This window comes from Mustela putorius, unplaced genomic scaffold (assembly GCF_011764305.1).
Source record: "Mustela putorius furo isolate JIRA1106 unplaced genomic scaffold, ASM1176430v1.1 tig00000129_pilon_pilon_pilon, whole genome shotgun sequence".
Classification (NCBI taxonomy): Eukaryota; Metazoa; Chordata; class Mammalia; order Carnivora; family Mustelidae; genus Mustela; species Mustela putorius.
In genome coordinates, this window is record NW_025421290.1 from 38462832 (window position 1) to 38594966 (window position 132135).

The following is a 132135-nucleotide window of genomic DNA, read 5'->3' on the forward strand; positions in this document are numbered from 1 at the left end:
AATTTCAAAAGGGAATTTTATTTTCCTTTATTTTTTTAAAAAGATTCTGTATATTTATTTGAGAGAAAAAACAAGCGAGTGCATGCGCACAAGGTGGGAGGGAGAGAGGGAGGGGCAGACTTCCCACTGAGCAGGTAGCCGGACTTGGGGCTTCCGAGAGAATCATGACTCGAGCTGAAGGCAGACTCTTTTTCTTTTTTTCTTTTTTATGTTTTTATTAACATATAATGTATTATTAGCCCCAGGGGTACATGTCTGTGAATCGCCAGGTTTACACACTTCACAGCACTCACCATAGCACATACCTTCCCCAATGTCCATAACCCCACCCCCTCCCCCTACCCTCTTATCCCCAGCAACCCTCCGTTTTGTGAGATTAAGAGTCTCTTATGGTTTGTCTCCCTCGTGAGCCCATTTTGTTTCATTTATTCCTTTCCTACCCCCAAACCCCCCACTTTGCCTCTCAACTTCCTCATATCAGGGAGATCACATGATAATTGTCTTTCTCTGATTGACTTATTTTGCTCAGCATAATACCCTCTAGTTCCATCCACATTGTTGCAAATGGCAAGATTTCATTTCTTTTGATGGCTGCATAGTATTTCATTGTATATACATACCACATCTTCTTTATCCATTCATCTGTTGATGGACATCTAGATTCTTTCCATAGTTTCGCTATTGTGGACATTGCTGCTAGAAACCTTTGGGTGCACGTGTCCCTTCGGATCACTACATCTGTATCTTTGGGGTAAATACCCAGTAGTGCGATTGCTGGGTTGTAGGGTAGCTCTATTTTCAACTTTTTGAGGAACCTCCATGCTGTTTTCCAAAGTGGCTGCACCAGCTTGCATTCCCACCAACAGTGTAGGAGGGTTCCCCTTTCTCCACATCCTTGCCAGCATCTATCATTTCCTGACTTGTCAGTTTTAGCCATTCTGACTGGTGTGAGGTGGTATCTCATTGTGGTTTTGATTTGTATTTCCCTGATGTGAAGGCAAGCTCTTAACCAACTGAGCCACCCAGGTGCCCCGTCAAAAGGGAATTAAAAAAAAAAAAAACAAAAAACATTTTTTGTGGGGTGCCTGTGTGGCTCAGTGGGTTAGGACCTCTGCCTTCGACTTGGGTCATGATCCCAGGGTCCTGGGATTGGGCCCCACATTGGGCTCTCTGTTTGGCAGGGGGCCTGCCTCTCTCTTTTTTTTGGTCTACTTGTGATCTCTGTCTGTCAAATAAATTAACTCTTCAAAAAAGAAAAAAAAAGACAAGGAGAGAAGGTTTTTAAAAAAAAAAACATTTTTTGTTATATAATATATATTCATGGGTGCTGGATGGCTCAGGGGGTTGAGCATCTGCCTTTGGCTCAGATTATGATCCCAGGGTCCTGGAACTGAGCCAATGGCAGGCTACCTGCTCAGCAAGGAGTCTACTGCCTCCTCTCCCTCTGTGCTCTCTCTCAAGTAAATAAATAAAATCATATATATATATATATATATATATATATATATATTCAGAAGGGCATATAAATATACGTATATGATTTAAAGAAAAATAGTAAAAAGAATACTCATACTCACCATCCAGCTTAAAATGGAAAAGCCCTATGTGGTTCTCCTTGCTCGTCCTCTTAGAGCTAACCTCTGCTAGGACCAACTATACGGTAACCAGTCCCTCCCTTTCACTGTAGCTTCTATACACGTGTGTCCTCAACTATAGACTTGTTTTACCTATTTTTTTAAATGGAGGAAAAGATGTATCTACTTTCAAATTATGTAAGAAAAAAATGTTGTTTCTAGAAAAGGATAAATGGCTCAGTTAATGAAAACAGAGTGGGCAGCACGCCTTAGATAATACACACAGCATTTTTTACCTGAAGTCCCCCATATTCATATGTGTGGTCTGAACTATATGCTCATATCCTTGTTTATGTATTTTTTAATGTAATTGACCAGATGGTAAATGGCTGGGCAGTTGCCTATGTTTCTGTTTCCAGACTCCTTAAAATAGAGACTATATCCTATGTTCATTTGGTATTACTCATGATACCTAGATTCCATCTATCTGTCCATTTCTCCATTCAGTTGTAATTAAAGATGATGGATGGATGAATATACTCTGTAAAAATCTAGACGTTGTTGGGCCCATTTTTAAATGTAATATAAATGGAATCACAGTGTCAGTATCATTCTCTGATTTAACTTCTTTCAATCAGTGTCCTGTTTTGAGGGTTTACCCATGCTGAGCTGAGCTGTGGTGCATTGATTTTCACTGCTGTGTATCACAACATACACTCCACTTCCCAAACTGAAGGACGAGAAGATGGCAAAATTCAAGTGATGTTTCAGGGGGCAGGTGGACTTGGCGGATGAGTTCTCCTCAGCTCTGCCAGACAGGCGGGTTCTGGTCCCAGCAAAGAGCCTCCCCAGTAGTATTTAGACCTCTGCTAGAGGGGAAAGCCACACAGCCCCTCCTTCCTGAACAGCCGAGATGCCATATTCCCGTGCTGAGCTGGTTTTGGTATCCTCAGGATGCTTGAGGCCCAAGGAGAAAAGGATTTACTTTGGAGCCGCCTGGTTGGGGAATTTGGAAGGTCAGGAGCTCCCCCGAGAGGTGAGTACCGTGGGAGGAGCCCCGTAATTCAGTCCCCACATTTTGAAGAGACTCCACAGGTCCTTAGGCAAGAAGAGATGGCATTTCAGGAAGGTCTTCTCTCAGCAGGCTTTCCCTGGGCATCTGAGTTGGGGCAGGGGTGGGAGATGGGGGAGGAGTGGCAGCCAACCAGCTCTGGCCTCTATCTGCATATTCATAAGCCCCCCCACACCGGTTGGCTGGACGAGGCAGCCCCCACTGTCCCCTCTGCCGCAGGCAGGGCTGGGTCTGTCAGATGGTACCTTGCACTGAGAAGGGGCGGGCCGGAGGCTTCCCTCACTCAGCCACAGGCACTGGGCCTGCCTGGGGAGGAAGCCAAAATCACTTCCTGACTATGCTTCTTTGTGCCCAAGGCTGGTGAAGAGTGGGCTGCTCCATCTTCTGGGATAGCAGACCCCATCTGTGCAGAGCCCAGGACTTGGATCTCCGTGAGGGCGTCTTCTCTGTGAGTAACACCATCGCTTGCATTGACCTTGAATGAGCACTTTTTTTTTTTTTTAAATGATGGAATGTTTATTATAAAAATGTTCAAGAATGCAGACAGGTGGAGAGGCTAGCATCGCCAGGCCCACCCCTACATGTCATCGAGGTTGGTGCAGTATTTGCTTCATCTGTTTTTATTGGCCGAAATATTATCAAGCACATCACAGACGGCAGCACTTTTTGCTCTGAACACCTCACTCTGCCGTAGCTGCCTCTCCGGAGCACTTTCTAAACTCTTCTTTCATCACGTTCTCACACCAGTCTTCAGTGAGGGGACGATGTCATCTCCATTTTAGAAAAGCAGAAAGTGTGTCTTGAGGGCAAATGGCTGGAGTAGAGCCCAGACCTCCTGACTCCCAGCCCAGGGCACCAGTCGCGGCCACAGGAAACGATCTCACGTCCACCAGGGTTGTGCTAGATAGCGAGGAGACAGTGCAGCCCCTTTGTGACCTTGGGCATGTCACTTCACCAGGCTTCGGTGACCTTATCCTTGAAGCAAGGGCAGGGCATGAAGAACTGAGGTTCCCTCACCCTGGTCTGTGATGTTTTCATTGGTTTCCAGAAAAGACCATATAGGGGTTTTTACCAATCTAAATTAATTTGGATACACGCCCTTCCTCCTTTCTTTCCTTTCCTTTTCTTTAAAAATCAAAACAAACAAACAAAAAAAACCCCAGAGTAGTTAAGATTCTTTTCTTTTATGAAATAAAAATGATAGTGGATTGTAATCTTTTGCAAACCTATTTTGGGGGAGTTTCACCTGCAAATAAAGTGTCAAGACCTTTAGGACATTTTGGACTCAGGCTGGTCCAGTTTTTTGTTTGTTTTCATTTTATTAAAGGTTGAAATCTAAAAGTCAGGAAACCAGGCACTGTCCCAGATGATCCCCAAGTCCCCTCCAGGGCGAAATAAAGTTCCTGGGGCTGTAGGGCCTCCCAAGCCTGCCCTAGAGGAAAAGGAAATTGCAAATTAAGGAGTGCCTATGGTCCTGCACTAGAGAGAGCCGCCCCCACAACTCTAAGAAACAATGCTGTCATCAGTCCAATCCTTTTTTACAGACAAAGAAACTGAGAAAGGAGAGAGGCAAAGTTAACCTATGTAAGATCACGTGGGAGCTAGTAGGGAGTCTGGCCCAAGTCCAGCACGCAGGGGATCACCCTCACAGGCACCAATGACACCCACCAGGAGGGTTTCTGACTTGGTGGTATTTATTCTGTCTGTGGACAGGGCTGCGTGGACTGGGCTGTCAAACTGACCTCCTATACCTATTTCCATGGTCAGCCAATGCAGGGAGAGCTGCCCAGGATTGGACCAGAGATGGATGGGGTCATTCCTCACCCATAGCCACATGGGGAGGATGCAGGGACCCCCCCCCCCAGAAGTGAAACAGAGATGAGGTTGTATACGAAAACACCTTAGTAAAATGTAAGTATGCTGTAGGACCTTGAGCTGTGCCACGCAGTTCGTTAAACTGGTGAGTACCCGGATGAGAGACTGCTCGGGAACGCTGTACTCATACACCATGAGCGATCACTAACATGAATTGCTTGTGATGGACCGTTCGATCCTGTGCCGTGTGCATGGGAGAGGCTGTTTCAGGCTAAGGCGTTTTCCTCCATATTTCACCAGCCGTATCGTGCGTGGGTGGTTATTGGGTAGGAGCAAGACTGGTCCCACTGGGATCCAATCATCTTGCATAAATCTGGATCAAGCATCAAAGGCAGCAATGAGAGTGAATTGCATCTTTTGGGCTTTGCGTGATGCCCCATAGCCCACCTTGATTCACTGACTGGCTCTCTGATGGTCCTGCTGGAGTGTATCAGAGGTGTTTGCTGTTCCCTAAATGTGGGCACAGCACAGAAAGGGAGACACAGGCTGTGAGCTGCCCTTTCCCTTTGCCCCATGAGCAGATATCAAGGAAGGTTTCTTGGAAAGGCATAGACTTGCAGGGAGAAGGGTTTCCGTGCTAGGAGGTGATCTGCATAGTTGAAAATTCCACCGATCCTGACTGTCTTTTCAGCCAGGGCCCATGGTCTCTAACACTTCAGACACCGGTTTCTTTCTTAGCCCTATTATTTACTTGAAATTCCACCTTACCCTCATTTTACACTTTCTAGCTATAAAATCCTACATAACTTTGCACTTATCTCATGAGCCCTGTATTCTGTGCTCATGTTTGTAGCTAAATTTGCTTCTTTGTGGAGCTTTTTACGTCTGGTGCCCAGGAATGAATGTATATCCAGGAAAGAGCCAATGAGAAAATCCAAGCTTTGTTTGTTTGTTTGTTTGTTTGTTTTTAGTAAACTTTAATTTTTAGAGGAGTTTTAGGTTCATAGCCAAACTCAGATTTTTCCATACATCCCCTGTCCCCACACATGCATAGCCTTCCCCACAAATGCAAGTTGTTTTAATATCAAGGGCAAAGGTTGCTTTTTAAAAATTATAATGTGAAAATGTGCCCACTGAAAATACAGGAAAGTAAAAAGAAGAAATAGAGAAAAAGAACTATCCAGGGTTCCATCACTTGTGAACAACATTGCTAACATTTTAATGTATTTCTTTCTCATCTCTCCTCCTTTGTATTTTTAATAAGTGATTTTCTCACTCTCTACTTATTATAAAATAATGTTCTATAAACTCTTTCTAAACATGATTTTTTAAAAAATAGATACATAATATAGCATCACATAGATAGTACCTTATTTATATTCAACCCCTATCTACTCTTTAATTGCGGGATGATTGTTTTTGACGTAAATCTGTGTGTCTGGCATCATTTTCTTGATTTTATTTCTTAGACAAAGGACCATTGACTCAAGTGGTATAAAAATGTCTAAGTTTTGTAATATATATAGAAATATTTCCCCAAAATACTTACTCCCAAATATGAGAAAAATGAGCCAGCTTGCTGAGAATCAGAGGTATAAAGGGTGAGATGATATTTTCACCCATCGTATTGGCAAAGATTTAAAGGACTGACAATACCCAGTGTCAGTGAGGGTAAGGGGCTGCAGGGATATGTGTTGTTTTATAGAGATGTTGGTAAGAAAGAAAATTGGCTATTTAGAAGTATACACACAAACAATGCAATGAATACATCCTTATAAATCAGTCCATCAGAGAAAGACAATTATCATATGATCTCTCTGATATGAGGAATTTGAGAGGCCGGGCAGGGGGTCATGCGGGGGAAGGGAGGGAAACATGAAACAAGACGGGATGGGGAGGGAGACAAACTGAGGATTGCTGGGGGTTGGGGGTAGGGATAGGGCAGCTGGGTAATGGACATTGGGGAGGGTATGTGCTGTGGTGAGTGCTATGAAATGTGTAAGCCTGACGATTCATAGACTTGTACCCCCAGGGGCAAATAATACATTATATGTTAATTAAAAAATTCAGTTAATACAGAAATATACAGAGTAGAAATGGAAAGTTCTCCTGTAGACCCTCATCTCCACTACCAATCAGTTGGTACATTTCTGGAGGGCAGCTGAGCAATGAGTGTAAAAGTCTTACACATGCCTAGTCTTTGACCCTGAATTTCAACTTCTAGAAATAGATTCTAAGAAAAAAGCAGTCTAAGTTCCCAGAGATCTAGAAAGACTGTTCATGCCAATATTATTCATGAGAATGATAGTTAACATTTATCAATAATTTACTATATGCCAGGAACTGGTCCAAAAACTGGATCTTTACAACAACCCTATGGTAATGGTAGGTATTAATGGGTATTTCCACGCTACTGATGAGAAAGCTGAGGTACAGAGAGGCTACCAGTCTAGTAAGCAGCTCTAGAGATTTAAATCGAAGCAGTCTGACCCTGTGGTTCATACTCTATTATCTGTGTTGCTAGACTAGCGACAATATAAGAAAAAAATCTGTCTGATCAAAAGGGAATTTATTAAATATGATATATACTTACAATGGAATGCCTTCAGATTTCACAGTGTTGTAGATTGATACTCATGGACATAAAAGACAAAAAAAGAGAAGCCATAGGACTATGTATTTATAATTTCATTTAAAAAAATTTATGTGATTAGGAGAAATCATGTAAGTTTATCTGTACACAGAGAAAAAAAGTATGGAAAAAAATGACAAATACCAAAATGTTAACTGTGACTTTTTTTTCCTAGGAGGAAGCTTTATAGGTGCCTTTCTTTTTCTCTTAGTACATTTCTATATTTGGCAAGCAAAACGACCCTTAATTGCTTTCATCATCTAAGAAACGCAGTAAAGCTATTTTTAAAGGGTTGTGGCAATGGCTCTGTTGTCAGTGAATGTGAGTGCGCTGCTGGTTAATTTTTAAATAGAAAACATTGCTGCTTCATGCCACACCCAGGTAAAGGGCTCTGGGTGGCACGCGGACCCAGCACGCAGGCTTCCTGTTTCTTAGCTTCCCAGATGCAGAGTTTCCATGATTGTCCGAGTTGGACGTCATCATCTCTGGGCATCTAACCACAGCGGGGTCCGGCTGGATTTCTAGTTTCTGGCCTCAAGACATTCCCGCTGGCTGTTGCTTCATTGAGCACACCAAGTTCTTCTCTTACCCCCGTAGTTCTGCCTTCTGGGGCACACAGACTACATGGAACCTCAAAGAACAAAGCCTTAGATAAACCACAAAGGAGATTTGGCCAAGCTAGTGGCTTTATGCCCTATCTATCTATCTGTCTATCTGTCTGTGTGTCTCTGTCTTGGCTTTGTTCCCTGTAGATGCTAGAAAGATCTGAAATAATGTACGTCTAATGAAGAGACAAAAATCAGTCTATATGAAGTACACACAGAAAATTTATGCAGCTGCTCAGCAAACATCGACTTGGCGACCGTTGGAAGCCAGGCACTAGCTGGGGTCACAGTCTGAAGGTGAAGAGACAGAGCGCCCGGGTAGCTCAGTCAGTTGGGCGTCTGCCTCCAGCTCAGGTCGTGATCTCAGGGTCTTGGAAAGGAGCCCCACATTGCATCAGGCTCCTTGCTCAGTGGGGAGTCTGCTTCTCCTTCCCACTCTCTGTGCTCTCTCTTTCTCAAAGAAATAGATAAAATCTTTAAAAAAAATAAAGGGGAGGAGACATTGAGTACTTCAGGGAGGAGGTGACATTTCATTTGGATTTTGGAAAAGGAGTAGGTGTTCATCAGGTAGAAAAGTGAGAGCGGGGCCTTCCAGGCAGATGGGACAGTAAGTGCCAAGACCTGGACTGGTGGAGGAGCTCGGCATGCTCAGGGATCACAGAGCCCAGGACAGCTCAGTGGCAATGCTTGCAACGGGGCATGTTCCAAGGACAGTGGCTCCGGAGGAACTGAGACCTCTCTACCTTCAATTCAACAGGCCGCTAGCAAAGACTGATTCCGGGGAGGGCCATAAGCAGGCCCGTGTTTTAGAAAATTAATGTTGATGCCAAAGTTGCTGATGGAACAGGGATAATCAAAAGGGAATTTCCAGCGGCTCCCACCAGCGCAGCCACCCACCTGGCGGCTCCTGTCCACGTCCACTGCCTTCCCCCACTACCATGGGGGAACCAGGGTTTTGCTTCTCTAAAATCGATCTCTCTCCTAGCATCACATCTCGCCCCATCTTCCTACGCAAGGACGGGTTCCAGAAATTCTCCCCCTCTGGCCCACATTAACAGACTCTCTTTCTACGGCATCACCATTAGTCTACACAGATGCTGGCGTTTCTTCTGTCTTGAGATCCCCTCTCTTGACCCCATTTCTCCTTCCAGCCACGGTCCGATTTCTCTCCTCTCTGCAGAGCTCCTTGAAAGAGTTGTCAGAGTTAATGTCACCAATTCCTTCTCTTGTCTTTTGCCTTAAATCCACTGTGATGGGGGCTTTTTTCTCCCTGCACACCACCAAAACTTCTCTGATCAGGCTCTAGGACACCTCTGTGTTACTAACAATCCTTATGTGACTTGAGCACTCGCTGCTCCTAGAAACACTTCCTTTGCTTGGCTTTCAGGAACTCCCACACCCCTAGATTTCTTCCTAACTCACCCTCGACTCGTTCCCCTTCTACCCCAGCCTCTTTATGTCGCTGTGTCCCAGGACTCGGACCTTGGCGCCCTCCTCCCCTCTGTGTTCATCCATTCCTTGGTGAGCTCATACACCTGCCTGTTGACAACCATCAACCTTGTATTTTTAGCCCAGATCTGTTCACTGAGTCCCCAGGCTTACTTATCCAACTGCTTTCTCAACATCTTCATTTAGATGTCTCATAATTATCTCAAACTCAACACGTGCAAAACAGAGCTCCTGAAACTCCTCCCCAAACCCTGTTCTCTAGAGTTCTCCTGATACAGCTCGTGCAATTTGGTCCTTCGAGTCGCTCAGGCCAAATGCTTTGGAGTCATTGTTGGTGATCCTTTATTTCTCTTTGTGCTCCAAATTTGTTAGCAAATTCCAATCTGTTAGCAAATTTCATGGGCTCCACATTCAACATATACCCAGGATCTGATGTAACTTCCCGCTTGCATTACTACCGTCCTGGCCCAAGACACCTCCTCTCTATCATTACCTTCTAGGTCACTGCCTAGATGCCTAGAGGCGGAAAGCATCCTAGGCTGTTTCAACCCTTGCTCCCCACCCCGAGCCTATTCTTCATCCAGGAAAGAATGACCCTTTCAAACTGAGTCAGGCCATAGTCCTTATAACCGTCCAGTGGGTCCTCATTTATGTCAGAATAAAGGCTGATGTCTTCACAGTGGCCAACAAGGCCCTAGTACAATGGCCTTCCATACTTAGTATGTCATGACATCTGGCTCTCTTTGCATGAATGTTAGCTCCACGTGGACAGAGGATTTGGTGGTCAACACTCGATCCATGTTTGTTGAATGAATGAATCAATGAATGAATGTAGAAACACCACAGGGAGGACAGGCTGGAGGATGGATGACCAGTCACGAGGTATTGGAATTGTCTAGGTGAAAAGCCTGAGACCCTGAATCAAGAAAGTATAATGGGAAAAGCAAGGTGGAATGTAGTCCAGAGCAATTTTTTTTTTTTCCCCGTAAATGATCAGGCGTGGTAACCAAAATCAGTGTTGAGGATGAGAAGTCAGGGAGGAGTCCAGGAGACACGCCTGCTTCCAGCTTAAACAAGATCGCTAGTGTGCGGGGTGAGACTGCGGGGCAGCTGTGGAGTTTGGGGTTGAGAATGTTGAATTTAAGCAGGAGATGTTCATTCAACAGTTAGAATATTCATAACCAATCTCCTTTTCTTTTTGGAAGGTACTTAACTGAAAATATATATAGTTTGTATTACTGCAAGTCTCTCTTGGTTAAAATATCAATTCTGCCAGTTCAGGGATCATTATTAGTTAGAAAGCAGGCAATGCGTGTTAATGGATGACCCAGGTATGCCTAGCAGATGGTAAGAAAGAGCTGATATAAAAATCGCTTTTTCATATTATACAAATAATATATATTCATTGTCAAATGATCACAGGAAGTTAACAAACGTGTTTCTCTTCAAGAGGTGGTAAATCATCCAAGCTGTTGAAAAGAATTTAGCGATATATTTTCAAATGTACATTAATTTGGCAAATGATCTATTTTATTTTAGTAATTTACAAATGTCTTACTCAAAGCAAAAGCCTTCTAATGATTCTGACCCAAGAACCTCACTTTCAGCAGCATTTGCCCCGCGACGGCTGGGCAGCTGTCACCACCTCCCACCTTCCGCCCTGGTGCCCGGAGCAGCATGGCTCACGGAGAGCTTGTCCGGGAATCTGGTCTCCCGGCAGCTCCAGATGGAGGCTGTGGCCACGTCCACACAAGAACCCAGAGGCTCCTGAAAAGCCAACTTTATCCGCAGTAAAGAACTCCAAGTAAGCTTCAGATTGAGAGTAGGAAGGAAACAAGCGGTCTCTCTCCTACCAGCATTTGTGCAAGCGAAGCACAGGAGAGTGGAAATTTCTGGAGGAAAGAAATTCATTTACCTCTTATAGGAAAGGAAGTGTCCGCTTGACCAACAGAGAAGTCAGTCTCTTTTTCTCTTTTTAGAGATTTATTTATTGATTTGAGAGAGAGAGAACGGAGGGCAAGGTCAGAGGGAGAGGGAGAGAGAGTCTTCAGGAGAGCCGGACCCGGGTCTCCATCTCACGATCCTGAGATTGGGACTTGAGCCGAAACCAAGATTCAGACAATTAACCGACTGTGCTAAGGAGCCCCGAAGTCAGCCCCTTATATAGGTCTTTCCATCTCCAGGGCGGCAGCTAGAGTGTGGTTGTGTCAAAGGATTTAGAATCTTAGTGGCTAAAAGCCAATCTCAGCCTCACTGAGCCTCAGTTTCCTCATCTGTAAAATGGGTGAATGACACTGACATTCAAGTTTGGCACCAGGTGCAATGAGGTGGCGTGGACAAATGTTCGGTAAACTTGAAGTGCCTTAAACTTGCTATCTGAAGCCTCCTGATTCAAGTACAGTGTATTTTGATACTTTGTGGGGGGAAAAATAGTTTTAGGCAGGCTTTCCTAAAATAGCTCCCTGCTTCTTCCCACACCCACATCCCAACTTACAGCCCCTTATTGCACTTTTCCTTCTTAGCAAGTATCACGACCTGGAAACAGACGTGTTCATTCCCTCTTCTCCTGAGGGACAGCCAGCCTCACGAGAGCAGGATTCTGCTGGTTCACCCCACTGTCTCTCTAAGTGCTTGGACAAAGGCCCAGCGCATAGGAGGGGCTTAATACACAGTCGTTAAACATGAACAATGAAGGCAGAATCTGATTCTTCTGGGAGCAGGACAGCTGGTTCTCAAACTTGGATTTACGGGTTTCAGATGCAGGTTCCCTGTCCCATAGAGGGATTCTGATGGTGCAGGGCAGGTGGGGATTCCTGAATTTGCTATTTTAAACAGATGCCGGGTTGGGTGCGGGGGGCTTGTGGTATAGACACTGAGAAAGTTACTCTGAATCAGATAAACCTTGTTTTGACTCCAGCCTGCCACTTACTTGTGGTATGACCATAGGAGGATTACTTAACTTCTCTGAGCCTGTTTCCTTATCTCTTAAGTGAGAATGACAACACGCTCAGGGAGTTATGAGAATTAAATCGGGTAATGGATGTACAGTTCTTGGCACAATGCCAGTGGTGCAGTTAGCTGCTGCTATTACACTTATTATTATTATTGTTATTATTATTATTCTATTGTTATGCCCTAGCAAGAGAATTTCTCCCTGAAGGATCACTCTTAGGAATGTTCCTTTTTTTTTTTTTTAAAGATTTATTTATTTGACAGAAAGAGGGAGAGAGCATAAGCAGGGGGAACAGCAGACAGAGGGAGAGGGGAAAGCAGGCTCCCAGCTGAGCAGGGAGCACTATGCAGGGGTCAATCCCAGGACCCTGGGACCATGACCCAAGCTGAAGGCAGATGCTCAACTGACTGAGCCACCCAGGCGCCCCAGGAATGTTCTTTTTTTTTTTTTTTTTTTTAATAAACATATAATGTATTTTTATCCCCAGGGGTACAGGTCTGTGAATCTCCAGGTTTACACACTTCACAGCTCTCACCATAGCACATACCCTCCCGATGTCCATAACCCCACCCCCCTCTCCCAACCCCCCTTGCCCCAGCAACCCTCAGTTTGTTGTGTGAGATTAAGAGTCACTTATGGTTTGTCTCCCTCCCGATCCCATCTTGTTTCATTCATTCTTCTCCTACCCCCCAAACCCCCTATGTTGCATCTCCACTTCCTCATATCAGGGAGATCATAGGATAGTTGTCTTTCTCTGATTGATTATTTCGCTAAGCATGATACCCTCTAGTTCCATCCACATCGTCATAAATGTGCCCCAGGAATGTTCTTATAGTAGGATCCCAGCAGCGCAGCATCACCCAGGAACTGGTGCCCCACCCGAGCCCTGCTGAAGCCGCGTCCACACTGTAACAACCTCTCTAGGTGCTTTGTTTCCACCTTCAGGTTTGAAAAGCACCACTCAGAATCACCTATGCTGTTTTTTTCTTCCCGTCTCTCATTCCAGAGTCGGCTCAGGTTTGTAAGCTCTGGCATCACGGAGTCTGCGTCCTTGACAGCTGCTTCTCATCCTTCTGAGTGCAGAGGAGCGACACCCCCCGCCCCAGGCTCGCTCTGGGTACCCTTCCCGCTGAGGACCTTCGGAGAAGGGACTCCCTCAGGGAGCCACGGCTCTGAGCAAGTGTCTGTTTAGCCAGGATCTGGATCCAAACTCTGGCTTGCTTCCTCCTCTGTCCCAGGCTTGCTCCTGCCTGCCAGAGCCCTGTATGGATGGTGAGAGAAGCCCAGCCCCCCCAGAGAAGGGCAGAGACTCCCCCTTTGCCTGGAGCCCCGGCCCCAGCTCCAGCTTCATCGACCCTGACTGGTTTGGGGATGAGAACATCCAAGCAAAGAGGGCGAGGGTGGAGACCATCGTCCAAGGCATGTGCCTCTCTCCTCACACCCCGGCTCCGGCGCCCAGCAAGGCCCGAGCCAGGGACGGTGCCTGTTGCCCGGGGAAGGCCCGGGAGCGGAAGAGGAAGCAGAGCCTTCCCATGCAGCAAGGCCCCCTGAAGCCAGGCCCAGCCGGGGACCACGGCAGCCGGAAAGGGGGCCCTCGGGTAAGAGAACAGCTCCACCAGCTGAAGCAACAGCTAAAACATTTACAAAAGCACATCCTGCGGGCTGCTGAGCCCAGGGACACAGCCCAGGACGCAGGGGGCTCTGAGACGGACAAGGGCCCTCTGAGGGCACAGCAGAGGAAGGGTTATGGACGTAGGCCCCGGGCTCTGGACAGTGACCACTACCAGGGTTCCCGTGGGGACCACCCTGAGGAGGAAAAACACAGAGCCTCTGAGGCGGAACACCAGTCTGAGGAGCCCAGGTTCCTTCCCTGTGGAGCACAGGCATTGCTGGAGATTCTGAGGAAAGAACTGACCGGGGCAGTGTCCCAAGCTGTGGACTCAGTATTACAAAAGGTACTGTTGGATCCACCAGGCCACCTGACTCAGTTGGACAGAAGCTTCCAGGGGCTTGTGCCAGAGGGGAGAAGTGAGCCCTCACCTCCTGAGAGAGGTGCCTGTAAAGACCTATTTCCTCTGGCCACCTTGCCCAGGAGGGCCCAGCCACAGACCGGGGTCCTGTTGCAAAACTTCTCACTGGCCAAGTCTCTGGACCCTCCCAGGTACCCTGTCTCTCTGAGGATGATCCCCATACCCTGTCAGGGTCCCCCAGCCAACTGTCCTTTGACTGCGCCTTCCCACATCCAGGAAAATCAGACTCTTGGCCAGCTGCTGGGTCCCAGACCCAGGGGTCACTGGAGCAGCAGTCTTCCCCACGACTCAACTCCCCAAAGTCATCGCTCCTCAGAGTCCGGCCTGCGACCGTGGGGAGCGGTCAAACTGCGGCCATCGGTGCTGAGCCAGCAGCAGTACGCCTTGCCCTTCGCTTCCCCCCGTCTGGAAAGACTGCCCGTTCTTCCCTCAGTGAAGATGGAACAGGGCGGCCTGCAGGCTGTCCCCGATGTGTTGCCTTTTCCTTCAGTCCACATATCCTTTACTAGAGAAACAGGAAGCCTGGAAGGTGAGGGGAGGTGGGGACAAATAACTCCGTGGCATTAAATAGCTTTGCTTTCCCGGGGGCCTCCTTAATGCTTGCTTCCAGGCTCTCCTTCCCTGTGGCTCAGTTACCAGGTTCTGACAAGAAGGTGGCGACCTTCTGGCATTTAAGGGTGCTGGGAAAGTTCATCTGCCTTCTTGTGTGACATACTGGATCGTACCATTATTGACTCTTTCCTTTGAGTCTGAAAGAGTTTCATTTGTTTGTAAACTCAGAAGGCCTTCCAAAATAGGATAAATACCCAGCGGAAGGAAAAACACCATAATTTGGTTGTCAGCAGCCTGTACGCCTAGGCAGAGAGGGTCGAAGGAATGACCTCGTCTGACGCCCGGCTTCCCAATCTCTTGGCTCCGCAGGCAAAAAAGCCTGCATTGCCCAGATAATTCATGGGGAAGACATGAGGGACCCAAAACTTCTGAGGCAGACGGAATAGGGGACAGTTTCCTGAGGGACTAGACCCAAGAGGCAGCTGGGAGGGGTAAGAAGCCTTTAGTCTAAGGAACAGCTTCTAAGCGGCAAGTGAGAGGACTAGAACTTGGGGGCTGGGCATCTGGTGGGGTGGCGGCGGCATGGGGAAGGCTGAGGGGCCCGGGCAGGTCTGTAGGGATCTGGATCTTACTGCAATCCTCAGGTAGACCCCACTCTCTTAAAGAGTGCTGCCCAGAGGAACCCTCCCTCAGGATATTAATGGTTGTTAAGTTAGGGAAAAAGCAGCTTGGATAAATACTAGATTATTGCTACTGGTTATTTAAACACTGGTTGTTAAATACTGGTTATTTCTATTACTGGGTAGTTTGACTGCGGGACTTCTCAGAGCCTTTAGCATGCTGATGTCCTCTGTGAAGCTCTAAGATGAGAAGGTCTGCAGCCTCAAGCGCACGTGAGGGAAGATCGTCTTCCAGCAGGCGTCTTTGCAGCGCTACAGCTCCTGACAACATTAGTTAGGATGTTGCTTTTTTAGCGAGCGCCGTTCACACCGCTCCTTCTCACGGGCGGCCTATAATTGAGTGTCCAGAGGCCAGTGCGTCCGTGGAGCTGCATACGCAGGTGTGAGCAACCTGGGCAGCTGTATGAAGGGCGACGGGACGGGGTGGGGACCCGCTCAGGGCCACAGGGCGGCGGGCTCTTGTGTTCTAAATACCACGAGCGCCCTCTTCTGGTCGCAGGTGTTGGAAACACGCCTAAAGCTTGGGCACCACTTTGCCCTGCGCAGGCCGGCAGGCAGCGAGCGGCTCTAAAACCAACGCAGAACACCTCGCCGGCCACTACTGCCTCTCAGGCAGCAGGAAAGCTTCTTGGAGGTGTAGAGAGAGATCGTCAGGAAATCGCCCTGTGTGGCAAGGCCCACCTGTCTGGGCCTTCTGTAAGAGGCCACTTGGTTAAAATTAGGGCTATGGTGGAAGAACCTAAGGGACCCAACCCCAGAGGTTCTTCCCTTGGCAGGGCAGATGCTGATACTTCTCGGGCGCCTACTGTGTGCCTAGCCCTGTCCCGTAAAATGAAGACTGGGCTCCGCTTTGGGAGGTTTGGGGGCCCACCCACGGGTCCTGGCTGCATGGAATGGTTTGGGGCCCCCCGGCGGCATTCTGGTTCCCCAGCTGGTCCCTCATTCCGGTTACCCACACTCCAGCTTCAGCGATGTGTTCTTCTGGGCGGCGACAGCTACTTTGAAGCGTAAAAGAACGTTCACGGTCGCACCCAGCCCGACCCAACAGGCAGAGCCGGCGCGGTGACCAGACGGCAGGGGGCAGCACCTCCGCGCAGCGCGCCTTCCCCGTGGCCCGCAGGGAAGCGGCAGTTCGCAGGGACCCGTCCACCACCTCTTAGCCGCAATTCTGAGACTCGAGAGCCCTGAAAATCCCGGTGATGTCTTCCCCCTAAGGCTGATGGAGACGTTTTCGGCGGCAAAGCCTGACCTGCCCTGAATGGAGGCTGTCGATCGACTAATCCCACTTTGCTGTGGAAATCTGCATTGGGGTTCGCACTGCTGCCACGGACCCCGCCCTGGCCCTCTGCTGACCTATGACAGATGCCCCGTGTGGCCATTACTCGGGAACAGATTCTGAAATCTGAAGCCCATTTGGCCCAGCGTTTCGGAGAGGGGGCTGTGGGCTGGTGTGACCCCACCATCTTCAAGCCTCCGCTCGAGATAGAGAGGCTGGGACAGAGAAGCAAACTAATCTGCAGAAAGTCCCAAGACAGACACCTGCGGAGCCAGGAGTCACACCCCGGATCTGACTGCCCGGCACACCCTTTTACTCCTACGCTTACATTTTAGAAATGAGGCCCGGAGAAGGTAAGGGGCTTGCCCCTAATAAGTGTCTGAAACTGGGTCTTCGGACTCCTAAACCCAGCCTTCTTTCCACAGCATTTGTGAACCTTAGAAGAATAAGAAGTGGGTCCAAGGAGGCCCAGGCAGGGGTCCTCTGGGCAGCCGCCTGGGAGCCATGGCCAGCTGCCGCTGTAATTCATTGGTCTCCTTTGGCTAAATTGGTATCTCCCTACTGAGAAGTCTTAATTGTCCTAAAGGTACAGCTCTCTGACCTGAGCTCCAACGTGACTCTGTGTAATGCTTCTCACCCAGCCCCAGGCCTGTCCCCGGGAATGCGAGTTCTTATGTAAGAATCTTTATTTCCCTCCCACGCTGGCATTAGACTGTCACACCACAGCTCCCTGCTCTTGTTAGAGATCTGTTCTCGGAATGAGGTATGGGTTGGAGTATAACGGGTTCAGGTTGACCATCTAATCACTCATTCATTCTTTCAGCCAACAATCATTTATTGAGCACCTACTATGTTCCTAGCACCAGGCTAGCCACGTGGAATACAAAGAGGAAAGGATAAGGCCCTTGCCCTCAAGGAGCTCACAGTCTAAATGGGGAGACACACATGCAATAAAATTTCCAGGTAGGCCATTGCTACAACAGAGGTTTGTACAAAGAGCCTTGGTAGCCCACGGTAAGGAAGGCCTAATTCAGCAGGGAAATATTTCACAGAGGAGGGGTGTCCGAGCTGAGCTGGGCGGCGTGAGGGAGAGCTCTGCCAGGCACATGGGGAACAGGCGCAGCTGAGAAGTTCAAGCTTCCTGAGCCGAAGCAAACTGGGATCTTGCACTTAAGCTGGTTTGGTGCTTGTTGGCTTAAATGCTGCCAAGGGACCTATGAGAGCAGAATGGGGACCATCTAGTTAGCTCACCTCCTTTTACAGATGGGGAAACTGAGGCAGAGAAGGGGAAAGAAATCTCTACATGGGGTTTTGAAATCTGGGACAGACCTGCCATCTCTTCCCATTCTATTCTGAAAGTAGACACGCACAAGGTATGACAAGCTGTATTTGATGTTATATAGGCCGTAGAATTTTGCACATAAAATTTTTGTTTAATTCTGAAAATTTACTGTACACATATGGCATTAATCATCTGGAAAAAGTTGTTGTTGTTGTTGTTGTTTCCAGTAAGCTCTAGGCCCAACGTGGGTCTTGAACTCAAGACCCCAAGATCAAGAGCCACATATTCTACTGACTAAGCCAGCCAGGTGCCCTAAGAAAAAGCTTATCTGATCAGATTTGCTAGAGACAGAAAAATGGAACTAATACACCATTCAGCTAGAAAAAATAAAATAGAAACCATAAGGAACAGGACAATTCATTATTTGGATAAAGTGATACAATTATTTGATAAACTGATGTTATTTTCCTTGACGCTGAGATAAATCCAGGAGGGCCTAAATCCTGGTCACTTGAAGAAGGCCAAACTGATGTTTTTCTTCACACGCTACCCCAGCTCCAACCTCTTGAAGGCTTACTTCCCCGATGTCCAGGTAAAGTCATTCCTCACTTCTGAAAGCGTCGCAAAACTCCCAAGAGGCAGTGGGTTTTGGCCAGTGGGAGGCAAGACCTAGGTCATCATACGTGCCCCTCAGGTCCCCTTCGTGTTGCTGCTGGAATCAGTACAATTTCCAGTGCTGGGGCTGAGAATCTGCATGAATAACCTTGGACCACAAAGGCTGGGTATCTGAATTTTAAGATTTCGAGCTGTAGATCTACCCAGAAACACATGGGGAGAGAAGGGAACGGCATCTTTGGCCTCGTGTTTTGTCTCTGTTGGGCAGACCACGAGAAAGAAAATATGTAGAGTCAGGCACTGTCACGTTTATATCCAAAGTGCTGGATTTCAAAATGGAAGGTGCACAGAGATCAAGCATGACAATAAGGGAGAGAAAGCTCTGATGGTTTGAACCAGACCTTGCCTGTTCCCGTCAAGTTTCTGAGGGCCTCCTCTACCCTGGGTGTTGGGATAGGGCGGGTAGTACTTTGTATCTACATCTTTGTGTTTTCCAGATCTTTCCCTCATATTCAGTTGCTCAGTTGGCCCCTGCACCACACTCTGACTTCAGTTCATTCTGCACCTCCAGGGCGGCCATGAACGGCTCTCTGCTCTACACCCTTGTCCCTTCCTTTCACCCTTGACCTGGCAGAAGACTCTGGGGCGGCCATGTAATCTGCCCAGGGGCAGCGGAAGCATCTGGCCTTGACCCCAGACTCTCCCAAAGTTACACTAGATACCATGGAAAGCTTTTCATGGTTTAAAAAAAAAGGCATAAATCCAGTATATCAAAACAATATTTTCTAAGAGACATTATAGCTAATTGAGATTATTCTGTGTACAAGTGAATAGACTAGGAAAACACTGTGGCTTCTTTTTTAAAGAAAGCCCTTTTGCACAGACCTGAAGCCCTGGGGCTAATAACACACCATATGTTAATAAAAAATAATTTTTTTTTTTTTAAAAAGCCCTTTTGGGGGTGCCTGGGTAGCTCAATCAGTTAAGCATTCGACTCTTGATTTCAGCTCAGGTCATGAACTCAGGGTTGTGAGACTGAACCTGGGGTTAGGCTCTGCACTAGGCATGGAGCCTGCCTAAGATTCTCTCTCTCTCTGCCCCGCGCCCCCCTAAAAAAAGAAAGCCCCTTTGAATGGTGGTTAAAGCCATCCTCACTAAGCCCTGTGTTGAACCGGAAGTGGACAGTTCTGACTCTGAGCACCTCACAGCAAACGTGATATTTTTTGGCAAAAGACCTGATGGACCCTGTTGTTTTTACAGTTCAACCGCTGCATAACCTCCCAGATGATCAAGTGGTTCAGCAACTTTCGGGAGTTTTATTACATCCAGATGGAGAAATTTGCCCGGCAAGCGACTACAGATGGTGTCACAAATCCCAAGATGCTGGTGGTACTCCGTGACTCAGAGCTTTTTCGAGCTCTCAATATGCACTATAACAAGGGAAACGATTTTGAGGTAAGACCATGTACTTGGATCCCATGAGGTCCGATGAGTGCCTTCCCTTCGTGATTGAGTTTTAGAAAAGATCCCCTTCTGTGTCTGTCCTTAAGTTGCTGAGAGCTGGGGTGGCCTGGGGCCAATGTTTGTATCACCCACAAAGACGAGACTCAACATCTTCTCTGAGGCAGTGGCTGGCTATCACAAGATGAATATACAGGCGGTCTTCGTTCTGAAACTAAAACAGAAGTTGACTAGATGTTGGGCTGTTTTAGATCTAACAGTCTGCAATGAAAATACCACAGCTTGTTGACCTTTTTCCCCTTAGTGCCAGGAGGCCCACAACTAAAAGCCCGGCTGTGGTAGCGCCTAGACTTGGCCCCCGTTTTCTTTACAATTTCTGTTCATTTCATCATTTGGTTCTTTATTCTCGCTTGGACAGTTTTATCTGTGGGCCTTTCATGGCAAGTCACCTCAGATCCTTTCTTTCTGGAAATACTGAAATAGACAGTAGTCAAGCTTCTCGGTCCTCTGGGGATCTCTGTGAAGGCACACTGGTGGCACCTTAGAGGTAAAGCATCAGTCGAGGGTGAGCGGGTGGCCTAGATGTCATGGGTGAGAACCTCTAATGCAGACACGTATGTCCTGTGGGCAGCTGACAGCTCGGCTGGGCTGGCCGCCCCTTCTGGAGGTCGCTGACTACACTTCCCTCTCCCCGCCTTTCTCACTTGATTCGGATACCTCTGAGAAAGGGAAGAACTATCGGCAGCTACCAGATGTCTGTCAGGATATGTTTGGAAACCGAAGCTTCCTTTCTGAGGCTCGTGGGGGAAAGGGCGTGTGGGTGGGGCACACAGTGTGCATTTGGCCCACAGTGGCGGCAAGTCCTGGGCCAGGCGGAATGTGGAGGACTGTGCGACTCCCTATCATTTATGGCGCCCGTCTGCGTGAGGTCCTGGAACACGTTCTTGAGTCCCCCTTCAGCCTCGTGCTTGGCTTTGGAAGCAGGAATGATTCCAAGTCTTTTGGATCCAGTCCCAAAAGATGGTGGGATGAGGTACAACAGCTGTAAACTTGGCTGGGGGGGCGGGGGATGCCTTTCCTCATTAGGCACTAAGGGAAAGCATATTAAAGACCTTTGAACCACAAATTTCATTTCAATTGGAGTCAAGAGTTTCCCACTTACTAAAATCACCACCATTCATAGAATCAGCTCCTCCTACAAAGGGAGTGTCCCTAATAGGCTTTCTCCTAGGGGTGTCCCATGGGTACAATCATTTTAAGGTTTGTATTTGATGAGAGAGAGCAGGGGATTCTTAGGGCTGCAGAAATCGAGAGGCCGGAGAGCAGAGATGCTCTTATCAGCCCACTACCCACTCCCTATGCAGGCAGCATCGAGGTCTGCATGGCACTGGGTCTCCTCGGCCTCATGTCTTTTCTTTCTTGTGGGTCTCTCTGGGAATGCAGGTCCCAGATTGCTTCTTGGAAGTTGCCAGCTTGACGTTACAGGAGTTCTTCAGGGCTGTCTCCGCGGGGAAAGACTCAGATCCTTCCTGGAAGAAACCCATTTATAAAATTATTTCGAAACTGGACAGTGACATCCCAGAGATATTCAAATCTTCCAACTATCCCCAGGAGCTGTTTCGGAATTAAGATCCCACAAAGTGAGGAGCAACTGGCCAAGGTTTCCTAGATTTGTCTTAAATGACAGTCAGTATAGTTGTAGTCATAGGAAAAAAGTGGGGGAGCATAAGGAGAACCCCCCACAGGTAACAATGACCATTTCTGATCATTTATTTCCTTTTTCAGAATCCTCAGAGTCTTAAACCTAGCTATAAAATATATCAACCAAATATAATGGTGTGCTGGTAGCATATTATAAAAGGGACACAGCAGTTTGCAATTGGAACTGAAATCTCCACTTCATTGTTTCTGGGTGTTGGGACCTTGGGAACTTGCCAGCATTCTGCATCTGCAAAGCCAGGTCGGGAGGACGAAAAGATATTCTGACCTCAAGGACTCTGTGAACTGTCGCTCACTACACACGTGTTAGTTTTCTCCCCCTTGGCTTTCAGATGAAGTTATCTCGTGTGTGTGTGTTTTGTTTTCACACATTCCCGGTTCTAGTTACCTATTTATTGAGCTCTGCCTGTTGGCTAGACACATGCAAAGACATTATCTTTAAGCTTTCCAGTTGGAAAAGGAGATATTATCTTCATCTGAAAGATAACCGAACCCAAGTTGGAGAGCTGTGAGGCAGCTTGCAGAAGTATAAGGCTCGGGCGCTTGGGTCGGCGGGGATGGTCAAGAGTCTGGAGGAACCCGAGCCCTTCTGATGCCGGACTATATGCAGGACCACCTCATGCTGCTTTTTGTGATCTCAAACAGGCCACTGTCCCCAGGAAGCATCCAGCACTAACGGGGCACCATCATCTGACACCCCCTGCCTACTACTCAGGAATGCCAGGACTTCCGCTGATTGTGCCAGCATGCAGAAAGCAAACTTTCTGCTGGACTTGAGCTTTACTGTTCATTCTTTCATTGGCTGCGAGTTTATCAGCAGGACAACCCAAGTAGGTGCTAGAAGACCAAAGTAGTTGATGCCCCAACCTCTTACATGCAGAAGAAACTGAACGTCAGACCTGGGAGCTGGTAGGGGCCTTTGAAGATCATCTGGCCCGCCCTGCCTTAGTTAGGAAGGAGGGAACTGAGGTACAGACGGGACCCTTGCACAGCCTGTGCAGAGTCCCACAGACGATGAAAGGCATAAATGGGAGGAATAGAGCATGGCACATAGAAACAGAAATGCTCCCACTCCATACGGAAACTATGGTCAATCTTTCGGATGAAGGATTCATGAAATCAACATTTTCCCCCCTACTGGCCCAACACAAAGTGTGACTGATTCCGAGTGTCTAGGCAAAACCTGTGCAAAGCTGAGACACTGCACCTGTCTTCACCACTAGTGAGGGTCAAGTCTTGTTAGCACTGCAAAGGTGTGCAACCTGGGGTGGGCCCACACAGAGCTCAGCGCCTGCCCTTCTAAGTGATGTCTGTGATTTCATTAGCTTACTTCTTCCCCGTCTACACAAAACAAGTTTCTCTATTCAACTTCCCTGACTTTTTTGGGGGTGGCTGGATCAGAGCCAATAAAATCCCTAAACTATTGCTAGATGTATCAATATAAAAAGGTATGAAAATTGACTTTCTTTTGAATTTTCTCTTACTTCAAACAGCTTAGAGGGAAACTAAAACAGGTGGATTCAGCCCAAACCAATCTTTTCAGGTTGCTTTAAGGTTATTTGTAAATATTCTTTGATACATCCAGTTGCACTCAGATTACCTTTGCCATATTTTCTCCCATAATATTCCTTTCAAAAAAGGAAGCAGTCTCCGAATCTAAGTTTTAAAAGCAGGCAAGCACTGAGTAACCCAAGCAAGGGCAGTTACCAACGGTTGGAGATGGCAGACGGACCCACTACCCAGAATGGAATTACATAGTTCCTGAAGATATTCATGGGAAACAATTCCACGTTCACATGATTGTCTGATATGGGGCAGCCATTTCTGGAACATTTCTGTCCCAAACCTGAAATTCGTTAGGGTGTTTGAAAGATTAAGCCAAGCCACTCCAGGGCAGTGAACCTGGTCCCAGGGACTAATTAGATGAAACGTACAAGCTCAGATTGAAAACATTTGTGTCCTACGGTCCTTCCAGGAAGCGCTCTCTACCCACTGACCTAAACACAGAAGAATGTATAAATACACATACTCTGCCAACAGAAGAATTCTAATTTTTTATATTTTTGTTTCTACCAAGTATATCTCTTTCTCTGTTGGGAACACATTCTGAGCTGGTTATTAAGTTCTTTTAGCTGTCAATAACATTGCCGAAGATCTGGCCATCCTTTCCATTAAGGTATATGTGGGCACTATTCGCTCCCAAATCGGACATTTTCAAAGTCTGGTCAAACACTGCACAATTGTCTAATCCTTTAATGGTAGACAGTAGGACCTATTTATGACGATGGCACTATGAGGGAGTTAATGCTCAATTAGTGACTAAAAGCAGTAGTTACTTGGCATTCCACGCAGGAAAATGTTCACTAGGAATCTTATTTCAAACATGGCTTCATACAGTATACACAGCTCCAAACCAGATTTGCACAGTGAGGAGGACAAAGGGACTTCCTGGGCACATGGATGGAGCCTGCCTGAAGTTTTTCCTTTCTATCCAAGGAAGGGCAAGGCACCCAGGGCAGAAGGAACAAAGTCCCCTTTAATAGGGTTTTGTACCTCAGCCCTAGCCCTTTATGGAAGCCCGCGGGTCCACTCTAAAAAAACCCTTTGTTTTTAGTAACAAAATACAGAATCATCAGAAAAAATAATTTAAAACAGGACTTCTATAGCATAACTTTATATGTATCTTTAGAAAATATTTCTTCTAAAAACCCTTGTAAAATTATGGTAATGAGTTTCTTGAAGTCCTATATATTCTAGATTTTCATAATCTTTGATTCTAGCTCTTTTCTTTATAGTTTTGGCTCTTTGCGCTGTAAAATAGATACAAAGTTTCATGATACCTGCGTTCAAAGCAAAATGGAAATTTAAAAAAACCTTTGATGTTTTTTATACACACTCTGAGGCATTGGCACATAATGCAAGATCATTTTCTCAGGACTGAGAGAATAAAAAACAATAATGAAAGCGTGAAGGGTAGGGCAGAGATAAAGAACAGGTTGGCTAAAATAAGTTACAGTTCTATCAGGCTGATGTTTAAATTATGCACATTTAAATTAGAGGAGTGCTCTACAATTCTTAACAATTGCTTCTGGGCTTGATGCTTTGGGGGAGAACATAAGCTTGTGAAAATATAGCAAATATAATACTCATGAAAGTATAAACATACTCTTGGCCAGATTTAAGTATATATGACACACACTGTAAAGAATGAGCTCTGGTTACCTATTTCAGAGTATTAATAATACATACTGTATCTCAGAGGTCGATCATGGTACTTACAATTGAAAATTATGTATTAAATGCTCACCTGTGGAAAAAGATAACTCATGAGGGATATTTTTCAGGGGTACACAATTCCTATAGACCAAGAAGGAACTCTTCCAGACTATAGAAATCTAAGTATGCAGGAGTTGAATGCTCAGTCATATAAAATAACAAGACAACAACAACCCCCAAGCCCCAGATGTTAGCCTCCAGAAGAAGAAGGGACTGTCTGAGGAAACGTTGAGGGCAGGTAGACATAATGAAAACGGTAAGAGAACATCTACCCCAAGTCTCACCAGCTCACACATCTACCCGCTCTCCGAGGAATCTGCCTCCTCCTTCACCAAGAGTCTTCCGCGCTGTTTGGTATCTCACCATCTTACCCTTTCATGCTCACAGACTTGTTTTGTTATTTCCAAATTCTCCACACATCGGGTCCTAGTCTTCCCTTTGAACCCCCTTCCCCTCCATTTACTGACTTCTGTGGCTCAGACTCTTATTCCTTGATAACCACTTCTGACCTGGAAATTGAGCTTTGGTAAAGAACGCTGTCTCTACCCTAACCTTTTCCCCACCTTCTCCTCCGGGATCTGATCTGTAACCCCCAACTCCTTCGCTTTCCTCTCCATCAATACCTTTCTTAAGAAGAGTTCTGCAGGTCAGTGCATGAGTCCTGGAGCCTGGTTTCATCGAGCTCCAGCACCTACCAGCTGTGGATCTCTGCAAGTTACTCAGCTTTCCCCACCCTGTAAAAGAGCTATAATAAAATAGCTCCTACCTCACAGTGATGTTCAAAGGTTTAGGTAAAATGTGCATGAATTTCTCAGCCCATTCCCAGTGCACAGCATGTTGTTAGATATATTATTACTTAGCAGCCCTGAACTGCTAGCAGAGTCAGGAATTTGCACAGCTTTACAGTGGAAAAAGAGTTCTTAGCTTAAGAACGGCACTGATGGGGCGCCTCAGTGGCTCAGTGGGTTAAAGCCTCTGCCTTCAGCTCAGGTCATAATCTTAGGGTCCTGGGATTAAGCCCCGCATCGAGCCCCGCATCGGGCTCTCTGCTCAGCAGGGAGTCTGCTTCCTCCTCTCTCTCTCTCTCTGCCTGTCTGCCTACTTGTGGTCTCTGTCTGTCAAATAAATAAATAAAATCTTAAAAAAAAAAAAGTATGGCACTGATGTGTGACGTTATGGATATAAGATGTATTCTGAATTTTGTTTTTATTACAATCATGCAATAAAATGCACATATACTGTGGTGACAGCATAAAACTAAGCTTTAAACTGAGATGTTAACATTTTCTTTCTTTCTCTCTCTTTTTTAAAGATTTTATTTAATTATTTGACAGAGATCACAAGTAGTCAGAGAGGCAGGCAGAGAGAGGAGGAAGCAGGCTCCCTGCTGAGCAGAGAGCCTGATACGGGACTTGATCCTAGGACCCTGGGATCATGACCTGAGCCGAAGGCCGAGGCTTTAACCCACTGAGCCACCTAGGTGTCCAGAGATGTTAACATTTTCTGAGGGAAAGAAAATCCAGCTAAAAAAGCCTTGTGCTATAAAGTCCATATACCTTCCTCATCTCCTCTTTACAACAGTCCTGTATTGATGTGTCTACTTGGCACATGACGTAACTACTGTCGCTATTTGCTGGTTGGTTACTAAAGGCTTGTCTTTTACAGGCTGATACACTGTAGTCGGACACCCTCTTAACCATAAGTGTAGTGACTAACGAGGTATTTATAAAATTATTCAACTTGCCATCTTTAACAACTGTCCATTGAATAGGCTGTATGGCTTGAACATTTTCTTGATTAACTCCTGGATGATTGTTCAAAACATCTTTGCAGCTGTTCCACGCCTTAGAAAGTTGGATGGGTACGTAGGGGGATCCTATACGGACGCAACCATACTTTCCCTCTCCTAATGTTTAAAATCCATGCTCAGGACCACATTTCCATAAAGGTAAGCTTGCTTTTTTGTTTTGTTTTATTTTGTTTTAAAGAATTTTATTTATTTATTTGACAGAGAGAGATCACAAGTAGGCAGAGAGGCAGGCAGAGAGAGAGGGGGAAGCAGGCTCCCTGCTGAGCAGAGAGCCCAATGCCGGGCTCAATCCCAAGATCCTGGGATCATGATCCCAGCCGAAGGCAGAGGCTCTAACCCACTGAGCCACCCAGGCGCCCCAGCTTGCTTTTGTATTACAAATAATCTGGTCCCTTTTCTGGGTGTATGTGTGTGTATATGGGGTTTTTGGTTTTTTTTTTTCATCTTATAGTCATTAATGTTGATCTCCCTCCTCTGCTTTTTCATGGATGTGGGTTGGTGATGATCTTTTTCAGAATATTTAAGACTCTTGATGTTTTTTGGCCACTCTGTTCCTAAATAAATTGACTTTTTCAAATCCAGTGTTATGAGACATTGGGATTACCAATTTGATGCTTTGCTGAACTCTTACTATATTAAATCCCTACAAAAAACCCACAGTTATGCCTGGTGGCATGTATTCTTTACCCCAAAGCTGCTTTTGCTCAAGATGATTATCTTGATGTTTAGACACTTTCTCATCGCATACCCCATTACTTCATCAGAGCTGAGCTTACTGGACCAGCCGGAATTTTCCAACCAATCAAGTCCGGATCTCTTCTCTCCTATAGAACTCTGGCTAAAAATAGAGTCAGAAATGGGTTTCCAAGAAAGACTGGGGTGCAGGTATTGGAACAAAGCATACCTATAAGCAGTTTTGCTAGACTGTAGATTTATCAGCAAATCCTGGGAACAAAAGGTTTAATGACAAGGAATTTATATTCCTAAACACCTTGGTTTTGATATACTAGGTGCAAAGACAATTAAGATCCTCATGCCATGTAAATGGTAGGATTATGTATCCTTAAACTCTGGAGACGGCATTTACCAACAAAACCTAAGTGAGGCAATACTGGCAGTGCTTAGAAGATGGTATTGACTGTTTCCATTTCCTTATTACAGAATCATACCTGTTCACTTCAAACACATCAGGGGTTTCCCTCAATCTTCTGTTTGAGGAAATACACATGTGCACCATTTATTGAGCAAGTCTCAAATGCTCTAAAGATTGGCAGAGAAGGAATTTTCTAGCATTCAGTCCATTGCTGTTGTGCCAGAACTGGTGGATTTGCCCCCAAAGTAAAGACCAATAACAGATGTTTACATTTGGGGGTACAAATTTTTCATTTCCTTCGTATAAAGTGACCATGATTTACCTCCTTAAAACACAGCCCTTGATAAATACATCTTTCATGATGATCACATAAAAAGAGAAAAGTCACTTTCTTTTGCAAAAACTAAGGTACCTACATCCACAAAGCAGCAGTCCCCCAAAATACGAAGTCCTGAACTCACGCTGGTGATGGGACTACAAGCAAAGTGACCCATTCCACACCCCTTGATAGTTCTTCAAACCCCACATGGAGCACAGTATCTTGACCACAGTGGTGTTGCATGAAGCCATGCGGTATAACACTGCACAGAAACACACACACACACACACTTTTAAAGCTGTAAAAATCTGAATAACCTCTGTGGAGTATTCCAATGTCAGTTTCTTAGTTTTGAGATATAGGTGCAGACTTGGTGAAGGATGCATGAGAACTTCCCTGCACATTTTTTGCAACTTCCTATGAATCTGTAATTTTTTCAAAATACAAAGTTAAAACACACACACACACACACACACACACACACACACACCCATATAGAATTAAAACCTTTGATAGAATTCTTTTGAAGGACTGATGTAAGAAGCAAATAAAAGTCCATGCCACCATAAATGAGTGCTTTTATAAGGACATTTAAAACTACAAATAACAATTATCTTAAATACCAAAGCAGGTTAATTTAATAAAGTACATTCTAGCTTCTTGATTAAATATTAGTTTTCATTTTGTTAGGGTTTATTTGGTTTTGCTCTGTGTATGCAGATAATCAGAACTATCAGCTAATTCTGCCCTCCTCAGAATCAGAAGAGTCATACCTGCCTACCCACAGCACTTGTCTTCTCCTATCTATGATCTCTACAAATCAGTCTTCCTTAAACTTTCCAGTTTAAATAACATCATACCACAACTCACTTCTATTGTTAGGAAACTTCACCACAACTGGAAATGTTGTGGCTTGTTTTTAGACCCAGGGGCACATATGTGTTTCACATTAAGACATTTTAAATCTTGGCTTTATTTGCTCCCAGGAAGCCAGATTCTCCATCTGCCTAGACTGTTTCTTGTCTAAAGCATCTTTGGGAACTGCATTAACTTTCAGGCTATATGGATTTTATTTTGCACTTAGAGTTTCATTAATTGTTATTGTTATTAACAAGTATCCTTCCAACAACTCCAACATCTTCCACACCTACAAAGTACTAACACACCAGGGCCTTTGGAAGTTATGATAGCTGAACTTATCTTTAGATGGAGAGGGAATAAAAGTAAACATCTCCTATAGCCCTCTGGTTCTCAAACTTAGCTGCACACTGGAACTACCTGGTGGGCTTTAAAAATTACCAATGTGGGGGTGCCTGGGTGGCTCAGTCAGTTAAGCATCTGCCTTTGGCTTAGGCCATGATCCTGGGACCCTGGGATCAAGCCCTGCATTAGGCTTTCCACTCATCAGAGAGCCTGCTTCTCCTTCTCCCTCTGCCTGCTGGTTCCACCTGCCTGTGCTCTCTAATAAATAAATAAACCTTCAAAAAATAATAAAATATTTAGGGCTAACTTACATTAAAAAAATAAAAATTACCAATTTTGGGGGGGACTGGATGTCTCAATCAGATCATGTGACTCTTGATCTCAGGATCATGAGTTCAAGCCCCCCATTTGGTATAGATATTACTAAAAAAAAAAAAAATCTTTAAGGGATGCCTGGATGGCTCATTTGCTTAAGTGTCTGACTTTGGTTTGGGTAATAATCTCAGGGTCCTGAGATGGAGCCCTGCATCGGATTCCCTGCTCAGCAAGGAGTCTGCTTCTGCCTCTCCCTCTGCTCCTCCACCCACTCATGCTCTCTTTCCCTCAAATAAATAAAATCTTTTAAAAAGAAAAAACTTAAGGGGGCATGCCTGGGTTGTTCAGTCAGTTAAGCATCTGCCTTTGGCTCAGCTCATGATCCCAGAGTCCTGGGATCAAGCCCTGCATCAGATTCCCTGCTCAGTGGGGAGCTGCTTCTCCCTCTCCCTCTGCCTGCTGCTCCCCACAACCTGACTTGTGCTCACTCTCTCACTCACTCTCTCAAATAATAAAATCTTAAAAAAAACTCAAAAAACATTTTTAAATTACTGATGCCTGAGTCCCATCTCTAGACTCTTAACTGTTATGACTACATATTATGACTCTTAACTATTAACTGCATGTTACATGTAACTACATGTAACATGTAGTTAACATGTTAACATGTAGCTTGAGCCTTGGGAGTTTTAATAGATTCCCCATGTAATTCCTAGATGTAAAGTTTTATAACTAATTGCTTTACCATACAAATTTTTGCATGGAGCACTATTTATATTTCGCCATTCTTCCAAACACACATGCATAGAGAGTACTCTTATGTTCAAGTGCTTATGGAATCTAACCAATTATTCAACTAGAACCTTACCAACCCTTGGTTTAAGGCCACCATGGTCAATATACTTCCCTGACAAACTTTAGGAATGCTTTCCAGATCTTGCAGAGTCCCTATCGACACACTCAGATTCACATCTAGTGAAAGCACAAGGCTCTTATCAAAAACAGAACATCCTCAAAGTATATCCTTAAAAAAAAAAACAAAAAAACAAAAAACCCAGACTGAGTCATGTTGGGTTCATAGAAAAATCAAGCAGAAGATACATAGATTTCCATATATTACCTGCCTCTGTATAAGCACAGGCTCCTTCAGTATTAACATCCCCACCAGAGTGGTGTATTTGTCACAACTGATGAAAGTACATTGATATATCAGCATTCTATCTCAAAGTCTATCATCTTCATTAGGGTACACTCTTGGTGTTGTACGTTCTGAGTTTGAACAAGTGCAAATGACATATATCTACCATACAGTATCATACAGACTAGTTTCACTGCCCTAAAACTCCTCCCTTATCACTAACCCCTAACAAGCACTAATCTCTACTATCCTCATAGTGTTGCCTTTTCCAGAACGTTGACATTTTCCACTTTCTTATATAGTTGGGATTATATAATGTGTAGTGTGTGCTTCTTCTTTCATTTACCAATATGCATTTAAGTTTCCTCCATGTCTTTTGATGGTTTGAAGGCTCATTTCTTTTTGGTGTTGAGTAATATTCCATCGTTTTGATGTACCACAGTATACTGATTCTTTCACCTACTGAAGGACATCTTGGTTACTTCCAGATTTGGGCAATAAATATTTAAATTTAGGGCTGCTATAAACATCCATGTTCGGGTTATTGTGTGGCCATAGGAGTGTGACTTCTGGATTATATGGTAAGAATATATTTATTTTTCAAATAAATTGCCAAACTGTCTTCCAAAGTGGAAGTATTCATGTTGCATTCTCATCAGCAATGAATAAGAGTTCCTGTTGCTATACATCTTCACCAGCATTTGGTTTCATCAATGATCTAGATTTTAGCCATTCTAATGGTATGTGTTGATACCTTGTTGTTTTCATTTGCATTTCTCTGGAGACATATAATATGAAGCATCTTTTCATATGCTTACTTGCCAACTGTATATCTTTTTGACGACCTACCTGTTAAAATCTTTGGCCCAATTTTAGGTTGCATTGTTTTCCTATTCTTGAGTTTTAAATTAAGTGTTCTTTATACATTTTGGATAATAGTCTTTTATCAGATACGTATTTTGCAAATATTTTCTCCTAGTCTGGGGTCTTTTCTCTTGACAGTGTCTATCATAGAGCAAAATTTCAATTTGAATCAAGTCCAACCTATCAATTCTTTCTTTCATGGGTTGTCTTTGGTAATCAAAAAAGTCATCACCAAACTCAAAATCATTTAGGTTTACTCCTATGTTATCTTCTAAGAGCTTTATTGTTTTATGTTTTACATTTAGTCCTATGATCCATTTTGAGTTGATTTTTGTGAAGGGTGTAAGGTCTGTATCTAGATTCAACATATTTGTATACTGATGTCCAGTTGTTCCCGCACCATTTGTTGAAAATACTATCTTTGCAGGCACCTGGGTGGCTCAATTGGTTAAGCTTCTTCCTCTCCCTCTGCTCCTTCTTCTGCCTGTGTGCTCTCTCAAATCAATCAATCAACCTATCTTCAACAAAAGTACTCTCTCTGCTCCATTATATTGTCTTTGCTCCTTCGTCAAAGATCAGTTGATTATATTTATGTGAGTCTACATTAGGATCTCATTTCTGGTCCCTTTATTTCTGCCTATTGTCTATTTTGTCTGTTTTTGTCTTGATTACCATAGCTCTATAGTAAGTCATGAAGTCAGGTAACATCAGTTCTTCAATTTTGTTCCTCTTCAATATTGTGTTGGCTATCCTGGATCTTCTTGCCTCTCCATATGAACTTTAGAATCAGTTTGTCAATATCCACAAAAAAACTTGCTGGGATTTTTACTGGGATTGCAGTCAATCCATAGACAAATTTGGGAAGAACTGACATCTTGACAATATTAGTCTTTCTATCCATGAACATGGATTATCTCTGCATTGGTTTAGTTCAATTTCTTTCAACAGAATTTTGTAATTTTCCTCATATGGACATTGTACACAACTTGTTAGATTTATACTTTAGTAGTTTGTTGTTGAGGTTGCTAATATAAATGGTATTATTTTAAATTTGAAGTTTCATTTGTTTATTGCCAGGTACATAGGAAAGCAATTGACTTTTATACATTAACATTGTATCCTATAACCTTGCTATACGTATTAGTTCCAGGAGTTTGTTGATTCTTTTGGATTTTTTTTTTTGATTCTTTTGGATTTTCTATATAAATGATAGTGTCTTCTGCAAACAAAGGTGGCTTTATTTCTTCCATGCCAATCTGTTTATCTTTTCTTTCCTTTACTTGTCTTGTTGCATTATCCAGGACTTCCAATATAATTTTGAAAAGCAGTGGAGAGAAGGGACTTCTTTGCCTTGTTCCTGATCTTGGTAGGAAAGTGTCAATTTTCTCACCATTAAATATGATGAAATATGTTAGCTGTAGGTTTTTTTGTGGTTACTCTTTATCAAGGTAAGGAAGTTTCCCTTTATTCCTATTTTATTGAAGGTTTTTTAAAAAAAATTCATGAATGGATTTTGTGTAGTGTTTCTTTTATATGTTTATGTGTTGTGATTTTTCTTCTGTAGCCTGTTGTGATGGACATCATCAACTAAGTTTTGAATGTTGAACCATATCTTGCATACCATCCCACTTGGCTGTGGTGCATAATTCTTTTTACACATTGTTGGATTCAATTTGCTACTATTTTGTTAGAGGTTTTCACATATGTGTTCATGAGAAATCTGTAGTCTACAGTTTTCTTTTCTTGTAATTGGTTTTGATATCAGGATAATGCTGGCCTCATAGTATGAATTAGGGAATATTTTATCTGCTTCTATCTTCTGAAATAGATCATAGGAGGTTGGTATAATTTCTTCCCCAAATGTTTGATAGAAATCCCAGTAAACCCATCTAGGTCAGGTGCTTTTTGATTTTGAAGGTGTGTAAGTATTGATTTGATTTCTTTAATAGATACAGACCTATTCCAATTGTCTTTTTCCTTTTATAGTTTTGGCAGATTGTGTCTTTCATGTAACTGGTTGATTTCATCTGGTTGATCAAATCTGTGGGCAGAGTTGTTCACAGTATTCCTTTGCTATCCTTTTAATGTCTATGGGCTCTTTAGTGGTATCCCCTCTTTCATTTCTGATATTAGTTATTTGTTTAAAGAATGTTTTTTTAAAATTTATTATTTAAGTAATCTCTACACCCAATATGGAGCTCAAACTCATGACCTGAGATCGAATGGCATGCTCCTCTGACTGAGCCAGCCAGGCACCCCAAAAATGTTCTTTTAATACCTAAAAAATTTTTAACTAGATCTCCTCATGTAAAATGGGTATTCCAGATTTGGCCAAACTAATACTTCTTTTTTTATAGGGTATCAAAACTTTTATTTTCCAGGATTATTCAAACTAGTGTTAAACAAGATGTGTGATGTGAGAAAATATTTTCATAGCACCTGTGGATCCAGTTGTCATAATTCCAAAGGGAGAGAAGAAGGAGTTGAAAAAAAGAACTTCATGATTAAGGGAGATAATATCAGTTGAAAATTTAATTTCCCTACCATTGAAACATAGCACCTATTCCCAAAAGCTTAATAGTCTTGATCTATGTACGACTACTACCTCGAACATATTTTACTTATACTTATTAATTCCAAATTTATTCAAAAGATTGAATTCAAATGAGAGCAGCATAAAAAAACTGGATTTTAAAGTACCAAGAAAATAATTTTTGATATCCCAGCCATTAAGTTAGGACTCTTTCTTAAGCACATGTACAGATAATTATTAGGAGGACATAAAAGGAAGAACTGTTTCCCTATGGCCCAATATTTAAATTCTTCTGTATTTCCCTGGAAAATTTGAAACTATGCCCCAAAAGGGCATTTACAAGAATGTTCAATCTAATATTGTCATGACAGTGAAAAACTGTTACAAATAAGAGAAATAATCTACGTTACATAGATATCATGTAATACACACATACACACATGTATACTTATATATATGTGTGTGCATATGTATACACACAGACAAAAGGGGTCTTCAGACATGTAAAAATATCACTCATGTAAAAAAAAACCAATAAAACCATATTCTTACAGGTGTGTGTGTGTGTGTGTGTGTATATATATATATATGCACAGAAAAAGATTTGGAAAGCCACACAAAAAAATTATAACAGTTATTACCTCCAAGATTTTAAAATGTCTGTTGCTCAGTGGGGGTTTTAGAATTTGTAGTATTTTTTTTTAATTATGAGAATGAATGAATTTGTACTTTATGGCTTGAATAAATTTGAAAAAGTTAATGCCTCAAGACATACTTTAAGAAATCAAACATAGCAAAAGTATACCCACCTTGACATGGACAGGTGCTTTAATGACATACATCCTCTTTCCCCAGTAGAAAGAGTAGAAAGCAATGAAGAGTTATAAGGACATTCTGGTCAAATTCACAGCAGGGTCTGGCTGTTCAGCCACTCTGCTTAACCAAAGGGAATTCTTGCTGTCTTCTTTCTCTAGGATAAGTGTGTGCACACTATTTACTTGTGCATACACAGGTGCTTACCTGCCATCTTGATGAATGGAGGCATGGAAAGGATGTCACCCAAGGAGGAGGCAAACAGACATGCATCCATGTGACAACAAGCAATGGACAAAAAATAACCTACTGCAAATTCAACATCAGTGTATTATGTTGATATTGCTATATCTGGCTCAGTGAAAACAGAATTATTTACTCCAAAATATCAGTCACAAGGTATTAATCAAAATATTTACATACAATCTATGTAATCTATGTAATATAACCTGATGTTTCCTCTCTTAGGGACATCTGTACAGTAACTGCCTTTCAGACATCTTTTATGAATCATGTCAGAAGTCCCCAAATGGTGGCCTGTAGGCAATATGTGGCCTCCAGCTGACTTGCTTTGCCACTACTCTATTGTCCCTCAGAGTATTTTGAAAAAACCGCATCTTATAAAAATCCAGCTTTCCACTTTTATCTTCATCTGGTTACATGGTCTACCTTGCCTCACAGCAACCACAGGCTGGAGAAGAGCAGTCTCACTGGGCTGGGGCAAGCACTCTGCATCCTCTCAGTCCCTACCAAGCCCTACTGTCTTCCCAGGCTGAGAGCCAGCTGCCATTATCACTCTGCTTCCACTGCTGATTTTCTCACAGTCGAGTTAAGAAGAAAATGAACACTTGGACTTTTATCTCTACCCAGTGTGGGAAAAGTAAAGATACATAGTGTAGAATGTTTTGGGAAAAATTGGAAAGAGGACATCTTCCCGTGAGAATGAAGAATATTCCTACATGTCTAGTTTGCAAAGTCTGTTCCTGATGAAAGAACAGAACATGCCGTTATGAAACTACTGGCCAATTCTCTCATTACGTCTTCCTGTCTATAGCAGGCATTTGAACTTATGACGCATGGTTTATGTAATACTTATGGAAATGCCACCAACTGGAAGATACAGAGGCAGTGAAAAAGCAAACTCAAGAATTCTATGAGTTACACATATATTGACCCGTCTGAACTAACTTTATATTTAAATCCATGCATCAGTTCTGAATATGGTTGAGCACCAGCTGTACATAACAGGTATTGCATATTAGGGATTCTACGGATGGAAGAAGAGCAAAAATATAGTTCTAGCCCTCCACGAGTTTGCATTTGGAAATGGGAAAGGATGGGGCAGAAAGACAAGACAGGCTTATAAGTTATTCTACTAGATAGATAAATTAAGAGATCACAGATCTATGGATGGACAGTTGGGCTGCTTCCATATCCTGGCTGTGTAAATAACGCTACAGTAAACACAGGGGCGCATACATCTTTCCTTTTGGGGGAGGGCGTTAACTACCCAGTAGTAGAATTACTGGCTCATTTGATAATTATATTTTTAATTTTTTGAGGTACTTCAACACTCTTTTCCCACAGTGGCTGCACCAATTTGCATTCTCATCAACAGCAAGATGGTAATAATGTTGTTTAGTGACAGATGGTGACCACACTTACTATGGTGAGCACCAGAAATGTACCAAACGGTAGCATCATTATATTCTACACCTGAAACTGTGCATATTAAATCTACTTAAAAAAAAATACATGTGGGGCACCTGAGTGACTCAGTGGGTTAAGCCTCTGCCTTTGGCTCAGGTCATGGTCTCAGGGTCCTGGGATGGAGTCCCACATAAGGCTTTCTGCTCAGTGGGGAGCCTGGTTCCTCCTCCTCTCTCTCTCTGCCTGCCTCTGTGCCTACTTGTGATCTCTCTGTCAAATAAATAAATAAAATATTTTTTAAAAAAATTAAATACATGAAAGCCACATCCAAAAAAGAAATAAAAGTGACCATAGGACAAATCAAGCAAAATCCTGTGAGAGCTGGAAGGAGGAAGCAAAACAAGAGGGTCAGGGAGAGCACAGCTTCAGGGAGAATGGAGCATGTGAGCTGGGCCTTAACACACAATTCCTAAAGGAAACAGGAAATTTGAGGGAAAGCTGAAGGTACCGTAAATCACAGGGTGTGCCTGCAGTGTGTGCACATGTGGTAAGCAGAGTGGAAGAGAAAGCTGGCAAAGTCATTGGGATCATGTTACTGACAGAGTTGACTGCCATGCTGATGGAGTTGTCCTTAACAAGATGGGTAATAGGGAACTTCCAAGTCAAAGAGGTTAAGATGCATTGTCCCTGGAGGTAGAGCAAATAGGCTAGTTACAGAACCTAAGGAATTACAAATTACAGAAAACCGTAAAATGTGATTTTCTCTCCTCTGTTCTTACATAATAATTCAGTACTCGTCAAATTTTTAAACTTCTACAGTTAAAAAAGAGGTATCAAACAACCTAGTAAGCAATAAATGAGACCCCAAGTGTACAGTGGGAGTTCAAGGAAGATGGTTTTAGAGGTAACCAACTGAATCATGTATTTACATCAGAATGGACTTCCAGGTCCACAGACATTAGGAAACATGCACTTGTGCACACACACACACAGCACACACAATACTGGAACGGTCACCACCCTAGAACTTATGAAGGCTTCAGAAAGAAGGTATCATAGTTAAGGAAAAAGGAAGTGCTAAGTCAGGGACCAGGAAACCCAAGTTCTAGCCTTGTTTGGCCACCAAACAACTGTAGACTTTGAGTAAGTAATTTGTCTCTTTTGGCCTCAGAAACTTCCTCTCTGAAATGAAGGGATTTGACAGGAATGAGCCCTAAGGTCTTTCCAACCTCTTCTCAAAATATCAAGAGTTTCAAACTGGCAGCCTTCAAGTCGGAAACAGCAGGCAAACTACTCAGGCCAAAGCATTTGCAAAAAAAAAAAAAAAAAAAAACAAAACCCAACCAAACCAAAACCAAAATAAATTCTTAGTGCCCGAACACTGATTTCACATAAAAACTCAGATTTTACACTTTTCTTGAAAACCCAGAAAACTTGGCAACAAGGACCCACATCCCTATATGGCCACAGTCCACTATGGCTGACGAGGTGATGCCTCCCCTTTAGCCAGACCTACCTTGTTCTCCAGTTTGCCAGTCTCCACCCTCTGACTCAATCCTTCGTTACCTGTCCAACTGAATAAGCGTGTGATTACTGCCACGCTCATGGCAGCCAGCTCCTCTATTCACTCAAGAGCTACTTGAGCCGCGCACCGAGCTAGCTAGATGCTGTAAAAGAAATAAACACGAGACATACCTAAGAATTAGAACTCACCATCAGACCCAATAGGTGTCAGAAGGATTCCAAGTATGGTGGAAGAGACTGCTTCAATTCTTGAAATATAGGAGAAGGATCTGCGATCTAGATCAATGTTGTCAAAAACAAGAATGTGCATATTTGGTAGAAAGTGCAAGCTTCTTAAGTAGAGGACTCAAAGTCAAGTCCTTCCCTATACAATAAACCATTAAATCTATAAGCTCTTCATAGGATCACAGATGCAAGGTCCTGCTGGCAGGCAGAGGGCTGTGAATAACTCCAGAAGCTCAGCCCCGCTCAAGAGGAGGCTGGTGGACTGTGGTTTAATGTGAAACCAATGGAGCCTGAGAACGGGATCCCCATATTTGTGTCACTGAGGTGCACAAATATCCGGGTACAGGGGACAGTGGCCTGAGGATTTAACTTTCAGTCATGTGTGAACCAGGGACTCATCAGTCTCTCTGGCCCTCTAAGATGCATCATGATTCTTTGTCAGAATCCTATCACGCAGGATTTTCCAGGAAATAAGATCGGCCTTTGTCATTTCACTACGGCATCCCTTCTGATAGTTCCCCCCTGTGCTATGCTGGCTCTCCAGTGCCTGTCACCCTCTGAGGATGTCTACGTAAAGGATGCCACTGATACTGTTCCTTCATTTCTAGAAATCAGGCAAGCATAGGAAGTGGCAGAGTGATGATGAGATATGAAATTCAAACTTTATAAGAGCAAAAGATGGGCGCCTGGGTGGCTCAGTGGGTTAAGCCGCTGCCTTCGGCTCAGGTCATGATCTCAGGGTCCTGGGATCGAGTCCCGCATCGGGCTCCCTGCTAAGCAGGGAGCCTGCTTCCTTCTCTCTTTCTCTCTGCCTGCCTCTCAGTGTACTTGTGGTTTCTCTCTGTCAGATAAATAAAATCTTAAAAAAAAAAAAAAAGAGCAAAAGAGAGCATGGATATCCGTCAACAGAAACCTGCTATGTTAAATCACATGTTAAGGACATAGAGTCGTCTGCAGCTGTTAAAGGAAAAAGGGATGGAATGCTACTGAGCAGTACAAAGGAACAAAGTGCAAACAGGCAAATGCTACAGCTTGAATGAATGCCAAGAGAATTATGCCATGTGAAAAAAGGCCAAAGGTTCCATCTTAAATGATTTCATTTATATAACATTCTTTAAATGTTACAACTACAGAATGGGAGAACAGATTAATGGTTGCCCCGGGAGATGGGGGGGGTATGAGGAAGACGGGGAATAGATGCACTATTTCATATGGCATATGGATACACAAACCTACACACGTGATGAAACTGCATGGAGATACACCTGCAGACCATACATTCCATGCCATGAAAAGAACAGAAATATAAATGAGCAATTGCTTACAAATTTTCAGTAAAGCTCCTTATAATACAAAGGTACCTTCGGGAAATTAAGGAAGGAGGGAGGGAAGAAGGAGAGAGGAGAGGATAGATGGGGTAGAAGAGAGGAAGAGGAGGGGAATGAGAATGGGAATGTTCCACACACAACATCTGAATGACCACCAAGACACACTATTGAAAAGAAGAAACAAAATAAGGTGGTTTGTGCAGCACTCTACCGTTTGAGTAAACAAAACCAAAAAATATTAATACTTAATGCTTATCCACAAAACCTTTCTGAAAGGAAGCAAAAGAAACAGGCAACACTGGTTACCTCTATTGATGGGATGTGGAAGGCTCAGGGTTACGAAGGAAGGAAGACTAATATATATGTCCTTGAACCTTCTGAATTTTATACCAGATGAATGTATCACAAAATTACTTTTTTTTCCCCCTTCAATTTATGAAAAAGCAAATCCCTGCTTCAGTGCTTTCACCTTTGTACACACCTGTGGACTGGCCACTGCTTCCTGTTACTACTTAGTACTTAGCCTTTGTACCAAAGCGTCTTAAGTGGCCATACTGGTTTTGAAGGTCAGTTTCACCACTTACCTGAAAATGCTTCTGAATTATTACTCTTCCACCCCTCCGCCCCCTCCCCCATGCACTATTTCATATGGCATAGCTTGGTTTATAGTAGCTGGCTATAAAAGGTGATTACTATCTTCAAGCCAAGTGAAAATTTTTGATTTCAAAAGCAAAAAAGGGAACAAACCAAGAAGTAATAACAAGCAGTAACGACGATGATGATAAGCTACCAGTTTTTTACCTTCCACTCTGTGCTTGGTACTGGGCCAAGCAGCTTACAAGCGTCCTCTCAATTGACTACTCACAGCAACCTTTGCTGGGCAAGTTTTGTTATGTGCACTTCATAGATGAGGAAATGGAACCTCAGATAGGTTAAATGATTCGCTTAAGGTCACATAACTTCTGAGAGAGGAACTAGAACGTGTACCAGGGTCTGTCAATACTAACAAGGAGGAATCATTCTTCTGCGGCTTAGTACAATTCATCTCCATTTTGATCGCTCTAAACTGTATCTGAAAGAGCCATACAATTTCCTGGTAACTGACGGCTTGTTACTTTCACAGTCCTACCTACCTGTGAGCCAGGATCTGGACAGCAATATTACCGAAGTACCTACAATTTGCAGTCAGCAGGATAAAATACTTAACATAAAAGCTGAGGTACCACCAAAGTAGGAAAACCTAGGTTGAAATTTTCAGTCAATCCAATTCAAAATTTAATACTCGGTTTGTCCAAGCAACCACCAGAATTCTTTCATGAAGGAAAGAAATTCAACCAGAAAATTTAAGATTTTTGTCTCTGTCAATAAGCTTCTGAATTAATCACTGATATCTAAAATCAAACATAACTTCTTAAAAATTATGTGAATCAAATAAGTGTCAACAGACTACTGTGTATAACTGATGGCTTTTGATCCCATAATCAGTCACGATGTATTCTGAATAAGCCGACTTAACCCTAAATAAAATTATTTCTAAATAGGAAAAATCTCTGCATCTCATCAAGCACAGCTGAATCACTAAAGTGAGATTTTTCACAATTAGTTTAAAAGATGTGAAACATTAAAGATACCAGGAACTTTGCCCAACACCAGATTATTTTGTATTAAGACACAACACAGGATTTTAAATAAACTTAGTATGATTAAAATAAAATAAAAACTTAAAACACATAACACAGTTTTCTGAGATGATAAGGAAAACAATGTTAATAAGACAACTGTAAAATGCTAGCAAATAAATGGAACCCAAGTTTGGTCCTCTGTATTCCACGAGATATTTTAAGTATATATGTGTTATCAAGGCATTTTCTACAAACACCAAATTTCTCCAAGCTATTCTTGGGCTTTTGATTCTATTCTCCATCTAGTGAGATAATGCAAATTCAAGAATTTTTTTTAACAGTCCCATTAGACTAACAAAGTCAAATATCAACTGACAGTCTTCATTATTTTCTTTTGGGGGCCCAGTCTTTTTTTCATTAATCTTCTTTCATTGAGGTTATTTGTTAGACCAACTTTCTTAAGTAGCCAACATTCTATGTTCGTCCCCTGTTGTTAATCTGTATCTTCCAAAAGCCAGCAGAGGCCATTTCTGACTCTGTTCCTTCTTCCCTATCCTCTTTAGTGTAAGATCGCAGACACAAAGCCACGGCTGTAAGGCAAAATATGGCAGATTTAAAGTGATTCATGAGTGATTACCACTTCTTATTTCATTGGAATTCTGAATACTGTTAGAACACAAAAAGGTTAAGAAAACTAAAGTAAAACAATCCTCTATAAGAACATATATATGCTTCCATTGTCTTCTGAACTAGAAAACATATTCTGGAAATACATTTTTTGGTAAGAAAAGACATTTGGTAGATTCAAGTGAGTCTACTGTACAAACAATAATTCTATGGGCTATCTTGTCATGTACCTTCACTCAACATCATAAAGGTGGCTGAGAAAGATGGGTCCATAGAAGTGCACTGTGGGCCAATAAGCAACCAGAGTAGCCTGTTCAATACTACAGACAGTGGAAGTTATCCAATATAGCAGATTATACATTCAACATTGACTTGTTAATGATCTCAAAGCCTCTTACATGTAAAACATTCAGAACTTCAGAGAGAGAAGAACAGAAAGTTTTCAGGATTCTCATTAAATTAGTCTTCAGTACTATAATTTCACATTCTTGAACCCAACGTGATACATACTATCTGAATGCTAATAAATATCATTTCTGGTCACACGGTATTTAATGTAGGTCATAAAATTAAAAGATTTTTGTCCATAGCCCAAAAGTGAATATTACAAAATATTCGAGCCTTTTGCGAACAAATTTACAACTTGCTGAGTTGGATTACAAAGTGGAAATGGTGTTTGAGGAAAAAAACTCCTGTCTTCTCTCATGTTAGAAAATGATGTTTCTTTCTTTGCAGAATGGGAAAGGTAAAAGAGGTTTTTCTTTGTTTGTTTGTTTGTTTTTTGTTTTTAAATTGGAATGGTATTTGGGTGTTAGGTCTGTGAATTTCTCGGTTCCACCTCATAGTATCCACACGAGAGGAAACTCTGTGCAGAAGTCCATGCTTTCCAATAACGAGCTATCTGGCAAGAACCTGAAAACCTGACAGGCTTAGAGGCTGCCTGCCAGAGGGCTGCGTGTCTCCGTACTCATCCTCCCCTGAAATCTTGATGAAAACATCAACGATTCAAGTTTAAGGATAAGGCAACAAGTTCCGAAGTTCTATGGAGTTCATCAGTTCTGCCCACCAGGAATCAAATCCAGATGAGGGAAAAATCAAAGTAAACACAGCATGAAGGGACAAAGTGGAAAGAAGGAGGAACAAGAAGAGGATCCAAAAAATAAAACAATGAAACATCAAGCTGTAACTGATGTACTCCAGGGAACCGACACTTGGAAGAAAAGGAGGACAGGGTACTGGCAGTCATCTCTTCAAGTCTTCAAGGCGCAAAGATAGAGAATGAAATCAGCCATCAAACAAAGATCACTGAGAGCCCTCCTTGTGCTTACAGTATGTGCTATGGAGTCACTAAGCTATATAACATTCAATCGGAAAGAGGTTTTGGATGTTCGGCTAGCACGTAATTAGAACACACCATATTAAAAGAGCAGTAAAAAATAAAGTTAAGAAAACAAGAGAAAGGGGCCCATGCTGTATAGCCCATGAATCTCATCGGCTTTATCGTGAAAGTTTATTGTTTTTAATCCTAGTACAATCAGCTACCAGTTACATACAGTAAAAAACAAAAACAGCCACAAAGCAATGATGATAGAGATAGTCTGTGACATTGTACAGCGGAGGAAATGTTTTCTGTTGGAATCCTCCCGCAGACCCTCCACCTGGCTTCAGCAGTTAAGCTATCACTCCCTCCCTCCCCAAAATAGTTAAAAAGAAAAATTAATGTCTTGCTTGGGTACAGCAAGATTCTAATACCTCTTGGGGACACTGGAGAACTTTAAAAAACTAAAGTGGTAGAAACAAAACAAAAATCGAAACGTGGAAGGCAAGGTGACACACAACGAAGCTCCATGAGGTCGTGGCTTCAGATCACCTCAAAGCGAACCACCTGGAAAGAAAAGAAAAGGCTGTCATGCCACGGAGCAGCAGGCAGAAAATCCAGTAGACTCCAGTATCGCATCATTCCACTCCTCAAATCTATAGAATCCAAGCTTTTCTCAACTCTTGTATTAAGGGAGCCAGGTTGCAGAAAATTTCCCCTTTTCCAACACCGTGCACTATAAATGTTGGCAAGAAGCACATACTTACTGTTTTAAGAACCAGAAAATAATACAAGGGAAGCATTTTTAGCAAAGCATGCTGTCTCCTTTATCTCAAACCCTTCAAAACAACCACTCAGTAGGCTATTTATACGATTGTGCAATCTTACCTTAGAGGAACAATGACTCCGTTCAAAAACTAAGTATCATATATATTTGGTTCGATTGAGGGCTTTCTCAGCCAGGTGACCACTTTCATCTGTGATCTTCTCCCAATCAGTCTGTCCGACCACAAAACCTATGGCCCTTTTCCTATCTGCGTCCTTCTTTTCTTCCAGGTCCGCCCATCTCACCTAGAAAGAACACAGCGTTAGGCTGGGCTTTAGGGAAAATAAATATGGAAAGAGCTTCTTCACTCTCTGGATAGTCTAAGGGATGGGGTAACTAATCTGAAACCAAGAGATAAAAATATTAGGAATTAACTGGGGAGAAGCGGAAAAAGCCATGTAAGTTACAGAAAGCAAACTCTGGTCAGTTACCAAGTGCTAACCCTTCTAGCTCCTGAACAGTTCAGCTTTCAGCTCAGTCCTGGCGCCTACCTTTCCTCTGTCTCTCTCCTTTCTGGTTCGCTGATCTTACTTTTCCCTCTGCCTAGTCTTCCTACCTTACATGCTCAGTCCCTCCAACCCATTCTGCCAGAGTGATCCCAAAATACACACGGTTATGACTCTCACCTGCTTTAAATCTTTCCCCTGCCTAAAAAATAAAATCTAAGCACACAGGTCCCTCTGGATTTGGCCCTGTCTACTCTTCAGTGGTGTTTCTGGGCAGTGCCTACAGCCTTTTATATAAGCAGTACGAAATTACTTCTAGCTCTCAGAGCACCTGGAGCCATTTCCCATCTCTGTAATTGTGCATACACTCGTCTCCTTCCTGAAATGCCCTCTGTCCACCTGCCGTAAGTGTAATCAGCTACCCCTGCTTTATCTTTCTTGTTCTTTGCCAATCAAATAATTAATCAATCATTGCTTCCTTAGAGCTACTTCTGGATTTTGACATGTTCACTTTTGAACTTTCACACTATATTGCAATGATCTATTTATAGACCTGTCTTCCCTAAGAGACTAAAAATACCCTAGATCAGTGGACTTTTATTTATCTCTACACAACAAATATTTCTTGAAATCTAAACTTAGAAAATAGGGAGCTGTTACTATTTTCATTCATGAGATAAAGAGATGAAGAGATGGACTCAACTGTTAGCATTTATGGAAATACGTAGATTTTAACTACAAATACATATAGATCAGGGATATTTCCCTTGGTTGGTATTCTGATATTTTTAGAATATAAGCAAATACATTTTCAATTTCAGTAATATATCAAATATAGATTCTTATATAAACAATTAAAAAATAAGTAGATATATTCTGCATAAGCTGAAATACTTGAGAAACTATGAAACTGTGGACATAGCACCAAAGTCTGCAGAGATTGTATACATATTTTTAAAGATTTTGTTTATTTATTTAACAGAAAGAGTGAGCACGAGTAGCAGGAGCATCAGACAGAGAGAGAGGGAAAAGTGGGCTCTCAGTGGGGAGCCTGACACAGGGCTAGATCCCAGGACCCTGGGATCATGACCTGAACTGAAGGCAGATGCCCAAGAACTGAGCCACCCAGGAGCCTCATGCAGAGATTGTATTTTTAAAAAAGATTTATTTGAGAGAGAAGAGAACATAAGCACACAAGTGGGAGGGGTAGGGAGAGGGAGGGAGAATTTCAAGCAGACTCTGCACTGAGCTTGGAGCCTGACATGGGGCTTGATCTCACAACCCTGACATCATGACCTGAGCTGAAACCAAGAGGTGAACACTTAACTGACTGCACCACCCAGGCACCCCTAAGATTGTATTTTATTTTTTATTTATTTATTTGACAGAGACACAGCGAGAGAAGGAACACAAGCAGAGGGAGTGGGAGAGGGAGAAGCAGGCTTCCCGCCAAGCAGGGAGCCTGATGTGGGGCTCGATCCCAGGACCCTGGGATTATGACCTGAGCTGAAGGCAGCTGCTTAACAACTGAGCCACCCTGGGGCCCCATAAGATTGTACTTTAAATTTAGCTTGTGATTTATTATCTGTGACAAGAAAACCAGAGCATGCATACTCCATGCTCTTCATACTGGACACAGAAATGCAACTGCTCTTACAGGTGCACTGACCTTCCCTATTACCAAAATGAAATGACTAGGCTTCTCCAAACAGCAACCACTTGGTCAAAGAGAAGATAAGTAGTAATAGGAATGGGGAAAATTGGTAACAGAATTAAAAAAAATTTTTTTCTTTAAAGATTTTATGTATATTCGACAGAGAGAGGGAATATAAGCAGGGGCAGGGACAGAGGGGCAGAGGAAGATGGGGAAGCAGGCTCTCCCCATTGATCAGGGAGCCTGATGCAAGGGTTGATCCCAGGACCCTGAGATCATGACCTGAGCGAAAGACAGACACTTAAACAACTGAACCACTCAGGCGCCCCAAGCCCAACTCTTTTTAAAGCAGATTTTTAGTGGGTAAAAAACCTAAATTTCCTTCATAGCCTTTAGTAGAATAAATAAATAAATAAGCCTAAATAATGTGGGCTTTTTGTATACAGAGCTCTCTGGGCTTTCTGCTATGGATTTATGCTAACTGTATTTATTTTGATAGATTCATACACTTGGGATCAAGGGGACACATTTTAGCAAAAATGATTATGGTTAAGGGGAATGAAGAATGGACAGACTGGGGGTGCCTGAGTGGCTCAGTGGGTTTATCCTCTGCCTTCAGCTCAGGTCCTGATCCCGCATCGGGCTCTCTGCTCAGCAGGAAGCCTGCTTCCCCCTCTCTCTCTGCTTGCCTACTTGTGATCTCTCTCTCTGTGTCAAATAAATTAAAAAAAAAAAAAAAAAAAAGAATGGACAGATTGTGGCCACCGAAGAAAGAAATGGTAAATAGTCCACAGTACATCTTTGGTACAGAGTACACACTGGTCCATCTTACCCTGAATAAACTAAGAACTAACTTTTAAGTCTGTAGCTTAAATTAAGTCTTTAAAACTCAGATAAAATAAAGAACATAGGATTAGAATAAAAAGTATGTAATTATTTTTTAAATAAGCAATATGTTTTAGAACCAATGCCCACAATTTTAAGTTGAAATTAAAATATTTTGGGGTGCTCAGTCGGTTAAGCATCTGCTTTTGGCTCAGGTCATAATTCCAGGGTTCTGGAATCAAGCCTCGAATCGGGTTTTTTGTTCCTCAAGGAGCCGTCTTCTCCCTCTCCCTTTGCCTACCACATCCCTGCTTGTGCCCGCTCTCTCTCTGTCAAATACATTAAAAAAATCTTTTATTTATTTTTTTAAAAAAGATTTTATTTATGTATTTGACGGACAGAAACAGCCAGAGAGGGAACACAAGCAGTGGGAGTTGGAGAGGGAGAAGCAGGCTTTTCACCAAGCAGGGAGCCTGATACAGGGCTCCATCCCAGGACCCTGGGATTGTGACCCAAGTTGAAGGCAGATGCTTAATGGCTGAGCCACCCAGGTGCCCCCATAAATAAATTCTTTAAAAAACAAATAAATAAAATATTTTGGAAACTACTGTATTTTGTTCGAATCTTTAATATACACTGGTGCTATATTAACATTATTTATTTGCATCTTGGACTCCTCCACTGGAGGTCTGCTCTAAGAGGCCTCATTTGCAGATCTGACACACACTCAACACTGTAGAATGAATGAATGAATACCAAAACACTAACTATCAGAGCAGAACAATGCTTTCAACTTGAAATGGTTTCTTAAATGTCAGTGCCTCTCTTAATCTTCCCAGAGGTACTTTAACTGAGATTTACCATCTTTCTTTTTTTTTTTTTTTGGCCATTTATCTTAACCATTAAAAAATGTACAATACAGAAAAGTCTTGACTAACACTCAAAGGTTTGAGGTATATACGTTTCAGCCACTATCACTAAAAATATTTCTAAAATGTGTGAGTCCTGCAAACGAGGGACCGGTTCACCTTCCATTCATCAAAGAAACACAAAGTCCACTTGAGCTACCATTTTATGCCCAACTAAGCAACCAAAATTTTTAAAATATAAATTATATTTTAAAAATAAAGCATTTTCATAAAATTCTAGTTACGATTAACCCTATAGAACTACCTTCTTGTTACAGTAGACATTAATCCTAGCAGCCTACCTGGTATTCGTTAAAAAAAAAAACAAAAAAAAAAAACCTCAATTATAAAGCAAGCAAGAGATGCCAGAAAAGGAGTAAGTTATGAATTCTGCATTAGTTGCTACCCGCAGGAGCTCCTTGTGGTCTGGTGTTGATTTGGTGAGTGGTTTTAGAGTTACAAACTCTTTGAGATGAGGATATGAGGCAGGGGAGGGGTCACAGATAAGCCACTTTAAAGAACTAGGATGTGGGAGTTAAGAAGATGGCAGCAAAGTAGGACCACCCTAGGCTCACCTTGACCCACAAATACAACTAGATAACTACCAAATCATCCTAAATAGGGGCGCCTGGGTGGCTCAGTGGGTTAAAGCCTCTGCCTTTGAGTCAGGTCATGATCCTAGGGTCCTGATCCCAGGATTCTGGGATGGAGCCCCACATCATTGGGCTCTCTGCTCAGCAGGGAGCCTGCTTCCTCCTCTCTCTCGCTGCCTGCCTCTCTGCCTACTTGTGATCTCTTGTCTGTCAAATAAATAAATAAAATCTTTGGGGAAGAGTCATCCTAGATACACCAGAAATCAAGCTGAAGACTGGCAGAACAAACCACACAACTAAAGGTAGAGGAGAGGCCACAATGAAGAAGGTAGAAAGTGTGAAGAGGCGGTTTGGGAGAGAAATGGATGTCAGCTGCTGTGGTGGGGAGGGAGCAGTGGTCAGGGAGAGGGGGAGAGACATACTAACACACTGGGGAGTGCAGGGGAAAACAAATCCCCATCTAATTGTCTTGGAAAGCAAGAGGGGCTGAATTTCATGACTTCTGGTAATGGAGTTTCAAAAATCAGCAGGCTTGGCTGGAAGACGCCCTGAGGGCATTGCCCTGCTCTTGGAGAGAAGGCAGGCAAGCGTGCAACATGGTAACAGCAATCTGAAAAGTGCCTGTGGCATACAGTGTGAAGGTCATTTGCTCATCTTGGAGCACATCCCAGAGAGAGCATTCACAGAGAGAGACTCCTCTGGAAACAAGGAACTGGCCAGCACCATTTCCCTCCCCTGCCCCGGAAGCACAAGCACAGGACTACCTGTGGGAACCAGCACAGCACTGACACCCAACACTTGACACTCACTACCGAACTTGCCTAACCCGAGACCCCTCCCCAACCCGAGACCCCTCCCCACTCTGTGCATGCACAAACTCTGGTGGGCCTGCCTCAGTCCCAGCAAGCAGAAACCCTCTCCCCAATACTGAACCAAAAGTCTTGCTCACGCTGCCATCTCCAGAGGCAGGAGTTTTGCAGAGCTTTAGTTCTGGCAGTGGGGGCAAAAGGTCTCATTTCACAAACTGACCACAGCACAACTAGTTAAAACGTACTACATTCAGGCCAGGGACCTAACACTGCCCACAACTGGCAAAGAGCCTCTGCAGATAACTAGCCTGAAGGATAAAATGGCTAGGACAAAAGAGCAGACCATATGCAGCATATACTCCCAGAAGCATATACTCCCGGAAGTGCCAGGCCTTGGGGAATAGGGGACACAGTGCAGGGCACCACAGGACCTCTTCTTCATATGGCCATTACCCTCAAGAATGTGAGCTATAGCTGACTTTCCTAACACAGAGAAAGAGGCACAGACAGTTAGACAAAATGAGAAAACAGAAATTTATCCTAAAGTAGAGAACAAGGACAGGGCCAGAAATCTAAGCAAAACAGATATAAGTAACATGCCTAATAAAGAATTTGAACTAATGATCATAAAGATACTCACTGGATCTGAGAAAAGAGTGGAGGACATCAGTGAGACCCTTAGCAGAGAGAGAGAAGGAATAGCACAGCAGAAATAAAGAGTACAATAAATGAAATGAGAAACATGCTTGAGGGAATGAACAGCAGGATGGAAGAAGAGGAAGAAGGAATGAGTGGTCTAAGGAGACTGAGTAATGGAAAGTAATCGGGCTGAACAAAGGAGACAAAAACAATTATGCAAAATGAGAATAGTCTTAGGGCACTCAGTGACTCTATCAAATGTAATAACATTCTTATTATAGGAGTCTCAGAAGACGGAGAGAGACAAGAGGGGACAGAAAATTTATTTGAAGAAAGAACTCCCACCAAAATCAACAAAAGCAGATCCACACTAAGACATATTGTAATTAAACTGGCAAAATATAATAATAAAGAAAAAGTCTTAAAAGGAACAAGACAAAAGAAGGCAGTAACTTACAAGGGAAAACTCATAAGGTTAGCAGGAGATTTTTCAGCAGATAACTTCCAAGCCAGAAGACAGTGGCATGATATATTGAAAGTGCTAAATGGGGAAAATCTGCTGCAGAGAATACACTATTTAGTAAGGCTATCATTCAGAAAAGAGAGATAGAGACAAACAAAAAACAAGGGAGTTCATGATCAGTAAACCAGCCCTACAAGAAATATTAAAGGGGACTCTGACTGGAAAGGAGAGCAAAAGTGACAGTATAAAGGTAAGAAACACAAAAGCAATAAAAATGAATATTTCTGTTAAAAAATCAGTCAAGGTGGGGCGCCTGGGTAGCTCAGTTGGTTGAGCAACTGCCTTCAGCTCAGCTCATGATCCTGGAGTCCCAGGATCAAGTCCCGCATTGGGCTCCTTGCTCAGCAGGGGGTCTGCTGCTCTCTCTGCCCCTTCCCTGCTCATGTTCTCGCTCTCATTCTCTCTCTCTCTCAAGTAAATAAATAAATAAAATCTTTAAAAAAACCAGTCAAGGACATAGATCAATGGAACAGAATAGAGAGCCCAGAAATAGACCCTCAAATCTATGGTCAACTAATCTTCGACAAAGCAGGAAAGAATGTCCAATGGAAAAAAGACAGCCTTTTCAATAAATGGTGCTGGGAAAATTGGACAGCCACATGCAGAAAAATGAAATTGGACCATTTCCTTACACCACACACAAAAATAGACTCAAAATGGATGAAGGACCTCAATGTACGAAAGGAATCCATCAAAATCCTTGAGGAGAACACGGGCAGCAACCTCTTTGACCTCTGCCGCAGCAACATCTTCCTAGGAACAACGCAAAAGGCAAGGGAAGCAAGGGAAAAAATGAACTACTGGGATTTCATCAAGATCAAAAGCTTTTGCACAGCAAAGGAAACAGTTAACAAAATCAAAAGACAACTGACAGAATGGGAGAAGATATTTGCAAACGACATATCAGATAAAGGACTAGTGTCCAGAATCTATAAAGAGCTTAGCAAACTCAACACCCAAAGAACAAATAATCCAATCAAGAAATGGGCAGAAGACATGAACAGACATTTCTGCAAAGAAGACATCCAGATGGCGAACAGACACATGAAAAAGTGCTCCATATCACTCGGCATCAGGGAAATACAAATCAAAACCACAATGAGATATCACCTCACACCAGTCAGAATGGCTAAAATCAACAAGTCAGGAAATGACAGATGCTGGCGAGGATGCGGAGAAAGGGGAACCCTCCTACACTGTTGGTGGGAATGCAAGCTGGTGCAGCCACTCTGGAAAACAGCATGGAGGTTCCTCAAAATGTTGAAAATAGAACTGCCCTATGACCCAGCAATTGCACTATTGGGTATTTACCCTAAAGATACAAATGTAGTGATCCAAAGGGACACATGCACCCGAATGTTTATAGCAGCAATGTCCACAATAGCCAAACTATGGAAAGAACCCAGATGTCCATCAACAGATGAATGGATCAAGAAGATGTGGTATATATACACAATGGAATACTATGCAGCCATCAAAAGAAATGAAATCTTGCCATTTGCAACAACATGGATGGAACTAGAGCGTATCATGCTTAGCGAAATAAGTCAAGCAGAGAAAGACAACTATCATATGATCTCCCTGATATGAGGAAGTGGTGATGCAACATGGAGGTTTAAGTGGGTAGAAGAATAAATGAAACAAGATGGGATTGGGAGGGAGACAAACCATAAGTGACTCTTAATCTCACAAAACAAACTGAGGGTTGCTGGGGGGAGGGGGTTTGAGAGAAGGGGGTGGGATTATGGACATTGGGGAGGGTATGTGATTTGGTGAGTGCTGTGAAGTGTGTAAACCTGGTGATTCACAGACCTGTACCCCTGGGGATAAAAATATATGTTTATAAAAAATAAAAAATTAAAAAAAAAACAAAAACAAAAACCAGTCAAGGAACTCACAAAATAAAAAGATGTATAATATTATAACATATACTTAAAATGTGGGGAGGAAAGGCAAAAAGAATAAGTTCAAACTTAAATGACTATATAGACTGCTACATGCAGAAGAGGTTATAAGCAAACCTAAAGATAACCATATATCAAAAACCACTAATAAATATGCAAAGAATGAGGAGAATGAAATCAAATACATCACTAAAGAAAATCAGCAAACCATGAGAGAAAGACAAGAAAGGATCAGAGAATACCTTCAGAAACAACCATAAAACATAATAAAATGACAATGAAAACATATTTGTCAATAATTTTTTTTTTTAAAGATTTTTATTTATTTATTTGACAGAGATCACAAGTAGGCAGAGAGGCAGGCATAGAGAGAGAGAGAGGAGGAAGCAGGCTCCCTGCTAAGCGGAGAGCCCGATGTGGGCCTCGATCCCAGGACCCTGGGATCTTGACCTGAGCAGAAGGCAGAGTCTTTAACCCACTGAGCCACCGAGGTGCCCCTACAATCTTTGTTTTAAAGTATTTTGTCCAATGTAAGTATTGCTACTCTGGCTTTCTTTTGACATCCATTTGCAGGATAGATATTTCTCTATCCCCTCATTTTCAATCTGCAGGTATCTTTAGGTCTAAAATGAGTCTCTTATAGGCAGCATATAGATGGGTCTCATTTTTTTTTTTTAATCTGTCCCATCACCATATGTCTTTTGAATGGAGCATTTAGTCCATTTACATTCAGTATAATTATTGACAAATATGGGACGCCTGGGTGGCTCAGTGGGTTAAAGCCTCTGCCTTCGGCTCAGGTCATGATCCCAGGGTCCTGGGATCGAGTCCCGCATCGGGCTCTCTGCTTAGCAGGGAGCCTGCTTCCTCCTCTTTCTCTGCCTGCCTCTCTGCCTACTTGTGATCTCTGTCAAATAAATAAATAAAATCTTTAAAAACAAAAACCAAAAAACCCAATGACTGAAACAAGAGATAAAGAAGGACCTAATAATAACAACGAAAGAGACAATCCAACAAGAAGATATAACAACTGTAAATATTTACACACCCAACAAAGGAACACCTAAATACATAAAACAGTTAATAACACTAAAGGAACTAATCAATAATACAGTAATAGTAGGGGACTTTAACACCCCTCTTATCAATAGATCATCTAAACAGAAAATCAACAAGGAAACAGTGGCTTTGAATGACACTTTGGAACAGATGGATTTAACAGACATATTCAGAACATTCCAGCCTAGAACAGCAGAACACATTCTTTTCAAGTACATATGGAACATTCTCCAGAAGAGACCACATATTTAGCCCACAAAACAAGCCTCAACAAATTCAAGATGAAAGTCATACCATTCATCTTTTCTGACCACAATGCTATGAAACTAAAAGTCAACCACAGGAAAAAATCTGGAAAGAGCACAGATATGTGGAGGTTAAATAATGTGCTACTGTGAATGAATGGGTCAAATAGGAAATAAAAGAAGAAATTTAAAAAGTACATGGAAACTAATGAAAATGAAAATACAACAGACCAAAACTTCTGGGATGCAGCAGAAGCGGTTCTAAGAGAGAAGTATAAAATATTATAGGCATACCTCAAGAAGAAAAACCTCAAACAACTTAATCTGACACCTAAAGGAGCTAGGAAAAAAAAGAACAAACAAAACGTAAAACCAGAAGAAGAAAGGAATATAATCATGAGAACAGAAATAAGTGATACAGAAACTAAAAAAACAATAGAACAGACCAATGAAACCAGGAACTAGTTCAATATCAATCAGTATCAATTAAATCGATAAACCTCCAGCCAGCCTTACCAAGTAAAAAAGAGAAAGGACTCAAAATCACAAATGAGAGAGGAGAAATAAAAACCAACACAACAGAAATACAAACAATTATACGTGAGTATTATGAAAAACTATATGCCAACAAACCCAGACAACCTAGAGGAAGTAGATAAATTCCTAGAAACAAACAAACTACCAAAACTGAAACAGTAAGAAATAGAAAAATTGAACAGACTGATAACCAGCAAAGAAATGGAATCAGGAATAAAAAAACTGCCAACAAACAAAAGTCCAGGACCAGATGGCTTCACGGGCAAATTCTACCAAACACTTAAAGAAAGAGTTAATAGCTATTCTTCTCAAACTATTCCAAAAAACAGAAAAGGAAAACTTCCATATTCATCCTATGAGGCAGCATTATTCTCTTAACAAAACCAGAGAAAGACACTACTAAAAAAGAGATCTATAGCCCAATATCCCTGATGAATGTAGATGTAAAATTCTCAACAAAATACTAGCAAACTGAATCCAGCAACACATTAGAAAAAATCATTCACCACAAGCAAGTGGGATTTATTCCTGGGTTTCCAGGGTAATTCACATTTGCACATCAATCAATGTCACATCAATAAGATAAAGGAAAAGAACCATATGATCATTTCAACAGATGGAGAAAAAGCATTTGACAAAGTACAACATCCATTTATGATAGAAACCCTCAACAAATTAGGTTTAGAGGGAACACAACTCAACATAATAAAGGCCATATATGAAAAAAACCACAGCCCGTATCATCCTTAATGGGAAAAAACGGAGAGGACAGAAACAAAACAAGGATATTCACTCTCACTACTTTTACTCAACATAGTTCTAGAAGTCCTAGGCACAGCAATCAGACAACAAAAAGGAAAAAAAGGCATCTAAGTCAGTAAGTAAGCAGTAAAACTTTCCCTATTTGCAGACATGATACTACATAAAGAAAATCTGAAAGACTCCACCGAAAAACTGCTACACGAATTTAGCAAAGTCACAGGATACAAAAATCAATGTGCAGAAATCTACACTTCTATAAACCAATAATGAAACTGCAGCAAAAGAAATTAAGAAAACAATCCCATTTACAACTGCACCAAAAAGATACCCAGGAATAAACCTAGCCAAAGAAGTGAAAGACCCGTACTCTGAAAACTATAAAACACTAATGAAAGAAACTGAAGATGACACAAAGAAATGGGAAGACATCCCATTCTAATGGATTAAAAGAACAAATCTTGTTAAAATGCCTATACTCTATCCTAAGCAATCTACACATTTAATGCAATCCCTATCAAAATCGCAACATCATTTTTCTCAGAACTAGAACAACAATTCTAAAATGTGTATGGAACCACAAAAGATCCAAATAGCCAAAGCAATCTTGAAAAAGCAAAGCAAAGCTGGAGGCATCACAATTCTGGACTTCAAGTTAAATTAAAGCTGCAGTAATTGAAACCGTATGGTACTGGCACAAAAACAGACACACAGACCAATGAATAGAATAGAAAACCCAGAAATGAATCTACCTACCTACCTACCATTTATAACGGTCAACATAAGTTGGCCATTAATATGGTCAACTAATCTTCAACAAAGCAGGAAAGAATATCTAATGGGAAAAAGTCTCCTCAACAAATGGTGTTGGAAAAACTGGATAGCACCATGTAAAAGAAAGAAACTGGACCATGTTTCATACACAAAAATAAATTCAAAATGAATTAAAGATCTAAATGTGAGACTAGAAACCACAAAAATCCTAAAAGAGAACACACACAGTAACTTCTATGACACGGGCTATAGTAACCTCTTCCTGGTCTTCTAAGGCAAGGGAAACAAGAGCAAAAATAAACTACTGGGACTACTTTAAAACAAAAAGTTTCTGCACAGCAAAGGAAACAATCAACAAAACTAAAAGACAACTTATGGAATGGAAGAAGATATTTGCAAATGACATATCCAATAATGGGTTAGTATCCACATACTGATAAAACTGATAAACTGATAAAACTCAAGAACCAAAAACCAAATAATCCAATTAAAACATGGGCAGATGATATGAACAGACATTTCTCCAAAGACACACAAGATGGCCAACAGACACATGAAAAGATGCTCATCATCACTTATCATCAAGGGAAATGCAAATCAAAACTATAGTAAGGGCGCCTGGGTGGCTCAGTTAGTTAAGCAACTGCCTTTGGCTCAGGTCACGGTCCTGGAGTCCTAGGATCAAGTCCCGCATCAGGCTCCCAGCTCCACGGGGAGTCTGCTTCTCCCTCTGACCTTCTCAACTCTCATGCTCTCTCTCACTGTCTCTCTCTCAAATAAATAAATAAAATCTTAAAAAAAAACTATAATGAGATATCACCTCAAACCCGTCAGAATGGCTAAAATCAACAGCACAAGAAACAGCAGGTGTTGGCAAGGATGTGGAGAAAGAGGAACACTTACACACTATTGGTGGGAACGCAAGCTGGCGCAGCCACTGTGAAAAACAGTATGGAGGTTCCTCCAAAGTTAAAAATACAACTACCCTATAATCTAGCAATTGCACTACTGGGTATTTATCCAAAGAATATAAAAACACTAATTCAAAGGGAAACATGTACTTCTATGTTTACAAAAGCATTATTTACAATAACCAAATTATGCAAGCAGCCTAAGTGTCCACTGATTAAGGAGTGGATAAAGATATGGGGTGTGTGTGTGTGTGTATGTAAATAATGCTAAGTGAAATAAGTAAGTCAGAGAAAGACAGATATTATACGGTTTTACTCATATGTGGAATTTAAGAAACAAATGATCAAAGGGGAAAAAAGACAGAGAGAAAAGTTGAAAAAAAGACTCTTAGAGCACCTGGGTGGCTCAGTCAGTTGAGTACCCGACCCTTGGTTTGGGTTTGGGTCATGATCTAATGGGTCCTGAGATCAAGCCCTGTTTTGGGCTCTACGCTCAGTGCAGAGTCTGCTTGAGATTCTCTCCCTCTTTCTCTGCCCCCACCCTACTTATGCTCTTTCTCTCTCTCTCTCAAATAAATAAATAAATAAATAAAATCTTAAAAAAAAGAAACAGACTCTCAAGTATAAAGGACAAACTGAGGATTACCAGAGGGGAGGTGATTGGGGGTGGGGGGGAAGGGGTGAAATAGTCCATGGGGATTAAGGAGTGCACTTGTCATGGTGAGCACCAGCTGCTGAATGGAAGTACTGAATTACTACATTGTACACTTCTAAAACTAGTATAACATGGTATGTTAACTAACTGGAATTAAAATAAAAACTTAAAAAAAAAAACAACTAGGATATGCACAGCTTACTTCTCTTTGTTCACCCAGCTTACACAGTAAATTACATGGGATCACATACTCCATAGAGTAATAGTTATTTGACTAAAAATAAACCAGAGAAAATATTTGTCATTTGAGATTATTTATTGTTAACTCAACTATACCAAATTATTATTCCCAAGGAGGGGCTATTTCTAATTCTTTTTTTTTTCCCTCCAAAGGGAGTTTCTAAATTTTTTTAAATTCATTTATTTGTCAGAGAGAGAGAGAACACAAGCAGAGATAGAAGCTGACAGAGAGAGAAGCAAGCTCCCTGTTGAGCAAGGAGCCTGATGCAGGACTTGATCCCAGGACCCTGGGATCCTGACCTGAGCCGAAGGCAGACGCTTAACGGACTGAGCCACCCAGGCGCCCTGAGCTATTTCTAATTCTATTGCTCCAACTTTAAAACTGGAATAGGAGGAATCAACACAGGTAGTGCCTGGATGGAGTGAGGCACACAGTAGGCCCCTAATCTCTGTTTTCCCTCCTTTCCAGTTACATGGACAAGGGTGGGCCTAGGGGCCATCTGAACTATTTAAAAGAGCTTGGAAAACTGGAGTTCTTTGTAATGTTATCCAATATAATGAAGTGTTACTGGCATTTTTATTCTCTTAAAATAAATACTCTTTCAATATTAAAAGTACTGCAGAAATCCATAAAAAAGAAACGATGTGTAAAGATAAAGAAATGACACACGTCATCTTAATTAAGGAAATGCAGATGCCATTTTTGTCTTACCTATCAAATTGCCAAAAGTTTAAAAGTCTGATAATAGCACCTTCAGTGTAAGTGTGGAAAAACAGGCATTTACTTACATGTGGGTGTATGAACAGATGTAATCTTTTTGGAAAGAGAGCTCACAGTATTAGTCAAACTGACAGAAGATTGCAGCTTTAGTGCTATCTACCCTAGGGATATACTTTCAAAACGATGGCAAAAACATATGCAGCACAACTTTCCCCATAGTATTTACATTAACAATACAGTGAAAACAGCTTATCCACCAGTAAGGGACCCGATAACTGTACAACCAAACATTAGGAAGCTATTTAAAAAGAATGGTAGGTCTGTATATACTTAAAATAGGAAGACCAAGACATATTAGCTAGAAAAGGCTTATCCAGATCATATATAATATGATTTTTTACTTTGTTAATTTTGTTTTAAAAGATATACACAAAGGTCACTTTTCCTAAATTTAATGTCTGTATGATGTTTTGGTTACATTTCTCTGCTCCTTTTCATTACAAACTTCATCAAAAAGGTGTCTCTATCTGCTGTTCTACAGTTCATATCCTAGTACTTCTTTAGTCTGCTAAAGAAGAGAGTTAAAGTTAAAAGCCCTAAAGGGCTTGGTGCCTTTTAACTCTCTAAGAAAACTTGACTGATTACTGATCAATCAGTGATCTCCATGTTGCCAAATCTAATCGCCATTTCTCTGTTCCCAATTTACTTGCCTTCTCTGTATCATTTAAGAATTAATGACTCTCTACTTCTTGAAACATTCACCTCCACGTGAATTTCTAAATTTTGAGGTCCTGGGTCTTACTATCATTTCTAACTTAAATGGTCCCGCACTGACCTCGTTTTTTAGTCTCAAACTGGACTCCCCTGGTTTTCTCTGACTCAGTAAATGGCACCACACACATGGCGTGCTTATGGCCAGAACCCTGAAGATTCACCTTTGCTTCCAACCACTCCTGGACCCTCTATATCTAACCCACTAGGAAATCCTACAGATTCTTGGGGCGCCTGGGCGGCTCAGATGGTTAAGCATCTCACTCCTGATGTCAGCTCAGGTTATGACCTGATGGTCGTGGGATCAAGCCTCTCGTGGTCATGGGAGCCCCTCTGTGCTCAGCAGGGAGTCTTCTTGAGATCCTCTCTCTTCCCTCTGCCCCTCCCTCCCCTGTACTCACTTTCTCTCACATAAATAAATAAATCTTAAAAAAAAAAAAAGAACTCCACAGATTCTCTTCAACACCTGCACCTGGCTATTGTGCCCCAGGACAAAACAGCACAAGTGGCCACTTCAAATTCTGTTAAGATTGACAATGTGCTGGCCATGAGATTCTGTTACCCATTTTTAAAGTTACCTGTGCATTTTAACCTGATAATTTGTAAGGTCTGACTCCTTCTTTTGATCTGTAATATGATATAGTATCAATTAAATCACTCTAAAAAACAGTATTCATATTCTTATCTGCCTATAACCTTCTAGAACCAGCTGCCTAAAGGAGCCCTTCACCTCAAGGCAATTATTGACAAAGTCTCTTACCCTCTTCTTCCCAGGTTCAGAAGCACGAGTGTCATAATCATCAGGGAGCTGAAGATAATCCTCCATTCTGCTGGCAATTGCCTCCCAGTCACGTTTCCTTTTAGTACCAGTTCTCAAGCCATCCAACTTGTCTGAGGGACAAACACAGAGCCGCAGCATTAAGGAGGAGTGTGAGTTTGCACACAACACACAAACAAAGGAAAAGAAGTCTGGAACACTGTCAGAGGGCAGGGCCACATTTTTGAGAGCAGCATCGCTTGCAGATCCAAACTATCTTCTTGGCCGAGGTAACAGTTCTGGGCAAATTCCATTGTTTATCTGGTGTTCTCACTGGCAGGCATTACATTACAAAGTTGGTTTAAGTAACAAACACGGGCAGGGCAAGAAAAGTCACTTGTCTCCTGGCCTCCCACCCCACCAAATCACACTTCAGCTCTTGTGTTCTGAAGGAAAATGCAGAGACGGGTTTTTCTAAAAGCTATTTCTTCTACTCTTTTTTTTTTTTCCTTTAATGCAATATTAACACCATCCATTTGATCTGTAATCATGTGTGATACCGTGTCTTATGAAAAGTAGGTAGTACCAACAACTTAATGAGCCAAGCTAATGTTTAAAAAGGTTTTCGATTAATAGTTCCTTGGGATTTTGACCAGTGATCAAGGATTCCCCATGAGTTATTGTTTCTGAGTAAGCTGATTGTACGAATCACCACATTCTTTGGTTATGCTGTGAAGTGCTACTGACCATTCTGAGGCTAAGAGTTAGTCCGCCAAAGTGACCAGATCTAAATTTTCTTTCTGAATCCTCAATCTGAGGGGGCTAGGTTTCCCAAGGGCCCCAAACTGTAACCAATTAAAAGAAGAGAGATAGAGGATTCAGAAATTCTGAGACATGAGTTTAGGTGTGTTCAAGTACACGCAATGAAAATGTGTAGTCATTTTTAATTGGTTGTTAACACTGATTTTGAATTCCCTATGTGAAGTATTACGAGTTATTTATATTTTTAGCTACATTGAAGTACTAAACTCTTGAGTAATCTGTGATTACATACACATACTATTATTAAGAAAGTCAATAAAAGAAAACCGAAAAACGTCAGAAATACACAGTAACCATACTTCATTAAACTCCATAAAGGGTGCAGAGTGTATATATGATAAAAAATTTGTTAGGCACCAAGTTGGAGAGAACTTGATATGAAAAGGAAAATACAATGGAAGCAGTGGCAGGAAAAGAGGGTGAGTTTGTGCTTCAAATGTAAAAGATTCACACACAACTAACTGTACCACACCATACAGGCTTAAAAAACCAGTAAGATTTCGCATACTTGGCAAAGCTTTTATTTCCTAAAACCCTCCCCCATAAAAGCAGTATTCTGAAAAATCTGCAAGCAAACTATAACACTTTACAAAACTCAATAAATTTTTTATCATATCACTTTGGAAAAACTTTAACATGAATGAGTTCAACAGAAACGGTTTCCTGATCTCTTCTGTAAATCACATGCTGTACCAAATGGCTCTATCTTCACGGGTATGACAGGCCGTAGAATACAAATTCTTAAAGTGATCCCTTGACTGCTCAGGGACACAGATTATGGTATTAGAAAACCAATGAAGTCCCACAAACAATAAAACTGTTCTAGTTCAACAGTATACAGTATTACTAGAAGAGTAGGAAGCTCTAACACACTTAATAAATAAACCTCAGACGATTTCCAAACTTAAGATTAACTTTGACATTAACATACTTTAAAAGAAAAAAAAATTCATATCTGAATTCCAAGAATAGAGCATGGCCAAGGCAGCAATGCAGAAGGGCAAGGGTGAAAACTGCAAGAACGTTTCCTCAGACACCGGGTAAGTGACAGGAGTTACAGACCAGGAGTCCCATATTTGCAACATGGAAGATCAGAAGAGCATGTACTTCTAGTCTGAACACCTTTGTTTGTAATGTTTAATTGGAAATTTCATTGTGCACAGCATGTTTAAAGCTTCCTTCTTGGGGATGAAGAAAGGTTCATACCTCTTCCACATGGCATCCTGGAAACCCAAACACACAGATGTATGGCATAAGGTGAGGGAAGAGGAATCTGGGGTGTTAATTACAGAAGACGGCTGGTGTCCCATACACCCATACTAATGACTTTCAGAGGTCTGAATTTCAAAAGATGAAGTTTTAAGATGAAGATGAAGGTCTAAACATCCAACTTGGCAGGTCACAGAATTTTCCCACATCTTCAGAACAGTATATATTATATAGCACGACAGAAAATTTTTGTAAATACATCTATGCATTTTCTAAATATAAATGGTGTTTCTGAAAATTCATTCATGGTAAACATACGAGGGTTATGTGCCTATATGAATAAGTGCATTCCAACTGTGAACAGATGAATCTGCCTGACACGTAGAAGGCTAATACACAATAACCGATAAGGAGCGACAAATGACAGATGAGGAAAGCAAAAGTACTTGGTATGGAGAAACCTATAATAGGATAACACTCTCAGACCTTCTCTTGGTTTCTCACAGTTGGAGAAACCAAAGCTGTATCGTCGGAATATAAGTAGCTTCAGTGCCGAATCCGAGCATCTGAGGTGGCACGTAATACCCACCCTTGTATGAGGGTGCCTGTGCCCCAGCTGAGAAGGAGCCAGTCAGGGGCAACTGGAGCGGGCCACAGGCAGTCGTTACGACTCCACCACACCCGTGCATTTCAGGCCGGTTCTGAATCTTTCTAAAATTACGCCACTCCTGATTTAACACTTAAACATCAGCTGAACTGCATGCTGTACCTAATGAACAAAGATCAAGAATCCGTAATGAGAATGAACCAGCTGCACGAAAGGTGAACGAGTCCTTTCTCATTGACAGACTCATTTGTGAATCAAAACTCCCCCGATACAGATGCAGCTCTTCTGGCTCAGTGTGTGACACCGATGAAGCTTAGTATGTTTCCATCTCGCATGATCATGTTACCCAAAGTAATTCAAGAATGTTGGTAGAGTACTCACAAAAATTAATTGGACCTGGTAATCAGTCTATTGAGTTTGTTATGCTAAAGAAGGCACCATAAATAGGTTAATTCCTAGATGAAAAGCCTCATTTTTTAGGGAAGAATCTTTGTTTCATTTGGCTACATGGACCAATCTCAAAGAAGCCAGCACTTTCAAGAATGCTCACACTCAATCTGCCTTCCTCCACGGGGAGATTGGCTCTTAAGGTAACAGAGTGGTACAAGATGTGAGTCATTACATAAAACATCACTGTCACTCTTACTAAAACAGCAGCAGCAGCAAACATGGTGGATTTATGTTCTGAATTCTTATTGGACCTGCAGTGCCTTTAACTGAAATGTCTATTTAACAAATCCATTTCTGGAATTAACTGCGTAACAGTCTTTCTTTAAGATGAACTGAATTTGTATAAAATGTATTTTCTGAGAAGCAAATGGTAGACAGGCCAGGATTTTTTCCAAAATCAATACCAAGTTTAATATCATATTTTCTTGAATATTCATCACAGCTAAATTCCAATAACCTTTCTCTTTAGAAATTAGAAAGAAGAATAGAAAATGGACTGGCTCAAGTTTAAAAAAGCATTATCATAGATCATATATTACACAATGCCTCTGAATATTATATGCTTAGTTAAAATATTGATCACTTTTACAATCCTCTTGTCTCTTTATTTATGATCTTTTTGCCCCAAAAGGTAATTGCTATTTAGAGAACCAGAAGAAGGAAATGATCTTGCAGTCTTATAGGTTATTCTCAAAGTACAGTACAGAACTTCAAACAGACTTAATTTAATATCAAAATAAGCAGATCTAAAGCATTATTATTTAGAAAGTAGTTTGTGATTATTATTTTCCTACATATTTAATTGCACTTAAATATTTATAAATGCTTTAAAAGTTTAGAGGAAGAGATCACTGACAAAGATTTCCCAAAGAGGGAAGACTAGTTTAAGAATATGTCAGTACGCACACATAATTTTCACCTGTCACACATTAAAAAAAAAAAAAAAATCCTGGACTTTATATCAAAGCGCCTATCCCAATAACGGAGTAATACTAAAGTTTACGGAACTACCTTTTACATAGGACCTAGTGAACATCAATTGCTAACATGATCAGTTGGGCAAAATAAAAGGCAGAAACTTATGCAACTTGTGTAAAATGCACTCCTCTTACATCAGAAACACAATGTATCCCAAACAGTGAAGCAGCTAAATGACTCAGATTTGTTCTATGAACTTAAGATATTTAGATGGTTACTTCAGTTTTGGAGTAACACCATGATACTAGAAGAGAAACGCAGAGACTGACAGTTACACTTCATACATTAGAAAGGTCAATCTTCCAGAAAGCCCTTATCTCATTTTTTAAGATTATTTATTAATACATCTTAATCAACGTGATAAATGATTCTCTTTAAGTGAAGTGGGGAAAAAAAGAAAAGAAAAAATGTTTTGCAGTTATTACCATGAAATATTGGAAGAAAATCCACTGGATATGCTTGATTTTCTATTTGACAGACAACCTCACATTAAGCAACTCCAACTTTTGATTTAGACAGTAATTTTAACAGTTTACCTTGTAATCTGCCACTAAAAACAAGTTGAAGGTAAGAATCTTATAAAGAAGGTTCCTCAAAAACCTGAATCACATATCTACCTCCCCCCACCCAGAAACTCTATTTATTATACAAGGAAAATAACTGCCTTTTAAGGAATGTTTAAACTTCAATATTTATTATTATTACTACTATTATTTCCCAAAGTATTCATCATCAGGTTCAGCTTTGGACTGCAGTTAAATACTCTTTTAAAAAAGCAGAAATCTCATCAGCGCTAACATTTCTGATTAATATAACAGAACGGATTTTAGAAGTGACAGTATTTTATTGCTAAATTCATACTTCCCCTTACTCTAAAATCTTGAAGTGACAGTGAAGGCGATTCTTCTAAATACACTTCTTTTTTCACTGTCACAAGATGAAACTAATTAAACTGAAAGCTAGCAAAATTGAGGATGTAAGGTAGGCCAAAAATCTTGGTTTAAAGCAGAAATTTGGGGAAGTTTGTTCTTCTTACAGCAGAAAGATCTATGACCATTACCATCAGGTATCACATATAAAAACAGGAAAAAGGAGATACCCACCTAGCTTGGCCTCAGATGTGTCCATCTCCCATTTGCTTTTCGGAATGTAACCCTAAATCGCACACAGAGAGAAGCTCGAAGGGTTAGAAAGAGACACATACATGCATATCACTGTTGAACTGGAAAAGCATTAAAACTGGGAACGGATTCAGTTTCCACTCACTAGTTTTATATATATATGTATGTATATATATATATATATATATATATATATCTCCTTAGGGAACACACAGTCTCATTATCTCTGAAGAAACTGAATTACTCAATTCACCCAACTTCACTGCCCAGATTTCAGAGTAGTCACTTCAAAATAGTATCATGAAGGCGCTTTGAGGCAGCTACAGTTCGGGACACACAGTTGTAGTCCGAACAACAGCTGGACAGCAAATATGGTGAGAACGTACGGTCGTTACTGCGCTAGTATTAATACCACTCAGAGTAGCAGAGCATTTATAATAACTAGCTAGCTTATTTTCTAAATACAACTGTGGTTCTCAAGTGATGGTACAAAGAGTGTTCTTCGAGACAGCTACTTTATATCACAGTGTAAGTTTCAGTACTTGAAAGAAGAAAACATGGTATCACTGAACACAACTACGAAGTTCCAACTTCATTTAAAAATGACTCAACCCATTTACTGGTTAGATTTTACAAAGGCTGGTTTTTACTGAATCAACGTGAGAGCATTTCTTTTTCATGGTTGGAACCTAGATTATTATTTTCAATGTCTTTTAAAATGACATTTTCCTAATATACGAAAAACCAGAAATCCCCACAGGTATTTATATTTTATTTAGTAAAAAAAAACCCAAAAAAACAAAAAAACAAACAAACAAAACCCTGGGTGGTTTATTTCAAACAATGTCCTGTAAGATTTTCAAATTTTCCAATATACCTAATTTACTATATAGTAATCCTTTCTGCTTATTCACCTAGCAAGTGTACGGTTGTGATTCCTCTTTTCCTTTTCTTGGACTCTATTCTCTATTAGATCCTAACATACAGAACTTTAGTATTAGGGCTTATTAAATAGAACAGAATCATCACAGGTGTCAGCATCTTCTTTTAAGAATTAGTATCTCTACTCTTGGGAATATTCAAGTTCATGGAGCAGACTGACACAAAGGTAGGCTGGAAAGGATGCTGACACTTCATGACAACAGCTGCTGTGTCTGAGTACTGGAGCATTATAGTTCTTCCAGGACACCTACAGGTGTGGTACTTCTCTAGTCTTTAAGCCTGACTAATAATTCACTTTCACTTATTAGGTAGTACTTCAGATTATAAATCATACCATCTTCCCCAAATGCATTTCTAGAACAAATCAAGACAAAGCTATGCTGATGTGATTGGCGCTAAAAGTACTGATGCGATCTGTACAAGTCATATCTCAGAAATCACCTGAAAACCTTAAGCATCACTAGAATAACATTTATAGATTGTGAATCATATCTACTAGGTTCACTGAAGTACTAAAGAAGGAAAAATATCATACCAGTGATCCCCCAAAAGGATTCTCTTAACCAAGAAAAGGTTGGATTTTGCCCAGTTGCAGTGATTAGTACAAAGCAGAAAATGCAAAGTTTATTGAGAATTCCACTAAAATGGTCCAAATGACATGAGACTTGCTCTTAACCCTTTGGTTAAAATTCTCCAAGAATCTTTTACTTTTGGAATAGAACCCAATAGCAGAAGATCTGGATTTGGCATTTTTGAATGGGTTAAGAGAAGTTTTAGAATATAAAGATATGCAAAATGAGCATATTAATTTCCTCCTGCTGGAACCGCCCTGTTCTTTCTTAAAATTGTATCATCATCTCACTGGTTGAAATGTTAGGCCACTTGGAAATAAAAGAGATAGTCCAGCAGGGTAGAGTTCTAAGACTTCCTTGCCATGTTTTTTGATGTAATAATAGAGTATTACAGCGTGTTTCACTTTTCAAAATAAATAGTACATTCAATTAAAAGTTTTGAGCTTTGACCTACACTTAGACAAGTCAGATGTTACGAACCATATCCTGAACTGAAATCTCCACAAAAGGAAGACGGAGCTTCAGAAAGCTAGCATTATAGATTTATCACATGATCACCTTCTAGGACACACGCTGCAAGTAGCCACAGGTCATTAGCCATATTCCACAACAGCGTGGGCCTTTAATAAATGAACTTCCTGCCTAAGTTTTAGATCATATATGTCAAAAAACCAACCTAATTAAGAAAAATATTTTGTTTAAAGAAAAAACATACTGAGACTCAAATGCAATTAACTTTAAAGCTTATTTTTTAATCCGCATATGAAATCTAGGAATGTAGAGGTTGACACCATCTCTATGCACACACAGTTTCTTTTCAAAGTCCTCTGTATCACACATGGGATTGATGGGACCACTCCTTAGAGAGTCTATATTCTCTAGGGGTAAGAATCAGGGTTCTCACTTTGTACATTTCCAGAAGAGTATGAGAAGCAGCTTTAGCAAGGGCTGATGTAATAAATAAACCAAATAATATTTTGAATTTAAAAAGCCAACACTGTTTCAAGACATTGCTAATCTCTGTGCCTCATTAGCAAACACTGAAAAGTAACATAATTCTACAGGTCGCATATTTTTCAATGACAGGGTAAGGCAAACATCTCTACAGAGGTGTGATCAAAAGCATTTACAGTAGGTACACGGGAACTTTGAACTCACACTACGGAAGCCTCTAATAAGCCTCAATAAAATGCATTGCCTACACACTCAAATCATTTTCCCCATCACTGAAAAGGATAAAATGCAGAAGAACAAATTCAGCAGTCAGTGGCAACCCTCTGCCTTCTCATTCTAGAAGTTCTTCTGCCTCAGTTGACAGAAGCTCAATTTTGAAATCTCGTAGCAAAGAAGAGACAATTATGCATACGTTGGATAGGCTGTACCACATATCTGCTGGAATGTAAGAATGCCCTTTCATATGTAATTGATTTTTTTAAAAAGTAGACTTCCCTAAAGCCACCCACAAGTAGATGAGTGAGTACAGGGTAAGTTTCTTAGCATTCTTAAAATTTTCATGTAACAATACAGTAGAGGGTTCTTCTGATCAGGGGAAAAAGAAAAAGTACCAGAAGTCTCCTTGAAGATGATTATAGAAATTTCTACCATTAAGGTATAAATCAACAGTAGGAATCTGACCATAGATCTGAGATTAAACCCTTAAAAATTTTAATAGAGACACTTTGTTCAAAGTGGTTGGTCTGTCTCCTACCAGTTCGCTTTCCTCTTCCTCTGCATCTTTCTTTTCTTCCTTCTGTTCTTCGATATTTGCATCAAAATCCTCCATCTCTACCTACACCACCCCAATAATAATTAAAAAAAAAAAAAAAAAAAAGATGAGTTAACATTTAGGAAAATGTTGAGTCCCTCAGTGAGATCTGAAACAGCAAAGGTGCCCAAAGCAGGGCATCACAGAATCACTGTTACATCCTAATTTTAAAACCTACAGTTTGAAACAGAACTTATAAAAAGAGAGAATGACAGTCCTGCCTTTCATTTTACCAGGATATCCATCTTTATAATTTCCTATTAAGTTGAATATAATAATATATGCTAAGTTGATGATTACCTGTTTTGAATGCCTGTGATTACCAGGATTTCTCTTCAAAACCTCTAGCAAGTATTTCTCCAATCCAGTAAAACATGTGTATGATTCAAATTTCAAAATGTAAGAAAGGGTATCATGAAAAATAAGATGATAGTAGCTTGGCCCAGAATGGTAGTGATGCAAATAGAGAGCAGATGGATTAGAGAAGTATTTATAAGGTAAAACTGACAAAACTTGTAGACTGACTACATGCTGGAGGGATAAGGCTGAAAGTTTGTATAACACAGAATAAAGAGCAAAAGACAACAGAGTCGAGTCAAGGTTTCAGCTACCAAGTGATTGGTGGGTCTAATCACTAAGAAAGAGAATACCATTAGAAGAACAGGTTTGGATGAATTACATAGTGGACAGGCTGAACTTGAGATGTACTAAAGTAACGTGTTTTTGGTAAGGAATTTGGAAAATAATGGTAGAATTATAAAAATCACCCATAATCCCTCTACTAAGATATAACCAGTGTTAAGATACTGATAACATTAATTTGGTTCCTCACAATTTAATATTAAGGGCACATATGTGGCAATCCAAGCTATCTATATCAAATGTACAGAATGATAAGATCCTAAGATAGAGCCCTAAAGAACTCCAACATTTAGGACTGAGTAGGAAGAAAAGCCATCAAAGGAGACTGAAAGGAATGGCCAGAGACGCATGAGGAAAACCAGGAGAAAGTAGACTCGCAGGAGCCAAAAGAAAAATGTTATCAAGAAGGTGGACATGGTCAACTAAGTCATATGTGGCTGCAGGATTAGGCAACAGAAGTGAGAATTATCTATTTTCATGTAAATCTTTGCTGAGAATGTATTGGAATGGCTGGGGCAGAAACCAGAGGAAATTGGTAGACGAATGGCACTGGGAGGTAAAAACACATAAAAACACAATGACAACATTAAGTATAGAAAACTCTCATTCACACGAGCTCAAACCAAACAGAAGTACACAACTGATTAAGAGAAAAATCTCTCCTTTTCATGATAAAGATTTACTTCCACCAAAGTAAATTCCACCATAGCATTCCTGGTAATGTTTAACTTAAAACGGATCATGTGAAAACAACCAGACAAACCCAAATTGAGGGGTAGTCTACAAAACAACTGGCCTATACTCTTCAAAAATTCCTTGTCTTTCCAGACAATGACATGGCTGAGAAAGTATTTTTTTAATATTAAAGGATGGTCTCCTGGATTTTTAAAAATTGCTATAAAACACATTATAACATTTAATGAAATGTAAATATGGACATTACATGAGATAATTCAGGAAATTTAATTCAGGAAATTTGTACTACTTAATATAATACTTTATCAATGTTAAATTTCCTGAATTTGATAATTGGGACTTCTAGTTTTGTAGGAGAATGCCCTTGTTCTTGGGAGATACATACTGAAACACTGTATTAGGGGTGAGGGGCTAAGGGTTATGAGGTTTACAACTTAACTCTCAAACAGTTCTACAATCACAGTGATAACAATAGTAGGAATAAGAAGACATATATATGTATGTCATAGCCATCAAAATCCTAGAGAACACAGGCAGCAACTTCTCCGACCTCAGCCAGAGCAACTTCTTGCTAGACATGCCTCCAAAGGCAAGAGAAACAAAGCCAAAAATGAAGTATTGGGATTTCATTGAGATAAAAAGCTTTTGCACAGCAAAAGGAAACAGTCAACAGAACCAAAAGACAACCAACAGAATGGGAGAAGATATTTGCAAATGTCTTATCAGATAAAGGACTAGTAGCCAAGATCTATAATTTACCAAACTCAACACCCAAAGAACAAATAATCCAGTCAAGAAATGGGCAGAAGACATGAACAGACATTTCTGCAAAGATGACATCCAGATGGCCAACAGACACCTGAAAAAATGCTCCACATCACTTGGCATCAGGGCAATACAAATCAAAACCACAATGAGATAGGACCTCACACCAGTCAGAATGGCTAAAAAAATTAACAAGTCAGGAAACACAGATGTTGGCAAGGATGTGGAGAAAACCCTCTTAAACTGTTGGTGGGAATGCAAACTTCCCCAAACTGGTGCAGCCACTCTGGAAAACAATATGGAATTCCTCAAAAAGTTGAAAATAGAATTACCCTGTGATCCAGCCACTGCCCTATTAGGTATTTACCCCAAAGACATAAATGTAGTGATCGATCCAAAGGGGCACCTGCACCCCAATATTTACAGCAGCAATGTCCTGAAAGAGCCAAACTATGGAAAGAGCCCAGATGTCCACTGACAGATGAATGGATAAAGATGTGGTATAATATAAACAACGGAACATTACTCAGTCATAAGGAATGAAATCTTGCCATTTGCAACAACATGGATGGAGTGAGAGGGTATTATGCTTAGTGAAATAAGTCAATCAGAGAAAGACAATTATCATATGACTCATATGTGGAATTTAAGAAACAAAACAGAGAAGCATAGGGGAAGCAGGGAAAAATAAAACAAGATGAAATTAGAGAGTCTTAATCAGAGTTCCCTGTGATTTTTTTTTTTTTTTAAGATTTTATTTATTTATTTGACAGAGAGAAATCACAAGTAGATGGAGAGGCAGGCAGAGAGAGAGAGAGGGAAGCAGGCTCTCCGCCGAGCAGAGAGCCCGATGCGGGACTCGATCCCAGGACCTGAGATCACGACCCGAGCCAAAGGCAGCCGCTCAACCCACTGAGCCACCCAGGTGCCCAGAGTTCCCTGTGATTAATCAGAGACTCTTAATCACAGGAAACAAGCTGAGGGTTGCTGAGGGGAGTGGGGTACCTGGGTGATGGGCATTAGGGAGAGCACTTGATGGAATGAGCACTGAGTGTTATATAAGACTGATGAATCACTGACCTCTACCTCTGAAACTAATAATACACTATATGTTAATTAATTGAATTTAAATGAAAAAAAAAAAAAAGAACATATATATCTATATAAAGAAAAATGTGGCAAAATATTATCAGAAATCTCAGTGAAAGCTGTATAGGTGTTCTTACATGATTCATGCAACTTTTCTGTAGTTTAAAGATTTCCCAGATAAAAAAGCTGCCAAAAAAGGTCCCTTCTGTGCTGCTTTCATGGCAGAGGACACTCACCTCCTCAATAGCAGCATCTTGCAACAGAGAACGAATGTCCAGACGCATCATATGACGAGGTGCAGTTTCCCAGTGGTCAGCCATCTATTGAAAGATTCAGGAAGTCAAGTCATCTCGGGAAACTACTCAAAGAAAGACCAACTGTGCATTTAAGACAAATTTAACTAATACTGTGAGGTCTAACAGGCCAGTTCCTGGAAGAACGCCACACCTTTTTCACTTAGATACAAAGGATAAGAATCATTTGCTAAAGAAGGTAGAAAAGATTTTCTGAAAGTAAAGAGGATAAACAAGAACTTCCAGACAACATTGATCATACAGACAAAATGAAGCTGAGAATACAACACTTCCTGTTTCCAAAAATCACCTTATTTATTTCTTTAAGTTTTCTTCCATGAATATTTCTCTTGCCACAAGTCTGGTTATCTGCACTCATTTCAGCCAAATATACCTAAGAAAGAATGAACAGTGATTAAGCAAACAAACCTAACACTTACATGATAATATAAAGTACTCTAAAGCTGTTTTACCTCAAAACCCTTGGTTTTTGCTGCACTCCAAAACTGGTCAAAATGTCTAACTCTGTCATTGATGGCATCCAGGATGATAAAGGGGAAAAAGCCGTCATCCAGAGTCTTTTTGAACGTTTTGAACATGCTGGTGCGGTAGGTTTCCTCCATCTCAGCTTCGTATTCATATTCCATGACCTAATAAGACATCCCACAAGAGATACGGAGTTAGCAAAAACAAAGAAGCATCCTAAACCTCTTCCCTGGTTAGCCTCTGGATAGAGAAAACTTTGTAGTCTTTCCTTAACACCTAAGTACTAACGTTTGTGTTCAAAAAAGACACAATTACTCTCTGAACACGTTTTCCTCTCAATATTATTAATGAATCAGAGCACAGTCCGAGAGGAATATGCCATACCTTCTTTTTCACTTTCTTTCCAGAATCTGGGTCTTTTTCTTCTTTTTCCACTTCAGTGATGAAGTAATCATCTAAGCTTAGAACTCTAGGTGCGGGTCCTCCAAATTCTACCTCTTTATCCTAAGAATCATGTAGTCAAGAGAGTTAAAGAGAATCCAAAGAATAAATTAATGAATGCTCAAACCAAAGTTCCTTCTCATAGCTACATAACATGCAATCTTCTGGTGGTTTCAAATCCAGCAAAGGCAAAAATATTTACTTAAGTGGAACAAAATGTTTATGGGACAGCATCTCCCCCATGGGCCAATACGAATGAATCAAATAGGAAAGACCAGTATCAATATCATACAAGAAGGAACAAAAGCAATGGATTTTTTGGCTTTCCCATACTCACTCGAATAAGTTTTGCAACATGTGTCTTTCCACTGCCAGGCAATCCTCTCATTATAACAACAATCTGAAACATAATAAAAAACCAAAAAAAATCACTCAGAGAAGATTTTTTTACAATGATGTCTTATAGTTAAGTGACATACCGTTCTCCAGGATACAGCATATGATAGGCCATGAAACAAACCTTAATACATTTGAAAGGACAGAAATAATATAAAGTATGTCTCTGACCACAATGGAATGAAATTAGAAATTAATAGAAGGAAAATTTTGAAAAATCCACAAGTATGTGAAAATTAAACACCACACTCCCAAATAACCAATGGGTCAAGGAAGGAATTTAAACAACAGAAAATACTTTGAGATAAATAAAAATACCAAAACTTATGGGACGCAGCTACAGCAGTGCTCAAAAGGAAGTTTATAGCCATAAACACCTATATGAAGAAGAAAGATCTCAGATTGATAACCTAACCTTCACCTTCAGACATTGGAAAAAGAAAAACAAACCAAACCTGAAGCAAGTAGAAAGAAGGAAATAATATTAGAGAAGTCAATAAAATAGACAACTGAAAAACAATAAAGAAAAATCAATAGAACCAAAAGCTGGTTCTTGAAAAGATCAACAAAATTGACAAACCTTTAGCTAGACTAACTAAGAAAAAAGAGAAAAGACTCAAATTAATAGAATCAGAAATGAAGGATGAAACACAACTGGCAACTTTACAGAAATAAAAAATTGTTTAAAGGAATACTACCAACGGTTGTATACAAACAAATTAGACACCTTAGGTGAAATGGGCGAATCCCTCGAAAGACACAAACAACTGAAAATGACTCAAGAAAAAAATAGACAATCTGAATATGCCAATGACAAGTGAAGAGATTAAATTAGTAATTGAAAACTACCTGCTGATGTACTGTATGGTGACTAACATAACACAATAAAAAAAAAAAGAAAGAAAGAAAGAAAAAGAAAACTACCTGCAAAGAAAAACTCAAAGGTCCACATAATTTCATCACTAAATTCCAACAAATATTTAAAGAACTCTTTACAAGCTCTTCCAAAAAATAGAAGAGGAAGGAACAACTCTCTACTCATTTTATAAGGCCAGCAATTCAAATCAAGCAGATACTCTAAAACCAAACATCACAAGAAAACTATAGATTATCTCTTATGAATACGGATGCAAAAATCCCCAATGAAATACTGGCAAAAGGAGTCCAGCAACATGTAAAAAGAATTATACACCATGACTAAATGGGATTTATCCCAGGGATGCAAATTAACATCCAAAAACCAATCACTGTAATCAATACATCATTATCAATAGAGAAAACAAACAAAAAACAACTCCCCAAAAATCACATACAAAAGAATAAAATCACACACATTAAAAAATAAAAATCACAAAAATCTCATTTGATGCAGGAAAAGCATTCAACAAAATCCAACATCATTTCATGATAAAAACATTCAACACACTAGGAATGGAAGGGAATCTCTTCAACCTAATAAATGGCATCTACTCAAAACCCACAGCTCACATCACACTTCATGGTGAAATACTGAAAGCTTTCTCTCTAAGATCAAGAGTAAATAAGGATGTCTACTCTTATCACATCTATTCAATACTGTACTGGAGGTAAGCAAGAAAAGAAAAAAATTAAAAGGCATTTGGATTGGAAAGGAAGAAGTAAAACCCTCGCTATCTGCAGATGACATGATCTCATATATAGAAAATCCTAGGGAATCCACTAAAAATTAGTTAGAAGAAATGGAGTTTAGCAATGTTGCAGGATCAATATATAAAATAAGATCAATATCTAAAAGTCAGTTGTATTTCTATACAACTGGAAACCCCAGAATGGAATTAAACTAACTATATCAATAACAATATTAAAATGTGAGTGGCTTAAACAATCCAATTAAAAGACAGAAGTTGTTAGACCGCATTAAAAAATGTGATCCAACTATATGCTGTGCTGTCTAATAGAGACCTACTTCAGATTCAAAGACAAATAGACTGAAAATAAAAGGATGGAAAAGATAAATCATGCAAATAAGCAACCACAGGAAAGCTAGGATAGCTATACTAAAAATAGATGAAATAGATTTTATGACAATGATTTATGTAGTCAAAACATCTGATGGAAATCTCTAGTAGCAGTTTACTGAAATAGAATCTAACTATTTTGCAATATAAATTTAAGAATGTATACATTTGACACCTGTCAGAATGGCTAAAATCAACAACATAAGACATAGCAGGTGTTGGCAAGGATGTGGAGAAAAAGGAACCCTTGTGCACTGTTGGTAGGGATGCAAACTGGTGCGGCGCTGTGGAAAACAGCATGGAGGTTCCTCAAAAGTTAAAAATACAACTACCCCCTGATCTGGCAACGGCACTACTGGGTTATTTACCCAAAGAATACAAAAACACTAATTCAAAGGCATACATGCACTCCTATCTTTACAGCAGCATTATTTTCAATAGTCAAGATATAGAAGCAGCCCAAATATCCATCTGGACAAAGAAGATGTGGTGTATATATAATAGAATATTATCTAGGCATAAAAAGAAGAAATCTTGCCATTTGCAATGACATGGACGGAAAGAGCACAATGCTAAGTGAAATTAAGTCAGTCAGAGAAAGACAAATACCATATCATTTTACTTACATGTAGAATTTAAGAAACAAATGAGCAAAGGGAAAAAAAGAGGGAGAGAGAGAGAAACAAATCAAGATACAGACTCTTAAGAGGACAAACTGATGGTTACTAGAGGGGAGAGGGGTGAGCGGATGGGTTAAACAGGGGTGGGGATTAAGGAGTGCCCTTGTCCTGATAAGCACCAGGTGACGTATGGACGTGTTGAATCACTATATTGTACACCTGAAACTAATATAACACTGTTAACTAACTGGAAAAAAAAAAAAACACACATTTGGAGGTCACTAGGAAAACAAGCCCAAGCAAATCAAGTCTCCTAATTCTCCCTCTTTTTGTTTCACATGCCATAAAACCAAATCCACTTTCCCCCTCTTCAAAATAACAGAGCAATGAATGGACCTCTTATGAACTGTTTTCTGAAGTTTTCAACATGTTTTTCTGCCACGCAATTAATCTCTAATTTCCTAAATTCTATAGGGTAAGCAATTTGAGATTATATAATGACTTGGAGATGGTAAGATGCCTTGACTCTGGTATTACCCTGTCACAGAAAAATAGAGAAATTCTAACTCAGGATATTTTTTAATTTTTTTTTTTTAGATTTTATTTATTTATTTGACAGAGAGAGATCACAAGTAGGCAGAGAAGCAGGCAGAGAGAGAGAGAGAAGGGGAAGCAGGCTCCCTGCCATGCAGAGAGCCAGATGTGGGGGCTCGATCCCAGGCCTCCAGGATGATGACCCGAGCTGTTTTAACCCACTGAGCCACCCAGGCACCCCTCTCCTCAGGATATTAAAAAGATCTCCTATCAGCCTCTGATTGACAAAAAAGTCAACTACATAGGACTCACTCGCTCAGGTCGGCTTTCTCGGCCAGGGGGTTTCAAAATATCATCCACGTTCTTAGATTCGGGTTTCTTCTCAACCCGTGGAGCTGGAGGTGGCTGGTGGCTTAGTGAAGGAGCTGGCAGGGGCATTCGCTCCTCTGGGTAAGTTCTTCGTTCTCCTAGGATTCCAGCAGTTGAACAAAATTACTATTTATGTGGTCATTATTTTAAATTTTAACTCTCTTCACTCATGCTAAGGTAATATTATTCATGATTTTTGGGGGGCCATTTTTAACCTTAATGAGAGAAAGTCTACAGAAACATAAATCTATTAAAATCAAGAAAATAAAAAGATTCAGGTACGATTTCAGGCAAACAGAATGTCCTGAAAAATACTGAAATCATCTTTGTTTGCATTAAATTTAGCAAAAAGAGAGCCCGATGCGGGACTCGATCCCAGGACCCTGAGATCATGAACTGAGCCAATGGCAGAGGCTTTAAGCCGCTCTGCCACCCAGGCCCTCTACACTGCTACTTTTGATAATAATGTTGCCATCTCTGAAAAATCTGTGAGTACATTTTACTCTGAAAGTTTATATCCATAGCTGATTTGGATACAGAAACATCTCCACTGATTTGCATTCTCAACATCCTCCAAACATACCTCCAAACATGGATGGACCTTCGTAGGCTGGTCGGTCAGACTTCCGGTCATAGGATGGCCTATCAAATCCCCCTCTTCTGGATGAGGAATGGTCTTTTTTGTCTCGATATGACTGAGTCCTGTAAGATGCAACAGGAAGTGCTTTAGAAAATAAAAAAAAAAAATTGGAGGTCTCTGTCTTACAATGCAATATTTACTATCTGCCCAATTTTCTCCATGTATAGCTACTATACAGTCAACATTTTCATTTTTATTTTGCTTTTCCATTTAGATCTGCCTTGCATATACACATCTAAAGAGCTCATGAATTGCAAAAATACACTGTTTGCCTACTACTTAGGTAATGACTACACCTTTACTAACAATATTATTTCTTTGCCTTACTAGCTATCTCCATCTCCCATTCAATTCTCTGGAATTCAAGCTCACCAAGTTTAAAGAGACTACGTACATAGTCTGGAACTGCTCATACCTTTCCAAATTATACATATGTATGTACAAGAAGAACACATCATTTACTGAATTTCCTTTAGATACAATGACTTTTGCTGAACTTAAGTCTATGATAATTTGTACACCTGGCAAAAAGATATTTTTCATAACATACCTATCATCTCGAGGTCGGCGTTCTCTATCAAATCGATCCCGGTCATAGTCAATCACACCCCGATCTCGGTCTCGGTCTCTGTGTGTCTCCCGATCCCTTTTGAAATCTCGATGATCTGCCATGACATTACTCTGACGATCAAAATACGGCTCACGGTCTCTGTCTCTATCATAACGGTCACGTTGGCCTGTGTGCTCTATGAAAACAATTAGTACACGGTAAGAGCTACATCCCCTTTTCTGAAATAAAAGCAGAAAGGTGCAAATTTAACTATAGAACTGGTATAAATTATGATTCTAAATTCAACTTATGAATCTTTTAACTATATGGAAGGGAGACCCAGATAATTTACCAAAAGGAAAATCACATGTAATTAGGAATTTTGATTTAAGAATATTGATCTCTCGGGGCGCCTGGGTGGCTCAGTGGTTTGGGCTGCTGCCTTCAGCTCGGGTCATGATCTCAGGGTCCTGGGATCGAGCCCCGCATCGGGCTCTCTGCTCTGCAGGAAGCCTGCTTCCCTCTCTCTCTCTCTCTCTGCCTACCTCTCTGCCTACTTGTGATCTCTGTCTGTCAAATAAATAAATAAAATCTTTAAAAAAAAAAAAAGAATATTGATCTCTCAAACCACCTCTCACCAGTCAGAATGGCTAAAATTAACAAGTCAGGAAACAACAGATGTTTTTGAGGATTTGGAGAAAGGGAAACCCTCCTACACTTCTGGTGGGAATGCAAGCTGGTGCAGCCACTCTGGAAAACAGTATGGAGGTTCCTCAAAAAAATGAAAAGAGAATGACTCTATGACCCAGCAATTGCACTACTCAGTATTTACCCCAAAGATACAAATGTAGTGATCCAAAGGGGCACCTGTACCCCAATGTTTATAACAGCAATGTCCACAACAGCCAAACTATGGAAAGAGCCCAGAGGTCCACTGACAGATGATTGCATAAAGAAGATGTGGTATATATATATACAATGGAATATTATGGAGCCATCAAAAAATGAAGTCCTACCATTTGCAACAATGTGGACAGAACTAGAGGGCACTATGCTAACCGAGATAAGTCGATCAGAGAAAGACAATTATCAGATGATCTCACTGATATATGGAATTTGAGAAACAAGGCAGAGGATCATAGGAAGAGGAAAAAAATGAAACCAGATAAAACCAGAGAGAGAGACAAACCATAAGAGACTCTTAATCACAGGAAACAAACTGAGGCTCACTGGAGGAGGGGGGTGGCGGGAGGGATGGGGTGGCAAGGTGATGGGACACTGGGGAGGATATGTGTTGTGGTGAGCACTGTGTATTATGCACGACTGATGAGTCACAGACCTGTACCCCTGAAACAAATAACACATTATACGTTAATAAAGAAAAAACTACTGATCTCTCTGACTCCTACCTGTCTCAAAAGTTGATCTTTCAGGTAGTGGATCTGGGCGCAAAGTTATTCTTTCTCCATAGGGTATCTGCTCAACTTTATTAGTGGACATATCTGGTGAACCAAATCAGGGAAAAAACACTGTAAGAATGAAGGTTAAAGAAGACAAAGGTGAAGCTAACAACTTCTTAAGAATCTCAAATACAGACTTGTCACCATCACTTACCTCGGCCATGGCCATAATCAACAGTCTGCTGCACTGGCGGTGGCTTGGACATTGGTGGCATACCCATAGGCAATGGGCCAGGAGGGGGGATAGAAGGGTGAACATGTGGAGGTGGTAATACTGGAGCAGGTGGAATTGTTCCAGTTTCTGGTTTAAATTCTGAATTCAGTCCTTGTTCATCATTTGTATCCCAGAGACCATAGAAAGAATCTTCATCCCAGCGTTCCTGTTCCACAGCTGAAGTCTGTGGCTTTATTACTGGAGGAGGAGGTGGAGGTGGAGGAGGTGGTGGCGGTGGTGGTGGTATTGGGATAGGCGGCCTGGTCACAGGAACAGATGATCTTACTGGTGGAGCAGAAGGCCTTATAATCGAACCTGGTGGTTTACCCATAGGAGGGGGTGGTCTATAGGACCCCGGAGGCTGGAGAACAGAGTAAATGCTTTAGTGCATAAGCAGACCACCATGTTTTCACACATCAGTAGAAATTAAAATCCGATTCTCCATCCATAAAAGAAAAAGTTGATAAACCGGAGTCACTCAAAATTAAAAACTTTTTGTGTTTTAAAATACACCATTGGAGAAAAATACGCAAATCACGTATCTGATAAAGGACTTGTATTTAGAATACGAAAAATTTTTATAACTTAATAAGATAAACAATAGAAAAAAATATATAGGCAAAAAATTTGGACATTTCTCCAAGAAGATACCAGAATAAGCACTTGAAAAGATCCTTAACACCATTAGTCATCAGGGAAATACAAATTAAACCATAATGAGATACCCTCTCATACCCAGCAGAATGGCTGTAGTTAATGAAACAGACAATAGCAAATGATGCCAAGAATGCAGAGAAACAAGAACACTCTTAGATTGCCAACGGGAATGTAAAATGGTGCAACCACTTTGGTAAATGGCTCAATAGTTGCTCAAAAGGTTAAACATAAATTTACCATACACTCAGCAATTCCATTCCCAGGTGTCTATCCAAGAGAAGCATATCCACTTAGGGACTTGCACAAGTATTCATAGCAGCATTATTCAGTAACCAAAGGTCTATCATCTGGTGAATGGATAAACAAAACATGGTATATCCATACAACAGAATATTCTTGGCAATAAAACAAAATGAAGTGATGATTCACGCTACAACATGGATGAACTTTGAAAACATGAGGCTACTTAAGAGACTTGAAAGACCACATATTGTATGGATTCCATTTAAATGACATGCCCAGAAAGACAAATCTAGAGAGTCAAAAAGTAGATTAATTGTTGCCTGGAACCTGGGGCAGGAATGAAGATTAACTGCAAACTGGCAAAAGGGAATCTAACTGGGGTAATGACCATGTTCTACAACTGCGTTATGGTGATGATTGTTCAGCTTGGTAAAATTTATTAAAAATCACTGAGTCACACACTGAAAATGGGTAGATTCTTTGTTATGTAAGTACCTCAATTAGGAAAAAGAAAAACAACGGTCTTCGACCTTTTGCTAGACTGGGCTGGCTGGCTCTCGCTATTGCAGTGGTGACCCACCTCATCCTGTCTGATATTCTTACATCTGGAGATCTTCCTACTTCTCTAAGCTCTCCCACCTAGATACACAAACCCAGGGCCTTTCTTACAATCTCACTCTTTGGATGCCAAGGTGGCTCAGTCTGCTGGGCGAACCCTCTTGATTTCAGCTCAGATAGTGATCTTGGGTTGTAGCATTAAGTCCCATGGCAAGCTCTGAAGTAAGCAGAGACTGAGATTCTCTCCCTCTCCCTCTGCCCCTCTGCCTTCTCTCTCTCTCTCTCTGTCTCTCTAATAATAAAATAAATAAAATCTTAAAACAAACAATCTCACTCTTAGTTTTTTCTTCCCTCTACCCTCAACTCAGTAATAGGAGTATGGATCCAGCTCAGCCCCAATGTCTGCCTTGCCCTGAAGCACCCAATTCTAGGGACTCTTCTCCAATGCCTGAGATTTACAGGCCTGAAGAAAATCATGCGTCCTTGCAAATGTCATCTGTTGAGACACCCCACATGGAGACCATCTCTCCTCTTCCTCCCTCCGTGGATCTGTTTGTTCAGGACAGCCCGATTCTTCCACCAGTCCCAGAGTAAAACTACTACCCACTTCTATAGAGGCGAGAACAGCGAAGAAGGAAGATATGGCCTTGGCCAAGAAACGGAAGATCAGAACCCTGTTCTCTCAGATCCAACTACATATACTCAATGATGAACTTCAGAGACAGAAATACCTCCGTCTCCCAGCAGATCCAAGGACTTCCCAATTCCGAACATTAGCTACAAGCACGTTAAGACATGGTCCCAAAAACAGAGAATGAAATGTAAAAGGTGCCAGAAACACAATTGGCCAAATAGCAACGGTATGACTTAGGACAGATCAGCAAATACAGAACACCCAGGCTTCTCTTCCTGTCACCAGGGATAACTGATGAACACTTCCAGAACCTTTCCATAGGGAGCAACCATCCCTGCAACAGTCAGACCTGGTGTCCCCAGGCCTGGAACAACCAGCTCCACAACTGTGGAGAAGAATCCCTGCAGCTCCAGATCCAGTTCTAGTCAACTCTGGTCAGTGATGTGGAGTCTATCTTAGAAACGGCTGGGGAAGCCATAGAGTAATACAGCAAACTGCTAAGTAACTTAGCACCCAGCAAAGAATGGATTTATTCTCAAATGACTCTAAACGTACAGCCTGAAGATGAGTGACGATGAGTATATTATTCAATCTCAATTTGGGCTCATCTCCTAGGATCTGTCTTTTAGGGTCCTGCATCTCTGCCTTGATATTCTGTTTCTCACTATGCTGTGTCAACTGAGGGGGTACAAATGGAGTCTAATCAAAGAGGTTTCAGTAGCATTGGCTGCTATGCACAACATAGCATGCTTCTGGCTATAGATAACTAGATGCAGTGATAATTTGGATATCTTTAGGCTCTAAAATCTAATCTCAAGAATTGGAAGTAAAAACACAAAGGTGTGGGGCGCTTGGGTGGCTCAGTGGGTTAAGCTTCTGCCTTCGGCTCGGGTCATGATCTCAGGGTCCTGGGATTGAGCCCCACATCGGGCTCTCTGCTCAGCGGGGAGCCTGCTTCTTCCTCTTTCTCTGCCTGCCTCTCTACCTGTTTGTGATCTCTCTCTGTCAAATAAATAAATAAAATCTTAAAAAAAAATACAAAGGTGTGTGATGAAGGATTATTTGTATTTTCTGACATTGTGAGGCTTTAGTTGTTAATAACCTCCGTTGTTACAGTGAAGTGCTAAGCTATAATGTGCTTCATGGGTTTCCTCTGCCCCTTGTGTTGTTTTACTATAACTCCTAATTTGTTCATTATTCTAGTATTTGTGGAAAGATGTTTTGTATTTTAATGTATTATGATAATAGTACCAGTTGACTGGTTGGTTTATAGGTTTAAGTATAAATAAATAAAATACCCATTTCAGGGGCGCCTGGGTGGCTCAGTGGGTTAAAGCCTCTGCCTTCTGCTCAGGTCATGATCCCAGGGTCCTGGGATCGAGTACCACATCGGGCTCTCTGCTCAGTGGGGAGCCTGCTTCCTCCTCTCTCTCTCTCTCTCTCTCTCTGCCTGCCTCTGTGCCTACTTGTGATCTCTATCAAATAAATAAATAAATAATCTTAAAAAAAAAATACCCACTTCAAAAGCATTGGGCGTTAACTAATGAATCGCTGAACACTGCATTAAGGACTAATTATGTACTATACAGTAGCTAACTGAACATAATTAAAAAGCAAACAAACAAACAAACCTTGTCCTCAACATTATCATCCCCTCCCCCCAATGTACCACCCTCTTCTTCTCCTTCCTGAAAAGTTAGGGACTTAGTTATTTAAATATAAATGTCCCAGGCCCACCCCACACTTACTGAATTTCCACAGCGGATAAGCCTAGTATTAGTTAAAAACAAAACCTCTGTGAATAATTCTGACGTTGACCCCTTGGCTAAGAACCTCTGCTATAAACTATCTTTCTCACTCTGGTGACCTCTTGCTACAAAAAAAAGAGTGAATTTCCAGAGACAGAAGTAAACTCTAGCTAGCCTCCTCATTTCTATTCAGTTGTCTGGTTGACAAGAGTAGTTTGTGGCAAGATTGGTACCAACATACAACATTAACACCAGGAAACACCAAAAACAAAGAAAGTTAGTGGGACATTTGATAACCTCCCCAAGAGGGAGTGCCACTGTAGCGTGCAATGTTTACAATGGTTTTCCCAAAGCAATCACCAAATGTCAACAGAAATGTGTATTAAAGAGACAGTGGAACCTCTTGACAGGTCCTATCTACTCAGTACTGAACCCCAGTTGTCAAATTTTTATTTTAATCTTCGCAAGCTTGATTCAAATGCTCACTACACTTTTCTCTTAGTTCATTGTTTCTGGTTTGTTTGTTCTTCATGGACAGCTATTTTAGACCTTATAGAGACCAGCCAACAACACATATTACTTACATATTTACTCATGGATGGGTTGTACTTCAAAAAACAAACTTTTTGAGTAACAAATGGATTTGGCCAATACACAAGAAATGTTATTTAACTAGAGATCACTACAGGCTACAGTTAAAGACAAAGGGTTACTATCTAAGGGTAAACATTCAATTATGGCATTTTAAACTTGAAGAAAATGCCAATATAAGACAAAAACTATTGTGTCTGGAGCTATCCAGTCCTGTTTCAAATATCTTAAGAACTCTTGGGACCATGTCTATAAATAAAATAGAAAATGTTTTCTTCACACTACACAGTGAAAGCAATATATACATTTGTAAAAAACAAAAAACAAAACATCCCTACAGTATTTACATAAGAAAGAATAACTACATTAATAATAAAATAAATTGCTAAGAAAAACCTCAAGAGTCAAAGAGATAAATGGGTAAAGAACAAAACAGAATTTTTACAAGAAGAAATATAATATGGGAAAAAACCTCACATTAACTAATTATCAAAAATGCATATTAAAATATCTTATTAAAACTATTAAATCTACTAAAAATATTAAGTAGCTGACACTTGCAAGGCTCAAGTATACATGTTATACAACTATTTTTAAAAGCTATTGGCTGTATTCCAGGAATCATTAAAAATGTCCTTATTCTGTAACTGAAGTATCCCACTTTGGGAATTTAAGATGATGATTCTTCTTATTTTTTAAGATTTTATTTATTTGAGAGAGAGAACGTGCACAAGCAAGCAGGGGGAGGGGCAGAGGGAGAAGCAGACTCCCCTCTGAGCAGGGAACCCAAAGTGGGGCTCAATCCCAGGACCCTGAGATCACGACCTGAGCCGTTAAGCAGACACAACCGAGTGAGCCATCTAGGCACCCCATGAGCTCTGTTTAAAAGGAAAGACTAGCAAGGTTAACAGACAAACTACAATAGGATAATGGCTATGACAGAGGCTTGTACAAGATGTTACAGGGGTACATGTGAAGGCAACCATCTTACACAAATGGAAAAGATAGAGCTGAGCTCTAAAAAATGAACAAGAATGAACGAGGTAGAGAAGGGGATAAGAAGAGAAAGAAAAGAAACTCTGGCTTTAGAAAACAACACACATGTGCAAAGGGGTGGAGAGGTAAGAGCCTGGCACACTTGCCGAGTCGTAAGAAGCTCCATGTGGAAGAAAAGCAGAGTGTAGGAGAGTGATGGTAATGGTAAGTAATGGTAAGCGGAGGTCAGGCCAGTTCAGGAAGAACATAAAGTGTTCTAGATTTTATCCTGAAAGCCATGGGGGAATAGTGAGGTTTATGTTTCTGCATGTCCATCAGGCTAGAAGTCCTATCAGTGCTGTCTGAAGTGAAGCAGAGGGGTAGAGAATGGCACTCGAGAACTTTGGGGGGGGGGGTAACAGAAATTCTGTTCTTCTTTCTATCTGTCAAAACTCAAGCCTACGTAGGCTTAAAATGACTTATGACATGTAAACTATACTTCAAAATTTGATTCAAAAATACAGTAAAATAATTACTCTAGCAGCAGAATGGAGAGTGGATCAGAGGGGAATGAGATGGGGAGATGAACGAGGATGTTTCTGGAATAATCTAGGCAAGAGCTGACGAAGGCTAGGACTGAGGTTGTGGGGAAGTGCAGGACAGTGCATCTGACTAATATTAAAAAGGTAGTAAAATCAGTCAACAGAATGACTGAAGATGAAAGGGCAGGACAAAGGAAAGAGTTAAGGCTGACTTTCAGGTTTCCAGATTGCGCGACTGGGTGATGGTGAGGAGAAAGAACAAGTTTAGTGGAGAATGATAATGAGCTCCGATTTGAATACCCTGAGTGAAAGGACACACATCCGGAAGCTGATGGATGCACACACAAGTCGGGACAGGAGACACGGAGAGGTGAAATCATGGTGGCCGTTGGTGTTAACAACTATGTATGAGTTTTATTTGTTAGACCAGGATGAAAGGGAACACTGAAAAATGAAGTTAATCTCATGAAATGGTTTGAGTTTTTTTCTCTCATTGTATTGTTATAAAGTTATTTGCATGACAACATTTTCAAAAGCCCATCACTGGCGTAAAGGTAAAAACAACAAACAACAAAAATGAATGGAAAACAAAGGGAGAACTTGATCAAACAAGTCTTTAACAGAACTTTACCGCCTGAACTGGGGCATGATGTTTGATCCCTTCCATAGCTGAGGAACCAGTAGCCCAAGGAGGTGGGGAGACCAGGAGGCTCACAGGAACAAGGTTCACGGGGAGCCCCTGCAACTGCCCAGATGAAAAACAGGACTTTTTGAACAAAAGAGATTATTAGGAAAATTCTACAGTTTTGTGATCATGAAGCCATGTAGCTCAGGCATGCTTGGTGTACTTAACAAAACCTAGGGAAAAGATGCACTTGTCATACCTCTGACCACACTTAAAAGATTTTCAAAGGTCAATTACCATTAGCTTTTTACTTTCCCCCAATTTACATTTTATCTAGAGGAAATTTTACACTCACTACAACAGAAGAAAATCAAACAACATAGAAACAAACAAAGCAGGAACACCTTCATTTCCTGAGCACATATTTTCCCATACCGGGTACATTCCAGGCCTTGAAGATGCGTTCTGCAACCTCGCGTCCTGGGGCGGCAGATGGTCAGGCATCTGTGGCTCCGACCCAAAGTCCTTCATCTTCTGAAGCTGTTCTTTCTGCTCCCTGTGAACAAATAAAATTGCCATGGTCCATTAATGCATGTTTACTCCATTCCTAAGTGACTACAATTGTTATCACAGGACAAAAAAGAGACCTAAAAACCTTGCTCTAAAACCCTCTACAGTGCCCACAGAGCACCTGCAGGGTAACACTCTCTTGCCTTTATACAACTAACTGACCTGTCATCTACAACCTATAAATGACTACAAAGTATTCAAAGATCTTCAAGGGCAGACTCTACAATCTGCCTCATGAGTCTATTCTAAAATATTATCTACTTGTCATGTGTTTCTTTCATTGAACAAAAAGTTCTCTCGCTATATTTTTTGTTCAAGACTCTAGACTAGAAGTTGCAAAATGGTGGCCAAATATGGCCTAGAAATTTTTTTGTTTTAATTTGGCTTTCACATCAGTTTTTTAAATCTGAATTAGCTGCCATTATTTACAAAGCAAGATATTTCACATATAAATTCACATTTTAAAGGGATTTGGTAACAATGGGCCTACGTTCCTTCATGTCAACAATGAACTGACTGTGGAGTAGTGGCTGTCCACTTTACATGAAGCAGTCTGCCACATTCCTCACCATACCCCAGTTATACTGGCCCACTTTCACTCATTTTAGTTACCTGTGTGGTTCTTGTGGGCATTTTAGTTACAGGCCCTACTGTGTACAGTGAGAACAAATGTCAGTCTATACCTTTAAAAATGACACTTCATACTCCTAAAGAGTAATTTTGTAACTCTTTATGCTTTTCTTCAAATCTCTGGTCAAATTCTTTTTTTTTTTTTTAACTTTTCCTTAAAATGCTTACTTTAATCAGGTGTAACATCTACTATAACCTCTTCAGACCTTTTACCCTACATTGGGTGTAGTGACTCAAATAGACACAAAATAAGGGTCAATATCGTTTATTTTTTGCCTCATATAAATCATATTATGACTGTACACCAATACAACATAGCTTACATGTATTCAACTATGACAATTCTTACCCATCACCTTCATATATTTTAATTATGTTTATGTTGCCTAGAAAGAGCTTTATAAAAAAAAGATGGTGAAGAAGAAGCACCTTTTATCCAGCATTTCCATATAAAGCAATAATGGATGACAAGGAAATTTTAAAAAGAAAAGGAAAGAAACCTTGGCAGCTTGCTAACACCAATCAGCTTGGTGCTCTCCATGAACAAAACAGATTTTAGAGCTGGACAGACTGCATTCAAATTCTGGGTTTGCCACTGATTAGCCAAGTGGACTTAACCTCTCTGAGCTTTAGTGTCATCTGTGAAGCGAGGATATGGATGCGGATGCGTCTACTTATCTCTGTAGGCCTTTGAGATAAAAGGATTTAAGACAGGAGGACTGAGATAATATATACTAAATTATTAGCACAGTGCACCACACACAGTGGGGGTTAAATTAAAGTTGTCTGTAACTTAAAACTGAACAGTGTAGCAACTAAATGTTCTCTCGCATGTTTTCACACCTTCTTCATGAGTCATCTGGAAGCGTCCAATCTCTCAGAGAGTATCTTCTATAGACAGAAATCTCCTGTGCTGCCCAAGGTACCAGATCTTTCATCTGGACCTACAGGTACTTTTCCTCATTACACTTTTCCAGTCATAAAGCTGCAGTTATAATTTCAACTGGTATAATCCACAAATGTAGACCAGAATTGAAAAATGAAGGAAACATATATCCCTACACTGGGATATATCAAAACCTAACCATTACTTTATTTTCTCAAAACACTGTTAATTCCTATGAAATTACTCAAAGGCTTACAATCTATCAATGACTCCTAAATTCTCCTCTCACAATACAGTTGGTTTAAAGATTAAATGAATATATACAAAGTATTCAATACAGTTCCAGGCACATAGTAAGCATGCAATGTTAGCTTTTTTATTTTATTTATTTTTATTGCAACTACCTGGGAAGCATTACGTAGATCCCTATACATAGGTGATTGTAAATCAAGAAATCCAAGTTCTAGTCTCCACTTCACAAAGAAAATATTTGATTATGCAGAAACAAGTAACATCCTCAAGTAGAGATATCTGCTTCTAGTTATAAGGAAAGATAAAACACCCCAGAAAGAAAGTATCAATGGTTAGACAAATCTGAGGACACTTTCAGGTAAACCATTCTTGGCTTCAGCAGAGAAAAACCTTACAGCACTTTCCAAAGTTTTATCAAAGATTAGCGAATATGAAGTCTATAAGATCTAATACCAAAGAACAAAATGCCTCCTGGGAGGGGTGGGGGAAGGTATTACATATGAGCTCTGTAAAGTCCAGAGCACTGGACAGTTGAAGTTTGACACTTGAAACATGCACAAGTATACGATATGTCCGCAACACATCTATAAAAGCCAAGAGTGGCTACCAAATTTTCACATTTCAGGACATAAGCTTACAATTAACACAGTTCCTAAATACATATCCTAACCCTAAAACAGCACTGAACGGCCAGGTTACAAATTAAAATTACAAGATAAGAACTTGAAGCAAAATTATTCCATTCAAATATATCACATCACTTTAAAAGAGCAGTCTGCATGTGGTTTTGACTAAAAGAAATGATCTTAAGTAGTCAACTTACCGAAGCATTTTCAGTTCTTGTGCAGCTTTCAAAATGATTTCGTGCTGCCTCTGACTGAGAACCATTACCCCTCCAAGGCCTTGGTCAGAGTCTAAGTTTGTATCCGACCCCATCATTTCAGAAGAATGATGTGAGGAGGGCATATGTTCCGCCATGGGGGAATGTCTATCCACATCAGATGGGTACCATCTGTCTGACAACCGTTCTCTTTCCCAGTCCATTCTGTCAGGGATATAATCTCTCTTTTCCCGCCATGTATCTCCTCTTTCTGGATACTCTCGGATCCTCAACTCACCCCTATCACGAAAATCTCGATCATACCCATGGTCTCGATTTCTTTCTTCTCTCCATCTATCATCCCGATATCTATCCAAAGGTGGAAGAGGTGGGAGGGGTGGTAAAGGTGGAAGAGATGGAATATCCCGTTCACGAAACTGTGATTCTTGTTCATCCAGTGGTCTCCCATAATCTCTGTCCCACTCATTATCCAAATTTCTATCATACATATCCATGGGTCTTCCAATCCGATCCACATCCCTGTCCAAGTCCCTGTCCATTTCCCTGTTGTAGTCCTCATCCATATCCTGATCTCTCTCCCAATCATCCCACCAAGGGCCTCGTCTATCTCCATCATGAGACCGAGATGGTGGTGCTGAGAACCTGTCCTCTCTGTTATATGGATCTAGTGTTTCTTCTTGATAGTCATGTTCACATTCTCTCCAGTATCTTTCTCTATCCCAATCATCAAGTCTTTCTCGTTCCATTGGAGCATTTCTACCATCTAATGGGAACTCTTCGTGCCCTCTCTCTTCTCCATGGTTCCATGGAGCCCTAGGAGGCTCATCTCGGTGATATGGATACATTTTTTCCCCACCATCTCCTGGTTCTGGTCTAAATGGACCTCTGTCACGAACAAAATCTGGTCTTCCCAGTCCCCTTTCCCTACTGCCTGGCCCTCGAGGTGGTCCCCTCTCCCTACTCCCGGCTCTTCGTGGTGGTACTCTCTCCCTACTCCCAGCCCTTCGAGGTGGTCCTCTCTCCTGACTGCCAGCCCTTCGAGGTAGTCCCCTTTCTCGGCTGCCAGCTCTACCCCTGTCCTGGCTGCCTTGCAGACCACCTGGCACTTTCTCTCGACTGCCTCCTGGCCTCATCAACCCTCTGTCTCGGCTGCCTTCTCCTCTATTCATCTTCTCTCGACTGTCTTCTCTTCTACCCATCATCTTATCACGAAAGTCTTCTTGCTTGATCAACCCTGGGCCACGGCTGAGTGCCTGGCCTCGACCTCTATTTACTAGTCCTTTTTCCCGTGTGTCTTCCATCCTGCTTTGCCCAGGACCTCTGTAAGATGAGCTGCTGCCTCGATTGCCTTCTAACCTATTATCTCTGTTATCTGGCCGAGGCAGCCCCTTCTCTTGGCTGTTTTCTGAATGGGGCAGACCGATACCCAAAGGTTTAAAATCATTATCTGCAGTTAATGACGATGACGTTGTCACTGCTGCTCCTCCCTCCATCCCCCCTGGTTTTGAGGGAAAAGCAGATTGAGAAGGTAGAGGTTTATTTGCAAGGGATACAGGCTGAGTAACAGCTTGGGCTTTGTCCATTTGAGTCTCCATACTTTGAGAATTCTGGTCCCAATCAGAAGGCTCTATGGGCCCTTCCGAGACTTCGCTTTTAGGTGGCTCTTGTTGAGAGTCGCTTAGATTCTCATTTGACTGAGCCGCCTTGGTGTCCTTTACATCTGCAGCAATGGAAAATGTAGCTGACTGCATTTTAAAATTCTTCTGCTGGTTACTATTGGTGTCTGCTAATTGTTCTTTGTTTCCTGAAAGAGGTTCTGCTTGTGACTTAGGTTGCTGCTGATGCTGCTGTCCAAAAGCTGGCTTGGGGCCTTTCCACTGTGGTCCACTTTGTCGAGGACTGAGGGACGTATTGGGGGTAATATAAAACTGAGATGCTGGCCCCCGGGGAATCATTCCCCATTTGCTTTTAGTGCCCTCTGGTGGGTGACCTTCATATCTGGGTCTTGGCCCATCGGGGCGATTTCCTTCAAAACGAGGCCCTTTGGGTCTCGGTCCTTCACACCTTGACCCTAAATCCTCAAATCTTCGAGGACCATCAAATCTACAAGTAAAACAAAAGATATTACTCAAGACAGTAAAGCAGAAAAAAATATTCTCCATGTAAGAATATTTAAGGCAATCGTGCCTTAGAATCTGTTTACAAAAATGACTCTTTCAGTCATCATATAAATCCTGAGGCATCTACCTAGAGTCAGTATGCTAAAGTGGCAGTGCTCAGAAGGTCTCAGGACAGGCTTTGGAATTCACGTCAGTATTATTATAATTCACTTCAAAACATCTCCCGCAGCAAGTCACTGATACACTAAATTGTTAAAAAGCAAATATAAACATTGTGACTTAACAGATGAAAAAGTCCACTCACTTTTAATGGGAAAAAAATGCCACAGCTAATTCTGAGCATACTTTTAAAATTAAAATACAGCCAAAAACTAAATAGGAAACGCTTACTATTATAATCAGGGATGATTATAAATATTGTTGGAACTAATATCATCTGGACTGACAAAAATTCAAAAAGACAGTAGCCAGCTGTATTTTAGGAGTGCACCCTGACATTTTAAAGTCTGGACAGGGCCCTAAAAATCTGTTATGGACCTACTTGCTCATTCTGTAAATTTTTAGTGCACATCCCCTGCCAAGCACTATAGTACATCCAAGGGATATACAAATAAAATGTCATCTGTTGCCTTCAAAGGGTTTACAATTGAAGAGAAAGAGAATCTAAGTGTAAATAAGTGCCCAGAGGTACAATGACAGAAGTCTATCTGCATTTAACAAAGGCAACAGAGGAGGGGATGGTCATTTCTACCAGACTAAGGGGCTATGGGCTGCTATGCAATAAAGGCTTTATACAATAGATGATGCTGACATTAAGTCTGGAAAGACAAATTCTCTGAGGCCAGGCTAACAGAGTGTATTGGAAATAAGGGAAATGGGTGGCGAGGGCATCAAAGGTTAAGGAAGCACTGTGAGTAAAGGCAGAGAAACACACAGCAGCATGGCATGTCTGCAAACAGTTCAGCATGGCGGCAGCAAAGAGGAGCCAGAGTAGGTGACAGCCAGGAAAGGAGTGCAAAGGGAGGGAAGGAAGAGACAAGGTAAAGAGTAGGCAAGAATCAACCTCCAGGAGGCCTTTTATGCCTTGTGCAGAGACTGCTGGTGCTCCTCCAGTAGTCATTCCCCCTTTTCCTTCAGTAACTAAGTCTCTTTGTTTTTAGTTGGACACAAAGCTAACCAAACTAAAGACTGACTCTCCCAAATTCTCCTGCGGCTAGAACTTGTAGCCATGTTCTGGCCAATGGGCTGAGAGTGAAAAATGACTGGCGCATTCTTCTGGTTATACCTTCCTGGGTTATAAGAGGAAGGGCACATCTTCCTCTTCAATATTTCCTTTTTCATGCTGGCTCTGACATGGTGGGGAAGCATCTTGGACCATGCAGATAAGGAAAATACACAAAGGGATGAAAAGTAACAAATTAGAAGGAACCTGGACTCTTGACAATGGACAGCCGTCACATAAGTGCTGCGAAAGAATAAACCTCTAATTTATTAAAGCATGTGACTGTGGGTTTGTTACCATAGATGAATTAATTCAGCTGGGTAAGAAGCTGGGAATTACTTAATGAGACTTAGAGCCAACTACAGACGGTCGGATTTTTAAAGATTTATTTATTTATTTATTTGACAGAGAGAAATCACAAGTAGGCAGAGAGGCAGGCAGAGAGAGAGAGAGGAGGAAGCAGGCTCCCTGCTGAGCAGAGAGCCCGATGCGGGACTCGATCCCAGGACCCTGAGATCATGACCTGAGCCGAAGGCAGCGGCTTAACCACTGAGCCACCCAGGCGCCCCAGACGGTCGGATTTTTAAAAGATTGCCCTAGCAATCTTTTCTGCCCTAGTAGAAAAGTAGCAGATGGATAGGTGGGAAAAGTTTTTTGTAGATTGTTTCTACAATTTGGGTAAATGAAAGTGAAGCCTGTTCCATGGCAGTGACTGACATGAGGATGTAGAGGAGATAAAAGTGAGAGATGTGAAGGAAGGTAAAATGGATCGGATTTTCTAACAGGTGAGACTAAAATGATAACAAAAGAATTTAGGATGATTCCAAGGTTTCTGGCTTAGGCATCAACCGATGGTGATACCTTTCATGCTTTTAATGAGATAGAGTTTTTCTCTTATTTGCTTGGGAAATCAGTGAAAAATAAAAATTTCAGTTTCAGATAAAACATTTATCTCCTAACCCTATCAGGAATAGCCATCAGGTTTTGCTGGTCTAGAAGTCTTTTAGTATCAAAGGAAGGAATGCTCTCATCAGGGGACACAACAATAACTCCATTAAACTCAACTTGAGACTGCCACCTGGCTACTTTGGGTTCTGATCAAAGGCAAAGAAGGGACTTACTGTACTGGCTGGGGGTGACTTGGCCCTGAGCTGCAAGGAGAAACTGGGTTACTACTGCACTACTGAGGATAAGGGAGACTATGTCTGCAATGGAGAGCCTCTAGCACACCTCTTAGCACTTCCGTGTTCTGTGATTAAAGTCAATTAAAAATTACAGTAACTCGGGGCACCTGGGTGGCTCAGTGGGTTAAGCCGCTGCCTTCGGCTCAGGTCATGATCCCAGAATCCTGGGATCGAGTCCCGCATCGGGCTCTCTGCTCAGCAGGGAGCCTGCTTCCCTCTCTCTCTCTCTCTGCCTGCCTCTCTGTCTACTTGTAATCTCTGTCTGTCAAATAAACAAATAAAATCTTAAAAAAAAAATTACAGTAACTCAATTCAGATAGGCTTGTCAATAGCCCAGACCCTTCAGGAATGAAGGTCTGGGTCACTCCACCAGGCAAAAAAACAGGACCACCTGAGGTGCATGCTGAGAGCAAAGGGACTATAAAATGGGTAGTGGAAGAAGGAAGTTATAAATACCAACTATAGTTACATGACCAGTTGCAGAAAGAACTGTAATAGTTCTGAGTATTTCTTCCTTAATTTGGTATGTTTAAATATATACATATTATTAGTCAAATATTGTTGGTTGATTTTTCTTCCTTATCATCTAACATAAGATGTATAAATAATTGTTAATTTTATATTTCAAGAGTTTAAATTACAGAGTGTCAAAGAGAGAGTGTGAACCAGCTAGAAGAATGAAGATTTCTCCAAGGACAAAAAAGGGACTTTATATCCTCTTCTGGGAAATAGGTAAGAATCTTTCTTCAGTCGTCCAGGGATAAATATTTTATGTCAGATGCAAAAATCTCCCTTGTGACCCACCCAAATCAGAAACATATAAGGGAACTCTGGGAAGGGTACTACAGACTAGCCAAACTGACACCACACAGAGTTATCACAAGGAATTGTGATATACACGAATCCATTATAAACAGAAAGGAGACCAACAGCAGATGAGAATTTTGTTTTTACATTCTGGAAGACAAAGAGCAAACATGAATGGTAACATATGGAGCAAAGAGAAGCTGCAGTTTAGAATGATGGTAGTAGAAGGACATAAAATAAAAATGGGGCTGGTTTGATCACAGAACCCTAGAGAGTCAACATTCTCAGATACCATGAAGGACAGAAATAAGACTTGAGGGCTAAAATATGTAAATTAAAATCTATATTCAGAACCATCAACCAGACTTTCTTAAGGCTGAAAGTCCCTAAAGTTTGGAATCTGAGGGCCCTCTAACTTTAGCAGACAGTTCTTTGCCCTACCACCTAAAACAAAGCCTGAATTTACTGAGAGCAAGAATAGTTGATAAGCCCCCCATATGCACACAGAGTTTCCAATTAGCTTGTCTGTGTCCCCCATTCTTAAATATAAATGGATATTTATTTTAATATCTAGATATTTGAGGAATGTCTCTAAAACAAAAGGAAGAGACCAAAGGTGAACAAGGTCCTACATCTGGAGAAAACAGAGATAATGCAAAAAACACAAGAGAACTTAAAAAAAAAAACCAAAACCCAAATAATATCCTCAGAGAGATTCTTAAAGATACTGTAGCTATAAATCAATTTGCTGTATATAAAAAAGGATCAGAATCAAAAGAACTACAGAAATTTTTAAAAAAAATTATCCAAACAAAATGCAATAAAAGGGTTAGTAGTATCTCAAAGTACAACCAAATGAAAGAGAAAAGAGACAAAATCAATCTAGCAGGTCCAAAAGTCTACAAACAAGGAGTTCCAGAAAGAGAAAAACATAAAAGAAAAAAAAATTAATGAATAGCATAAAAATTTAAGAGTTAAGAGACTCTCATATCCAGACAGAAAGACCCTAGCTCACTAAATACTCAGTATAATTAGTAAAACAAAACAAACTATGAACTTTTAGAATACTGGGGAGGGGGGTAGTTTCTGGCAATAGGGAGAAGTCATCTAAAAAGGACAAGAATTTAAAAAAAGATTTTTAATTAAAAAAATAAAAAGGACAAGAATCACAACAGTATAGCATCTACACTAAGTGACAGAAGAAAACAGAATGATGTTCCTAAAACCTTGAGGAATAATTACGTTCAACTTCAATACTTAAATGGTATTAAACAGTTTGGTACTGGCATAAAAACAGACACACACAGATCAATGGAACAGAAGAGAGAGGCCCAAAATAAACCTGCACATATATGGTCAATTACTTTATGACAGAGGAGCCACGAATATACAATGGAGAAAGGACAGTCTCTTCAATAAATCATCCTGGGAAAATCATCGAACAGCCACATACAAGAGAACGCAACTATGGTGCTATATTACACTATACACAAAAACTAACTCAAAATGGATTAAAGACTTGAAAGTAAGACCCCAAACCAAAGAACTCCTAGAAAAAAACAAAAAGTAAGCTCCTTGGCGTAGGTCCTGGCAATGATTTTTTGAATCTGACATCAAAAGCAAAAAGCAAAAATAAACAAGTGGGACCACAATAAACTACAAAGCTTCTGTACAGCAAAGAAAACCATCAATGAGGGCACCTGGGTGGCTCACTCAGATAAGCATCTATGGCCTTCAGCTCAGGTCATGATCCCAGGGTCTTGGGATTGAGCCCCACATCGAGCTCCCTGCTCAGTGCAAAGCTTACATTCTCCCTCTCCCACTCCCCCTGCTTGTGTTCCCTCTCTTGCTGTCTCTTTTTCTGTCAAACAGATTTTTTAAAAAACCTTAAGAAACAGACAAACAAAATGAATACCATCAACAAAAAACAGAAAGGCAACCCATTGATTGGGAGAAAATACTTGCAAATATTATATCTGATAAGGGGCTAACATCCAAAATAAAGAACTCATACAACTCTGGCAAAAATACAAACAATCTGATTAAAAAATGGGCAGAAGATCTGAACTGATATTCTTCCAAAGAAGGTATACAGATGGCCAGTAGGTACATGAAAAGATAATCTACATCTTTTGTATGCATCTTTCCTGCATTAAGGAAGTGCAAATCAAAACCACAATGAGAGGGGCACCTGGGTGGCTCAGTGGGTTAAGCCTCTGCCTTCGGCTCAGGTCATGATCCCAGGGTCCTGGGATAGAGCCCCACATCAGGTTCTCTTCTCAGCGGGGAGCCTGCTTCCCCCCTCTCTCTCTGCCTGCCTCTCTACTTGTGATCTCCGTCAAATAAATAAATTAAAACAAAAACAAAAACAAAACCACAATGAGATATTACCCTACACCTGTTAGAATGGCTCTTTTCAAAAAGACTAGAAATAACAAGTGTTGGCAAGGATATGGAAAAAAAAAGAACTCCTGTACACGGTTAGTGGGAATGCAAATGGTGCTGCCACAAGGAAATCAGTATGAAGGTTCCTCGAAAAATCAAAAGTAAAACTACCATATGATACATCAATTCCACTTCTGGGTATCTGTATGTGAAGAAAACAAAAAACTAACTTGAAAAGATACATGCATCCTCATGTTCACTGCAGCATTATTCACAATAGCGAAAATATGGAAACCACCTCAGCGTCCATCGATGGAAGAATGGATAAAGAAAGTGAATACTGAACTGAATATTACTCAGCCATGAAAAAGAATGAAATCTTGCCATTTGTGACAGTATGGATAAACCCCGAGGGCATTATGCTAAGTGAAGTAAGTCAGACAAATACTGTATGAGCTCTCTTACATGTGGAATGTAAAAATAAATAAATCAGTAGAAAAAAACCAAGCTCCTAGATATAGAGAACAGGCTCGTGGTTGCCAGAGGCAGATGTGGGGTAAGGGGGAAATGGGTGAACTAATTTTTTGTTTAACTACATCAAAAAATTTTAAATGCTCAACTTCAAATTCTATATCCAAATGATTAATCAAGTGTGAGGTTAGAATAAAAGTATTAACACACACACAAGACTCAGAAAATGTACCTACCTCCAACACAATCTCTCAGTAAGCAACTTGGGCATGCACTCTGGGGAAAAAGAGGCACTAAACCACAAACAGGAAGCCATGAGATTCAGTAGAGAGTGAATCCAATCCAGGAGGATAGTCCAGGGAAATGCTGAAGTAACAGCCATACGGCAGATCTTTTGAGCAACCAACCACCCAACCCGCCCAGGTGAAAAGCAAGATGATGAATAAATTTGGGAGAGCGATCTCCTCAGAAAAAAAAGAGCTGGTGCTTTTGAGACTAGGGTTGGAGAATTATTTTAAATATTTTTCAAGAAGACAATTGGAAATTCTAGAAAAGTCATTACACTAAAGAAAATATAATTATAACACAACTAGGGTTGGAGAATTATTTTAAATATTTTTCAAGAAGACAATTGGAAATTCTAGAAAAGTCATTACACTAAAGAAAATATAATTATAACACACTGCTTACCTCTAGCAAACCTGGTTTACTTATCTAACAGCAGTGATATAAATGTATTAGACAGATGGGGTTGGAGTAGTGTAAGAATTAAATCCTTATCAGACCTGGAAGCAAATATATAACATCTAAAATGTTTAAGTCAAGAAAGCCGGAGCATATTATTTAGTGACAGGAAGGTAATTACCAGAAGAAACAGCTAAAGAATTAAAAGATGTCATTAGAATCTAGGCTGGCTGCTTTGCCTGATTTTTCCAAACTGTAGGTGTGTACCACTTGGATAAAAATGTAAAATGAATTTAAGTGGCACAAAGAGATTACCCCTAACCATGAGGAAGAAGGACTTACTCTGAGGCTAGAAGAAGAAAGATGAGGATAATAAGATAAGGTAAACAGAAGGGCAGGAAGTGAGTTTCACTGGGCCTGAAAGCCTTGATTTTCTCTAGGAGGCAAGAAGCTAAAATAAAGATACAAAGCAAAATAAAAATGTTTGTGGAAACAAAGAAAGCAGCACTAGTGCAGATGGTCTCTGCAAAGTGGTGAAGGCTTGGCATCGTTACTGTCGGGCAAAGGAAAAGGAGCTGACCAGAGACTTGTCAAAGGATACACCGCAACGCTTAGGATGGAGGTCACTTACTTACTTATTTACCTATTTATGATACTGTTTCACGGATTGTGATGGTTTAGTTCCTTTTCTTGAAGTTACATTTATTAATTCAAAGTGCCTGGAAAAACACCTGAGATCATTAAAATTGTGTAAAGCCATCAGCTTTGTATTCAATTCAATAATCACTAGTTCACTTAAGTGTTAAGTAAGACTATCCTCCACAAGGTACAAGAGTAAGAACCCTTGTGCATTTGTTTCCCAGTTTTATCAACAAATCTGAATACAAATGAACTGCCTTCCTACCCAAACTGTGAACGCCTACAGAATTTTGTCCATAACAGAGACATTCCGGCATAAGTAAGACTGATTGAACATCTGTCAGGACCTGTCAGCTCTAGAAATAAATAAACAGATACATAACTCGAGTTCACAGTCCACGGGATGAGTGAGGCAAGTAAACCAACAATTAGAACACAATTTGATCAAATGGGACATGTTGGCCTTGTTCACTGAGGGATCCCCATGGTCTGACTCACTGAAGGATCTCAACACATAATTAGAGCTCCCTGCCCCTAGGGCAGGAAAAATAGGAAGTAGTAAAGCAAAACTGACAGGAAAGGGATTCCAGACAAAGAGAAGAGCAAGTGTCAAAGCCAGAGGAAAGAAAAAACAAAGCCAGAGGCACTAAAGGATGTGCAGATAAGGAAGAACAGAACACAGTGGCAAGGCTGTAAAAGTTAAGGAATTCATTACTACAAGCGTCATGCCCGCACATACAGTATGCAGTTTCCTTAAAGGGGAGGGCGCTTTGCTTTCAGATTAAATTGCTGATCAACAGCGAAGGGTCATCATTTTATTTTTATTTGGGGAGTAAGAAAATGTTAAAGCAACTGAAATATACTTTCAACACTACACGTAAATGGCAATTATTTATCAGCACTGCACTTTCAAATTTTTAAAGCTTGAGGATGTAACAAAATGTAAGACTATCAAAACCTTTTGTATTTATAAAAGTAAAGAATTCTTAAGCCTTTAGAAGAAATATATTAAGAGATATTCAATTTAAAAGTATGCACAAAAATGTCATGTTTACATCAATACAATGAAATGCTATGACCTTTTTAACATATAAAAACATTTGAAATAAAGTACAAACATAGTATATATTCACTGAATACAATCACATCAAAACACATGCATTGCCCATTGATTAGATGAAAAGAAAAACAAATATTTGGTATTTAAATATTCAGAAAATTTTTGTACAGTTAGGCATTCCATAAACTTCTAAAAAATAAAAACCCCCAAACTAGGTATGAAACCATTAGAGGTATTTATAAAACTTATAAAAGATTTGACATAAAAAAATAGACTCCAAATGTTGGTATAAAAACTTAAGAGGTATGCAGAAATACATATACCCTTAAATAAGATAACACCTTATTGTCACAACAGTTACAAAAACATACTGAAATCAGCTGACCATGGGAATTACAAAATACTCAATTCTGGAACCAAATTCCTGTCCTTTTAATTTTCATGTGAGATAATTTTTCAGTTATTTTCTAATATGTACAACCAAGATCCTAAAATCAAAATTCCCCCCAAGAGTAATCTCTAAAAACACGAACAACCATAACAAATGAAAGCAAAGAGTAAAATTATAGTGTTTATAATCCCTTACTAATCCTAATAAGACAGGTACAGAAGAGGTCCACAATTCCAACCTGAAAACCAATCAAAAAGTATGTGTGACAGATCAGAAGCCGAGATATTACAAAGATGGCAAGTCTTGTGCAAAATGGTCAAGAGATTCTATGCAATTTTCATCAAAATTCCAGCAGGTTTCTGAAAACTGACAAGCTGATTCTAAGCATTATGTGGGAAAGAGAGAGGACCAAGAATAGACAAGTCAATCTAGACTGGAGGTCAGTAAACTAAGGCCCATGGGGCAAATACAGTTAAGAATGATTTTTTTTTTACATTTTTAAAGGTGAAAAATAAAAGGAAGAAAGAAAAATATTTGACAGAAACCAAACATGGTCTACAAAGCCTAAAAATATTTACCATCTGGCCCCTCACAGAGAAAGTTTGCCAACCTCTGATCTAGAGACACAGAATTGGAGGACTTATACTAAGAGATATCATGATTTATTAACAAAACTACAGTAATTAAAACAGGATACTGGTGCAAGGATGGCAAATAGAGTCCAGAAATAAATTCCCACATATAGTCATTTGACTCGTGATGGACTTACTACCAACACAGTAAGGAAAAGATGACTTTTTCAATAAATGGCACTGGGGTCAACTACACAGCCATATGAAAAATAATAAACCATGACCCCTACCCCATACCACACATTAATGAACAATCAATTCTATATAGATTGTTGACCTAAAAATAAAAGGTAAAACAATAAAAAACAGAAGATAAAATAGGATAATGTATTTATGGCTTTGCGGTAAACAAAGATTTCTTAAAGTGGGACACAAAAAAGCACCAACCATGAAGGAAAAGATCAACAAATTAGACTATTAAATTAAAATCAATAATGTCTATTAATGAAAAGACACCATTAACCTTTGAGGTTCCTCTGGGTTCACTGAATCCTAATTTTAGAATTGTTTTGTTTTGTTTTTAGACAGTCTAGTATACTCACACCTATGAGAATGGCTAAAATCAACAACACAAGAAAAAAAAGCTGTTGGTGAGGATGTGGAGAAATGGTAACCCTCTTACACCATTGCTGGGAATGCCAGCTGGTATAGCCACTATAGAAAACAGTATGGATGCTTCTCAAAAAGTTAAAAAGAGAACTACCCTTTGATCCATCAATTGCACTACTAGATATTTATTCCAAGAATACACAAGTACTAATTCAAAAGGATACATGCAACCCAATGTATACAGAAGCATTTTCTACAATAGCCAAATCATGGAAACAGCCCAAGTGCCCATCCACTGATGAATGGATAAAGATGTGTGTGGGGGGTGTGTGTTTGTATATATACATATGCATGTGTATGTGTAATGGAATATTAGTCAGCCATAAAAAAGAATGAAATCTTGCCATTTGCAACAATGTGGATGGAGCTGGAAAGCATTATGCTAAGCAAAATGTCAGAGACATGATCACCAGATGATTTCACTCACATGTGGAATTTAAGAAACAAAAAAAATGAGTAAAGGGAAAAAAAATAGACAAACCAAGAAAGATTTTCTTTTTTAAAGTACGCTCTACTCCCAACACGGGGCTTGAACTCAACCTTGAGATCAAGAGTCCCATGCTCTACCGGCTGAGCCAGCCAGGTGCCCCCCTCACAAGAAACAGACTCTAACTCTAGAGAAAAAGTGATGTTACGAGAGAAGAGGTGGGCAGGGGTGAGGATGGGATAAACAGAGCACAGGAATTAGGAAGTGCAGTTGCTGTGATGCATGCCGGGAGTTGCATGGAAGTGTTGGATCACCTTATTGTAATACCTGAAACACACATTACACTGTATGCTAACTGGAATTGAAATAAACTCTTAAAAAATAAACAGTTCTATTATGAGGATTGCTATTTCATGACTTTTTTCTTATAGGCTTTCCCGAGAACAAAGAGAAAATTTACCTCTTAAAAAAGAGAATAAAACTTACATTACATGCAATTGGGTCCATTATGGATCCATTACAGCCTTCCATAAATTTAAGACATACTATGGGATCCTAAGTGACTTTTTTCTATATCTTAAATATTCTGCAATTTCCTTATCCTAGAATTCATTACTCACTCATCATTACTTATCAATTATCCCCAACTATGCCAAAGAAGATTAAAATACAAAGGTAATGAAGGAATGATGGATTTGCCTAAAAGATGAAGCAAAGGTGAAAACAGCTGTCACCTCACCCCACTCTGTATTGCCCAAAATATTACACCCTACTTTTAGGCTCATTGAACACAATTGAGAATTTAGAAATTTTCATTTCCTGACGAGCATGGCAAAGAAAAGTGAGAGAGGAAGCTGTGTCAAAATCAAAAAATAAACACAGAGACAGAAGCACTCTAGGCTCTAATAAAGCTGTGAAACCGATCATAAAAGTGAAATCTCCAACTGTTAAGTCCTTAGATGACAGTACCCTAGATTAATATTCTCAAACTCAAGATTCGATGAGTGAACAATAGATTTCTAAGGACAGAAAGGAAATGTACTGTCATCCGCTTAGTCATTAAACTGGAAGGATATCATCACATAATACTCTGTGCCAAGAACCTGGACCGTTTTGCTTTGCCAGGAGAATGTGTGACAGGATTATTTCATCTTTTATGTTTATGTTTATGTGACAAAATTTACTTGAGGCAGAGCTCTGCACTTGTAAAATATTTATAAAAATTCCTATAAGTTGTTTTTCACTATCCCTTTATTGTTACTTCTGTAAGTTATTTGTAAAATTCCTTTAAAATGTCAAAAGGGTCTGCTGGATCAATATGACACTTTTTCAGTACAGTGAGGATGAGAAAGACAAAGGGCTATAGAGTGAGAAACAGTTGAGACAATCTAGACACAGGGTTATATCTAGCATACATAAGGAATCCCTACAAATCAGTAAGAAAAATACATAACCCAATAGAAAAACTGGGAAAAGACCTCAATCAGCACTTCATAAGAGAGGAAATTCAACTTAACAATAATCAAATGGAAAGACAAGTTAACCTCATTTGTAATCAGGGAAATACAAATTAAAGCCATGCCACAACACCACTAGATGTCCACCAAGATTGCTAAGATATAAAAATTTAACAATACCAAGTGTTGATGAGGATGCAAAAAACCCGCTGGTGAGAATGTACATGGACACAATCATTTCAGAAAACTGTCTGACAATATCTATCCAAGCAGAACCATACCTACCCCCTAATGAAGCAATTCCAATCGCTGGTACATTTCTAAACAAAATACACACACACACACACACACACACCCCTAAAGGGACACATATAGCACCAAAAGACACAAAGCAGTGCTTTTTGTAATAACCAAAAGCTTAAATGATCATCACTATTAGACTAGATAAACAGATTGTGGTATAGTCACAAAACAAAATACTGTAGAGAAAAGGGAATGAACACACCAGGGATGAATCTCACAATAACATAATGTCAAATGAAAGAGGCCAGACTCAAAAAGAGTACACATAGTAGAATTCCATTTATAAAACTTCAAAAATGGGCAAAACTAATGTGTGATATAAAAAGTTGGTCTAGTGGTTATCTTTGGGGCGAAGGAAAACGGGAAGGGGCATGAGGATACTACTCAAGACACTAGTTATCTTCATGTCTTTATCCCAGTAGTGATAACACGAGTTGTGTTTACTTTGTGAAAATTCACTAAGTTATGCACTCAGGATTGTGCATATCTCTGTATGTTACCCTTTAATAAATAAATTTTATGACTGAAAAATAAAGGGTTCTGGGAAACCAATATCCACTGACCTAACAGTTTTAGAGCAGTGGTAGTCTTCTAGAAGACCTGATGAATCAAATGATACACATACATACACACAACTTCAAAACAGCTGCCCCAGATGCTCCAGTATGGAATTTACACATGACGCAGTTCTACCACTGGACTTCTTGGAAACCTTCAGTTTTTAGAAAGCAGCGTAAATCTGGATTTTGCAAAAACTCAAAGTAATTTACATTACTTTATTTTGATAGTGTGTTATTGGTAAGTTAGTTATCTGTGTTCTCCATTCTTGTTTCTCTACCCAGCTTTCACAGGTTTCCTTGACAGTGTGGATTGTTCCTACCTCAGTCTCTTTCATTCACTTACCAGCTTCCCACTGATTTTTTCTTTTTTTAACCTAGGTACACAGGAGGAAAAAGAATCATGCCTAGGCAATAGTCACAGATTAAACGCGATATGAGCTAAGTGAGCAAAAGAACTAGAAGGATAAGAGAAATGGAAATGACATAAGCTAGATTGGGGAAAGGTTTTAGAAACAGGGTAGATAATGTGAGCAAGATCCAATTCAAACACCAAAAAGCCATCCTTATCAAAGTTGCACGTGAAAAAGCTGGAGAGGAACATCTAAAAGCAATATAATCAACATTTATTAAGATTGCAGCAGACCAGAAAGTTGGCCCAAACCTAACTAGATGAAATGTAAAATAAAGTCTTAGAAAAAGAGAAAAACAAAACAAAAACAACTATCCAGGGGCGCCTGGGTGGCTCAGTGGGTTAAGCCACTGCCTTCGGCTCAGGTCATGATCTCAGGGTCCTGGGATCGAGTCCCGCATCGGGCTCTCTGCTCAGCAGGGAGCCTGCTTCCTTCTCTCTCTCTCTCTCTGCCTGCCTCTCCATCTACTTGTGATTTCTCTCTGTCAAATAAATAAATAAAATCTTTAAAAACAAAAAAACAACTATCCAAGTTCGGGATGAGAGAGGCTTGCCCTAGTAATGGCTAATGTGAAAAAGACCAGGGAAGCCAAACAGATGTTTTGTTCAGCTACACAAGTACGTTATTTATAATAAAGCTGGTAACAGGCTCTTCGGTTCCCTGCATCTGAAGTAAGTGCTCATTGTGAAGGAGACTGGCAAATTCAAGACCCTCCTCGAGACAGGGAGCAACGTAGCAGGAGGAGGCCAGACACAATGTCAGTGTGAAAAGAAAAGAAGAATCGGAGTTTCTGCGGTGGCAGAGAAGAGCAGGTAAGGCCCGCTGGGAGAGACAGGAGGGCGGTGTTTAAAGAACCACAGGGACATGCTAGAGACAGGGATAGGATAATTATCTGTTGTACCACAGAGCCAGATCTAGAGTCAACAGGCAGAAGTGACAGCAACACATTTAGGCACAACTTTCCAGAAAATTGTCAATACCTTATTATGCTGGTATTCCTTATCACAGTGCCAATGTTTAAGAAGAGGCCATCAACTACTTGCCACAGGAAATAAAATGAACTCAAAAGTGGATCGGGGTACCTGGGTGGTACAGTTGGTTGAGTGTCTGACTTGGTTTTGGCTCAGGTTATGATCTCAGGGTCGTGAGGTTGAGCCCCACACTGGACTCCACGCTCAGTACAGAGTCTGCTTGGGACCCTCCCTCCCTCTCCTTCTATACACAACCCCACACCACAGGCATAGGCTCATTCTCTCTCCCTCTAAATAAATAAATAAATAAATAAATCTTTAAAAAAGGTTGGGGGGGGGATCAGAAGGCCTTGGATTCTAATTCCATCTCAATCATTTACTAGCAACATCATCTGGGGCAATTTATTTAGAATCTCTCCAAATCTTAACTTCCCTTGTATGTTTACTTCATGAGATCAGAGAGAAATAATAAAATAATATGTGCAAGACCCAGGAAGACAACCTAAAATGCAACATAAATATCAACTGCTATGAACGGGATATTGTGCTACATAATTGCTAAGATCTGCCTAGAAGTGAAATTATTAGCTGTACCTTATGGTAAGAAGAAAACCTAAAATAGGTCCTAAATTTACAACAAGATTTGGTGGGCAAAAGACAGAAAACATTAATATGATAGGGAAAAAAGGAAGCAGGAAATCTCTGTTTCTTAAGGTGTTAAGAATAATGCACTTTTTTGACAGCAAATTCATCACCAGATCCAAAAGGCAATGCTTAATCTAAGAGATAAGTGGGAATTCTAATAAAAAAGTTACACATACCAAGTAAATCAAGACTACAAAATGTACTTGTAATCACTGACAGTCTGAATATCACTGAATCATGGCATTAAATACAGCAGTTAACTAGTGCTTTTGCTCTGGGAGCCCCCTGGACTCTGCTCCCACTGGGTGTGGACTCAGGCTCTACTCTCCCAGTTATATGATGCTGAGCAAGTTACTCAAACCTCTCAAGCCCAGTCTCTAACGGGTAAACACAGGGTATAGCCTGCCTTGTTCACAGGCTGCTGAGAAGACTCTACGAGATAATATAATGCACGTAAAGCCTCTGGCAAGGCTTCTGGCACCCAGAGGAATTCATGTTAATTATGTGTTAACCACAGAGGCAGATCTAGAATCAACAGGTAGAGGTTACAGCAACACATTTAGGTTCAGTGCAAGAAATAATAAGTTTTCTAGAGAACTGTCAACACCTTATTCGATGGTGGAGTTTTGTGCCATGTTGTTTTGAGTTATAAATTTGGGGAACAAATAAAAGATATATTTTGTTTCCAAAAGTCAAAATTCAGGTTAAATTAAAATAATATAGATAACACTGACACTGAGATGGAAAACTAACCAATGTACTGATGAGTAGAAAAAGTTTACAAGACAAAATGCTCAGTATGATCCCGTTTTTGATGGCATATATATTTTTAATTATTATCTCTAGATTGTGGAATTAGGTGAATTTCACTTTTTAGATTATTTTTTTGTACCATCTATATTTAGTATAAGGAGTACGTATTTCTATCACAATTTCCAATTGGGAAAAAAATGTGATTGGTAAGGTTTCTCTACAGAAAAATTAACATTTAGGTCAACCTGCAGGGGGGAATATACTTTTACAAACTTGAAAAATGAATTTAACACCTTTTAAAATGCAAAGCAAAAACAAACAAAAAACAAAAACAAAAAAATTTAAGACTACTAGTAAATTTCTGTGTGCTTTTCTAAATAAAAATGTGGTTCAGACAAAAGGAAAACATCTCCCAAATTGAGGGAGATATACAAGAAATAAGCTCCATGGGGGCGGGGATTTTGTCCGCTCTGTTATACTCATTGCTATAAGCACAGAGCAGGAATCAATATTTGCTAAACAAATGGATGAAAGTCCTATTTACTCTTATTCTAAATTTTGTTGCCTATTTCATTCGAATATTGGCTTATTCATCTTTATCGCCAACAGCAGGCATATTATCTAACAAAGAGAATTTACTGATTCAGTTAATTGTGAAATTAAGAAAAAAAAAAAGATAAAACTTAATAAATACTACTTCTGAAGCTAAAAAGTCATCAAGAAATTGAGAGGCACTACCCTAAAACGGGACATTCATTCTGGACTATGATCTCTACATGTAGGATAAAAGCAGTGACATCAAAGAAATGGGGGCATGTTACTACTTCTAGATTTTATTATGTCACATCTAAGAAGTGAACAATACTAACATTATTAACTGTAAACCAGGAATGTATATAAAAGTACAAAAAGAATATAAAAATCGTATAAATAAAGTTTTTATACCATCAAGGCCTACTCAGCCTAAATCAACAAAAAAGCCAAACCAAACCAACCAACCAAACAAAAGCAGACCTACCTTGGGCCTCTTGGGCCTTCCAAGTAACTGCTTCTAGGAGGATCTGGAAGCAGTCCACCTGACCTCACTGGCATATCCTTGACTCCAGTGATTGGCTGAGATGGAGCAGCTGAAGACTCCCCAAGTCCTTGCTCAGATGAGAATGAACTATATGGCAGAGTAGACTTGCTCAGAGTTTTAGAATTCATTTGTTCTGATGGGCTAACAGCTGATTGCAATGGAGGGTGGTAGGCTGAGGGCGGGCCTGAACCAAAAGACACAGGAGTGGGAAGCAGTGCTGGTCTAGGTTTCTCTGGAACCTGTGAACTCTGAGAAGTGGAGGCTGGTGGGACTGGGGCTGATCCTAACTGAGGAGGCATCCCTTGTGGAACCCCGGGGGGAGGTAATCCTGGAGGAGGTGTGGCTAAAGACAATGGTGGGAGGGGCAGGACAGGTGGAGGGGCTGTTGAGGAGAGGGACGGTGGGGGAAGAACGGGTGGTGGCCCTGCAGAGGAGAGGGAAGGTGGGGGAAGAACTGGCGGTGGCCCTGCAGAAGAGAGAGATGGAGGCATCCCAGGTGGGGGCACAGAGGTTGGTAGAGAAGGTGGCATCACAGGTGGGGGCATGCCAGGCGGTGGCACCGAAGCAGGCAGGGCAGGGGGCATCACTGGTGGTGGCAATGATGGAGGCAATACCGGAGGGGGCATTGTCGGTAGAGGTGGAGGCATCTGAGAATACGGAACGAAAGGAGGTGGCATTGACATGTTCCCCATATACTGGTTCTTCATGTTCTGAAAGGAATTGACTTTCTCCTGGAGATAGGTCTGAGTCGCTTTCATATGTCCCTGCCATGTTTTCCACTGCTTCTCATACTCCTGAAGCTGATCTTTATGAGGATAAGAATGGAGCTGCTCCTCCCACAGCTGAAACTCCCGCTCCCATTCTTGGTAGAGATGTTGAAACTGTTGCTGCTGCATCTCATAATGCCGCAGCTGCACGTCTACAGACATGGTCTACGAACAAAGGGTGACAATTATTTCAAGACATTCCTGTAAGAGAACTGACCCTAAAGTTAAAATATTAACGAATCAAGGGCATCTGTAGTCTTAATTAAAATGCTAAAGACTTTGGGAGACTAGTAAGGATAAACTTGTTACATCTCCTTAATGACGATCATTCTTTCTTCCTTTGACTCATTTCCCTAAGTTATCATAGAGCTGGAGAAACCAACTAAACACTAAAGCAAATACCTATCTCAGTAATATTTGTTTTCAAGTTTTTCGTACTACCATGGATCACTTTAAGAATTTTAAAAATGATTTATTACTATAGACATACAGACACAAGTTTGTGTCTTCTGGATATAAAAAGAGCAGTTATCTTTTGCTCTGTTTCTAGGTTTCTGTGGTGATTGCTATGATCTTTTTGGTGGATTTTTTGCTTGTCTGTCACTGAAGTGATTTGTAGGCAACTTGAAACTACATGATAAGAATCTCTGGTTCTTAAAATCCTTAGCAATGGTCCTTTAACACCTGCCTGGGTTGACATGACCAGAAGTCTGCACTACACCTGCCCCATCCCAAGGGCATTTCTATAAAGCTGTACTTCCCAAATCCCCGGTGATGTGACAGGTAACTATTTGGAACCCCCATGGAAAGATCAAATTTAATTTCTCTCCTTCACATTTAGATCTCTTTCAAGAATAACAACTCCTCCATGACTTGGGGCAACTTCCCACGTGCGAGCTGAGGCGGCACTTGCCTGCATATGTGGCGGCTGCTGGATAATCTGCTGGTACTGCTGGAGGATCTGCTGTAACTGAGTGTGCTTCTGCATTATTCCCTGATACTGGAAGCCAACTCGATGCTGCTGGTGCTGCTGCCAGTGCGCAGCTGCGGCCTGCAGCTGTTTTAACCTAGCGTCCTCTTCCGGGTCTTCAGACTAAAAGATAAAAGAGAAAATACACTTTTATATAAGTAACAAAACAGCAACCAAATTAACAAAAGACCCAAATATTTTATTAAGTATTGTATTACACAGTTCAGAATCTTTACAACTCTGGCTGACTGAGAAAAGTTATTTTGTGTTTAGATAAAATCCCTGGCTCTGCTTACACTGTGGCTCACGAGTTCTTATATAAAGGACTTTATGAATCCCATAGTCTTCACTGTAATAATCATCTCACTGTTCCTGAACAGGGCAACCATTTCCCCAAAACAGTTGCTTTATAGCTATGTCCTTTGCACTCTATAAGAAACCTTTGGGGTGCCTGGGTGGCTCAGTGGGTTAAAGCCTCTGCCTTGGGCTTGGGTCATGATCCCAGGATTCTGGGATCAAGCCCTGAATCAGGCTCTCTGCTCAGTGGGGAGCCTGCCTCCCCCCCACTCTCTCTGCCTGCTTCTCTGCCTACTTGTGATCTCTGTCAAATAAAAAAAAAAAGAGAGAGAGAGAGACCTTTTTCTTTTTCACATTAGCCACTTTCAACTAAGAGATTACAATGTCATCATTACGGCTCAGTAAAGTTTCCACACAGGCTCTTGGGAGAACAAATATCTTCGGACCAAAGTGAGATCTCTCCGTGTGTTATGTTCAGTGACAAGGATGATCACACTGAATGCTTCAACAGCTCTGTAAGATAGCCACTGTTTCCTCATTTTGCAGATGAGGAAACTACGGCACGGAATGGCTAACCAACTTGTGCAGAGTCCCCACCACCCGCAAGGGACAGCGCCTCCCCTGCCGCTGGGGCAGCTGAACAACAGACACCGCAGCTCCTAATGGCTGCCCTGGCTGCCAGTGTGACAGCTCCCGGGCATCCTTTTAGCGCTTAGAGAGCCTCAGTACAGAAGAGTGTCTAATTCTTCACTCACTTCAACCATCAGAAAAATGCCTTTTCTAAACCCAATCAGGCATTTATCCAATTTTCCCATATCGGAATTTTGCATGTTTAAAAAAAAAAAATACACATACAGAAAAACATATATTCATTTGACAAAAGTATATACAAAAGAATCAGGAAAAAGCTAAACAATTTCTTAAACAGCAAATAATTAATTTTATGGTTACCTGGGGTTCCTCAGGTGGGAGAGGAGGCGGTACCTCCTCATTAGGTGGTGGCAATGGGGGCTCATCGGACGAAGAGGGTTCTGGTGCTTGACTGGCGGCAGGTACTGTAACTTCTTCTTTTACTGGCTCAGGGGCATCCTTTGCTATGACGGGACCTTTTTTGTGTCCTGGCAAGTGCACTTTTGTCCTCTGCTGCAAACTAAGCAGGTGCTGCCGATACCAATACTGCTGCTGTTCCTACAACAGAGGGCATTTTTAAAAATTTTAGTTGAAAATCCTATATATTTGCAACTTGGTGTTGACAGAGACCTGCGTTTGTATTTGTGGTCACATGTCTGTATGTAAGAAAAGGCAAAGCTGGACTGAGAAAGGCAAATAAGTAAACATGATCTTTCAATTCCTCCCCCAAGTATATACATTCAAGTTACACCATATATATATTAATTCAACATACTTCTCTACTCTTTTAACACACATACTTTTGGAAGTGAGAGCAGTCTTTTTGATAAATGCTCAGAGGAAATCCTTTCAGTATTCACAGCTGCTTATTTTTAACCTGCCATTGGCTGGTGCGGATTTATCCAAGGAGTCTCATCATTAATGAACACAACCAAATAGTTCTGTCTCTTCTTTGCCTTCTCTTTCCTCCTGTGCTCGTCCCTCTTTTGAACACCTGCTGTATGCCCACTATATACACATAAATGAGAATATACTGTGTTTTAGAATACTATTTATTTTAAAAGACTCAGCTTTGTTCTCCAAATTATACTGTAATTTAACTTTCTGGAAGCTTGTTTTGTGCGTCCACTTGAAAAACGTTACAACAGTAACAAATCTAATGCAGAAATAATTAGAAAATACAGCTGATCCTCATTATTTATGGAATCTATATTTGCAAATATGCCTACTTGCTAAAGTTTATTTCTAACTCCAAAATCAATACTTGGGAAACTCTGGTGTCATTTGTGGACATGCGTAATAGAGCACTGAAAATTCTGAGTTGCCAGACTTGCACATTTCCTGCTGTGGCAGAACAAGGCCATGCTCTGCCTTTTTGTTTCGCTCTCATACTGTAAATAAGTGTCCTTTTCATGGTCTATTTAGGACCACATTTTTCAGATTTCTGTGCTTTTTGTTGGTGACTTTGCTGTTTAAAATGACTGCAAGCATAGTGTGGTATGCGGTCTGGTGTTCCTAAGTGCAAGGAAGCTGTGACGTGCTTCACACAGAAAACCTGTGTGTTAGATAAATTTCATTCAGACATGTGTTATGCTGTTGGCTGTGAGTTCAATGTTAATGAATCAACAAAGTATATTAAATAAGGTGTCATTAAACAGGAACACATGTAAAACAAGGTTATGTATTAACTGGTTGATTAAAATGACACCAAAGGCTCACAGGAACCTAACCCTGTATTTCCCCCTGGGAGCAATGGTTTAGTATTCACTAATTCAATGTTCTTGGCAACTTTATGGAACACAAATACCTCAAAATAAGGAGAATAGACTGTACAAATAAGCAATAACTAATTAATTAAAATCAATTAAAAAATCTCACCACTCAGACCTAACTACAGGATCTTCATTTTGCCAGTACTTATTATATAATTCCCTATGGTTACAAGGTTGCATACAGAAAAGAGTTGTCATAACACTAAAATATTCACACATGTACTACCCTTTATACTTCCATAATTAAAAACAGCATGTATTTCTACTACAATTATAAAGATGTAGGATTTTATGAAAGTGATGTTGGAGAACTTTGGAACCCATTACTGACAGCTGAGGATCTAGCAGAAGTCCTGTCAGTTAACAACCAAAACATTTTTTATAATAGGAATTGCAAAAGAGAATATGAATATCAAAGTCTGAAAACAGCCCCTAGGAAAACTAATAAATCTCTACTTTCTTTTTCAATATATCCAAAACCAAAATAAAGACAACATGTAATGCTGCCATATTAACTGTGTTGGTATTATAACTAAAAATTATAGTACAGAAACCAAATCAACACTATTCTTTGTTCATTCTAAGACTCAGCTATCCCTTATGATTTGGGGCTTTGTTTTTTAAGATTGTGTCCCAAATTAAATTTTTTACTTTTTACATAAACTTTGGGTACCTGTGTTGAGTGGATTCATTTTGCTTAGATTCACTGTTTTATTATCTGTTTTTTCAGTCACAGAATGTTATTTTCTTGGGAGAGAGATGTCTCATGCTTTTCTTATATCCTACCTGGTGCTTAAGCATAGTGCTAGAGCACAGGAGAATGTCACTAAAGGGTTATTGATTAACTGAAGACTTCCTTTGCACTCATTTCTATGACCTGAAACTTGCTTCAAACTATTGAGAGGAATAAATTCCATCTCACTACCTACATCTTGAAGTCTGGGTCATGAATGACCATTATGTTTTTAATTACCATGTACATAATCATCAGCTCCAGAAAAATAATTATTTTTCCTACTGAACATTAAAAAAAAAAAACACAGCACACTGACCATGATAGTTGACAATAATGTACCATTAAAACATTTTCAATGTCTTCCACTCTTTTATGAAAAAAGCAACAGGCTTATCTTTCAGCTTAAAAAAATTAATAAACTTAGTCTCTTTCAAGTAAAAGTTAAAAGTTTCCCTTGTTTTTAGTTGCTTTGAAAGCATCACTAAAAGATACACAAAGATGCAAACCATCTTTCATAAACCAGAAGCCAATGGCTACAGACATGGAAGACTGTACAGATCTAGATTCTTGATCAATTTGTATGTACCCCCCTAACTGTCAATGCTTCCCATCTTTGTCTAAGACCTAGTCTAAGGTTAAGAACCTTATTAGGAGCTCGAGTACTTGTTGATTTGCTGACAGTAGCACTGTAGGTTAATTTCTATTTCATATGAACCCAAGAAGCAGAGTAACTAGATCTAAGTCAGTCCTAGGACCTGGCTTCAGCACATTTTTAAAGCTCTACAGATGAGCATCATTCAGACATGTCCTCAGTGACCCCAAGAGAAATGTGACTTATCTCTATTTTAGAAAGAAATAAAACCTGCTTGGACTTACTAATGAAGCCAAAGCCAAACTAGTAGCCACTTTTTCTAACTGTCCCATCGTATCAGACAACTCAATCTTACATGGGATGCTAGTTCACAGATAGAGGAAAATCACTGCATATGTCACATTCAAAAAGAGATTGAACGAAGAGAGTTCAAAAGGATGTAAGAATTATTTGTCAAAAATATCACTATCAAAAAGAAGCTAATTTATTCAGCAAGCATTTACTAACCACTTGCTACCAGTACAGTAATGAACTAGGTACTAAATGATTTTCCAGGGAAATATAAAGCAGAGAATGTGTGAGGTGGGGCAGGAAGGGAAGAGACAAGAGAGGGAGAGAGAAAGAGAGAGAGAGAGATGTTTTAGAGATAATTTCAGAAGGTTGCCTTTCCTATCCAGGTTATTATCAATGCCTGTAACACTAAATGTACTATGTCCTACATCCTAAAGCAAGGGGTGGGGAGAAATCTGGCAAAATAATGGTTTTCCATTTTTTAGTCTTATTTAAAACATATTTATTTTTAATACTTTTGAGGTTCACATTCCACTCCAGGAATTAAGGTCACCAGATAATCTTAGTCCCATCTAAAAAAAATCAGAAAAAAGAAGGCGCCTTTACTTCACCTCTTCCTCCAGCTCCTGCCCTCATTCTCTCTCTCTCTCCTTCAGTCAAACTTCTTGAAAGAGTTGTCTATACTCACCATCCCCATTTCCTCACCTTCCATCACTCCTCAAATCAATGCAATATGGCTTCAGTCACTATGAAACTGCTCCTGCCAAGGTCAACAATAATCTACATGTCAGTAAATGCAAAAGATAACTCACAGTCTTTATCTTGCTTGACCTCTCAGTGGTAGTGACACAGCTGACCACTCCCTCTTCCTAGAAACAGTCTTCTTTGTACTTCTGTGGGACTGCACTGTCCTGACTTTCCACCTACCCGTTTGGTCTTTCTTCTGTTGGTTTCCGTGGATACCGAGATTCTGCGGGACTAGGCTCAAAGTCCTTTAAACTCTATCCTTACTCTACACACACTCCTCAGGAGACCTCCTCTATTTCTGTGCCCCAAATACCATTTTTATGCTGATGACTCACAACTCTTTCATGTCTCAAGATCTCACTTCTAGACTCCAGACCTGTACCTAACTCTCAATTGAACATCTCCATTGGAATCATGTGGCTCACGGACCTCAAACTCAGTAGGTCTAAAACTACACTCACCCTTTCACATCATTCCCAGACCTGTTCTTCCTCCTCTTCCAGGTTTTCCTATTTTATTAGTAAATGGGACCACTATCTACCCGGTAGTCGACTCCAGAAACTCAGGAATCCTCCTTGACACCTCCCTCTCCACTACTACTCAATCTCCAATTAGATTCTAGCGCACAAATAGTTCTCCAGTCTTTCCACTCCTCTCCATCTCCAGTATGACCATCCAAGTCCAAGACTCTATTCTCTTGCCTGGATTATTTTAAGTATTGTCTCTAAGTCACCCTTGCTCTTCTCAGTTTCACTCTCCAGACAGCAAACACAATGAGCTTTCAAAAATGCCCATCTGTCATATTCAACTATACAAAATCCTTCAATGGCTTCCTACTGCCTGAAAGTCCTCATAGGCCCTCCCGACCTGGTTTCTGTCTACCACCCTTACCCTGGGCTTTCAGTAAGCCTTACTTTGAACGCTATCTGGTTAATTCCTACTTGTTCTTCAAGTTTCACTTAAATATCACTTCAAAGGGAGGCCTCTTCAATTAGGTGTTAGCTCTCAACCATATTCAATCACTTAAAAAATATTTGTTTCTCACCTACTACATGCTAGACCCTGAGCAAGACACTGCAAATATAATGGTGAGCTTAAAACCAGAAAACAAAACAAAACAAAAAACCCCGACCTTTTCCCATTCCTCATGGAACAGGCTAGTGATACTGTGTATTTTATAATCCCACAGCACCTTGTACTCTTCTTAATTACTTATTAAATGTCTTGTTCTTCCCATTGGGACGAGTCATTGAGGGCAAATGCCATGTCTTACTTTCTTCACTATTTAATCTCTGGTACTAAACTAAGCACAGCACTTGGCACATAACTGCTACTCAATAAATACATGAATATTAAATAAATGACTGAAGCACCTGGGTGGCTCATCCGTTAAGCAGCTGCCTTCAGCTCAGGTCATGATCCCAGAGTTCTGGGATCGAGCCCCACATTGGGCTCCCTGCTCAGCAGGAAGCCTGCTTTTCCCTCTCCAACTCCCCCTGCTAGTTTTCCCTCTCTCACTGTGTCTGTCAAATAAATAAATAAAATCTTTAAAAAAAAAAAAAATAAGTGACTAAAATTCTAATCCAAGTCAACAGCTTAAATTTTGAGAATAAAAGGATTAAAAAAGTCACAAGTTATGAAAAAAAGGCCAATATGCACTCTACCTAGCCAGTCCCTTAAACACATAGAAAAATTAATTCTTCAAAAATACACATTGCATTAAATCATCAATGCTTTATCCTGAAAACTAGACATTAAATGGAAGACTATTAAGCACTTATCCTACCTTTCCTATACCAACTGTATTTCCAATAAAATAGTTCTAGTTCATGAAAGTTTTTCTTTACAGAATTCCATATAGTAAATGTAGAAGAAACGGCAAGAAAAAAATCACCATGTAATAACTTTCAGTGAAGAACTAATTTACTCAGGCAAAGACTATCAGCGGATGAATCACCAGATGGAACATTAGAGGCAAAACTGACAGGATAATGGAGGGACTAGACTATTAACCCCTGATCAATCTTGGTTCCAATATAGTGGGACAACCAAGCACTGTGTGTCTCTTCATGAGATGCAAATGAAGTACACAGCACCACCCTCATGAAGTACACTTGCCAAAAGAAATGTGAACTTAAATCTAAGCCTTCAGAGTTTACCAGAAACGTGAAAGGGAGTGGGACAAGTCAAATGATAAGAAACCAAGAGAAAGCAGGCAAATCCAGAATGTGGGACATTCTGCAGAACAAGTGAGACAGATTTCTCATCAGGTTCAATGGCATGGGATAGAAAGAGAATAGGAGAGACTAATCTAGATGAGGCGTTCTTAACTGAGGGTGATTTTAACCCCCAAGGGATATTTGGCAATGTGTGGAAACTTTCATTTCCCACTGTAGGCTGCTACCAACATCTAGTAGTTACAGGACAGAGGTGCTGCTAAACATCTTACAATGCACAGGACTGCCTTCCATGACAAAGAATGATCCTACTTCACAATGTCTGTATTGGATTCTGATCTGAATAAACCATTAAAGCATGACTGAGTTCACTGGGGAATTTTAACATGGATACCACCAAGGAATTTTTTTAAATTAGTATGATGAGACAATAGGGGAAGTCTGAATGGGTCAGGTATTAGATGATACAAAGAAACTGTTGTTACATTTTGTAGGTGTTATAATGTATTTACCTAAGGAAAAGTCCATTTAAAAAAAAAAAGATTTTATTTATTTATTTGACAGAAAGAGACACAACAAGAGAGGGAACACAAGCAGAAGGAGTGAGAGAGGGAGAAGAAGGCTTCCCACTGAGCAGGGAGCCCGATGTGGGGCTTGATCCCAGGACCCTGGGATCATGACCTGAGTCAAAGGCAACCACTTAACAGCTGAGCCACCCAGGCGCTCCGAAAAGGTCCATTTTTTAAAAAGATGACTAAGAATGTAGAGATGACATGACATGACATCTAAGATTTGCTTTAAAATATTTCAGCAGCAATAAAAAAAAGGCACAGGTCAAGTAAACATGATAAAATCTTGACAGTTTTTGAATCTGAATGACGAGTTTAAAGAAGAAACCATATCATTTTCTCTACTTTTGGGTGTGTTTATGATCTTTCGCCATCAAAATTTCTAATGACATATTCCAAAAATAAAATACGAACCAAAGAATAATAAATTTGCAGAAGGGTTCTTTGTCAGAGATCAGTACTGGCATGAAGAAAACCTGTGTAATCTAATAAGCCAAAGTATCCTAAGTCTAGAACATGACAACTCTTGTAGCTTATTCAACAAATCTCCATGCAGAGTCTACAGTTTGCAAGGCACTGTCCTAGGTGCTACAGAGGATAAAAAGATGAGTGAGATGGTCCCTGTCTGCAAGGGACTTAAAATCTGAAAACCAACCAAGCAGATGGGTGAGTCAGGGATGGCTTCACAGAGACTCTGATATTTGAAATGTACCTTGAAAATAATACAATTAAGGCAGGGAGAGAGGGTTGAGAAACTTGGGGTGATTTCTAGACAGAGGTAAGAAAACCTAAACAAGCTTATGAGGCCCTTCTTGGTCTGCCCCCTACACTTCTCAAGCCTCATCTTCCACTCTTTTTTTCTGGCTCTCACCAAAGAATTGCAGGCAATGAATACGCAAAGCACTGAAAGAAGTTCAAGACAAGGGTGTAAAGGCAGAAAAGCAAAACCAGCAAACCAATGCTCATGTATTTGTATTAAAGATGGGTCTGATTCCTCCTCCCCACCCTCCAAAAACAATTCATTTGTCTCTCAGAAGGCCAGAAAAAGTCTAGTAGAGAGGAGAAAATGGATGTTGTACTTTTGCATGGACTAACTCCGATAGTGTTTTGACAACAAAAACAATGGGAATTTCAGAATGGGTTGAGAATGGGGACAGAAATTTCTTCTCTAGAACAGAGGAATCTGGGGAAAATAACCTAATGGGATGGTGTAAGCCCAAAGAATCTCTTATTCTCCTATTTTACTCCAATATCACAAGTGTCTTCTCCTGATGTGTCAAGCACAACATCTTGCTTACTTAAAACAACTTGTGTTCTTAATTTCTAATGGCAAACCATTAAAGCACCACATCCCTATCTTCTGGAAATCTTTTATATGTAAATCTGAGCTTGCAGACTAAGACTCTCTTTTCATTAGGGAATCTAAGGTAGATTAGTAATTGCTAGAAGTGTCTATTGTAAGAAATCATTAACAAGTTACTTACTCCACTTTAGTTCTATCTTCTTTCTTAAGGGAGAAATTCATTTGTTACTGCTATCCTGTCCATCTGTGACTGCTCTGTAGGAAGCATCACTTAAAACAGAAGTTTATAGAAATGACTCTCTCATGGAGGAAGATATATCAGTAACTTTTCTTCACCTTGGCCAAATTCCAAGGCAGTTACTCTGGAGCGAATGGTAACAATGCATTGCAGCAAAATGGTTATGTCTTAAAGCTTGCTTTAAGTGATTTGGGAAAAGGACAATAAATGGGTCCATTCCTTAAAATAACCAAGAGACTCCCAAATGGTCAAAGGCGAAGAGACTTCTTATGTATCGCATACCCACGTATACACATAATTAGACACTCCTGGTAAGAATAAGATTTCCATTCCTCATTTGCTAACATTTGGAATTCGCGAAGCTGACAGCTATCAGTGGCCCCTGAATAACTTTTTAAAGAAGCTAACTAGTCATAAGGTTTGTATACATTTCAAGTAACAGAATTTGGGAAACTTCTTTTTTATGCTGCCTCTCAAATGGAAATTTGAGGTTAAAATACAATTTTAAAAGAAAGTGCTCTTTGTAAAAGCAACAAAATCTAGGAGGTGGGTCAAAGGGAACCAAAGGATATGTCTGAGAAGTAATTCTTCAGCCACCCCACTACTCTGTGGTTTTCAGAAACATCCTCAAACCCTGTTCTTTTAATAATCCACATTTAGCTACTTGAAAAGCAGAGATGTCAGACTTGACACGTAAGGAATCCTTTGGAGTGTAAATTAGCTATTCATTGTGTTGGAATTAGCCTAAGCACAGGTTAAAGCCCTGAGGCCTGCTCACTTAGGGCCCTCTAGGTGAAAGATGCGGCTCAGGCAGATGCTTTCTTACCTGTGGAGTCATTGTGGAGGGATCTGGCTCTGGGGCAGCTTGCTGTTCAGCACTCTTGTTCTTGGCCCCACTCTCCAAAGGCTCTTGCTGGACAGCTGTCTTATTCCCAGAAGGGGCGGACGGTGGTGGTGGAGCTAGTAGCTGGGATTTAGAATGGCCCTGGGAGGGGCGGGAAGGAGATGCCTGAGAGGAAGGCAAGTAGGACTGGGAATGGCTCAAATAGGATTGCGAGGAGGAGGAAGAGGAAGAATAAGAAGGGGTGGGCGCCAGGTAGGATTGGGAAGGTGGGGACTGAGAAGGGGACGGCTGAGCGGGAGGTAGGTAGGGCTGAGACGAGGCCGGGGGGTAGTACGAGGGTGGCGGCTGAGGTGGGGGCATGTAAGACTGAGAAGGGGGCATATAAGATCCCGGCGGTACAGGGGGAGATTCAGGGGGGGAATCCAGCTCCATGGGAACCAAACCAGGAGACCCATCTCGTTGGTGGTGGAGCATCTGGTGTTTGTACTGCTGCTGCTTCTGATAGCTGAGGGCCGGCCCAGGCGGCGGGGGCATCGGTGGCGGCGGTGGCTGCCAGTCCCCGTAGCCGCCCCCCGGCATCACCGGCGGGGGCGGCAGGGGGGGCGGAGGAAGGTGATGGGGCTGGAGCACGCACTGCATTTGCTTCTGGTGCATCTGCTGCAGCTGCTGGAGCTGCGCCAGGTGCTGCTCGCGGAAGCTCATGAAGCCCGAGGAGGAGGGGGCCGCGGGAGTCGTCGAGCTCGAGTACCCGGGCCCCGGCGAGGCCTCAGGAAGCGCCACCGGCGGTGGCGGCGGCGGGACCGGCGGCGGCGGATAGTGGCTGCTCCCGCCATACCGGCCCCAATTCGGGTACATATCGGAGAAGGCGGCGCAGGGCTCGTCCCGGCGCCGTTACTCGTCGCAACCGACCTCCAGGAGCTGCGGCGGCGACGGCGACAGCCGGAACTCGCGGCGCCTACAGGCCCCGGAGCGTGTAAACGGAGCGCGCCAGTGCGCCGGCGCTACCGAGCTGGGCCCGCGACGGGGAAGGCGGGGACGGCACTGGAGCGACTACGCCTGCGCAGTAGCCACCGAGAGGAGAACAAAGGCGAGATAGAGCGACCCTTTGCTTAGTGACTCTCGGTTGCCATCTTCCTTCAGGTTCGGATAATGGACGTGCGAGTAGAATATTCTCATAGAACCAAGGAACCATAGAGTCTCACCGCTGAAAGGGTTGGTAGAGATCCTATCGCTCCAAAGGTTCATTTTTGAATGAAAAAAAAAAAAGGGGGGGGGTCCATTCACAATAGCAACAATCTCAACAACAACAAAAAAGACATGAAGCAAGTAGGAATAACTCTAATAAGAAATATGTAGAATTTATATGAAGAAAACTACAGAACCATACAGAATCATATCCGAGGGGAATAAATTAGACTTGAAATAATGGAGAGGCTTACCATGATCCTGAATGAAAAGGGAAAAATTGTAGAGATGTCAGTTCTTCTCAAATTAAATGAGTAGAGTTAATTCAATTCTAACAAAAAAATCCAGTTGGGAACAAAACTGTGAAGAATAGAAACATTTTGAAGACAGAATGTAAGACTACACCAATCCCTACAGGTATATGAAAGATAACGTCTGCTAAAAGTGAAGAATGGAATTTTTTAGAATAACTCAACGCATAAAAATCCATGTTGAAAAATCTCAACTAAAAGAAGAGATAGCAAAAACCAGATTCAAAGGTTGTCCCGCGAGGGTGACCTAGAAAATAATCCAATCTGTCAACATAATACTCAACTTTGGCTTGAATGAGTCACTGAAAAACAAGGCTGATACACACTGAATTCTGGGGAGAGGAAAAAAAAAAAAAGTACCTAACTCATATTAAGTGTGTCAGTGTGTCAATTGTGAACCACTTAAAGATTTGACCTTCCTTCCATCTTAGCAACCCAGATCTTCACCTCTCTTAGGAGGCTGATGTGAGTAGAAATTGGGGCATCTAAGTATCTTTCAGAAGAGCTTTCATTCTCATAGGAATGTAGCTGAATTTCTCTTAATTTTTTGTTGACATATAACTTATATACATAAAGTTAAACATCATAAGTGTACAGGTTAGTGAATTTCACAAACCAATCACACTGTTGTAACTAGCACCCTGATCAAGAAACAGAACATTAGGGCCAGGTCAGATACCTGCCTGCCCTTGTGCCCCTTCTTTTCCCAAAAAGAGAAGAGAGAAAGAAAAGAGAAACAGAACATTGTCCAACTCATAAATCCCACTTACTTGGAATTTTAATATTTCTATCAAAGTTCTTTTGAAAAATATTAAAAATACATGTAACTTACTATAGTGATAGCCTAAAGGAGAATATGAGATGACTGTCTCATTAGATGAAGAAAAAGTGTCTGACAAATTTCAACATCCAGTCACAATTTTTAAAAACTTTAGCAAACCAGAAATAAAAGGGAACATCTTAATCTTATAGAGTACTTGTTTTTAAAAACTACAGAAAACATCACACTGAATTGTGAAAAGTTGAAGTTTTCCCACTGGGATCAACAACAGATGTTCTGTACCATCACATCTGTTATGGATTGAATTGTGTCCCACCCCACCCCTCAAATGTTTAAGTCCTAATCCCCGGTACCTCAGAATGTGACTTTCTCTGGAAATAAGGTTGTTCAGATGTAATTAGTTAAGATAAGATCACATTGTAGTAGGGACAATCCAATACAAGTAGTGTCCTTATAAAAAGGTGGTCATGTGAAGACACAGACACACAGAGACCATGCCCATGTGATGCTGAAAACCAAGATAAGAGTTATGCAGCTGCAAGCTAGAGTGGAACAAATGAAATTCTAATACATTGATGGTGGAAGTATAAATTTAGGGCAACAATTCTGAAAAACTATTTGTCAGTACTTACTAAAGCAGAACAGACCCAGAGCCTACGACCCAGGAATCCCATCACTAGGCATATAATGAAGAGAAATGCATGTATATGGTATACAGAAGGTATGTACAAGAATGTTCATAGCAGCACTATTTGTAATGGTTGAAAACTAGAAAACAACGCAAAGGTGCACCTCCACTAGAATGTATAATGAAATTGTGGTACATTTATACAAAGTACATTTATAAATGTACATTTATACATTTATACAAGAACAATGAAAATGAACAAACTATAACCACATACAACTCAGGTGAATCTCACAAACATAATGTTGAACAAAAGAAGCTAGGCAAAAAAAAAATAGTATGTACTATATGTTTTCACATATGTAATTCAAAATCAAACATAATTGATATGCAACATTAGAATTCAGGATAGAAGTTACCCTTGGGGTGAAGGGATAGTGATTTAAAGGGGTGCATAAAAGGCAGCTGCTGGTAATGTTCTGCTTCTTGATCTGATAATGTTAAAAGTGAGATTAGTGGTTGCCTTTGGGGAGAGAGAAAGGGTAGTGGTTAGAAGGGGATACAAGTAGGGTTTCTGAAATGCTAACAATGTTCTATTTCTTGAACCAAACAGTAATTCCACAAACATTTGCTTTGTTAAAACTCACTGAACTGTATGTTTATCCTTTGCGCTTTCCACTTTGTGTGGTGTACTTCACAATTTTTTAAAAGCTAAAAAAAAAGTGGGAAGGAGGAAAGTCATAGAGAAAGATGAGATTAGATGGAAGGAAGCAGAAGGTTTCTCTTTGTCTTTTTCTTTTCCACCTGGCATTGGTAGGTTCTAGCTGTCCTGTCCTCTATTCCACCCAACAACCATGGTTTTTTCAGCACCTACTTGGGAGACAGCACCTATGTTTAAACAGGCTCTTCCACATTCCCCTTATTATTTCAAGATAAAGATCCAACTGGGAATGGTTTTAGATGCTATAGGAAATCCTGTCCCCTACATTCTTACTCTCAGGGAACTAACATATAGTTGGCCACTCAAAACTTCTAGCCTGCACAGTTTTCAAAAATCCACAGCCATCTTTAGGATACAGAACCCCTATCCATGACAGAAAATTCTTGAAAAGAAGATCTCAAAACATCTTAGGGACAGCGACTTCACATTATATGACCAATCCCGGGCCAAGTTTTTGGAGATGAATTTTATTAATCTAGTTTGAAAAAAGTAACAACAAAAATATAAAGTGCTCCTTCAAAATGAGCTAAGGTTTGAATTAAAGCACAAATCATGCAGAAGGTTTTGTGTGGGAGACTCCAGAGGGGGTTAGCTCTTAATTGTCAGTGCTGTCAAAGTCAACTTGCATGAGTCTTCTCTGGTCTAGGTTTATAACCCAGCTGTACTTCTTTCCTGTTATGTTTCATTCTTGCTGTTGCTAGGGGGACTTGGGTGAGGGCTGGGTGAGGTGGCATTTGATTGGTTAATGGCCTGAGGTCATATTCTGATTGGCTGATGGCTTACATACCATCTTGAGGAATATAAATCTCTGTTAGCTCTTGCAGCTCATATTGCTCTAAGCAACAGGATCTAGAGGCAGATTGTCTACTATTGGACCTCTGCATCCTTAGGCAGGCAGTTAACCAGGATTTTAGATGGATAATGTCTAAACTTACGAGTAAACTGGTCACACATAACCTTGGCCATGTTAGTGCTTCTTCTCCTCCCTATTACACTCTCCTCCTCTATGGTTCTCATTTTGTCTTAAAGAAACCTAGAGGTGTTTATATGTAATCCCAGTTAACATGTAGCAAGTCCTTCCAACCATTTCCAATGGATCACAGTTTAGAAAAGCCTGGAACTTAAGGATGGTTGTATCCATTACAGTTTTTTTGATGTTATCCATAGCAACAGCTGAAATTTTTTTTAATGTGTTGAAAAGATACTGTGGGAAAAACAAAATAGACAAGAAGGTCATTTAACTAGATCTAGAAGTAGTACAAAGCCGAGGCAGGAGCTATTCTATCATCAAAATTCTGAATGCTGTAAGAAACAAAGTTCGACTCTTTTTTTTCCTTTAACCTTTAGCCTCTTGGTGCCCTTGCAGATATATGGGCTGGTAAGAGAAAGGATCTAGAAGAAAGAGTCTCCACTGTTCCCCTTATCTTCTATAGCAAAAGAGCTGGATACTCTGATCTAAATCCTGCAGACAACTGTGGAAAATGCAACACTGGGGAAATTGCATACAACTGGGGAAAATGTAACGTTCAAAACCAAACCAAAACAAAAAAGTCTAGGTGCTGTTAGGAAGGAAAAGTGGATGTGGATAAGCAACAACAAACATTCACTACCCTGGGCCACTGTTGTCAGGCTAATATGCGTAAGGACAGGAGCATAAAAAGGAGTTTAGCAGTATGGATCAAATGCAAAAAGAACATCACCAGAAAGATCTTGAGAGAGAACAAACACAAGCCCTCTGAGCAAGGGTGAAATTGGGAATGACTTTAAACTGAATAACTAATGTATTAATTAAGATGCAGTCTAAGCTGCTATAACAATGAAACACTATAGTGGCTGAAACAAAAGTTCATTTTTTCACTCATTAAACAGTTCAGAGGTAATCATCCCGAAGTTATCCTCTTCAATATAAAGTTTCCATTTCTGGGTTCAAAGTGGCTACTCTGGCTCCTGCCATCAAATCTGCACCTAGCCTGCAAGCAAGTAGATGGGTTAGGGAACCACACCTTTTAAAAAGCATACCTTTTTGGCATCACAATTCCAGACTTCAAGTTCTATTATGAAGTTGTCATCATCAAGATAGTATGGTTCAGGCACAAAAACAGACAAATACATCAGTGGAACAGAAGAGGGAGCCCAGAAATAGACCCTCAACTCTATGGTCAGCTAATCTTTGATGAAGCAGGAAAGAACGTCCAATGGAAAAAAGACAGCCTCTTCAGCAAATGGTGTTGGAAAAATTGGACAGCCACATGCAGAAAAATGAAACTGGACCATTTCCTTACACCACACACAAAAATAGACTCCAAATGGATGAAATATCTCAATGTGAGAAAGGAATCCATCAAAATCCTTGAGGAGATCACAGCTGCAGCAACTTCTTCCTCGAAACATCACCAAAAGCAAGGGAAACAAGGGCAAAAATGAACTATTGGGACTTCATCAAGATCAAAAGCTTTTGCACAGCAAAGGAAACAGTCAACAAAACCAAAAGACAACTGACAAAATGGGAGAAGATATTTGCAAACGACATTATCAGATAAAGGGCTAGTATCTGAAATCTATAAAGAACTTACCAAACTCAACACCCAAAGAACAAATAATCCAATCAAGAAATGGACAGAGGGGGCGCCTGGGTGGCTCAGGTGGTTAAGCGACTGCCTTTGGCTCAGGTCATAGTCCCAGAGTGCTGGGATCGAGCCCCGCATCGCGCTCCCTGATCAGTGGGGAGCCTGCTTCTCCCTCTGCCTCTGCTGCTCTGCCTGCTTGTGTCTCTTGCTCTCTCGTCAAATAAATAAATAAAATCTTAAAAAAATTAAAAAAAAAAAGAAATGGACAGAGGACATGAACAGACATTTCTGCAAAGAAGACATCCAGATGGCCAACAGACATGAAAAAGTGCTCATATCACTTGGCATCAGGGAAATACAAATCAAAACCACAATGAGATACCACCTCACACCAGTCAGAATGGCTAAAATTAACAAGTAAGGAAATGACAGATGCTGGTGAGGATGCAGAGAAAGGGGAACCCTCCTACACTGTTGGTGGGAATGCAAGCTGCTGCGGCCACTCTGGAAAACAGCATGAAGGTTCCTCAAAAAGTTGAAAATAGAGCTACCCTAAGACCCAGCAATCGCACCACTGGGTATTTACCCTAAAGATACAAACGTAGTGACCCGAAGGGGCACGTGCACCCAAATGTTTATAGCAGTGATGTCCACAATAGCCAAACTATGGAAAGAACCTAGATGTCCATCAACAGATGAGTGGATACAGAAGAGGTGGTATATATATACAATAGAATACTATGCAGCCATCAGAAGAAATGAAATCTTGCCATTTGGGATGACATGGATGGAACTAGAGGGTATTAAGCTGAGCGAAATAAGTCTTTTTTTTTTTTTAAAGATTTTATTTATTTATTTGACAGAGAGAAATCACAAGTAGATGGATAGGCAGGCAGAGAGAGAGAGAGAGAGAGGGAAGCAGGCTCCCTGCCCCGCTGAGCAGAGAGCCCGATGTGGGACTCGATCCCAGGACCCTGAGATCATGACCTGAGCCGAAGGCAGCGGCTTAACCCACTGAGCCACCCAGGCGCCCGCTGAGCGAAATAAGTCAATCAGAGAAAGACAATTATCATATGATCTCCCTGATATGAGGAAGTTGAGAGGCAAAGTGGAGGGTTTGGGGGCTAGGGAAGGAAAAAATAAAACAAGATGGGATCGGGAGGGAGACAAAGCATGAGAGACTCTTAATCTCACAAAACAAATGGAGGGTTGCCGGGGCTAGAGTGGGTAGGGAGAGAGTGGTTGGGTTATGGACACTGGGGAAGATAAGTGCAATGCTGAGTGCCGTGAAGGGTGTAAACCTGGTGATTCACAGATCCCTACCCCTGGGGCAAATAATATATTATATGTTAATTTAAAAATTTTTAAAAAAGTATACCTTTTAAAGTAAGGACCCAGAAGAGATACATGTCACTTTCAGTGACATTCTATTGGCTACACCTTAGTTGGTTGGCCTTCCCCAGCCTCAGGAAGGCTTTGAAATAAAGTTTCCACCTGGGCAACACAGATAAAACTCATGAGATATATTATTAAGGGAAGACAAAAGAGTATCCAGGGACAACTGGCAGTATCTGCATTCAAGTATTGAACTTGACAAGACCAAGTTCTAATGAGGCTGTGGAGCAATGGAAACTTACATATGCTGTTGATGGGAGTACAAAGGTGTACAGAAAGTGTAATTTGACAATATCTATCATCACTGAAGATATACAGTGCCTTATGACACAATTTCATTTTTAAGTATATATTGGGGACTAGAGATACTTTTATACATATATACAAGGAGGCATGTAAGACAATGCAGCCCTGTTGGTAACAGCAAAAATTGGAAACTCCAATGACCATCTAGAGGAGAATGGATAAACAAAATGTTTAATATTCACACAATGAAATATCATGCAGCAATTACGGTGAATGAATGACAGCTCCACCTATTACCATGGATGAGTCTTAGAAACATAACAACAACAAAAAGACTATATATATTAGGAATATGCCCCAAAGAACTGAAAGCAGAGACTTGATGGGATATTTGTAGACCCATGTTCATAGAAGCATTATTCACAACAGCCAAAAGGTGGAAACAACCCAAGTGTCCTTTGACAGATGAATGGAAAAACCAATGTGGTTTATGCATACGGTGGAATATTATTCAGTCTTAAAAGAAGGACATTCTGATACACAACAACATAGATGAATCTTGAACATTATGCTAAGTGAAATAAGCCAGAAAAGGACATATACTGTATGGTTCTACTTAAATAAGGTACCTAGAGTACTAAAATTCATGGAGACAAAAATAGAATCATGATTGATAGGAGCTGGGGGCAGAGAGGAGTGGGGAGTTGTTGTTTAATGGGGACATAGTTTTAGTTTGGGATAATGAAAAAAAAATTCTGGCGTTGGTTGGTGGTGATGATGTCACAGCAATGTGAATGCACTTCATGCCACCATAGTGTCCACTTAAAGATGGTTAAAATGGTAAATTTTGTGTTACCACATTAAGAAATACGACATATGATTTCATTTATAGGGAGCTCAAAAACATACACCTTACAAATATATAGTCAAGGTATTCAAATGATGGGTAAAACTATAGTGAAAATCAAAAGGACAAAAAATATAAAATCCAGGACCGTGTTTACCTCAGAGGTGGGGTGGAATTGAAGGCGGGGGGATGTAATCAGAGAGAATTACATAGAACGTTTCAAAGTTATGAGTACTATTCTTTTTCTTAAATTAGGATAGGGTGCAAGGGTGTCTATTTTAGTAATATTCTTTTTTTTAAAGATTTTATCTATTGGAGAGAGAGCTCACATGCACAGGAACAAGGGTGAGGGGCAGAGAGAGGGATAAGCAGAGTCCCTGCTGAACAGTGAGCCTGACCCCAGGTCTCAATCCCAAGACCCTGGGATCATGACCTAAGTTGGAGGCAGACTTCATTGACTGAGCTACCCAGGAGCCCCTAGTAATATTATTTATATCTTAAATATACTCTTTATATCAAATATTTATATCATACAATGTGTCATAATTCAAAGGCATATTCAAATATGTAACATAAATGCATAAAGTATTACATTCTTTAGTGTGGGAAAATTCAAGGAGAATGGAGAAATATTACTAAAGTGGGTTGAGGGGGCGCCTGGGTGGCTTAGTCGGTTAAGTGTCTGCTTTCAGCTCAGGTCCTGATCTTGGGGTGCTCGGATCGAGTCCCACATTGAGCTCTCTGCTCAGCAGATAGTCTGCTTCTCCCTCTCCCTCCCTCTTCCTCTCAACTAAATAAAATTTTAAAAAATAATGTGGGTTTAGGAAAAATTAGAAAAAAACTGTTGACATTTGTTCTATACCCTAAAACATAGTTTCAACTTGTGTAACTCTACCTCAAACACTCGAGTATTTGAGAATGAGGTAGATGCCCATAGAACATCCATTTCCTTCCTTTTTCCTTAATAAAATTTCAGTTTTGCTCAGGTGTTCACAACTCCCCATATATATCCCATGTCACTCAGAAAAAGCTGACCATCTCTGGCTCCAAGAGTACGTCCCAATTAGTTTAAGTCGATCATGATTATATCTTCCCTCTGGCCATTTATTGGGAGATTCTGTAGTAACCTAATCAGCACGTGACATTTCTTTGGCCACCCAAGGGTTGGCATCTGCCCAAAGTTGGTACAATCATACTAAAGACAAGGGTTTTTATTACATAATTGGGAAAGAAGCCCTCTTTCTTTCCAATGGATGTGAACAATGAGCTTGTTGCTCCAATTGCTGTTTACAGCTAACTTGGGGCTTTGATGACAAAGTGCAGAATTGAGGGATGTAGAGCTTCCACTGATTGTACTGTGCATAGAGCTACACTACCTTTGAAATTCCTGTTATTTAAGATTCAATTCCTTATTGTTTGCACTGAAAGCACCATAACTGAAATCTGGATATGTATTCTAAGGATACATATGGTAACAGGAATCTCAGACACAGAGCTGGGCCCATGGAAACTCAGAAATTCTACTAGGCACTATCAGAAGGGCTGCATATGTGGATCTTACAGAGATGAGAATGTGTTTCAGGATCTCAGTGGTGCTTAGGACCCAAAGTAGATGTAGCTGTTACTCCCTCAGCATTAAGAGGTTCTTGATCAATTCCTACCCCGGGATCTGACATTGTGGTACTCTGGTATTAAATGCACCACTGCTTTTATGTATGGCTTCTATTCTGTCTATGACTATTCAACTCTTCATGTCTTTGGACCTAAATTCCCCAAAGAGAGGATCTACTTCTTTAGGACAAAACTTTCTTAACAGCACACCTCATGATCTCTTGGCCAATCTGTCCATTGGGTATTTGTGGGTAATTTGCGCATAATTTTGACTCAATTAACAGAATCAAGTTTGTGATCATGAAGGACCAGTTTGGCAATTTGTATTGAAGGAACCTCTTAGAATTGGCCTATATGTGTGCTGCTTATGCTAGGGCTTCTGTTCAGCACATAGACGGATTAATCACTGAACAACCTAGGCTCAAAATTTTTTCATCATGTCAATCTCAAAACCTTTATCCACCATTGGTACCTGTACAGCAACATACATCAGTCCTTATCTTTGCTGGAACCTCTGATACTTTAATTACATATCTCAATCTTTTAAAAAAAGATTTTATTTATTTATTTGACAGAGATCACAAGTAGGCAGAGAGGCAGGCAGAAAGAGCAGAGGAAGCAGGCTCCCTGGTGAGCAGAGAGCCCAACGCCAGGCTCGATCCCAGGACCCTGGGATCACGAATTGAGCTGAAGGTAGAGGCCCAACCCACTGAGCCACCCATGTACCCCCAACCTCTGATACTTTAATTACATATCTTAATCTTTTTTTAAAAAGATTTTATTTATTTGTTTATTTGACAGACAGAGATCACAAGTAGGCAGACAGGCAGGCAAAGAGAGAGAGAGGGGGAAGCTGAGCAGAGAGCCCGATGCGGGGCTCGATCCCAGGACCCTGGGATCATGACCTGAGCCAAAGGCAGAGGCTTTAACTCACTGAGCCACCCAGGCGCCCCACATATCTCAATCTTTTATTTCTATAGCCCTCTCAATCCCCAAATTTTTATACACGTTAGTCAACCTTCTTGAGCCCCAGCCCCTTGACTGATTCTTATCCCCCCAGTTCACTGCTCTTCTCAATGGTTTTACTTCTTTTCCTATCAGTTCTTGAATCTATGTTATGTCAATTCGACCTCTTTTGCATGCATCCTCAACTCTGTCCTACTGTGGTACTTGGCCTGTAAATTTCCCATAGAGCTTACTGAACTTTCTTTTACTGAGTGGTTACGGAGAAACCACACAGCATGCCATTAGTACTACTACTAATTCAGGTTCTGCAGTCCTGGGTTCAGGTTCTGGGTTCTCATCATTACTTTGCCATCGTTTTATGTCATCGACCTCTCCCATTCAATACAGTAGCTATCTCAATCCTTCACCACAACCTCAAGCCTTGTCCCTCAATAAATGGCCTCACTTTCGACTTTACAGGGACTAATAGGCACAAACTCCTTCAACTTCTGCTCTCTCTCCTACATACTAGTCTTTACTGGCGGCCGCCCCAGCCTCCTATCCTCCAGTTTTGAGTGGCTCTTCTCCTGTCCCAAGTTAATGCTGGTCTTCATGTTCTAGATTCCATCCCTTGACACTACCCTCAGTTATATTTTCACTCTACCGTGTGTTTCACTTACATTATTTTTTCAAGACTTTCTATTTTTTAAAATGCCAAACCTAGAGAAAAGTTGTAAAAATAGTAAATAAACAACCCTCTACCCCTCATTTAGGCACACCGTTTGTTAGCATTTTCTCACATTCTCGTTCTTCCTTGT

The 132135-nt window shown here is 40.6% G+C and overlaps 2 protein-coding genes and 1 pseudogene across 5 annotated transcripts; 2 read left to right on the forward strand and 1 right to left on the reverse strand.

The window, feature by feature from the left end:
- Positions 1-13233: 13233 nt before the first annotated feature.
- Positions 13234-23475, forward strand: PROX2 (prospero homeobox 2; the record flags this gene model as incomplete). Its single annotated transcript, XM_045072280.1, has 5 exons — positions 13234-14619; positions 15731-15742; positions 18411-18512; positions 19796-19990; positions 21440-23475. Coding segments are annotated over 5 exons (1881 nt in total), but the record flags the coding sequence as incomplete, so codon positions are not given.
- A 20048-nt stretch (positions 23476-43523) lies between these two features.
- YLPM1 (YLP motif containing 1) lies at positions 43524-121117 on the reverse strand. Of its 4 annotated transcripts, XM_004739258.3 has the most exons (21): positions 120063-121116; positions 111133-111369; positions 109828-110007; positions 108088-109079; positions 89322-91442; positions 86596-86716; positions 79528-79948; positions 79323-79415; positions 77914-78109; positions 77307-77425; positions 76667-76821; positions 73145-73207; positions 72751-72870; positions 72354-72530; positions 72191-72274; positions 71824-71907; positions 68339-68419; positions 65099-65150; positions 59933-60063; positions 44262-44444; positions 43524-43940 (listed from the first exon to the last, which is right to left on the reverse strand). In XM_004739258.3, exons 1-20 carry the CDS (start codon positions 120933-120935, stop codon positions 44298-44300), a joined length of 6447 nt encoding a protein of 2148 aa, XP_004739315.2. In that variant the 5' UTR covers positions 120936-121116; the 3' UTR covers positions 43524-43940; positions 44262-44297. The 4 variants fall into 4 exon arrangements, 3 of the variants coding, with proteins under 3 accessions (XP_004739315.2, XP_004739316.2, XP_044928232.1); XM_004739259.3 differs by lacking the exon at positions 89322-91442; XR_006604395.1 differs by lacking the exons at positions 43524-43940; positions 65099-65150 and having other exon boundaries at positions 44306-44444; positions 120063-121117.
- LOC106006247 lies at positions 81424-82251 on the forward strand (annotated as a pseudogene).
- Positions 121118-132135: the final 11018 nt, after the last annotated feature.

Coding starts and splice junctions, on each gene's coding strand:
- YLPM1 (XM_004739258.3), bottom strand. CDS start 120,935: ATGTACCCGAATTGGGGCCGGTATGGCGGGAGCAGCCACTATCCGCCG. Junction 111,370..120,062: donor CCTCCACAATGACTCCACAG/GTAAGAAAGCAT, acceptor CCTCTGTTGTAG/GAACAGCAGCAGTATTGGTA. Junction 78,110..79,322: donor AAGATCAACTTTTGAGACAG/GTAGGAGTCAGA, acceptor TTGTTTTCATAG/AGCACACAGGCCAACGTGAC.